The following is a 122,107-nucleotide window of genomic DNA, read 5'->3' as shown; positions in this document are numbered from 1 at the left end:
ATCCCAAGGAGCACTGTGCAAGCGATAATATTGAAATGGAAGGAGTATCAGACCACTGCAAATCTACGAAGACCCGGCCGTCCCTCTAAACGTTCAGCTCATACAAGGAGAAGACTGATCAGAGATGCAGCCAAGAGGCCCATGATCACTCTGGATGAACTGCAGAGATCTACAGCTGAGGTGGGAGACTCTGTCCATAGGACAACAATCAGTCGTATACTGCACAAATCTGGCCTTTATGGAAGAGTGGCAAGAAGAAAGCCATTTCTTAAAGATATCCATAAAAAGTGTTGTTTAAAGTTTGCCACTAGCCACCTGGGAGACACACCAAACATGTGGAAGAAGGTGCTCTGGTCAGATGAAACCAAAATCGAACTTTTCGGCAACAATGCAAAACGTTATGTTTGGCGTAAAAGCAACACAGCTCATCACCCTGAACACCATCCCCACTGTCAAACATGGTGGTGGCAGCATCATGGTTTGGGCCTGCTTTTCTTCAGCAGGGGCAGGGAAGATGGTTAAAATTGATGGGAATATGGATGGAGCCAAATACAGGACCATTCTGGAAGAAAACCTGATGGAGTCTGCAAAAGACCTGAGACTGGGATGGAGATTTGTCTTCCAACAAGACAATGATCCAAAACATAAAGCAAAATCTACAATGGAATGGTTCACAAATAAACATATCCAGGTGTTAGAATGGCCAAGTCAAAGTCCAGACCTGAATCCAATCGAGAATCTGTGGAAAGAACTGAAAACTGCTGTTCACAAACGCTCTCCATCCAACCTCACTGAGCTCGAGCTGTTTTGCAAGGAGGAATGGGCAAAAATGTCAGTCTCTCGATGTGCAAAACTGATAGAGACGTACCCCAAGCGACACAGCTGTAATCGCAGCAAAAGGTGGCGCTACAAAGTATTAACTTAAGGGGGCTGAATAATTTTGCACGCCCAAATTTTCAGTTTTTTATTTGTTAAAAAAGTTTGAAATATCCAATACATTTCGTTCCACTTCATGATTGTGTCCCACTTGTTGTTGATTCTTCACCAAAAAATTACAGTTTTATATCTTTATGTTTGAAGCCTGAAATGTGGCAAAAGGTTGAAAAGTTCAAGGGGGCCGAATACTTTCGCAAGGCACTGTACATGTTTCAAGCAGACCACCATTGTCCCGGGTGACCAAGGAAGCAAAGGTAACCTGACTAAATGATACCGCCCAGTAGCACTCACGTCGGTAGCCATCAGTGCTTTGAAAGGCTGGTCATGGCTCACATAATCATCCCGGATACCCTAGACCCACTCCAATTCGCCTACTGCCCCAACAGATCCACAGATGACACAATCTCAATCGCACTCCACACTGCTCTTCCCACCTGGACAAACGGAGCACCTATGTGAGAATGCTGTTCATTAACTATAGCTCAGCGTTCAACACCATAGTGCCCACAAATCTCATCACTAAGCTAAGGAACCTGGGACTAAACATCTCCCTTTGCAACTGGATGCTGGACTTCATGACAGGCCGCCCCCAGGTGGTAAGGGTAGGCAACAACACGTCTGCCGTGCTGATCCTCAACACTGGGGTCCCTCAGGGGTGTGTGCTTAGTCCCCTCCTGTACTCCCTGTTCACCCACGACTGCGTGGCCAAACACTAACATTAACATCGACGAGGCTGAAGTGGAGAGGTTCGTGTCCACATCACCAACGAACTATAATGAACCGAACACACCAAGACAGTCTTGAAGAGGGCACGACAACACCTCAGGAGACTGAAAAGTTTTGGCATGGGTCCCCAGATCCTCAAAAAGTTCTACAGCTGCACCATCGAGAGCATCCAGACCGGTTGCATCACCGCCGGGTTCGGAAACTGCTCGGCATCTGACCATAAGGCGCTACAGAGGGTAGTGCGAACAGCCCAGTACATCACTGGGGCCAAGCTTCCTGACATCCAGGACTTATATACTAGGCGTTGTCAGAGGAAAGCCCAAAAAATTGTCGAACACTCCAGTCACCCAAGTCATAGACTGTTCTCTCTGCTACCGCATGGCAAGCGGTACCAGAGCGCCAAGTCTAGGACCAAAAGGCTCCATAACAGCTTCTACCCCCAAGCCATAAGACTGCTGAACAATTAATCAGATGGCCACCCAGACTATTTACATTGACACCCCCACCATTTGTTTTTACACTGCTGCTACTCGCTGTTTATTATCTATGCATAGTCACTTTACCCCTACTTACATGTACACATTACCTCGACTAACCTGTACCCCCACACATTGACTCGGTACCGGTACCGGTACCCCCTGTATATAGGGTGTGGCAGGTAGCCTAGTGGTTAGAGCATTGGGCCAGTAACCGAAAGGTTGCTAGATCGAATCCCCAAGCTGACAAGGTAAAAATCTGTCGTGCTGCCCCTGAACAAGGCAGTTATTGTAAATAAGAATTTGTTCTTAACTGACTTGCCTAGTTAAACAAAGATGACATAAAAATATATATATATATATATATAGCCTTGTTATTTTATTGTGTTAATTTTGATTGTTTTTTACTTTAGTTATTTGGTAAATATTTTCTTAACTCTTTCTTGAACTGCATCACGGTTGTATTCGGCGCATGTGACAAATAAAGTTTGATTTGATTTTGGTTTGATAATGACAAAGCAAAAACAGGTTTTTATATTTTTTTGCAAATGTATCAAAATAGAAAACAGAAATACCTTATTTGCATAAGTATTCAGACCCTTTGATATAAGACTCAAAATTGAGCTCAGGTGCATCCTGTTTCCATTGATCATCCTTGAGATGTTTGTACAACTTTATTGGAGTCCACCTGTGGTAAATTCAATTGATTTTACATGATTTGCAAAGGCACACACCTGTCTATATAAGGTCCCACAGTTGACAGTGCATGTCAGAGCAAAAACCAAGCCATGAGGTCGGAGGAATTGTCCGTAGAGCTCCGAGATAGGATTGTGTCGAGGCACAGACCTAGCGAAGGGTACACATTTTTTTTCCCAAGACCAGTGGCCTTCATTATTCTTAAATAGAAGAAGTTTGGAACACCAAGACTCTTCCTAGAGCTGGCCGCCCAGCCAAACTGAGAAATCGGGGGAGAAGGGCCTTGGTCAGGGAGATGACCAAAAACCTGACTGTCACTCTGACAGAGATCGAGTTCCTCTGTGGAGATGGGAGAACCTTCCAGAAGTACAACCATGTCAGCAGCACCAATCAGGCCTTTATGGTAGAGTGGCCAGACGGGAGCCACTCCTCAGTAAAAGGCACATGACAGCACGCTTGGAGTTTGCCAAAATGCACCTAAAGTCACTCAGACCATGCGAAACAAGATTCTCTGGTCTGATGAAACCAATATTGAACTCCTTGGCCTGAATGCCAAACATCACGTCTGGAGGAAACCTGGCATCATCCCTACGGTGAAGCATGGTGGTGGATGTATCATGCTATGGGGATGTTTATCAGCGCCAGGGACTGGGAGACTAGTCTGGATCGAGGAAAAGATGAACGGATCAAAGTATAGAGAGATCCTTGATGGAAAACTGCTCCAGATTGCTCAGGACCTCAGACTGGGGTGACAGTTCACCTTCCAACAGAAAAATTATCCTCAGCACACAGCCAAGACAACGCAAGAGTGGCTTCAGGACAAGTCTCTGAATTTCCTTAAGTGGTTCTGCCAGAGCCCGAACTTGAACCCGATTGAACATCTCTGGAGAGACCTGAAAATAGCTGTGCAGTGACGCTCCCCATCCAACCTGACAGAGCTTAAGGATCTGCAGAGAAGAATGGGAGAAACTCCCCAAATACAGGTGTGCCAAGCTTGGAGTGTCATACCCAAGAAGACTCGAGGCTGTAATCGCTGCCAAAGGTGCTTCAACAAAGTACTGAGTAAAGGGTCTGAATACTTATATTTCTGTTTAGTTGTAATAAATTTGCTAAAATGTATAAAAACCTGTTTTTGCTTTGTCATTATGAGGTATTGTGTGTAGATTGATGAGGGAATTTTTTTTTTATATAACATTTTAGAATAAGGCTGTAACGTAACAAAATGTGGATGAAGTCAAGGGGTCTGAATACTTTTCAAATCACCTGCACAAAAACTCAACAATTTCAAAGATTTTACTGAGGTACAGTTCATATAAGGAAATCAGTCAATTTAAATAAATTCATTACGCCCAAATCTATGGATTTCATGACTGGGCAGGGGTGCAGTCTTGGGTAGGCCTGGGAGGGCATAGGCCACCCATTTGGCAGCCAAGCCCACCCACTGGGGAGTAGGCCCAACCAATCAGAATTAGTTTTTCCCAACAAAAGGGCTTTATTACAGACAGAAATACTGCTCAGTTTCATAATCTGTTCGGGTGGCTGGTCTAAGGCGAACGTGAAGGTGAAGAAGCCGGATGTGGAGGTCCTGGGCTGGCGTGGTTACACGAGGTCTGCGGTTGTGAGACCGATTTGACTTACTGCCAAATTCTCTAAAACGACATTGGATGTAGCTTATTGTAGAGAAATTAACATTAAATTCTCTGGCAACAGCTCTGGAGGACATTCATGCAGTCAGCATGCCAATTGCACGCTCCCTCAAAACTTAAGACATCTGTGGCATTGTGTTGTGACAAAACTGCACATTACATTTTTTTGTCCCAAGCACAAGGTGCACCTGCATAATGTTTATGCCTCTTGATAAGCCACACCTGTCAGGTAAAGGAGAAACACTCACTAACAGGGATGTAAACAAATTTGTGCACAAATTTTGAGAGAAATATGCTTTTTGTGCGTATGGAAAATGTCTTGTATCTTTTATTTCAGCTTGTGAAACATGGGACCAACTCTTTACATGTTGTGTTCATAATTTTGTTCAGTATACAATAATGTAACAACAAACAAAATTCTTGCACTCACTCACGGCTGTCTCTCTTTTCAGGCAATCTGTTCTTGGACCTGTAGTTAGTCTACAACAACATATACATTGTCAGATTTTATTTAATAAAACACCCATTGAAAACAACACATCTTAGCATTACAATGTTGTCATACAAACAGACATTCACATTTTGCACAGATATCACATACGTGTAACTATATTTAGTAGACTAATACTTCTACTTAAAACAACACACCTAATCAGTTTATATTAGAGGACATAATATTGGCAGCCAAACACCATGGCAATGTTTGAACAACATTGTCCAGATTGCCTGAACTGTTTAGGCTAGTGTGTGTATTTGAAAATAGTTAATTAGATAGCAGCCTGGTTGGACGGTACAACATCAGTGTTACTAGTCTTGTCATTCTAGAAACACAATTAGTGTACAATTTTAACGGATCTGAAAAGGACGTAGGGTTCAAATTGTACCTGGATTCTCAATACTGTATGTTTTTATGGCTATGTGTTAAAGCTAGAATTTAGCTAGGACAGTCTGGGAGTGGTCTATCTAGAGGGCCTAATTGGACGAGCCTAATGGGTGGGATATGTAACCTGAAGACTAGCTGTTATTGGCAGAGAGGTTTGAAACGCTCTTTGTTATTGGTCTATTAACTTATACTGCCTGGTGATGTCACTAGGCAGGCCAAAACTCCATCCCACTAAAACAGGCTGACATTTACAGACAGCTCTTCCACTAAAACAGGCTGATATTTCTGACAGCTCTTCCACTAAAACAGGCTGACATTTACAGACAGCTCTTCCACTAAAACAGGCTGACATTTCAGACAGCTCTTCCACTAAAACAGGCTGACATTTACAGACAGCTCTTCCGCTAAAACAGGCTGACATTTCAGACAGCTCTTACACTAAAACAGGCTGACATTTCAGACAGCTTTTCCACTAAAACAGGCTGACATTTCTAGACAGCTCTTCCACTAAAACAGGCTGACATTTACAGACAGCTCTTCCACTAAAACAGGCTGACATTTCAGACAGCTCTTACAATAAAACAGCATTATCATCATTTTCACAATATTATTCCAATCCCATAGTGTTGAAATATATATATATATATTGTGGAAGGACCACCAGAGGGCAGGCTGGGCTCACGGATAGTAGCCCAACAAGGCATGTGAGACAAGGTAACCAGAGTCAATTAAGCACAGCTGACGGTACTAATGAGATATTCTCTTTCCCCTACAAGAGGGAGGATGGAACCAGCAAGAGGGGAGGAAGATAAACTATCTTTGGAGAATGGCTACGGAGAGAGAGAGGTGCTATCCATGAAGAGCCATTAAGACGGTTATGAATATGTGATTGTTGTTATAGTTTGAAGATAATCGTAATGTGATCCTGTGTCATCTAAAGAAGATGTATGTTGTTCCTTTGGAGATTCTCATTGACTGTGTTGGAGTGTTTGTATTGTCAGAAATCCCTCAATAGAGAACCGTGTTGAATCAAGAAAACCTACTCTGGACTCGTTTATTCCACCTTTCCACTTTAGAGTGACACCAAATGACTTGGTCCGCTCACAATATATATATATATATATATATTGACCGCCCTGGTACAGATTGGCCATGATATTGACAAATGTGTTAAGGCAGGTACAGATTGATCATGATATTGAAGGCTTGGTTCATACAAAATGTCCATGCTAAAAAAACGAACAGTAAATGATAGCCTGGTTCAGGAAACGTAATCCAAAGAAAATAACCAAAACTAAATCAGCAAGACCAGGCTGAGACATACAAAGAGAGACATTCAATCTTTCTAAACTTAAAAAAATGGCTTATCAATTAATATTGCTCATAGTAGGGACATTTATGCAACCATTCTCAATGTTCATTTATCTCATTGTAGAACCAGGTTAAGGCCAATTCCAACACTGCTATATTAACAGACATTGCTTGTTTGTGCAGATCACTGGGTTTTCAGGAAGGCATGTCAAGCTCTTGTACCAAACTAAAACTAAACTACACCACGACTCATAGCTGTCAGTCAACTGTATTCCAAAATGCCAGCATTATGCCAAAATGATATGCTTTTGGTTGAGGTTTGACATAGTCCATGTGTCAGTCTATCAGTCTTTGTGTCAGTCCATCAGTCCATGTGTCGCAGTCTATCAGTCCGTGTGTCAGTCTGTGTCAGTATATAATTTATATTATCTGAGAGTAACACAATCTTCCCTAGGTCCTAAACCCTATACCACTAGAAAGGTCATGTTCAGTAGGAGCAAACTGGACAATAAACTTTTTTTTAAATGGGTGTGTACTGTATATTGGGTATGTTCAGGTAGCACCTCCTCCATTTCCAAACGTTTTCTCCCACTGAACACAAGATAGGATGGTTAGTGGATGTTATGAAAATCCTACTAGCAGTCTGCTCCCAGATCTGTTTAAGCTTCTGTTAACTCAATCAAATGTATTTTATGAAGCCCCTTTTACCTCAGAGGTTGTCACAAAGTTGTTCATGGAAACCTAGAGAGGAAGCAGGCCTAGAGGGGTGGTCAGTCCTCTTCTGGCTGTACCAGGTGGAGATTTAAGAGTACACGTGGCCATTATGGCCAGATCATTTTTCAAGACAAAAAACTGCATTTCTGTCATTGTGAAACAAGGAGTTGGCATGATAGCACAAGCAGACCGACACACAGGCTGTACTAGTAGTGGATAGGTAGATGGTGTGACCTGATTGGTCTATTGAGACCAGACAATTAGGATGAAGCTTTAAAAGAGTATTAGGATTCCTCCCTCCCTCTGTACGTGGTCTCATCCCAAATGACACCCTATTCCCTATTAAGTGTGCTACTTTTGACATACATAGTGCATTACAAGAAGTGCACTAAATAAGGAATAGGGTGCTATTTGGGACTGAAGCCTGTATGTCTCAGTTGGCCAATAGAAAATTGCTGTTGTTGCTGCTGCCTTTTCTGATCTCAGCGATTAAGTTATGGAGTTTCTCAGACACTGCCACCTGGTGGAGAAAACATGGAAGAACAGCATTAGATTATGATGGTACCTGTGTGTGTACGTGCATAGTAGGGATGGGCATTTGGAATAATGTCTGTGCTCCGAGTACACGCATGTAAGTGTGAAACGGGGCTGAAGGCAAACAAATTTGCGGTATGCTATCTTTTGTCCCAATTACTGGTTGTTCTGACACAATTAAAAACCAAACATATTTTCACTGCACTTGACATACTCCCTAAAAAGTGCTTATAAATTCAATCTGCTAAATAGTTGCATTTATAAATTTGGAATATTTTATTTGATTATTAGTAAATTAATACAAACCTTGAATCGGGTGCTCGAGTACGCCACCCATCCCTAGTGCCTTACAGTATATAAGTGTGTACGTGCATATGTGTGTGTGTAAAGGTGAGTACATTTACATTGGCGAAATGCAGGATGACTATGACCGAGCGTCAGATGCCTTTCTATCCAATACCCAAGAGAATCTAGTCCTCGGCGTTGTTCCATGTCTCCACAAAGTAAACAAACCTTAAAACTCACTATGTAAGAATCTGGCTCCTGCAGTCTCTTGTGTCGGGGGTGCAGGGTCTGGATGGAGCTCTGAACCTTCTCCCTGGTCTCAGCTGTGCTGCACAGTGGGTGTGTGATCTTCAATAGAGGGAGATACCAATCAATGAATCACATTTATTTTATAAAGCCCTTTGTACATTGGCATTTGTCACAAAGTGATTTACAATTACCCAGTCTAGACCCAAAAGAGAAAGCAAAGAAAGCTATGAAGAACTTAGGAAGAAACCTAGAGAGGAAGCCGGCTCAGAGGGGTGGCCAGTCCTCTTCTGGCTGAGACGTGTGTGTGTGTTGGACAGGGTCCAGCAGGCTCACCTGTCCTTTAGTGTAGACCTCCAGGCGTAGACAGCTGACCTGAGAAGGTGTGATTGACTGACAGGTCTTGTTACCAACCACAGGATGACACCTCACTGCCACACACGCCTTAGGTGCAGGCTCCTCACACAGACACAACAGATCCAAGAATGGGTGGCCTAGAGAGAGAGAGAGAGCGAGAGAGAGAAAGAGAGTAAGGAGAGAATGAGTGAGTGAAAAAGTATCATGAAAACAGAGATTGAGATGTAGCTAGTTGAGTGTTGAAATAGTAAGTGGAGGGCACAGAGATCCTATAATTCAGGGATTCTATATGTTATTCTATGGTAGAGGGTGACTCCTCACCCTCTGTATCCAGCATCCTATAGACAGCCTTCCTCCCAGGAACAGTACTCTTCTCTGGGTCCTCACTGAACTTCATCCTGGGACTGCCCCGAACCTCCACCAACTGATGTAGAGAGAGAGAAGGGGAGGGTTGAAAATGAGAGAGAGAAAGGGTAGAAGATGATGGATACATAAAAAAGGGAAAGTGAGGAGAGGGTGGGCAGAGGCTGTGTGTGTGTGTGTGTGTGTGTGTGTGTGTGTGTGTGTGTGTGTGTGTGTGTGTGTGTGTGTGTGTGTGTGTGTGTGTGTGTGGTATCCTTTTTACCTTGTACACACACCCGAGTGAAGGCTGTCTCGTGCAGGTGACCAGATGTGTTCCAACACCAACCACATCAATCTCATTCTCCTGAGACATGGATAGACAGATCAGAGAGGGGGGAGAGAGGGATATACCAATCAGAGAGGAGAGAGGAAGAGGGAGGATGTAGAGAGGGATAGACAGATCAGAGAAGAGAAGAGGAGGGAGGGAGGAGGAATAGACAGATCAGAGAAGAGAAGAGGAGGGAGGAGGTAGAGAGGAATAGACAGATCAGATGGAGAGAGAAGAGGGAGGAGGTAGAGAGGAATAGACAGATCAGATGGAGAGAGAAGAGGAGGGAGGAGGTAGAGAGGAATAGACAGATCAGATGGAGAGAGAAGAGGAGGGAGGAGGTAGAGAGGAATAGACAGATCAGATGGAGAGAGAAGAGGAGGGAGGAGGTAGAGAGGAATAGACAGATCAGATGGAGAGAGAAGAGAAGAGGAAGGAGGAGGTAGAGAGGAATAGACAGATCAGATGGAGAGAGAAGAGAAGAGGAAGGAGGAGGTAGAGAGGAATAGACAGATCAGATGGAGAGAGAAGAGGAGGGAGGAGGTAGAGAGGAATAGACAGATCAGATGGAGAGAGAAGAGGAAGGAGGAGGTAGAGAGGAATAGACAGATCAGATGGAGAGAGAAGAGGAGGGAGGAGGTAGAGAGGAATAGACAGATCAGATGGAAAGAGAAGAGGAGGGAGGAGGTAGAGAGGAATAGACAGATCAGATGGAGAGAGAAGAGGAGGGAGGAGGTAGAGAGGAATAGACAGATCAGATGGAGAGAGAAGAGAAGAGGAAGGAGGAGGTAGAGAGGAATAGACAGATCAGATGGAGAGAGAAGAGAAGAGGAAGGAGGAGGTAGAGAGGAATAGACAGATCAGATGGAGAGAGAAGAGGAAGGAGGAGGTAGAGAGGAATAGACAGATCAGATGGAGAGAGAAGAGAAGAGGAAGGAGGAGGTAGAGAGGAATAGACAGATCAGATGGAGAGAGAAGAGGAAGGAGGAGGTAGAGAGGAATAGACAGATCAGATGGAGAGAGAAGAGAGGAGGAGGGAGGAGGTAGAGAGGAATAGACAGATCAGATGGAGAGAGAAGAGGAGGGAGGAGGTAGAGAGGAATAGACAGATCAGATGAGAGAAGAGGAAGGAGGAGGTAGAGAGGAATAGACAGATCAGATGGAGAGAGAAGAGGAGGGAGGAGGTAGAGAGGAATAGACAGATCAGATGGAGAGAGGCTTGATAACAGGAGGTAGAACTAGATAAGGTCCTCTCATTCTTCTGTTCCCACTGGCCTCTGTAATGTCTGTCTGGTTCCTCACCTTCTTGTTGAGTTCGGCCATGCTGTACTCTGAGATGTTATTGGTGCCTACTATGAGAAGGGACTGGAATGCAGGGATGGAGAATCTAGAGAGATAAAATGTGAGATATTTCAAACATGCTTTACTCAAAGCCTCTATACTAAGATTAAAGTCCCTAGAGGGTACTAATCTAAGGCTTCACCCCATATGGCACCCTGTTCCATTTTTAGTGCACTACCTTTTCCCTGGTCTAAATGGGAAATAAGGTGCCATTTGGGACGCAGCTTCAGGACACACACAGGACCTTACTGTTCGCTGCAGAGTCTGAAGACATGGCGTACTTCTACTGACTGCCTGCAGAGGTCTCCACTGTCTAGACGCACGCCCAGTGGACTGTAGTCCAGCTCAAACAGAGACAGGGCCACGGCACAGAAGTTGAGCAGGCCACTACTGTAGGGACACAACAGAGAAGTTTACTAGGCCACTAGTGTAGGGACACAACAGAAACACAACAGAGATGGCATTAATGCTATAGCAGGCTACAGGTGGAAGGAAATGTAGTAGCCTGGCCTAAAGCAATGCTAGTAACAAAACCTTCAACACTGGAATAGGCTATCTCTAGTCAGAAGCTGTCCTTCGAGGCAAGAACGTCCCCATTCACAGAGAAGCGGCGAGACAAGTTGAGAAGAGTAGCAAAGGGGGAAAGGTTACTAGGTGACACTGTAGCTGTCGATGACCGGCAGGAAGTTGTGTGGGTATGCGATGGCATAGGACAAGAAGGCGGCCAGCTCGCCCTCATGGATCTTCCCAGATTCCACCCCCAGCAGCTCACACACACGCCCCAGCCAACCCTTGGTCAGCGAGATCAGATCGATGTTGTCATGATCCCCGTTTGCTGCCACTAGCGTCTAATTGGACAGGAGAGACAGGAAGTTCAACCAATCAATCAATATAAGATAGAAATCAATATCCTTATTGTCTCAATTGGGACATTTTTTGTGCAGTCAGGATAATAAACAACATTAAAACATTAACAACCATCCAACATGCTGTATATACACATCAGTGGCAGTCAGTGACATTTATGATGAGGGAGGACTATTTTTTTTCATGAGCATGGCCTTATTTCTATTACAGCATGTTGGATGACTGTCATTCATATTCCATTCACCCAGTTCAATACAACACCGATAGGTTTAGACTACTACATGATACTCTAATTTTCCCTATACCCATCATGAGGTTGATACAACCTAGCCTATTAATGCAGGTGCACACAGGTCGAGATACATTTTTTAGATGACGGACAGTGACACATGGACAGACAGTGACACATTCAATACCGCCTTGCACACTCTTGCCTGCATCTAGCTTATCTAGGATGCAAACATTAGTCAAACAGTTGCAAGCGAGAGTTTCTATTGGACAAATTCTGTTGTTTTTATCCCCGTTTTGTTTCCTTCCGTTTAAGAAACATTTTTCAACAGAATCGGCAGAATGAATACACCCCTGATCACACATAAACACAGTTCACATTCATAGCAGCCACATTGTATTCCTTCTCGCCTCTATGCACTCTCCTCCTCTCACCTTTTTCCTTCGTTTGTGGACTTCAATGAACAACACATCAGCTGTATGTGACCAGACAAAAAAAACTTTCCAAGCCAAACCATGTCATAACTGTTACACACAGCCTACATCGTTGTCCCCATATTAGCTAAAGTAACGTCATAGTCACCATAGCTAATGGAACTAATGCGTTAGTAAACCCGCAATAATCATGCAGTAACGTTACAGTGTATAGTCAGTAAGCAGTTATTTGGAAGAGTTCCAGTGTTGTGTTGGATAGTCATAGCCAGCTAGCTAACATAGCATTCCTCTGTTTGAGCCAGGTGTTTGAGTAACTAAACTAGCCAGCTGCATTTGCTAGCTAATGCAGCTTCTCCTTCATTTTTGAAGAAATTAATTTGTTGAAAACTGTTCAACTATTGTCTTTCTCTCTCTTTGAGTCAGCTACTCACCACATTGTATGTACTGCAGTGCTAGCTAGCTGTAGCTTATGCTTTCAGTACTAGATTAATTATCTGATCATTTGATTGGGTGGACAACATGTCAGTTCATGCTGCAAGAGCTCTGATAGGTTGGAGGACTTCCACCGTAAGTTGTTATAATTAGTGTGTATGTCTATAGAAGGGAGTGAGAACCAAGAGCCTCCTAGGTTTTGTATTGAAGTCAATGTACACAGGAAGACAGAAGCTAGCTGTCCTCCTGCTACACCATGGTGCTAACCTACAGAGTTCTGTTGAGGCTACTGTAGACCATTGCAAAACAGTGTGTTTTAATCAATTATTTACAGACGTGAATATATTTAGTATAGTTTTATCTAAAAAGAATAACTTTTTCAATGTTTTACCATTTTTATTTTAATGGAATTCACTGAGGAGGATGGTCCTCCCCTTCCTCCTCTGAGGAGCCTCCATTGATACACATAAGATAAATAGCACACTGATGGGTTATCAACATTGTGGTTATTAACATGTTATTAAAAGGTTAGGAAACGTTTTTATTCAAAGAAAATTAATTAGTGGTAGTTCAGTACAGTGACCCATAAAAGTGTGTACATATGACCTGCGTGTCTACGTCTCAAATGGCACCCTATTCTCTAAGGGCCCTGGTCAAAACTAGTGCACTATGTAGGCAATCTGGTGCCAGTTGACCATGGTTAAAATACTGATAAATTGATGTTATGAGACACTTGACAGATGTATTTATTTTCTCTGAGGTTGTGTATTGTGGAAGCATAGGGTCAATGCAAAGGGTCAGTACAAAGACTGTGTCTCAAATGGCACCCTATTCCCTTTTAAGTGCACAACTTTTGACCAGGGCCCATAAGATGGCATTTAGGACACACAGAGGCAGAGAGACTCACCTGAGGCCACACCTCCTCCAGGGAGGAAAAGGAAGTGACATAAGAGTGTGCCATGGTTCCCGCCACGGGGATTCCAAACAGGAAGCCAGCCTGTACGTTACTGGTCATATCAAACCCTGACAGACAGAAAGACAGAGGAGTAGGTCACTGTGTATATATATGTGTGTGTGTGTCCTTAAATGTTTGTGTGTGTCTCTCCTCACCTCCGACGTATGTGTATCTTGAGGCTGTGAGGCCCCCGTCAGGCCCCTGTGCTCTCCTCAGGCCCATCTCTAACAGCTTCCTCCTGGAACCAGCAGCCAGACGGAACCGGGCCGCGTTACTGCATACCAGACTGGAGAGAGAGGGGAGATACAGAGAATTACCATAATGCACTATTGGAGTACACAGTTTTCCTACCTGTTGACAAGGTGTGTGTGTGTGTGTGTGTGTGTGTGTGTGTGTGTGAGTTCCAAATTACATCCTTGCAGTACTCAATATCAATGTAGCACTAAAAATATCCTAAAGTAGAACAAAAACACACAAGAAATAAAAAGAAGAACATGAGAAAGTAAGAAGCTAAATACTGGGTCAGTTCCAATACCATATTTACAATGTGCAGGGATATTGGAGTGATAGAGGTAGATACACTACATGACCATAATAATGTGGACACCTGCTCGTCAAACATTTCATTCCAAAATTATGGCCATTAATATGGAGTTGGTCCCCCTTTGCTGCTATAACAGCCTCCACTTTTCTGGGAAGGCTTTCCACTAGATGTTGGAACATTACTGCAGGGACTTGCTTCCATTCAACCACAACAGCATTAGCGAGGTCGGGCACTGATGTTGGGCGATTATGCCTGGCTCGCAGTCGGTGTTCCAATTCATCCCAAAGGTGTTCGATGGGGTTGAGGTCAGGGCTCTGTGCAGACGAGTCAAGCCTTTCCACAATGATCTCAACAAACCCTTTCTGTATGGACTTCGCTTTGTGCATGGGGCATTTAGGAATGGAATGTCTACTTATGGAGATTGCATGGCTGTGTGCTCGATTTTATACACCTGCCAGCAACGGGTATGGCTGAAATAGACGAATCCACTAATTTGAAGGGGTGTCCACATACTTTTGTGTATTTAGTGTATGTGACTTGGCATCAGTATTATAATAAACAGAGTAGCATCAGCATAAATGCTGATTGTATGCGATTGTGTGTGTAGAGTCAATATAAATGTATGTGTATGTTAAGTGTGGTTGGGAGAGTGTGTGCGTGAGTGTGTAGAATCCTGTGAGTGTGCATAGAGACTTAGCAAAAATCAAATACAAGGGTCAACTCAGATAGTCTGTGTAGCCATTCTGTTAGATATTTAGCAGTCTTATGGCTTGGGGATAGAAACTGTTCAGGAACCTGTTGGTGTCAAACTTGATGCACCGGTACCGCTCGCCATGCGGCAACAGAAAGCAGTCTATGACTTGGGTGGATGGAGTTAACGATTTTCCGGGCCTTTCTGTCACACCGCCTGATATAGAGGTCCTGGGTGGCAGGGAGCTCGGCCCCAGTGATGTACTGGGCTGTTCGCACCACACTCTGTAGCGCCATGCGATCGAGGGCAGTCCTATTGCCGTACCAAGCATTGATACAGCCAGTCAATATGCTCTCAATGGTGCAGCTGTTGAACTTTTTTAGGATTTGAGGGCCCATGCCAAACCTTTTCATGTTTGCTGAAGGAGAAGTGTGTCCCTACCTGGCGTAGTTGACCAGACACAACAGGCTGGTCTCCAGTAGTTGAACCACAGCCAGAGGACCAGACACCTCCATCAGAGGCACCTTCAGACAGAGGAGCAGCACAATCAATGAATCAATCAACTCAGTCATCAACCCTGACCACTGTGGGTGAGTCCGAGTCTAACTCCTGACCTCTGGCCCTTGGGGGTGAACCGTCCCTGAGTGTAACCATAGAAATAGAATGACTAGATGATATTTCTATGAATGTAACCCTTGCGGGCATGGTTCGAGTTCCAGGGGGGCTGGTCCGATCAGGCACCCGCAAGAGACATTAGACACCCCAAGAGACATTGGGCACCCCAAGAGTCAATGTATAATTCCAACCCTGCCTGGGGATGACCCTGAGTATAACCCTTGATCCCTGACGTTGTCTCACCCTGGCAAAGACCACCATTCCCTCGGGGACAGAGTGGAGTGTGACACCGGAACAGTCCAGTTCCCGTAGAAACAAGAAGAAGGCGGGGTCAGTGGCTGGGGGCAGGACGGAACGCAGGTACTCCACATCTATAACACAGTTATACTTTGTTACACATAATCAATAACATAATCAGTTGTCCTGAGTCTGCACAACTCTGCCAGGACCTAGGATCAAGGGAGACACTCATGTATTTTAGGACTATATCTCTTGACACAATGATGAAAATAGTCATGGCCTCTAAACCTTCAAGCTGCATACTGGACCCTATCCCAACTAAACTACTGAAAGAGCTGCTTCCTGTGCTTGGCCCTCCTATGTTGAACATAATAAACGGCTCTCTATCCACCGGATGCGTACCAAACTCACTAAAAGTGGCAGTAATAAAGCCTCTCTTGAAAAAGCCAAACCTTGACCCAGAAAATATAAAAAACTATCGGCCTATATCGAATCTTCCATTCCTCTCAAAAACGTTGAAAAAGCTGTTGCACAGCAACTCACTGCCTTCCTGAAGACAAACAATGTATACCAAATGCTTCAGTCTGGTTTTAGACCCCATCATAGCACTGAGACTGCACTTGTGAAGGTGGTAAATGAGCTTTTAATGGTGTCAGACCAAGGCTCTTGTCACGTCCTGACCAGCAGAGGGAGTAGTTGTTTAGTATTTGGTCAGGACGTGGCAGAAGTTGTGTGTTGTATGTAGTTTCTAGTCGTTCTTGTTTATTGTTTTCCCGTGTTCATGGGAAAACAATAACCCGGAAGTGACCCGGAAGTGCGTACCTCCAGTCTGGTACCTCCAGTCTGGCACGACCAGTACCAGCACCACGGATCAAGCTTCCAATGAGTCAGCCTAGTCCTATTCAGTCTGTTCCCGCTCCTCGCACTAGGCATGGGGTGCGTGGTTTCAAACTGGCAGTTCCAGTACCAGCACCACGCATCAGGCTTATAGTGTGTAATAGTAGTTCCTTTCGGCCGGATCCTGCTTCCCGCACTAGCCCTAGGGTGCGTGTCTCCAGCCTGGTACCTCCTCTACCAGCCCCACGCATCAGGCTTCCAGTGCGTCAGCCCAGCCTCGAGAGTTAGGAGACAGTTCCCTGTCCAGAGGATCCGACAACAGTGTCCAGTCCAGAGTATCCGGCAACAGTGTGCAGTCCAGAGTATCCGGCAACAGTGTGCAGTCCAGAGCATACAGGTCGCAGTGGTGGGTAGTATATGGGGCTTTGGTGACAAAACGGATGGTACTGTGATAGACTGCATCCAATTTGCTGAGTAGAGTGTTGGAGAGGTGGATCAGAGAATCACCAGCAACAAGAGCTACATCATTGATGTATACAGAGAAAAGAGTCGGCCCGAGGATTGAACCCTGTGGCACCCACATAGAGACTGCCAGAGGTCCGGACAACAGGCCCTCTGATTTGACACACTGAACTCTATCAGAGAAGTAGTTGGTGAACCAGGCGAGGCACTCATTTGAGAAACCAAGGCTGTTGAGTCTGCCGATAAGAACGTGGTGATTGACAGAGTCGAAAGCCTTGGCCAGGTCGATGAATACAGGTGCACAGTATTGTCACTTATCGATGGAGGTTATGATATCATTTAGGACCTTGAGCGTGGCTGAGGTGCACCCATGACCAGCTTGGAAACCAGATTGCAAAGCGGAGAACGTACGATGGGATTCAAAATGGTCGGTGATCTCTTTGTTAACTTGGCTTTCGAAGACCTTAGAAAGGCAGGGTAGGATAGATATAGTTCTGTAGCAGTTTGAGTCTAGAGTGTCTCCCCCTTTGCAGAGGGGGATGACCGCAGCAGCTTTTCAATCTTTGGGGATCTCAGACGATACGAAAGAGAGGTTGAACAGGCTAGTAATAGGCGTTGCAACAATTTTGGCAGATCATTTTAGAAAGAGAGGGTCCAGATTGTCTAGCCCGGGCTGATTTGTAGGGGTCCAGATTTGCAGCTCTTTCAGAACATCAGCTATCTGGATTTTGATGAAGGAGAAATGGGGGAGGCTTGGGCAAGTTACTGTGGGGGGTGCAGGGCTGTTGACCGGGGTAGGGGTAGCCAGCTGGAAAGCATGGCCAGCCGTAGAAAAATGCTTACTGAAATTCTCAATTATCGCGGATTTATCAGTGGTGACAGTGTTTCCTAGCCTCAGTGCAGAGAGCAGCTGGGAGGAGGTGATCTTATTCTCCATGGACTTTACAGTGTCCCAGTACTTTTTGGAGTTTGTGCTACAGGATGCAAATTTCTGTTTAAAAAAGCTAACCTTTGCTTTCTTAAATGCCTGTGAATGTTGGTTCCTAACTTCTCTGAAAAGTTGCATATCGCGGGGGCTATTCGATGCTAATGCAGTACGCCACAGGATGTTTTCATGCTGGTCAAGGGCAGTCAGGTCTGGAGTGAACCAAGGGCTATATCTGTTCCTGGTTCTACATTTTTTGAATGGGGCATGCTTATTTAAGATGGTGAGGAAAGCACTTTTAAAGAATAACCAGGCATCCTCAAATCAAATCAAATGTTATTTGTCACATATACATGGTTTGAAGATGTTAATTCAAGTGTAGCGAAATGCTTGTGCTTCTAGTTCCGACAATGTAATATCCAACGAGTAATCTAACCTAACAACTTCACAATAATTACCTTATACACACAAGTGTAAAGGAATGAATAAGAATATGTACATAAAAATATGAATGAGTGATGGTATAGAACGGCAGGCAAGTTGCAGTGGATGGAATACAGTATAGTATATTCATATGAGTTGAGTAATGTAGGATATGTAAACATATAAAAGTGGCATTGTTTAAAGTGGCTAGTGATACATTACATCAAGATGGCAAGATGCAGTAGATGGTATAGAGTACAGTATATACATATGAGATGAGTAATGTAGGGTATGTAAACATTATATGAAGTGGCATTGTTTAAAGTGGCTAGTGATAAATGTATGTAATAAATGTTTCCATTATTAAAGTGGCTGGAGTTGAGTCAGTATGTTGGCAGCAGCCACTCAATGTTAGTGATGGCTGTTTAACAGTCTGATGGCCTTGAGATAGAAGCTGTTTTTCAGTCTCTCGGTCCCTGCTTTGATGCATCTGTACTGACCTCACCTTCTGGATGATAGCGGGGTGAACAGGCAGTGGCTCGGGTGGTTGTTGTCCTTTTTGTCCTTCCTGTGACATCGGGTGGTGTAGGTGACCTGGAGGGCAGGTAGTTTCCCCCGGTGATGCGTTGTGCAGACCTCACTACCCTCTGGAGATCCTTACGGTTATGGGCGGAGCAGTTGACGTACAAGGCGGTGATACAGCCCGACAGGATGCTCTCGATTTTGCATCTGTAAAAATGTGTGAGTGTTTTTGGCGACAAGCCGAATTTCTTTAGCCTCCTGAGGTGTCTGTGTGGTTGGACCATTTCAGTTTGTCCGTGATGTGTACGCCGAGGAACTTAAAACTTTCTACCCTCTTCACTACTGTCCCATCAATGTGGATAGGGGGGTGCTCCCTCTGCTGTTTCCTGAAGTCCACGATCATCTCCTTTGTTTTGTTGACGTTGAGTGTGAAGTTATTTTCCTGACACCACACTCCGAGGGCCCTCACCTCCTCCCTGTAGGCTGTCTCTTAGTTGTTGGTAATTAAGCCTACCACTGTAGTGTTGTCTGCACACTTGATGATTGAGTTGGAGGCGTGCATGGCCACACAGTCGTGGGTGAACAGGGAGTACAGGAGAGGGCTGAGAACGCACCCTTGTGGGGCCCCAGTGTTTAGGATCAGCGGGGTGGAGATGTTGTTACCTACCCTCACCACCTGGGGGCGGCCCGTCAGGAAGTCCAGGACCCAGTTGCACAGGGTGGGGTCGAGACCCAGGGTCTTGAGATTGATGACGAGTTTGGAGGGTACTATGGTGTTAAATGCTGAGCTGTAGTCGATGAACAGCATTCTCACATAGGTATTCCTCTTGTCCAGATGGGTTAGGGCAGTGTGCAGTGTGATTGCGATTGCGTCGTCTGTGGACCTATTGGGGCGGTAAGCAAATTGGAGTGGGTCTAGGGTGTCAGGTAGGGTGGAGGTGATATGGTCCTTGACTAGTCTCTCAAAGCACTTCATGATGACGTAAGTGAGTGCTACGGGGCGGTAGTCATATAGCTCAGTTACCTTAGCTTTCTTGGGAACAGGAACAATGGTGGCCCTCTTGAAGCATGTGGGGACAGTAGACTGGGATAAGGATTGATTGAATATGTCCGTAAACACACCAGCCAGCTGGTCTGCGCATGCCATGAGGACGCGGCTGGGGATGCCGTCTGGGCCTGCAGCCTTGCGAGGGTTAACACGTTTAAATGTTTTACTCCGGATACACCCGGCGCCGACAGAGATGGCTGCCTCGCTACGCGTTCCTAGGAAACTATGCAGTATTTTGTTTTTTTATGTGTTATTTCTGACGGAATGAGGTCAATATCTTTCCAGGATACCCGGGCCAGGTCGATTAGAAAGGCCTGCTCGCTGAAGTGTTTTAGGGAGCGTTTTACAGTGATGAGGGGTGGTCGTTTGGCCGCAGACCCATTACGGACGCAGGCAATGAGGCAGTGATCGCTGAGATCCTGGTTGAAGACAGCAGAGGTGTATTTGGAGGGCAGGTTGGTTAGGATGATATCTTTGCGGGTGCCCGTGTTTACGGATTTGGGGTTGTACCTGGTAGGTTCATTGATAATTTTTGTGAGATTGAGGGCATCAAGTTTAGATTGTAGGATGGCTGGGGTGTTAAGCATGTCCCAGTTTAGGTCACCTAACAGCACAAGCTCTGAAGATAGATGGGGGGCAATCAATTCCCATATGGTGTCCAGGGCACAGCTGGGGGAAGAAGGTGGTCTATAGCAAGCGGCAACGGTGAGAGACTTGTTTCTGGAAAGGTGGATTTTTAAAAGTAGAAGCTCAAATTGTTTGGGCACAGACCTGGATAGTAAGACAGATCTCTGCAGGCTATCTCTGCAGTAGATTGCAACTCCGCCTCCTTTGGCAGTTCTATCTTGTCGGAAAATGTTATAGTTAGGGATGGACATTTCAGGGTTTTTGGTGGTCTTCCTAAGCCAGATGCGTACCTCAGTCTGAGAGATTTGCCCAGCACATTCTTTGACTTCCTTTTTAACGTTGTCCACTGCAGACAGTACATTTTCGAATTTGATAGAGAATTCTGCATTCATATCTTTGATGGCCTTGAGGATATCTTCGGAACTAACGGCACTGCACGTATTTATCGCCTCAGTCCTGCTTCCACCACTAGCACATGAAGCTAGCACGGCGCCTTCGTCCTCTGACTCTAAACTTTCACTCGTTAAGTCTGGCTTTATGGTGTGACTTTTCTCTGTCGGCATTGTGAGTTTCGGAAGCTAATAAACTATTACCGCCTTTCTTGGTACATTAAGCTTAAGGGGGAACTTACTTCAGGATTTATTTCAAATTTGTAGCGGAGCTAAAAAAGATACGACTGATCAGCTCTGCGCCATACCGGAAGCCTCGGATGGGCACTTCTAATGTAAATCTATGGCAGCACCCAAGGGGGCTTGAACTTTCTAGCTTTCCCTGTAGATTTTGCGGTGACGTAGTGTCCCCATGAGTGACAGAACACTGAACCAATCACAGTGCAACTAGAGAAGATTACCAACTCCTACGCGTTGTATTTTCCACTGGCTGCCCCTCCACCACAGAAAGCACTAAGCTAGGCTGAAACACCTGCATTTTGGAGCTGCCTTACTCAAGAAGGGGAAAATAATTCCATGTTTGTGTCCGGCTTTATTAACTCAATACATTTTTATTTACATTGTTTGCAAACTGATATGTGACACTTATTAATGCCATACTAACATTCAAAACAGGTACAAAAAAAGCGAAACAGGCTCAAAACAGGTGGGGCTCTTACCGTTTATCACTGGCTATTACCTGGTAGTGATCTGTGAGTGTCTGTAGGTAACTTTAAACTCTAGTAGACCTCTGACCTCTTAACATGGTTGGCTATGTCCTGGGACAAATGGCACCCAATTCCCCATATAGTGCACTACTTTTGACTGGTCCATGAACACAAAATAGGGAATAGGGTGCCAGCATTACTGACAATCTAGGAGACTCACGAGGAAAAGATCACCGGTGTCAGTTGAAGTTCAGTGGAGTGGTTACAAAGGTCACCGAGGACATAAAGTGTTATCCATTTACACTCCCACCAGGGGTCCTGGTATTGGTTCTATTCCTCATTGTGCAATCAAGGTGACAAATATATCGAATAAATATTATTGAAAGGAAACCATTGGCTATATAAAAATATATATATAAATTATATTGTGGCTAATTTTCTTTGCCTTAAAGTGCTATTCACTGACATTTGCTCTACAGAGAACTTAACGTCATTATCTCACCTTCGTCAGTGAATCGAAAGCTCCGCAGAAACAGGAGGCAGTCGTGCATTCCGGAGAAGAGCGAGAAGCTGCCGCCGAACGGGTTGTCGCGGAAGAACAGTTCGAAAACGGCGGGCTCGTTGTGCCTGCCCGAACGCCAGTAGGCATATGCCATGGTGAACTGGTAGAGGTCCGTGAGAAGCGTCGGGACCCGCTCCCGGATTGACCGCTCCAGAGCTGTACATGACTGGCTTGACGGCGCTGCCATGTTCCCCTTGCCTAGATTCATGTTCGGTTGCCGCCGCGATCTCTGGGACATGCAGTTTTCTAACCACCCCCTCTGCCTCTACCTCTGTTGTATCACGGAGGTATAATAAGAAAGGTTGGTATGCGAGGGGAGAAGCGAACCCCGGACTATTTTAGGCCATCTCCCACATAGAATAGGGAGGGGCGTTTTACAGTTCTCTAGAGTAGGCCTGCCTACGCATGATATACATAGGGATGCGTCCAAAAACGCATCCTATTACCTACAGTGCACTATTAAGGGGTATAGCCAATAGTGACATTTGGGATGCAACACAGTGTTACAATATTTTTGAAACATTGATCGTTGGTGACATGAAATGGGCACATGATGTGTCAATTGCGTTGACATCAACCTACTAACTGCCAGTAAACTTCATAACCTGTCTCCTGGCCATGTGCCAACAAGCTCGCATGCAAACGTTGCCCTATTGGTCACCAATTCATCCCACACATTAAGCCAACAGATAGTGATATGTTAGTGTAATTTGTCGACTAGAGACAAGGGTAAATGATACAATGAAAGTTAGAATATAAACTAACATTATATATTATGAAACCATCTGCTGTAAAAACCCATATGGATTTATGCAACAGCTTTAGTATGAGTAGGCTATGATATCCCCCAGTGACCATAAACTGCATACTTGAGGAACCATAGGGAAGAAGGACATTGAGAAATCATGGCTCTAAACAGATGGGAACAAAACTGAGGAACTAATGGATGTAAGTGAAAGTCAGTTTGTCATTTAACTACTGTAATTGTACTGTGATTTATACAGTGATCTATAGACCCCTCACCCAGAGATAGTGTCCTCCTTGCAAAGCATTACACCATAATAAAACATTTATAAAGGCATTCAGTGTGTGCAGATGCATTTTAATCATAAAAATATGTTTCATCCTTATCCAGTTTATACAAATGCAAGGGTTCCCTCTAGAGGTTTTTATTCTCGAAGCAGAGGCCCCATGAGTACCCTTATAGCAAAAGTAGTAGTTTATCAATTGTTGGTCCACTATCTACAGAACCTACTGGCACATCAGCTATTTGTAGATAAACAGCTGAGGTTGCATCCCAAATGGCACAATACTCTCTACATAGTGCACTACTTTTGACAAGAGGGCCCTGGTCAAGAGTAGTGTACTATAGGGAATAGGTTGCCATTTGAGACAACCCGAGTGTCATTGGTTGAATTTCTGTGGCCACTGCAAAGGCATATTTCACAACACTGCATAGTATTTCTCTCAGGAGGTCCTTGTAACCCAAAACTCCCCGGTTTCATTCTCGTGGACAGATACACGTACCATACAGATACACGTACCATACAGATACACGTACCATACATAGTTGTAGCATTTGTCGACAGACTTTTATTCTTTTCAGATTTTTCTTCACTGATCATTTGGACAACTCACAATTTCACATCTTTAGAATTTCTGAATGCGAGGGGGACATTTGGCCCATAGACTGGCCCATAGACTTGCCCAACGCTGGCTGAGAGTTTCCGTTTAGAAGGGTGGAGACTTCGTTGGTATATTTTCTAATACGTCGCCTCCATGAACTCGATCGAGCATCTGACACAATTATGCAAGATGTTACTTCTCCCGAGATTACATTCACTAGACAGTGCAAACAGGGGAAAAATGTTTCTAAATTAATGGGTACAACTTGAATTTGTCCAATAGGAGGAACTGATTATTAGCATTTTCTGACTGTTAGAATTTGTATGCTCCTGACCCGTTTGGGCCAAATTATCATTACCGTTTTGATGAATGATGTGCACTGTTCTGAATATCACAGATAGTAATGTAACAAATATACATAGCCACTCGTCTGCATCCCAAATGGCACCCTATACCCTACAAAGTTCACTACTTTTGAATAGCGCCCTATCTACTCTAGTCAAAAGTAGTACACTATATAGGGAATAGGGTGCCATTTGGAACATAACCATCATGTCCACTCTATATATTGCCTTTCAATTGGCAACTTTTGGGTATTCATCTTCTGCCCACTGAATACAGCAGTGTTATTCTGATCAGCCCATCCCTCCCTCCTCTTCAGGGGGGAAACATCCTGCCAGTTCATTAGTCAGTGTGTGCTGTTGTCCTGCCCACAAGAAGTGTGTGGGCTGTTCTGATTGGCGTTGTTGAAGTGGGTACAGGAAGAAGGGGCTGAGCTCTATGGCGAGGGCGGAGCGCACCAGGCCGACGCCCCCCAGGCGCTCAGAGCAGGGGTGGTAGACACGCCCAGTCCCAGGATGCATGTAGAGAGACTTTGGACGGAACTTGACGGCCAGCTTGTCACCGCCCCAACAGAACGACAGTAGCTCTGGGGCTCCTCCTGTCCCCACATCTGTCAACGTACCCCCAGTGGTCTCTGTCCCTGTACCGGTAGAATAGACAGATAGTTTGTCCTAGCTTCAGCTTGCTCTTTGGGGTTTTAACAGGGATAATGCAAAAGCACTTCGTGACAAATGATGTAAAATGGCTTTATAAATAAAATGTGATTGATTGATTGGTGGATTGACTGACTGATTGGTTGATTGACTATACCCCCAGCGGCCGGCATCAAGTGGGTGAACACCAGCGGACGGTCGTCACATCGCAGGAAGTTTCTCTCGCGGCCACACAGGGACAGGAAGGGGAAGTCGTCCTGGTACCGCCCACTCTCGTTCCTACGGAGACGGGTGAAGAAGAACACCAGGAAGTGCTTATCTGAAAACAGAGAGAGAAAGAGGGAGGAGCGATGGGGGAGGGAGAGCGAGAGGGGGGAGAAATAGAAACACAACCACTGCATAAAACACAATAAGAGTTCATTCTTACTATAAATCAAGTTACACTAACTATACTTAGCCTAGATAACACTGCTCCTGCTCTCAAAATACACTACATGACCAAACGTATGTGGACACCTGCTCGTCGAAAATTTCATTCCAAAATTATTGGCATTAGTATGGAGTTGGTCCCCCTTTGCTGCTATAACAGCATCCACTCTTCTGGGAAGGCTTTCCACTAGATGTTGGAACATTGCTGCAGGGACTTGCTTCCATTCAGCCACAAGAGCATTAGTGAGGTCGGGCACTGATGTTGGGCGATTAGACTTGGCTCGCAGTCAGCGTTCCAATTCATCCCAAAGGTGTTTGATGGGGTTGAGGTCAGGGCTCTGTGCAGGTCAGTCAAGTTCTTCCACAATGATCTCAACAAACCATTTCTGTATGGACCTCGCTTTGTGTACAGGGGCATTGTCATGCTGAAACAGGAAAGGGCCGTTGCCAAAAAGTTGGAAGCACAGAATCGTCTAGAACGTCATTGTATGCTGTTGCGTTAAGATTTTCTCCACTAAGGGGTCTAGCCCGAACCATGAAAAACAGCCCCAGACCATTATTCCTCCTCCACCAAACTTTACAGTTGGCACTATGCAGTCGGGCAGGTAGCGTTCTCCTGGCATTCGCCAAATCCAGATTTGTCCTTCGGACTGCCAGATATTGAAGAGTGATTCATCACTCCAGAGAACGCATTTCCACTGCTCCAGAGTCCAATGGCGGCGAGCTGTACACCACTCCAGCCGACGCTTGGCATTGGCCATGGTGATCTCAGGCTTGTGTGCGGCTGCTCGGCCATAGAAACCCATTTCATGAAGCTCCCGACTAACAGTTCTGCTGACATTGCTACCAGAGGCAGTTTGGAACTCGGTAGTGAGTGTTGTAACCGAGGACAGATGATTTTTACGCTCTACACGCTTCAGCACTCTGCGCACGCGGTCTGTGAGCTTGTGTGGCCTACCATTTCGCGGCTGAGCTGTTGTTGCTCCTAGACCTTTCCACTTCACAATAACAGCACTTACAGTTGACCGGGGCAGCTCAAGTATGGCAGAAATTTGACAAACTGAGTTGTTGGAAAGGTGGCATCCTATGACGGTGCCACGTTGAAAGTGACTGAGCTCTTCAGTAAGGCCATTCTACTGCCAATGTTTGTCTATGGAGATTGCATGGATGTGTGCTCAAATGTATACACCTCTCAGCAACATGTGTGGCTGAAATAGCCGAATCCACTAATTTGAATGGTTGTACACATACTTTTGTGTGTATATACATACTTTTGTGTGTGTGTATATATATATAGAAATAATGTGTGTGTTCCCCAATATATGCAGCATGTATAGAAAGTATGCTCCCCAATATGTGCAGCATGTACACTACCGATCAAAAGTTTGGGTTCACTTAGAAATGTCCTTGTTTTTGAAAGAAAAACACATTTTTTGTCCATTAAGCCTGTAATCGAACCCACAAATGCTGATGCTCCAGATACTCAACTAGTCTAAAGAAGGCCAGTTTCATTGCTTCTTTAATCAGAACAACAATTTTCAGCTGTGCTAACATAATTGCAAAAGGGTTTTCTAATGATCAATTAGCCTTTTAAAATGCTAAACTTGGATTTGCTAACACAACGTGCCATTGGAACACAGGAGTGATGGTTGCTGATAATGGGCCTCTGTACGCCTATGTAGATATTCTATAAAAAATCTGCCGTTTTCAGCTACAATAGTAATTTTCAACATTAACAATGTCTATACTGTATTTCTCATCCATTTTATTTTAATGAACAAAAAAAAAGTGCTTTTCTTTCAAAAACAAGGACATTTCTAAGTGACCCCAAACTTTTGAACGGTAGTGAGTGTATTTATAGTGTGTTCCCCAATATGTGCAGCATGTATATATAATATGTGCAGCATGAATATATAGTGTGTGCAGCATGTATAGTTGAAGTCGGAAGATTACATACACTTAGCTTGGAGTCAGTAAAGCTCGTTTTTCAACCACTCCACAAATTTCTTGTTAACAAACTATAGTTTTGGCAGAAAATTATGTCATGGCTTTAGAAGCTTCTGATAGGCTAATTGACATCATTTGAGTCAATTGGAGGTGTGCCTGTGGATGTATTTCAAGGCCTACTTTCAAACTCAGTGCCTCTTTGCTTGACATCATGGGAAAATCAAAAGAAATCAGCCAAGACCTCAGAAAAAAAATGTAGACCTCCACAAGTCTGGTTCATCCAAATAACCTGAAGGTACTATGTTCATCTGTACAAACAATAGTACGCAAGTATAAACACCATGGGAACACGCAACCGACATACCGCTCAGGAAGGAGACGCATTCTGTCTCCAAGAGATGAACGTACTTTGGTGCAAAAAGTGCAAATCAATCCCAGAACAACAGCAAAGGACCTTGTGAAGATGCTGGAGGAAACAGGTATAAAAGTATCTATATCCACAGTAAAACTAGTCCTATATCGACATAACCTGAAAGGCCGCTCAGCAAGGAAGAAGCTACTGCTCCAAAACTGCCATAAAAAGTCTGACTACGATTTGCAGCTGCACATGGGGACAAAGATTGTACTTTTTGGAGAAATGTCCTCTGGTCTGATAAACAAAAATAGAACTGTTTGGCCATAATGCACATCGTTATGTTTCGAGGAAAAAGGGGGAAGCTTGCAAGCCGAAGAACACCATCCCAACCGTGAAGCGCGGGGGTGGCAGCATCATGTTTTATTGGGTGCTTTGCTGCAGGAGGGACTGGTGCACTTCACAAAATAGATGGCATCACGAGGTAGGAAAATTATGTGGCTATATTGAAGCAACATCTCAAGATATCTGTCAGGAAGTTAAAGCTTGGTCGCAAATGGGTCTTCCAAATGGGCAATGACCCCAAGCATACATCTAAAGTTGTGGCAACATGGCTTAAGGACAACAAACTCAAGGTATTGGAGTGGCCATCGCAAAGCCCTGACCTCAATCCTAAAGAACATTTGTGGGCAGAACTGAAAAAGCGTGTGAGAGCAAGGTCTACAAACCTGACTCAGTTACACCAGCTGTCAGGAGGAATGGGCCAAAATTCAACCAACTTATTGTGGGAAGCTTGTGGAAGGCTACCCAAAACATTTGACCCAAGTTAAACAATTTAAAGGCAATGCTAGCAAATACTAATTGAGTGTATGTAAACTTCTGACCCACTGGGAATGTGAGGAAAGAAATAAAAGCTGAAATAGATCATTCTCTCTACTATTATGCTGACGTTTCACATTCTTAAAATAAAGTGGTGATCCTAACTGACCTAAGACAGGGAATTTTTACTAGGATTAAATGTCAGGAATTGTGAAAAACTGAGTTTAAATGTATTTGCTTGAGGTGTATGTAAACTTCCGACTTCAACTGTATATATAATAAGTGCAGCATGTCTATATAGTACGTGCGGCATGTCTATAGAGTACGTGCGGCATGTCTATAGAGTACGAGCAGAATGTCTATATAACATGTGCGGAATGTCTATATAATATGTGCAGAATGTCTATATAATATGTGCAGAATGTCTATATAATATGTGCAGAATGTATGCCTGAAAGCTGTAAAACAGATGCAACAGTTTATCCACATTTAAAATTCCATCCCAAATGGCACCCTATTCCATACATACAGTAGTGCACTAATTTTGTGTCCTGGTCAGAAGTAGTGCACTACATAGGGGATAAGGGTGTACCATTAGCATGCTCAGTGTTCTGCTGACTAAGATTGCAGAACATTGAGTACAGGTTCTGGCCTTAACCCTGAGCGTACACTACATCACCTCCATATGTTCTCTAGGTGGGAGCTGAATGCCAAACACTGGGTGTTGCTTACAGTAATGCTTGGCACATGACATAAGACTACACTGAGGCTCAGCTTGTGTAGTAGCAGGGACAATCATGTTTACAACAGAATATGAAGACTGAATAATGAAGGTCACCACAGCATCTCATATATAACCACGGGCAGAGATGATAAGATAACCGTCAATATTACCTTTGTAAGAGGGTCATTTTTACATCTGGAAAGAGGTAACTAGACTGCTCTGTGTGGTGTGTACTTTAAATACCTTTGAAGCACGTGACAAAGTTTTTCACTTTCGTGTCATCAAGGAACAGCTGTGGTAAAAACAGAAGTTTAGTTAGCTGATCACTGCAACGAAATAATTTCACTATTTAGTTGTATTTTTTGCGTAAGACATTCACCTGTCCTTGGTGGTCAATGTAGTAGAAGTATTCCCGAATGCGCGGTTCGGGGCTCTGGCCTTGTATGTAGGTGACGTTAGTACGTGTACCAAACTGGGTTACAAACCGCACGACACTGAGGTACCGCAACACCCTCTGCCCACTGTTGACAACCACAGCCCCGCACAACATACTGAAACCACCCGGTAGAACTATTGGACTTTTGTTCAACTATGATCAGTGTCCTCCGTGCAGCGTCAAAAACATGGCACATACAACCGATGTACAGACTTCAAACGTGAGTGGAAATATATTAGCTGACCTGTCTGTATCCTACTGACAACGTGATGTTATGAAGCTTTGGTAGCTTACTGCCGGAAGCGCAGCTTTCTATGGCGGTCGGACAAATCCCGTTCATAAAGCTAGCTACTGCTACCAAGTGGATACATTAAGAAATACACCAAATACATTGTTACAAAAATACCTTCTGTACTGTACTTTCAGGAACAAAGTATCTGTTCTTCATTTTATCCCGAGCCTTTAAATATGTCGATTTACAAATGCAAATTGCTGGATTTATTGCGAGAAAATAGACAATTTAAATATAGGCTATTGAAAAAGTATTTATTACAGGACCCACAAGTGCATAATGGTCCAACAGGCCTAAGTGAACTCCCTGGCTCTATTCCATGAAGATTGGCCTACACAGCATGGCTACATGAATACCAAAAAAGGCCAACTTCATACCACCAATAAATCTAATGATGAGTCATACTTTTAATATGACATTATACAGGCATTCAGTGACAACAGTGGCGTAGTGTGCCCATAAACAAATCTTGACAATTGTCATTGAAATTCAACCACACAGTAGGCCTATGCATACAAACGACCTCATCTTCTCATAAGACATTCCAAGGCTGAATTAATGGAGAGTCAAAGCAACATTCTGGACACCCAATCAGAAGCTCCATTCGCGGAGATGGGACGAAGTAGACAAAGCGGCCGATTCAGGCGTACTGGTCATTGCTTGGTCAGATACAAATTCCGTGTTAAAAAACAACTGGAAACTCGGGAAAAAACGAGCTCCGACTGGGAAAATAGATTTCAACGGTCATCAATCTCGGAATTCCAACTCGGGCCACTTGCTGGAGCTCCGACTTTACAACCTGAAGATCATGATTTGACCTCGTTTTTTTCCGAGTTCCCAGTTGTTTTCAACGCGGCAAGAGTCCCCAAGGCTGTCATTGTTACCAACCTCCACAGTTTCTTCTCCTCCACCTTTCTTATTCGAGCGAGAGGTTTCCGCCTTTACTTCTTCTCTGGTGGGTGGAGTCGGTCACCTGAACAACAAGGTAGGACATATTTATTGGGTGAGCGAACTGAGATCTCCACAAAAATGTTTACATTTTCGGATTCATAGTTCACCAAACGGAATCACCTCAACTGCCAGTAAGTTTTTTCCCCCCCTACTTGTGTTCCCCTTTATGGTTGTTTGGTTATATTTACAGTTGAAACTGTTCACAGTTCAGAGCGTAAATGGCTGTGGTCTCCGAGAATCATACGTTGTTGAGACTTTTATGAAATGTTTTTACTTTCATGCCTAATCAGAATCACAGGCTACAGCCATTCTATTTCACTGCATTTTCTTTTTACACAATCTGTGGTTTGTCACTGTGGCTCTATGTTCAAAGGTCGGGGTTGTATGGCGCGTTTATGACATTTGGTGACACATTGGGTGTTTTTCCGGGCAGTTATGAGCCAGCCGCACAGAGGGCAAAGGGGGAGAAACGGCGGTCTCCACGAGCATCGGGAACACAGGCCACGACGGGAGCTGCAGCACAATGATAGACAACCATCAAGCGACAGGTGTGTTCACAGGATGTTCACATGCACAGTCACTAGGCATCTATGGTGACAGACTGCATGATGTAGCCTGTCTGCCACCCCCTAAGAGCTGGTTGTAGGAGAGAGAAGCACTTCAACCCTCTCTCTCCCCCCTCAGGTCCTCTTCTCAGCCTCCATATTACAGGGACTCCACACCCCCTCTTAAACATGTGCGGCACCAAGAAGCCCCAGGAGAGGATCATAATGGGTCCAAATGCACCAATATCTGCTCTAGGAGAGGTATGTAATGTTAGTGTCTTAGATTGGGACAGAGAGTAGAGGGAGAGAAACAATTGTGTGGAGAACGTGAGTCACAATAGACAGACTGTCATACCTGTGACGAGGAAGTAATTGCCTGTGTGGTTAGCTGAACACTGCATCACACACAAACACTGTCAGTCATAGTGTCAGGATTTAGTTTCCCTCTCTTCACCTAAACTACGCCTACACCCGCCCAGTGATACTACTACCCCTGGACATACTTCTCCCTCCGAATACTGGTCAGACCGGTTCTCACTTAGGCTAGTAAAACTGCACTTTACTCGCTTTGCTGTTTTAACACGCACACACCTCCTGTTGCTTTGATTTGAGCAGAGAAATGTGATCAGTTGATTATGGGAGAAAGGTGATAAATATAAAGGAAGTCACACACTCTAATTATGCTCCCAAACATTTAATAAAGATAGCCCAATTGGTAAAAGACCAAGTCCATATTATGGCAAGAACAGCTCAAATAAGGAAAGAGAAATGACAGTCCATTACTTTAAGACATGAAGATCAGTCAATCTGGAAAAGTGCAGTCGCAAAAACCATCAAGCACTATGGCTCTGAGGACCACCACAGGAAAGGAAGACCCAGAGTTCTCTGCTGCAGAGGATACGTTCTTTAGTTACCAGCCTCAGAAATTGCAGCCCAAATAAATGCTTCGGAGTTCAACAGACACATCTCAGCATCAACTGTTCAGAGGAGACTGCGTGAATCAGGCCTTCCTTCATGGTCGATTTGCTGCAAAGAAACCACTACTAAAGGACACCAATAAGAAGAAGAGACTTGCTTGGGACAAGAAACACGAGCAATGGACATTAGACAGGTAGAAATCTGTCCTTTGGTCTGAGTCCAAATTTGAGATTTTTGGTTCCAACCGCCGTGTCTTTGTGAGACGCAGACTAGGTGAATGGATGATCTTTGCATGTGTCGTTCCCACTGTGACGCATGGAGGAGGTGGTGTGATGGTTCTTTGCTGGTGATACTGTCAGTTATTTATTTAGAATTTAAGGCACACTTAACCAGCATGGCTACCGCATCATTCTGCAGCGATACACCATCCCATTTGGTTTGCGCTTAGTGGGACTATCAATTGTTTTTCAACAGGACAATGACCCAAAACACACCTCCAGGCTGTGTAAGGGCTATTTGACCAAGAAGGAGAGTGATGGAATCCTGCATCAGATGACCTGGACTCCACAATCATCTGACCTCAACCCAATTGAGATGGTTTGGGATGAGTTGGACCGCAGAGTGAAGGAAACAAGTGTTTCGCATATGTAAGAACTCCTTCAAGACTGTTGGAAAAGCATTCCAGGTGAAGCTGGTTGAGAGAATGCCAAGCGTGTGCAAAGCTATCAAGTCAAAGGGTGGCTACTTTGAAGAATCTCAAATCTCAAATATATTTTGATTTGTTTAACACTTTTTGGCTACTACATGATTCCATGTGTTATTTCATAGTTTGTCTTCACTATTATTCTACAATGTAGAAAATGGTAAAAAGAGAAGAAAAACACTTGAATTAGCAGGTGTCAACTTTTGACTGGTACTGTACATGTGACTAAATAAAAAATTGAATCTATAGGTATCGTGTTGATCTGTTCAGTCCTGACCAACGCCCTGGTCCTGATCTGTGTGGTGGCAGCTCAGATGGTGATGTCAGGCATGTCTGCTATGGGCGGCCTGGCAGGAGGCAACTTCAACCTTAACACTAACATCCCCTTCGAGGGCCAAGAGCTGCAACAGGTACAAGACAGAAACAAGTGCCGTGTCCCAAATAGTACCATATTCCTTATATGGTCCACTACTTTTTGAGGGCTCTGGTCAAATGTAGTGCACTATATAGGGCATAGGGTACCATTTGGGATGTAGTCATGGATTTCAAAGATCCTTTGTCATAACACGGTACATTCTATCATAGCATCTCCACAAGACAGTTGTCTACATTTCCTGTTATGAAGACCCCACCCTAACACCGTACTTGATTGCAGGTGAGAGACCTGGACATGCAGTACAGCCAGATGAGAGCTCCGGGAATCTACGGGGGCGTGGCATTTGCCCTTGTCTTCGGTGTTGTCTCCCTCTTGTTCGTGGTCTCAGGGAACAAGCCCGCTCACCTGCTGGGCCAGAAGCTGCTGATGGGAGCGTTGGTGTTCCAGGGTTTGGGGGCGGTACTCTACGTGGTGGCGGTGGGGTTGTACCTCCATTTTGTCATCCAGGTAAACAGTACAGACGTGTGTAAGAGAAGGGAGAGGCTGTACGCACGTTCAGGTTTAACCTGGATGAACTGTGATGTGGGAGGGGCAGACGCGGCCGTGGCTTTGTTCGGGCTGATCACTGCGATACTCTACACTGCTGGTACGGTGCTCACGTTCCACACGGTGCGCTGGGTCAGGGGCTACCTGAAGGATCGCAGGCTACACGAGGAGAGAGATAGACGCCCCCCTAGTGCCAGCTCCCACCCACATAGGGCACCACTACGGTCTGATACCGCTCTGTGACGGAGACGCAGGTCGAGCCCCAAGTGGCACCCTATTCTCTATAGAGTGCACTACTTTTGATCAGGGCCCATAGGGCTCTGGTCACAATAAATAGATTATGTAGGAAATCGGGTGCCATTTGGGACGACGCCACAGATGAACCCCGGAAGGGACCAAAGTGCTTTTTCACTCGATCCCTTTTCATTAAAACGGTCTGTCCATTTTTGACAGTAATGGGACTTGCAACTACCCACTGGGCAAAGATGTCTGTTTAAAATCTAGTTTTGATTTACTTTTGAGTTGTCAACAGTTAAATCAACAAAAATGTGAACCATGTCATTGGATTTAGGTTTAAAGTTGGGTGGAAAAAAAGACAAATAGCCCTAACTTTTTACAAATCCAGTAAGTTTGATGTTGATTCCAATATCACATTGAATGCTTTTGTTGAAATGACATGGAAAAAATGTTTGATTCACCCAGTTTGTGCCCAGTGGGTAAGGCATTTGCTCTGTAAACTTCTGTAAAGCATGGATTTGATATGAGTTCCTTTTTAACTGCAACATGAATGACCCACTGATCTCACAGACTGGTCTTGTTATTCATCAATAAAACTTTTGTATGTGTGTGTAAATAGAGGTTGCATGTAAATAAACCTTTACATTTATCTGCCACTCAAGCTTGATTATTTTGTATTTTCTAGTAAAACTCAAACATTTTGCTATACAAGACATGCCACGATGCCACCATGTCAGACTGGCTAACATTTCAGAGGTGTGATACAGTACATCAGTTATCCTGCTAGGGGCAGAAGTGCTCCATATAACCACTCCCAACCCCTCCCCAGTCCTGTCCCTGTTACTGGGCCACTTTGAAGGTCGAGACTGACTGATCAACAAATCACCTGGCATAATAAATAACTACTCATTATTATTTGTAGATCAGTCAATTTACCCATGATACATTACGGTTTTGATGCTCTCGAACACGGCCACCATCTCTCCGGCAGTGTCCCCAGGCAGCATGCCAGTTATGACATTACAATGGATCTTCTCTGCACTGATGTCACAATGAGTCACTCAGAATGTTTTGTGTGTTCAAAACAACTGGGAACTCAGAAAATACAAGGTCAAGATGTCAGTGGAGGTAAAGGCTCCACCCCCCCGAAGTCTGAGATTTCCAAGTCCCAGTTGTTTTGAATTTTGCTGTGAAGTAACAATCTGTCTTTATGACATCATACACAACATTCTGCAATGTTAGGTAATGGTGACTGGAACAATGCTATCACAATTGCACCTGCAGCCTTAACCTCAATGGAATATCATATTGAGTGGAGTTAGTTACATCACCATGGTTGCATCAGACATTCCAAGCAGTGTGGAAGTAATAATAAATCATACATTTTAGTTTAAGCTCTTTTTCAAGACACCCAGTCACTTTACAGTGATTGCACTGCAGTCTTCTTTTCACACACACCATCACTGCTGCCCCTTCCTATGGTTCGTACGAGGTTAGCCCCTTCCCACCTCTCCCAAAACAAGCTAACAACCTTATGATTATTTGAAAATTTAGATTTATTATAGAAAAAGTAGCTTTCCTGTGTGATTAGCTTAGATACAACAATGCCTTTGTTGAAGTGAGTTCATTAGATCACATAGGCCCCACACATTCATTGAGCTGCGTAATACCAGTATCCCCCCTTTCCAGTGTTCTCCCCAGTCCTTACACTTCTACCTATAACCCCCCATCCATCTCTCCCTCCTTTCCTCAGACATCTGTCTGTGTCAACAATCTTCTGAAATAAAAAAAAGTATTTTCTCTTAGAGAAGATTAATACACATCAATTATTAGGTCACTTAAGAGTATGCAACTCCTAGGATTTAGTTTGTCTCTTGGCATCAGTCTACTTTAGAGGCCTACAGGCAACCATACACAGTCTCTGTCCCAAATAGCAACCAATTCCCTATATAGTGAACTACTTTTGACCAGGGCTCTGTAATAGGGAACAGGGTGCCATTAGGGAGGGAGCCAGTCAGGCTGCCTTGCTGGCTGGCAGAAAGAAAACAGCTCTCTAGCAATAATAGTTCAGTCAGTCTAGCAGAATGTATCATTCAGCTTTATAATAGTTCAGTCAGTCTAGCAGAATGTATCATTCAGCTTTATAATAGTTCAGTCAGTCTAGCAGAATGTATCATTCAGCTTTATAATAGTTCAGTCAGTCTAGCAGAATGTATCATTCAGCTTTATAATAGTTCAGTCAGTCTAGCAGAATGTATCATTCAGCTTTATAATAGTTCAGTCAGTCTAGCAGAATGTATCATTCAGCTTTATAATAGTTCAGTCAGTCTAGCAGAATGTATCATTCAGCTTTATAATAGTTCAGTCAGTCTAGCAGAATGTATCATTCAGCTTTATAATAGTTCAGTCAGTCTAGCAGAATGTATCATTCAGCTTTATAATAGTTCAGTCAGTCTAGCAGAATGTATCATTCAGCTTTATAATAGTTCAGTCAGTCTAGCAGAATGTATCATTCAGCTTTATAATAGTTCAGTCAGTCTAGCAGAATGTATCATTCAGCTTTATAATAGTTCAGTCAGTCTAGCAGAATGTATCATTCAGCTTTATAATTAGTTCAAATAAAAGTATCTGCATAAAAAAAAGTGCTTAATCAATTCATCACAAAATATAAAAAATGAATTAATTATATTAACTTGAACTTGTGAAGCAAGTAAATAATGCCTGTGTTTATAAAAATGCATTGTATTTCCTGGGGTCATATAGTTAGGAATATAAAATGATAACAGAATAAAACAAGTATTGCTGGCCATTAGCAGGTATGAGGCATCTTCAGGACAGTCTTCAGGAGGGTCGGTGTGTTTCCCCCGTAACTCCTCAATCTCTGATCCCATTCATTGGGATATTGAACAGCGTGTCATTTGGGACACACCCATACGGGAACTCCTCTCCAGACATTCTATAATAGCCGTAGCAGGGATTCTTCACAGGCGCGGTCTAATGTTCTGTGAAGGGGTTGTAACAGAACGGTCCGGTGAGCTAGAAGGGCGTGACGTAGTATTCTGCTGCAGGCAGGGACTGGGGGTGTGTCTGGTGGCCCTGGGGGTGTGTCTGACTCTGCTCCTGTTGTTTCATGATCTCCCGGATCTCCTCCTCCAGCTCGGGAGGAATGACGAGCTTGTCGTCAGGGTCCGGCTGGGCCGGAGCGTTGAAGTAACCTCCTTGCTTCCTGACGGGAGCGTCGCCCACCTCCTCTATCACATCCTGGCTCCGCCCCTGACACGCCACCGAGCCGTTACCCCGCCCCTTACGCCCTAGAGTCCCACCCAGAGTCCTACTGGCCGAGCTAGAGCCTGAGCCCGCACCTAACTGCGCCTCTCCACTAATCACACACAACCCTGCTCCAGTCTCTCCAGGCCCCACCTCCTGTCCCTGAACAGTGTGTTTGGGTGTTACAGTGTCTGTCTCTACAGCCCTCAGCTCCTCTTCTCCTACAGGGTCAGGGCTAGTGTCAGGGCCGGGATGATGGTCAGGAAACAGCTGAGGGGGGGACGAGGGTGGGGTGGGGGCTGACTGGCAGGCAGGTGGAGGTAAAGGCTCAGGCTGCTGTGTGACAGAGGTGTTAGGGTGTGTGTGAGGGTCAGGGTTGGGGTTGGGGTGTGTGTGCGGGTCAGGGGGGTGTGTGTGCGGGTCAGGGTGCGTGTGCGGGTCAGGGTGCGTGTGTGGGTCAGGGTGCGTGTGTGGTATTGGTATAGAGCTGGCCCGTGCTCTCAGACAGTGTATGTCAGCCTCCACCTCCACTCTGCTCCCATTAGAGAACACCCCAGCTATAGGCTCCTCATCCTCACTGTCCAGCCCATTGTCAGACAGAGCCCCAGAGTGCTGCCTCTGGAACGATGCTCTTCCACCTCCATACACACCCGCTCCCCGCCCCAGCACCCCCCCGCGACCCCCCAGGGCCACGCCCTTCTCCGTCTGATTGGCTGGCTCGTCCGACGACGCCGTCGACCCCACCTCACTGCTCATCTCCGACGTGCTGACCTCACTGCTGACCTCACTTCCTGTCCCCATCGCCGGAGGCGGTAATGGTAGAGTTCCATCCGCTGAGCCGTATCCGGGGTGGTGGTGTGTGTTACCAGCGGTGTGTGTGTGTTGTGTTTCCAGGCCGGGGCTGGGTGGGGGTGGTGGGGGTTCACAACAGCAGCAGTCTTCAGTGATACTCAGCTGCACCACCACAGCACACAGACTGTCAGGACAGCCGTAGCCCTGCGCCAGCGTACACAGCTTCTTGGCTGCTGCTAGGGAGTCTGGGACATTACGCACTGCCTCCACTGCCTCGCAGGTGGACATGGTATCCCACAAGCCCCGGCTGGCCAGGATGAAGAACTCATCCTGCGGGGTGAGGGTTACCGTGGAGACGTGGGGTCGTGGGGTCACGGCGGGACACAGGAAGGAGTAGCCCATGATCCTGGTGGAGTCCGTCACTCCGTTCACCTTGTTGTCCTGAGGGGAGGGAGGGAGGGTTAGGACCTCTCAACAGACTCACAGACAGACAAAGACATACAAACAGTACAGTGTGTGTGTACCTCAGTGATGATAGCATGGTGCTGGCGTGCTCTTTGGTACTCTGACTGCTGTCTGATGGTGTGTGTGGTGGAGAGAGGGAGGGCCTTGCCATCACGACACAGAACTGCTTGACACCTTCCCACGTTAGCCGCTGTCACCGTGAAACAGCCCCCGCCGCCACGGTCGCTTGGGGCAACTAGGCCATGACGGATGTGGCAGAGGGCCGCGGACCCTCCCAGCCTCTGTCCTGCCGTGCCCAACTTCCTGTTATAACAACAACAACATGAGATGAACAGGAGTTCTTGTGTGTGCGCATGTGTTTGAGAAAGAAACTGTGTGTGTGTGTGTGCATCTGGGAGAGAGACCATGTGTGTACCTCTGCATGGTGAGGAAGGTGTTGGTCATATAGTCCTCTTGGTTCTTGCTCTTGTGCAGTTCCTCGGCCAGCACGTCTCCCATGGTGCATTGCAGCAGGTAGGGCACCTCAACGTTCCGGTCTCCATCAAACACCCCGTACAGAGCCTCCCTGCTTCCACAGAAACTATCCAACGCCAGGGCTGCTACACACAGCCTGAGACAAACACAAACACGTTAGGAATAACACACATACACACTCTGTGCTGCTATTCCGAATAGAGAGGCTATCCAGAGATAGACCAACAGAGGAGTGATGGATGAAGAGGGAGAGAGATAAAGTGTCATGTTTACTGTTCATTTCTGAGCAAGAGAGAGAAAGGGAGAGATACAGAGAATGTACTGACTTGTTGTTGACCCCAGAGGCCTCTGTGTATCCGTGGCTCCAGACTGCAGGCTCCCCGGGCCCCTCACTGCCACACAAAGAGGAGGGAGATGGGTCCACACGGAAACACCTAATGTTACTGCAGGAGGGAGAGAGAGAAGAAATACATCAGTGAGTTTAAAAATACATCGGGCGTATAACACGAATGTCTAGCAGCCCAAAGGTTGCGAGTTGGAATCTCATCACAGACAACTGGAGCATACTTAATAATATTTTTTTTATTTTACCCCAATTTCGTGATATCCAATTGCGATCTTGTCTCATCACTGCAGCCCCTCCCCCCAAACCCTCCCCTAACCCGGACGACGCGGGCCAATTGTGCGCTGCCCTATGGGACTCCCGGTCACGGCCAGTTGTGACACTGCCTGGGATTGAACCCAGGTCTGTAGTGATGCCTCATGCACTGCGATGCAGTGCCTTAGACCACTTAGCACTATTTTTAACTGCTTTACAACTACTTAGCATGTTAGCTAATCCTTTTCCTAACCCTTCCTTTAACCCTTAAACCTAACTCCTATACTTAACCCTAACCCCTAGCTTAGCTAACACTGAGATAGCTAACGTTAGCCACTTAAATTAGTAACATATTGTACGTTTTGCAAATTCGAAACATATGTTACGAATTACGATTCTTATTGTATCATTCAAAATGGGTGGTGGACATCCACAAATGAATACATGCCATCCACAATGTAACATATCATACTAAATGGAGTGTCCCTGATTTACATACAGAATAATCCAAAATGCTCCGATACTAGGTTGGTGTGCACATGCATTATGGTGTGTGTGCATTTGACTCTGTGTGTTGTTACTTGAGCAGCTCGAGGCTCCGGTGGTCCAGGTTGAGGCGAGGGTTGCCTGTCAGGTCTAGCTCCTGTAGTTTAGCAGGCAGAGACTCTGGGAGGACTACCTCACACAACTCATTACAGCTCAGATCCACACACTGCAGGAGGGAGAGAGAGAGTAAGACCGAGAGGTCAAAGACACGCTGGCCAAGATCAGATGTCAGGGTTATTAATAGTGTGTGTGTTTTCACAGCAATCTCATTAGGGGATTCATTTATGAGATTACAGAGGTTGTGTCCCAAATGGCAGAACCCTATAGACCATGGTTATTCAAAGTCCGGAACTGGCTGGTTTTCTGTTCCAACTGATAATTAATTGCACCCACCTGGTGTCCCAGGTCTAAATCAGTCCCTGTTTGGAGGGGAAAAATGCAAAAAGGAGAGTAACTGGCTTCAAGGTCTAGAGTTGAGTTTGAGGGACATAGACCCTTGTCAAAAGGCACTATATTGGGAATAGGTTGTCATTTGGGACGAATCCAGAGAAGGGCCTGATATACCCTGGCCTCCATACTTGTCCCTGGTTAATGTGACAGACCTGGACACTGCTAAACAGGACCATGTCAACCTCAACCATGAAGTCAGAGTATCAGGAGAGAGAGTGTGTTGTGTCTGTCCTACCTTCATGTCTTGAAGCTGGAGGACCTCAGGGAAGACAGTGATGTTGTTGGAGTGGGCAGAGAGTGTGTGTTGTGTCTGTCCTACCTTCATGTCTTGAAGTTGGAGGACCTCAGGGAAGACAGTGATGTTGTTGGAGTGGGCAGAGAGTGTGTGTTGTGTCTGTCCTACCTTCATGTCTTGAAGTTGGAGGACCTCAGGGAAGACAGTGATGTTGTTGGAGTGGGCAGAGAGTGTGTGTTGTGTCTGTCCTACCTTCATGTCTTGAAGTTGGAGGACCTCAGGGAAGACAGTGATGTTGTTGGAGTGGGCAGAGAGTGTGTGTTGTGGCTGTCCTACCTTCATGTCTTGAAGCTGGAGGACCTCAGGGAAGACAGTGATGTTGTTGGAGTGGGCAGAGAGTGTGTGCATGTGCCTGCAGCTCAGGATGGTGGTGGGCACCGCTCTCAGCCTGTTCCCACTGAGGTCCAGTTCCTCCAGCTGCTCCAACCGAGCCATCTTACTGCAGTGGCAGTGAGAGAGGGATTTAGATGTTTAGAAAACCTTTATTGGCACCATTTAACTACTGTACATACATAGCAAACTCAAGTGCCATTAAGTAAAATGTGACTCCACAGCAGTGCCTACAAAGTTAAAACCAGCCCCCCTCCAGAGAGAAAGAGAGAGACAGAGAGAAAGTGGGGGTGAGAAAAATAAGGGTTTTCAAACGTGTGTGCATGACAAGCAAGAAGACAGTAAAAGAGAGTTTGTGTGTGTATGTATGCATGTGTGTGTGTGTGCGCGACATGCTCACATGCTCGTGCGTCTGTCCCAGTGTGTGTGTGTGTGTGTGTGTGTGTGTGTGTGTAGAGAGACCTGGCTGGGAAGGTCTGTAGCTGGTTGTAGGCCAGGTGCAGCACCCTGAGGTGGGCGTGACCAGTCAGCAGAGGGACACTCTTGTCCGTCAGGCTGTTATTGGTCAGATACAGCTCCTGCAGGCTGCTGAAGCTCTCCTCTGATAGGCTGGCTGGAGGGAGGCACTCCAGCTTATTGGCTGATGCGTTCAGGTAGCGCAAGCTGTGAGGAAAACCAACCAACAACATTAGAAAGTAGCTAAAGAAGTAGACAGGGAAGGTGTGTGCGTTCCAGTATCTCTCTCTGTGTGTGTGTGTGTGTGTGTGTGTGTGTGTGTGTGTGTGTGTGTGTGTGTGTGTCCTACTGGTGAACGTGCAATCACTGGAGAATAAACTGGATGAGCTCTGTTCGTTATGTTTAATGTTATGTTTCACCAGGACATGGCTGAACGACGACATGGATAATATACAGTTGGCTACCAGCATGTCACATGTGCAACCAGAGAATTTTTTAAAATAAAAATAAATAAAACTCGAGACCAACTTTACTCCTCACACAGAAACGCGTAACAAAGCACACCCTCACCCTCCATTTGGCAAATCTGACCATAATTCTTTCCTCCTAATTCCTGTTTACAAGCAAACACTCAAGCAGGAAGTACCAGTGACTCGTTCAATACAGAAGTGGTCAGATGACGCGGATGCTAAACTACAGGACTGTTGTGCTAGCACATACTGGAATATGTTCTGGGATTCATACGATGGCAGTGAGGAGTATACCACATCAGTCACCGGTTTCATCAATAAGTGCATCAACGATGTCGTTGGAATCCATGGATTACAGGCAACATCCGCACTTCAAGGAGCGGGACATATTCATAAGAAATCCCGCTATGCCCTCTGACGAATCAGCAAAACAGGCAAAATGTCAATACAGCACTAAGACTGAATCCAACTACACCAGCTCTGGCGCTTGTCGGGTGTGGCAGGGCTTAAACTATTATGGATTACAAAGGGAAACCAAGCTGTGAGCTGCCCAGTGACGAGCTAAATGCCTTCTATGCTTGCTTCGAGGCAGGCAACACTGAACCATACATGAGAGCACCAGATGTTCCGGACGACTGTGTGATCATGCTCTCCGTAGCCAATTCACAAGGCTGCAGGGCCAGACGGACTACCAGGACACGAACTCAGAGCATGTGCTGACCAACTAGCAAGTCTCTTCACTGATATTTTAACCTCTCCCTGACCGAGTCTGTAATACCTACATGTTTCAAGCAGACCACCTTAGTCCCTGTGCCCAAGAACGCCTAGGTAACCTGCGTAAATGACTACCGCCATGCAGCACACACGCCATGAAGTGTTTTGAAAGGCTGGTCATTGCTTACAACACCATCATTCCAGAAACCCTAGACCCTGTCTGTCTGTCCGTCCCAGTATCTATGTGTGAGTCTGTCCCAGTATCTGTGAATGTGTGTCTGTCTGAGAATGTGTGTATGTCTGTCCCAGTATCTGTGTGTGTGTGTCCCAGTATCTGTGTGTGTGCGCCTGTCCCAGTGTCTGTGTGTCCCCCAGTATTGGGGTGTGTGTGTGTGTCCCCCAGTATCTGTGTGTGTTTCCCAGTATCTGTGTGTGTGTGTGTGTCCCAGTATCTGTGTGTGTGTCCCAGTATCTGTATCCCAGTATCTGTGTGTGTGTGTGTGTGTGTGTGTGTGTGTGTGTGTGTGTGTGTGTGTGTGTGTGTGTGTGTGTGTGTGTGTGTGTGTGTGTGTGTGTGTGTCTGTCCCAGTATCTTGTGTGTGTGTGTGTGTCCCAGTATCTGTGTGTGTGTGTGTGTCCCAGTATCTGTGTGTGTGTCCCAGTATCTGTATCCCAGTATCTGTGTGTGTGTGTGTGTGTGTGTGTGTGTGTGTGTGTGTCCCAGTGTCTGTCCCAGTATCTCTGTGTGTGTGTGTGTGTGTGTCCCAGTATCGGTGTGTGTGTGTGTGTGTCCCAGTATCGGTGTGTGTGTGTGTCCCAGTATCGGTGTGTGTGTGTGTCCCAGTATCGGTGTGTGTGTCCCCCAGTATCTGTGTGTGTGTCCCCCCAGTATCTGTGTGTGTGTGTCCCCCAGTATCTGTGTGTGTGTACCAGTATCTGTGTCCCAGTATCCGTGTGTGTGTCCCAGTATCTGTGTGTGTGTGTGTGTGTGCCCAGTATCTGTGTGTGTGTGTGTGTGTCCCCCAGTATCGGTGTGTGTGTGTGTGTGTGTCCCAGTATCGGTGTGTGTGTGTCCCAGTATCGGTGTGTGTGTGTGTGTGTGTCCCAGCATCTGTGTGTGTGTCCCAGCATCTGTGCGTGTGTGTCCCAGTATCTGTGTGTGTGTGTGTGTGTGTCCCAGTATCGGTGTGTGTGTGTGTGTGTGTGGTTCCCAGTATCGGTGTGTGTGTGTGTGTCCCAGCATCTGTGTGTGTGTGTGTGTCCCAGCTTCTGTGTGTGTGTGTGTGTGTGTGTGTGTGTGTGTGTGTGTGTGTTCCCAGCATCTGTGTGTGTGTGTGTGTGTGTGTGTGTGCGTGTGTGTCCCAGTATCTGTGAGTGTGTCCCAGTATCTGTGTGTGTGTGTCCCAGTATCTGTGTGTGTGTGTCCCAGTATCTGTGTGTGTGTCCCCCAGTATCTGTGTCCCAGTATCTGTGTGTGTGTCCCAGTATCTGTGTGTGTGTGTGTGTGTGTGTGTGTGTGTGTGTCCCAGTATCTGTGTGTGTGTGTCCCAGTATCGGTGTGTGTGTGTGTGTGTGTGTGTGTGTGTGTGTGTCCCAGTATCTGTGTGTGTGTGTCCCCCAGTATCTGTGTGTGTGTGTGTGTGTGTGTGTGTCCCAGTATCTGTGTGTGTGTGTGTGTGTGTTCCCCAGTATCTGTGTGTGTTCCCCAGTATCTGTGTGTGTGTGTGTGTGTGTCCCAGTATCTGTGTGTGTTTGTGTCCCAGTATCTGTGTGTGTGCGTGTCCCAGTATCTGTGTGTGTGCGTGTCCCAGTATCTGTGTGTGTGCGTGTGTGTGTCCCAGTATCTGTGTGTGTCCCAGTATCTGTGTGTGTGTGTGTGTCCCAGTATCTGTGTGTGTGTGTGTGTCCCAGTATCTGTGTGTGTGTGTGTGTCCCAGTATCTGTGTGTGTGTGTGTCCCAGTATGTGTGTGTGTGTGTCCCAGTATCTCTGTGTGTGTGCGTGTGTGTGTCCCAGTATCTGTGTGTGTGTGTGTGTGTGTGTGTGTGTGTGTGTGTGTGTGTGTGTGTGTTTGTACCCAGTATCTCTGTGTGTGTGTGTGTGTGTGTGTGTGTCCCAGTGTCTGTGTGTGTCCCAGTATCTGTGTCTGTGTGTGTCCCAGTATCTGTGTGTGTGCGTGTGTGTGTCCCAGTATCTCTGTGTGTGTGCGTGTCCCAGTATGTGTGTGTGTGCGTGTGTGTCTGTCCCAGTATCTGTGTGAGTGTGTCCCCCAGTATTGGGGTGTGTGTGTGTGTGTGTGTGTGTGTGTGTGTGTGTCTCAGTATCTGTGTGTGTGTGTCCCAGTATGTGTGTGTCCCAGTATCTGTGTGTGTATGTCCCAGTATATGTGTGTGTGTGTGTGTGTGGCTGTCTCAGTATCTGTGTGTGTGTGTGTGTCCCAGTATCTGTGTGTGTGTGTCCCAGTATCTGTGTGTGTGTGTGTGTGGCTGTCTCAGTATCTGTGTGTGTGTGTCCCAGTATCTGTGTGTGTGTGTCCCAGTATCTGTGTGTGTGTGTCCCAGTATCTGTGTGTGTGTGTGTGTGTGTGTGTGTGTGTGTGTGTGTGTGTGTGTGTGTGTGTGTGTGTGTGTGTGGCTGTGTCAGTATCTGTGTGCACGCGTGTCCCAGTGTGTAGCCTACCTCTGGGCCTTAATGAAGAGGTTGTGTGGTAGCTCAGTTAGCAGGTTGTGTTGTACATCTAGAACCTCGAGCTGAGATTTCTCCAGCCGCTCAGGTAGTCTACGCAGACCGTTACAACCCACCAGCACTTTACGAAGACTAGCACTGCAGAATAACCTACACGAGAGACACGACAGTCAGAGACACACACACACACACACACACACACACACACACACACACACACACACACACACACACACGACAAGACATTCAGAGAGACACGACAAGACAGTCAGAGAGAGACACACACACACACATGACAAGACAGTCAGAGAGACACGACAAGACAGTCAGAGAGACACACACACACACACGACAAGACAGTCAGAGAGACACACACACACACACGACAAGACAAGACAGTCAGAGACACACGACAAGACAGTCAGAGACACACGACAAGACAAGACAGTCAGAGACACACACACACACCGACAAGACAAGACAGTCAGAGACACACGACAAGACAGTCAGAGAGACACGACACGACAAGACAGTCAGAGACACGACAAGACAATCAGAGACACACGACAAGACAGTCAGAGAGACACGACACGACAAGACAGTCAGAGACACGACAAGACAATCAGAGACACACGACAAGACAGTCAGAGAGACACACACGACAAGACAGTCAGAGAGACACACACACAGGACAGTCAGACACACACACGACAAGACAAGACAGAGAGAGTGTGTACAGTACATCTGTGTGTGTGTGTGTGACTGTGTACAGTACATCTGTGTGTGTGTGTGTGACTGTGTACAGTACATCTGTGTGTGTGTGTGTGACTGTGTACAGTACATCTGTGTGTGTGTGTGTGTGACTGTGTACAGTACATCTGTGTGTGTGTGTGTGACTGTGTACAGTACATCTGTGTGTGTGTGTGACTGTGTACAGTACATCTGTGTGTGTGTGTGACTGTGTACTGTACATCTGTGTGTGTGTGACTGTGTACAGTACATCTGTGTGTGTGACTGTGTACAGTACATCTGTGTGTGTGTGTGTGTGTGTGTGTGTACTGTGTACAGTACATCTGTGTGTGTGTGACTGTGTACAGTACATCTGTGTGTGTGTGACTGTGTACAGTACATCTCTGTGATACTAACCGTATGGGTAGCTCTTTGATGTTGTTGTGGCTGATGTCCAGGACCTCTAGTCGGGTGCTCTCACACACCCAGTCAGGCACACAGTCCAGATGGTTCCTACAACACAACACACCCAGTCAGGCACACAGTCCAGATGGTTCCTACAACACAACACACCCAGTCAGGCACACAGTCCAGACGGTTCCTACAACACAACATAGCCAGTCAGGCAGACAGTTCCTACAAAACAACATAGCCAGTCAGGCAGACAGTTCCTACAACACAACATAGCCAGTCAGGCAGACAGTTCCTACAACACAACATAGCCAGTCAGGCAGACAGTTCCTACAACACAACATAGCCAGTCAGGCAGACAGTTCCTACAACACAACATAGCCAGTCAGGCACATAGTCCAGATGGTTCCTACAACACAATAGTAAAAAAAAAAATGAAAAAAAAAAGGAAGATCTATAGTTACAAGTATCGACGTGTAAAGAAATTTTTAAAAAAAGTTAAAGACTGCTACTGTGGGTAGCGTTAGCTGTACCTGCGCCAAAACTTATCTTTCATCTTATAGCTTCTTCTCCATCTTTTCAAATAGTGAGCCAACATTTTTTCAGCACTTTTATTTCCCTGACTGATCGTGCTCTCTTATCTCTCTGCAGCAGCCATACACTGAGTGTACAAAACATTAAGAACACATTCCGGATAATATGTTGCACCCCCCTTTTGCTCTTAGAACAGCATCAATTTGTCAGGGCATGGACTCTACAAGATGTCGAAAGTGTTCCACAGGGATGCTGGCCCATGTTGACTCCAATGCTTTCCACAGTTGTGTCAAGTTGGCTGGCATTCTTGATACACACAGGAAGTTGTTGAGCGTGAAATACCCAAGAGCGTTGCAGTTCTTGACAAAACACCCCTTCATTGACACTGATTGCAGTGGATTTAACAACTAACATCAATAAGGGATCATAGCTTTCACCTGGATTCACCTGGTCAGTTTGTCATGGAAAGAGCAGGTGTTCTTAATGTTTTGTACACTCAGTGTATAGTGAGCAATATGTTTGGAACATCAAATTGCAATAAATATAGCATGATGAGAATGACAATACATGTCCTATCAGCACCTAAGTATTGTGATAATATCGTATTGTGAGGTCCCTGGCTATTCCCAGCCCTAAACACAACACACCCAGACAGGCATAGTCCAGACGGTTCCTACAACACAGACAGCAATCAGTCACTATAAGTCTATCTCTTCTCTCTGTCCATCAACCAATAGGTCAGTTAAAACAATTAAAATCACTTGTATATTCTCTACCCATTCAAGTATCCATCCATTGATTGTGAACTGTGTGGCCCTTACCTGGACACGTCCACAACAGTGAGGCTCTCTGGAACAGGAAACACCTCCAGCACTCTCAGCTCTGGAAAAAAACAGCACCCCGTCAATACAGTATATACAGGGAACTGCAAAAATAAAAGGAAACACGAGTAAATGAGGGATACAAAGTACATTGAAAGCAGGTACTTCCACAGAAGGTGTGGTTCCTGAGTTAATTAAGCAATTAACATCGCATCATGCTTAGAGTCAGGTATTAAAATGCCCAGTAGCTCATTATTTTGGTTACCATGGCTAGAAGAGATCTCAGTGATTTTAGAAAAGGGGTCTCAAAGGAGCATAGGGAGTTTAAAGGGTGTGTGTCCGTCACCAGATCACAACCCAATTGAACACTTATGGGAGATTCTGGAGCAGAGCCTGAGACAGCGGTTCCCATCAACATCAACAAAACACCAAATGATGGAATTTCTCATGGAAGAATGGTGTCGTATCTCTCCAATAGAGTTCCAGACACTTGCAGAATATATGCCAAGGCTATTCTGGCTCGTGGTGGTCCAACACCCTATCAAGACACTATATTGGTGTTGACTTTATTTTGTCAGTAACCTGTATGTGCGTAAGTGTCTCTCCATTCTCTGCAATGTGGACAATTACTACAAACAAGTGTCCATGTTTGTGAGTGTATGTGTACCGTTTTGTGCTGTGTGCAGGCCCTTGAGTGCTAGGCCGCTGACTCTAAGGAGTGTGAGTGTGTTTCTGTCACAGCGTAGGAGCTCCAGCCTGGATAGGGTCCTGACGTCAAGCTCCTCCAACCCAGCGTCCCGCACATCTAACTGGGCCACGTGGCTCAGCAGACCAGCCTCCCCAACCACCACCCTCTGGAGTCTGTTCAACCTACAACACAGAGGGAGGGAGAGAGAGAAAGGGGGTTAGAGAATGGATAGTGATCATTTAACGGGATTGTTTTTTCAAAACAGACATTTCCCCCCAGTTTTTACATGTATATCTGAGTTGAAATTGAGTTGCACTCCCTTCTGCCCTGAGAACAGCCTCAATTCGTCAGGGCATGGACTCTACAAGGTGTCGAAAGTGTTCCACAATGATGCTGGCCCATGTTGACTCCAATGCTTTACACAGTAGCGTCACGTTGGCTGGATGTCCTTTGGGTGGTGGACCATTCTTGATACACATGGGAAACTGTTGAACGTGAAAAACCCAGCAGTGATGCTGTTCTTGACACACTCAAACTGGTCTGCCTGGCACCTACTACCATACCCCGTTCAAAGGCACTTAAATCTTTTGTCTTTCCCATTCACCCTCTGAATGGCAAACATAAACAATCCATGTCTCAATTGTCTCAAGGCTTAAAAATTATTCTTCAACCCGTCTCCTCCCCTTCAGCTACACTGATTGAAGTGGATTTAACAAGTGAACTCAATAAGGGATCATAGATTTCACCTGGATTCACCTTGTCAGTCTGTCATAGAAGGAGCAGGTGTTCCTCATTTTTTGTATACTCACTGTAGCTACAGTATTCTTATTACCAGTGGCGACCAGCCATTCAGGGCAGGTGGGGCAGAGCTTTATTATCTCAGTACATTTTTATTTACATTGTTTGCAAACTGATATGCAACACATATTAATGCCAAAATAACATGCAAAACAGGCACACAAAAAAATATATATAAATATATATATATATATATATATATATATATATATATATATATTTTGTGAGTGCCTGTTTTGCATGTTATTTTGGAATTAATACATGTTGCATATCAGTTTGCAAACAATGTAAATAAAAATGTACTGAGTTAATAAAGCTGGATACAAACATGGTCTTTTTTCCTTCTTGAGTAAGGCAGCTCCAAAATGCAGGTGTTTCAGCCTAGCTTAGTGCTTTCTGTGGTGGAGGGGCAGCCAGTGGAAAATACAGAGCGTAGGAGGCGGGTAATCTTCTCTAGTTGCACTGTGATTGGCTCAGTGTTCTGTCACTCATGGGGACACTACGTCACCACAAAATCTACAGGGAGAGCTAGAAAGTTCAAGCCCCCTTGGGTGCTGCCATAGATTTACATTAGAAGTGCCCATCAAAGAAGGCTCAAGGTCATTGGCCACAAATAAAATGACATCAAATCACGTTATATCTACTGTAGATTTGATTGATCATCATACTTTCAAAATCTTAGCTAGCAAGCTAGACAAGCAGTCATCTTCATGAACCACGTCAATCTACTGGCAAATCCTTTTCAATCCTTGTCATATGAAGAAAAATTATAGATAAAATGTATCGATGCTCATCGGCCATTGGACATAAACATTACACAACAAGTTGGAAATAGCAAATTCAACAATGAGAGGTTTGGAAGGAATCAATGGCTAACTGCAAGCGTTGCAAAGCAATCACTATTTTGCTTCCCCTCCTATTCGGTGGAGTGGGTGTGTGGTCCAAGTCTGGGTTTAAGGGTCTCTTTTCCTTGCTTAAAAGGATAAACCTTCACACGCAAAACCATGGGCCAAAAAAGGTTGAATACATTGGCCTTGCTGTCAATCCAGCATGACTTCTGCCGCGTTCAAAACAACTGGAAACTCAGAACTGGGAAATCTCAGACTTCAGTGAGTTCAAGACAACTGGGAACCTAGAAAAAAAAAACAGGCTCCGACTGGGAAAATACATTATGAATGGTCATCCAACTCTGAATTCCAAGTCAGGAACTCTGGCCTCTTTCTAGAGCTCCGACCTGCAGATCACTTACTTGATGATTCAAACTTGTCCCCCCAGAGTTCGCAGTTGTCTTGAAAGCACCATAAATCCAGGGAATGACAGACTTTGATGAAAGTTATGACAAAATTTGCCCACAAGAACGACCACCGAGCCACCTTCCTGTTCAAGTGAGCACAGCACAACCGTGAGTCCAAAAATGTATTGTATGCCACTGCATAAATTATGTAATATGCCAGGGAGATATGTATACTGTAGCTAAAAAAGTAAAAGTAAGTATATGTTGTGTTGTAAGCGGTTAGTAGCCCATGTGCCTCACTCTAACAATTTGGTCCCTTTCCCCCCTCATAACTTAGCCTACTGTTCTGACTTGGTGGTGCACATGTAGCCTATAGCCTGTTTTAGACAAATGTCATCAAACATTGAGCTTTCACTGTCCGTTTATACGCCCCCTTCATTTATCCTACGGTTCTGACTTGGTGTACAGGGAGAATACTGTAAGAACGGACCATGTTCTGAATTCTGTCGCTGTACATTTCAAAAGTGCTGAACAAATAGTTACAGTGCCTTCGGAAAGTATTCAGACCCTTTGACATGTTCCACATTGTTACGTTACAGCTTTATTTTAAAATTGATTAAATCGTTTTTTCTCCCTCATCAATCTACACACACACACCATAATGACAAAGCAAAAACACATTTAGAAACTTTTGAAAATGTATAAATGTTTTTACAAAAATCTGAAATATCACATTTACATAAGTATTCAGACCCTTTACTCAGTACTTTGAAGCACCTTTGACAGCAATTACAGCATCGAGTCTTCTTGGGTATGACACTACAAGCTTGGCACATCTGTATTTGAGGAGTCTCTCCCATTTTTCTATGCAGATCCTCTCAAGCTCTGTCAGGTTGGATGGGGAGCGTCGCTGCACAGATATTTTCAGGTCTCTCCAGAGATCTTCGATTGGGTTCAAGTCCAGGCTCTGGCTGGGCCTCAAGGACATTCAGAGACTTGTCCCGAAGCCACTCCTGCGTGGTCTTGGCTGTGTGCTTAGGGTCGTTGTCCTGTTGGTAGGTGAACCTTTGCCCCAGTCTGAGGTCCTGAATGCTCTGGAGCAGGTTCTTGGTCACCTCCCTGACCAAGACCCTTCTCCCCCGATTGCGCAGTTTGACCAGGCGGCCAGCTCTAGGAAGAGTCTCGGTGGTTACAAACTTCTTCCATTTAAGAATGATTGAGGCCACTGTGTTCTTGGGGACCTTTAATGCTTCAGAAATCTTTTGGTTCCCTTCCCCAGATCTGTGCCTCGACACAATCCTGTCTGTGAGCTCTACGGACAATTCCTTCGACCTTACGGCTTGGTTTTTGCTCTGATATGCACTGTCAACTGTTGGACCTTATATAGACAGGCATGTGCCTTTCCAAATCATGTCCAATCAATTGAATTTAACACAGGTGGACTCTAATCAATTTGAAGAAACATCTCAAGGATGATCAATGGAGACAGGATGCACCTGAGCTCAATTGAGTCTCATAGCAAAGGGTCTGAATACTTATGTAAATAAGGTATCTGTTTAAAAAATATATATATAAATGTGCAAAAAAAAATAAAAAATCTGTTTTCGCTTTGTCATTATGGGTTATTGTGTGTAGATTGCAGATTATATATATTTTTGAAATCCATTTTAGAATAATGCTGTAATGTAAAAAAATGTGGACAAAGTCAAGGTGTCTGAATACTTTCCCGAAGGCACTGTATATTGACTTCATCAGTCGTAGCTCACTCATTAATGTCTTAATCAAAATTTCAGATTGCCTCTTATCCGCTCATTATTCCCTTATCCTCTACGGGATCGGTATCCCTAAACCGGGACCGTTGTTGCTAACGTACGCTAATGTGACTAGAATGACGTAAGCAGCAGGCAACTTTCCAGGACATAGACATGTCTTAAATGGGCAGAAAGCTTAAATTCTTGTTAATCTAACTGCACTGTCCAATTTACAGTTGCTATTAAAGTGAACAAATACCAGGCTATTGTTTGAGGAGTGCGCACAACAACAAAACACTTATCACGGCAACAGGTTTGATACATTCACCTCTGAAGGTAAATAATGTACTTACATTCAGTAATCTTGCTCTGATTTGTCATCCTGAGGGTCCCAGAGATAAAATGTAGCATAGTTTTGTTGGATAAAATACATTTTCATACTCAAATGTAGGAACTGTGTTCTACAAATTGAACCCCTGTTGTCTCAAACTCTGCAGGTGCTTTGTTTGCATCTTTTGTTACAGCTTGTTTGAGTTGTAATGTTTGCTAAACCCTGTTCTGGTTGCCTTTGTTTGTTTGGTAAACTTGCCACTGTGGTGGAGAGTTGGTTGTGTCCTTCCTTGGAGAGAGTACATTGGTTAGTTTCCAGGCCCCTGCCCAGGCTGGAGACTCTTGCTCTACTCGCTGTTGGGACATCGGTCCGAGGAGGTGAGTACAATCGGCTGTGTACCTCAGTGGGAGATTTGGGTAGGGTTGTGACACTTGCTACCCGGAGCTATAGCCTTTATTTTTCCCCTATTAGGCTTAGCGATGCGTTTCACTTTGGAATACGTTGGGCACGGTTATTTTGTTTGTTATTTTTGTGCGGTGTCTGTGGACTGAGCAGTTGTCTCGGGGCACATCCGTGGCTTGGGAATCTGCCAGCTTGCTGGGTGTTTTTTTCCCCTTTGCATAATTACCCACCGCAAATCCCCTCAAAGACTAGGGTTGAGTTATTGTAGGTTTTGGGGAAGCCCCAATATATCTCTCATCTCTCTTCTGTGGTGCCCAGTCTGATTGTCATTTCCCTTGTGGTCCGGTCTGGTGTGCTCAGCAGAGGGGAAGAGCAAGATTATTATTTTTTTGTATTTACTTCTGACTATGGGGTCTAATGTAGATGAGTTAATTCACTTTCCATCAAAGGAGCTGTTAGAGTGATGTACTAAAGAACAGCTGTTGAAGATCGATGAACACCACAAGATTGAACTTAGTGATAAATGTAAAAACAAATTCTGTTATGTTGATGTTGCCAAAATTGAGAAGGACCCTGAGATGTTGTTTTCATTGGAGCTTGTTGCTGACGCGCTCTCTTGTGTACCCTGCTCCTGAATGTCTACGTGACTGACCATTGTTTGGTTTTGTCCTGTTCCTGAATGTCTATGTGACTGACCATTGTTTGGTTTTGTCCTGTTCCTGAATGTCTACGTGACTGACCATTGTTTGGTTTTGTCCTGAATGTCTACGTGACTGACCATTGTTTGGTATTGTCCTGAATGTCTACGTGACTGACCATTGTTTAGTATTGTCCTGTTCCTGAATGTTTACGTGACTGACCATTGTTTGGTTTTGTCCTGTTCCTGAATGTCTACGTGACTGACCATTGTTTGGTTTTGTCCTGTTCCTGAATGTTTACGTGACTGACCATTGTTTGGTTTTGTCCTGTTCCTGAATGTCTACGTGACTGACCATTGTTTGGTTTTGTCCTGTTCCTGAATGTTTACGTGACTGACCATTGTTTGGTATTGTCCTGTTCTGTCGCTCCTGTCTGTTCCCTTCTGGTCTCGTTTTCTTCTTTCCTCTTAAACGTTGCTTCCTGTGCGCAAAGGTTGCTGAGGTCTGGGGAGGACAAGGTTGGCTGGGGCAAGTGGAAGTGTGAACACGTACCCCCTCGTCAATTTGGGACACAGAGGCTGGTATGGTGTTCCAGGGTCCTTGTTGTCCCCGGTTTTATGTAGGGGGGATGTGACGACCCTCCCACTCTGTCTGCTGTATTCTTTCTCTTTGCTCTCGTTTTCCTTTTTAGGATGTCGGTGGGCAGCGCTGGGAGGGTCATCAGCGACATGGGACACACCTGGGCCCGGGTGTGTCCCAAGATAAATGCACCACTTCCCCATTCATTGAGGAGACTCTCTCCATGCAGACACTGAGATTTTGGTCGTGGCATTTTTTGTGTGGCTGTTTTGTTTGTTTGCGTTGGCACCTTTCAACACCCCTCATCACATTTATGCACGCAACCACTCACTTACACTACTGCTTACTGAATACACACACACCATTGTTAATTGTATTTAGTTTACTTTAGTTAATAAATATATTTTGTTATTCCTTATCTCCACGTTGTCTCTCTTTTTGTTACGAACTTCGAGGCGGTTCGTGACAATGGCCTTTCTCTTGCATTTCAAAGTAACATTTTTTTTTTTTGAAACGCCTGTTGTTTGTTTGTATTATCTTTTACCAGATCTAATGTGTTATATTCTCTTACATTAATTTCACATTTCCACAAACTTCAAAGTGTTTCCTTTCAAATGGTATCAAGAATATGCCTATCCTTGCTTCAGGTCTTGAGCTACAGGCAGTTAGATTTGGGTATGTCATTTTAGACGAAAATTGGAATAAAAAGGGTACGATACTTAAGAGGCTAAGCCATATAGTTTGTATCTCAATTGTCAGTAGAATCCACATTTGTTTAGCAAGTAAGTAAATGAACTGTTTCGCTGCCAGACAACGCTCCACTGATATCCAGGTGTAGCAGTCATAAGGATTCATTCCATGGTGCTGAAAAGAAAGCTCTGCTGTTGGGACAGCTTTATGTAGGGGGAACCATTTGTCACCAATACAGTTTTGGGTAATTTTTTTTTAAATACATAGATAAAACAAGACGTGCATTTGATCCCAGAGCAAAACACTTGAAAGAACTAATTAAAACACTTATTTACAAAGTAATATACCTGAGATCTATGTGTCGGTGGGGGAGCCACTGCAGGCCGGCCATGTCCAGGGAGGAGAGCTGATTCCCAGCCAGACAGAGCCTCTCCACCCCCCTGAGCCTCTCCAGGGCTGGAGGTACGCAGCTGAACAGGTTGAAGGACAGGCCCAGGTAGGTCAGGGCCTCCAGAGAGCACAGGTCAGCAGGCAGGGAGTTCAGAGAGTTACCATCCAGAAGCAGGGTCTGCAGGCTGGGGAGGAGGAGATGGCGAGAGGGGGTTAGTATGGAGCTCAGTGGGAGAGGGGATTATGTGTGTGGCTGTAACCTTCACATGAGCTTTCTGTTATCGTGCCTGATTTTATGTGACATGTAAAACTCGTGGTTCTTTTCACGAGGGACTTATGAAAAATTGCTAACAGAGAGATTAAGAATTTCAACTTTAAAAAAGGCAAAATCTTTCAGATCCTATTACTGCAGCCTGAAAACAGATTTTCCCACCAAACATTCACAGCCTGGTTATTCTGTAGTGGACGGACTGGGCAACAGCACAAAACCCAACACTAATGCTGAGCGATTAACTAAATGTTTTTTGGGAGGAGGTTATAAAACAAATGACTGACCAATGGCAGTTCAATTACTGTCTCAGTCAGAGGCTCTCTCCCTCTTTCTGTCTATTGCCCCCTGACCTTTAACCCTGTTACCCCACTCACTTGTGCATGGTCCCCAGCACGGAGGGCAGAGAGGTCAGAAGGTTGCCTTGGAGGTTGAGCTCTGTCAGGGAAGTGATGTCACACACGGCCAGAGGGAAGTCAGACAGAGCGTTGTTAGAGAGATTGAGGCTCCTCAACCTGCAGAACCTAGATGAGGGGGGGGGGGGGGGTGAGGGAGAGAGCGAGCGAGGGGGTCAATTGGTAAGGAATTTTCAGAGAAAAACAAACAATAACACAGAAACTAAAGAGTCAGAAGAACTGGTTACCTAATGAGCCCATTCAGAACAACAACACTGGAGAAAGGGAGGGGAACGTTCCAAATGGCACCCTATTCTCTACATAGTGCACTACTTTTGACCAGAGCTCTATGGGCCTTGGTCAGAAGTAGTGCATTATATAGGGTATAAGGTGCCATTTGGGATGCATTCAGGGAGTGATTAGCTCTGCGATTAGAGACCAAAAACAATGTGACAACTGCCACCCAGGGGAAACTAATAAGGAGGAAGTCATGTGCCTAACTGGTAATTGCCAAAATAATGGAAACACGTGAGCATACAACTTATATTGAAAGCAATTGCTTCCACACAGGTGTGGTTCCTGAGTTAATTAAGCAATTAACATCCTATCATGCTTAGGGTCATGTATGGAAATGCTGGGCAGGCCATGAGTTTTGGCTACCATGGCTATGCCCCCCCCATAGGATGAAAATCCCCCATCCACGATTGGTCACTGAATGGTTTGATGAACATGAAAACAGTGCAAGCCATATGCTATTCCAAGGTGTATTGAAGCTGTTCTGGCTCGCAGTGGCCCAACGCCCTATTAGACTTTTGCAATCCCTTTGGTGCAATTTTCACAATTATGTGCTACATTTTCACAACTCTAAGCACAAAAATCAAAACAGACCATCAAAATGGCTCGTTTCAAAACTAAGCATATTTTCATTTGACGGAGTACAACACACAAATTAGCAGTCACTTGTTCACTGCACCAAATCTCTTGCAATTTGCATACATATTTAATTTATTAATCTGCCTTTCACAAAACATTATTCGCAAACTCCAAGTGGGCTGTCATGAGTGGCTTCCGTCTGGCCACTCTATCATAAAAGGCCTGATTGGTGGAGTGCTGCAAACATGGTTGTCCTTCTGGAAGGTTCTCCCATCTCCACAGAGGAACTCTGGAGCTCTGTCAGAGTGACCATCTGGTTCTTGGTCACCTCCCTGACCAAGGCCCTTCTCCCACGATTGCGCAGTTTGGCCGGGAGGCCAGCTCTGGTGGTTACAAACTTCTTCCATTTAAGAACCTTCAATGCTGCATCATTTTTTGGTACCCTTTCCCAGATCTGTGCCTCGACACAATCCTGTCTCTGAGCTCTACAGACAATTCCTTCGACCTCATGGTTTGGTTTTTGCTCTGACATGCACTGTCAACTGTGGGACCATATATAGACAAGTATGTGCCTTTCCAAATCATGTCCAATCAATTGAATTTACCACAGGTGGACTCCAGTCAAGTTGTAGAAACATCTCAAGGGTGATCAATGGAAACAGGATGCACCTGAGCTCAATTTCGAGTTTCACAGCAAAGGGTCTGAATACTTATGTAAATAAGGTATTTCAGTTTATTTGTAATAAATATGCAAACATTTCTAAAAACCTGTTTTCGCTTTGTTATTATGGGGTATTGTGTGTAGACTGATGAGGAAAAAAATGTGTGTAATCAATTTTAGAATAAGGCTGTAACGTAACAAAATGTGGAAAAAGGGAAGGGGTCTGAATACTTTCAGAATGCATTTTCCACTCATTATCTGAATTTAACTGATACACTGTAAGCTGATGAATTGTGTCAAGTAGAGAGACAGGTGATACTGTATCAGTTGAAAAGTCTCATTAAAAAAATGTGATCTAGAACAATGTTGCATGTGGCAGAATTAGCATGGCATACGTACACTTTGCTACAGCAATATGTTTTTACTGTATCCTACTGCATCACAATACCCCAATACCCCCGTTTTTCATTAGTTGTTCTACACATGTATATAATGAAAACGAAACTGTAACACTAACAGTTCTCTACATGCTCAAAACTTGCCATTGGATACAAAAAATATGGTTTACAAAAACGAATTGCGCATGTCAGCCAAATATTGTATGGAAGTGATGTTTACCATCTACTATTCTTTCTATTCAGCACTTAAAAAATAACTGTTTTAAAAATGTATCTTGTGTTTTTTGTTATTAGATTAAATGTTAGTTAAAATGACTAAATGATGAGTCGATCATAATTCATCTGATGTATTGGTGGCTAAATGTTCTCATGTTATTTCACTGAAATCTTGCATGATTGACTCAGGGGTGAAAGATGTGTTCAACTCCAATGAATACACAATCAAAGGTTCTGAACATAAGACAGGGGAATTACAAGTGTTATCAGTTTTGAAACTAAGAGTTTTGAAAATATACCACATCTGAAAAATTTGCCCAAGCGATTGAAAAAAAACTGGAGGGACACTTAATGCTGGTGTTTCCTTTATTTTGTCAGTTACCTATATGTGAGCAGCACACGTATATTGTTGTGATTGCGCACATAAAAACATGTTTTCCGAAGGTGTAGCTACCACAAACTGCGGTGTATGTGAAAATTTGGTGGGCACGTGTGTGAGAATCTTTGTCGAATCTGATAGGCACTCGGCTCACCTGGTCTTCCCAGGCCTAACTAGCCTAACCCGGTTCACTGTGGGCACAGCGTGAAAGGCGGTGCCGGATCCGCATCTTTTCCAAGGAAAAGCCACAGCCAGCCGCATTCCCAACGCAGTGTCGTGGGAAAAACACATTCCTAAAGCCCTGTCTGCCTCCCCTTCTCTTGGTAAAGCTGTGTTTATGGAAGAACAATGGGAGCACAAAGCCATTCCATCGGAAGTACAGCCAGAGCAAACACAGTCACTGAACCACAGCGAGAACACTAACAGAGAGGGGGAGGAAGAGCGAAGGGGAGAGAGGAAGAGGGGGATGGATGACGTCCTGTACTGAATGCAGAGAGAGAGGAGGATGGATGATGTCCTGTACTGAATGCAAAGAGTGAGGAGGCTGGATGACGTCCTGTACTGAATGCAGAGAGAGAGGGAGGACTGTGGCTCAGTTGGTAGAGCATGGTGTTTGCAACGCCAGCATGGTGTGTGCAACGCCAGGGTTGTGAGTTCGATTCCCACGGGGGGCCAGTACAAAAAAAATAAAAACGCATGAAATGAAATGTATGCATTCACTACTGTAAGTCGCTCTGGATAAGAGCGTCTGCTAAATGACTAAAATGTAAATGTAAAAATGGATGATGTCTGTACTGAATGCAGAGAGAGAGGAGGATGGATGACGTCTGTACTGAATGCAGAGAGAGAGGGGGATGGATGACATCCTGTACTGAATGCAGAGAGAGAGGAGGGTGGGTGACGTCTGTACTGAATGCAGAGAGAGAGAGAGAGAGAGGTGGGTGGATGACATCCTGTACTGAATGCAGAGAGAGAGGGGGGTGGGTGACGTCCTGTACTGAATGCAGAGAGAGAGGAGGATGGGTGACGTCTGTACTGAATGCAGAGAGAGAGGGGGTGGGTGACGTCCTGTACTGTATGCAGAGAGAGAGGAGGATGGGTGACGTCTGTACTGTATGCAGAGAGAGAGGGGGATGGATGACGTCTGTACTGAATGCAGAGAGAGAGGGGGATGGATGACGTCTGTACTGAATGCAGAGAGAGAGGGGGGTGGGTGACGTCCTGTACTGTATGGCGAGAGGGGGATGGATGACGTCTGTACTGAATGCAGAGAGAGGGAGAGGAGGATGGATGATGTCCTGTATGCAGAGTGTGTGAGAGGAGGATGGATATAGTGTTTCTCACATTTTACATTTCAGTCATTTTAGCAGACGCTCTTATCCAGAGCGACTTACAGTGGTGAATGCATACATTTTTTTCTCCATACTGGTCCCCCGTGGGAATCGAACCCACAACCCTGGCGTTACCCCCTCTATTTCTCTTCTCCGGCAAGGCAAGGGTCTGTTTTCCTAACCATTGTTTGATGCTGAAAGTTGAGCAGTGAGAGCAGTGTGAGCAGAGTAGGCAGAGTAGGCAGGTGAGCAGAGTGAGCAGAGTAGGCAGTGTGAGCAGAGTGAGCAGAGTAGGCAGTGTGAGCAGAGTAGGCAGAGTGAGCAGAGTGAGCAGTGTGAGCAGTGTGAGCAGAGTAGGCAGTGTGAGCAGAGTGAGGCAGTGTGAGCAGAGTAGGCAGAGTGAGCAGAGTAGGCAGAGTGAGCAGAGTAGGCAGAGTGAGCAGAGTGAGCAGTGTGAGCAGTGTGAGCAGAGTAGGCAGTGTGAGCAGAGTGAGCAGAGTGAGCAGAGTAGGCAGTGTGAGCAGAGTAGGCAGAGTGAGCAGAGTAGGCAGAGTGAGCAGAGTAGGCAGAGTGAGCAGAGTGAGCAGATGGGAAGCTTATTCATGGGAGTTTTGTTGTTGTTGTTGTTGTTGTTCTGCACCAGTCCGGTCCTGTCCCATCTCCCCATCCATCCCCACTGTCTGATGTCTCCCAAAGCAGAGCAGCTCACACTGAAACACTAACTGTAACACTACACCAGGCCTGGGACAGAGGGTGCATCTCAAATGGGACCCTATTCCCTATATAGTGTACTACTTTTGACCAGGGCCCACAGGGAAATATATAGGGAATAGTGTACACTATAGAGAATAGGGAGCCATTTGGGACATAGACTGTCTCCATGGTGGGGAGCATTGTATTACTGTAAGCATAGAAGGGTTAGTTAGAAGGAGAAGAAGCGAGAACCTGACCGCAGTCAATGACACTGCTGGGCCCCAACCCTGGCTAAAGGTCACTGAAGAGGAGCCAATCAAAATGCAGTCGTTGTGTTTTGTACCAATCATGTCTCTTGGGTTGCAGACCGTGACTCCAAAAACAGGTCATAGGTGAGAGGTCTGGGAATCACTGGCCATAGATTAATGAAAGCTCCAGAGGGAAACTGTGTGTGTGTGTGTGTGTGTGTGTGTGTGTGTGTGTGTGTGTGTGTGTATATATATATAATAAATAAATAACTCAAGCTCGGATTTCCCCTCCTAATTCCGCTGACGTCTGCTTCTAATCAACCCCAAACTGTTTTCTTAGACCAAATCAATCCTGTGGGAACACAAACACAGATCTGTAGGTGAATCTAATCCTCTAACCTTGCGACCATATGGTGATACCCAGAGATGGAGAGAGCGAGAGAGAGAGGATGTTGAAGGACAAACTGCCCACATCACTCCTCTCTTAACCCCTCCCTCCTTCCAGAGGTATATATTGAGCCGTTCTCCGGAGCCACCCTAGCCCATATCTCTCAGTTCCTTCCCTTTTCTTCTCCTCTCCCCCCACTCCCTCCATTCCATCCTACCACCTCTTCCCACAGCCTGCAGGGGTACATACCTGGTGAGATGTGTGAGGCCCGTCAGATAGTTGTGTTTGAGGTTGAGGTGGGTCAGGTCCTGGCTGTAGAACAGCTGAGATGGCAGCTTCTCCAGACTGCAACATGACAGGTCCACAGAACTCACCCTCTGAGACACTATCTGATGGAGGGAGAGAGGGTGAGAGATAGGAGAGAGAAAGAAAAGGAGTAAGAGACAAAAGGGTTTTCATTTTCCAGATTGCTAACAACTTGAAGACATGCAACTCAACTCTGAGCACACACAAGCGGGCGCGTAGGTACCTTGGCAGCCTGTCTGTGCCAGCGGAGGTGTTCTGTGTAGGAGTCATAGCTGATGTAGTAGGTCTGACTCTGGGGACCAGAAGAACTGAAGGCTAGACAGTGACTGTGTCTCCTCACCTCCTCCACCTGAACAACACACAGAGAGAGAAAGAGTGATTAGCACTGCGATTAGAGACCAAAAACAATGTGACAACTGCCAGCCAGGGGAAAATAGCAGGGAGGGAGTCATGTGCCAATTAGTGTGTGGCGGGGGAGGGGCCGGTGTGTGTGGAAGCAGTGTGCAGTGAGGGAGAGAGAGGCAATGTATAGCCAACTCGCGACTGAACTTGTAGCTAGCCATATATTTATCATCCCATCAGACAGTTCCGGTCTTTGTTGCAGCAAATTGGAGAATAAAAGCTAGCTAAACTAGCCAGCTAGCTTGTTTAGTGACGCTCCCAGTCCTTGTCAAATTAAAACTACATTCAGATTAAAAAAAATAAAAAATGCCTACCTGTTAGTTGCTTGTTGTAGCCTACTCCTCCAGCTGACTTATTTCCATTTTGCATTACTTCTGTGATCTCTCACTTATCTTGCTACCCATGGAGCCTCTGACTGTAGTGCCGCTTTGATTGGCCGACAAAAAACAACAACAATCTACACGCGTGAAGGCTACCAGTCTTTGAATGGGGTGCATATGTTTTTTTTATTAAATTCATTATTTCCAATGTCATGGAATATCCTTGTATTAAAAATGTCATGACTATTTTCATTGTTAATTTAGACCTAGTTTGTCATTTGTTTCTCAAATTAATAGTCACACAAGTAATCAAATACTAACAACCATTCAGATAATCAAACAACCTTTCCCCATCTCTAGTGTGTTTGTGTGTGTCAGGATTTCAGTTAGTCAGTAATTGCCGGCTTTAGGCCAACAAAGAAATGAAAATCCAATAAAAATAGTTGCCGGCCAAATCAACTGGGAGAAGAAGAAAAATCTCACTGCAAAATACAGATTTTTATTGATTGAAATACCAGTCAATGGAAATACATTTAACCATCATGCTTACTAGTCTATAGGTTCATTTGTATAATTTTGTGGAGTTAAATTGGCGTGTGTATTTACGTTAGTTGTCATGCATCTTACTTATCCAACAACTATTAGACGCACAGCATAGGCCTACAGAGCTGGTTGCTGCTGGAGTCAAATACTGGTTTTTATAAGCCCGGTCATTGGGCAACAATTCTAAATGTAATTGAGTATTAAAACAGTTTTGATGGCCACGATTAAAGAGAACTACCATTTTTATTTGGTAATTGAAGCAGGCCTCCCATTCAGCATTTGAGTGCAGGCAGGCTATCAGCAGGTCACCCACCACCTTACAATGTGAGCTATGCATTTTGAAAACATACTTAATTGTTTGAAACCTGAATGTTTTAGTTCATATTATGAGGCATTTCTTACCTTGCTTCAAAGTAGCCTAGCCAAAATCAGACAATGAAACAAAGGCAATTCTTTAATAACGACGTCATAGGGGAAAACAATTTATCCTACCATTCCTACCGATCTGCGTGCCAGTTATGATTTTACTGTGCATATTTTCGTGGAACAATTTACTTTCAATAATAACGTTTTTGTTTTGTAAAATCTGAATTAAAATGCTAAAAATCTAAAAGTAAATATTAAACTAATGCGAGAGCACCAGCCATTCGGACACATTGATACATCGTGATCCACTGGCGACTAAATAAATAAGCGCATCGAACTCAGAGTGCCTAAGCAATGCAGCAATAGGCCTATTCCTTCTATTGTCAACTAAGTAAAAATAGCCTACATAAATTCAACAAATAAAAAAGTAGAAAATATCCTGATGAAAATGCAGATTCTTTCAATCGCATTCATCTCTCTACTCTGCCTCCCTTTTTAAAATCGGTCTTGACCTGAGCGATGACTAGCGAACCTGCAACATTGTATCAAGTAGCGTATTCCGGGCCCTCAGAGTTTCCTGTGCCAGTGAGCTCAGGACAGACATCTGTTTTTGCACAAGGGAAAGGTGTTGAGGTATTTTATGTTTCCACCGGATATACACTACATTACAAAAGTATGTGGACACCTGCTCATCGAACATCTCATTCCAAAATCATGGGCATTAATATGGAGTTGGTCCCCCTTCGCTGCTATAACAGCCTCCACTCTTCTGGGAAGGCTTTCCACTAGATGTTGGAACATGGCTGCGGGGACTTGCTTCCATTCAGCCACAAAAGCATTCGTGCGGTCGGGCACTGATGTTGGACGATTATGCCTGGCTCGCAGTCTGTGTTCCAATTCATCCCAAAGGTGTTCGATGGGGTTGAGGTTCTACAACACCGATCTCAACAAACTATACTGCTCAAAAAAATAAAGGGAACACTTAAACAACACATCCTAGATCTGAATGAAAGAAATAATCTTATTAAATACTTTTTTCTTTACATAGTTGAATGTGCTGACAACAAAATCACACAAAAATAATCAATGGAAATCCAATTTATCAACCCATGGAGGTCTGGATTTGGCGTCACACTCAAAATTAAAGTGGAAAACCACACTACAGGCTGATCCAACTTTGATGTAATGTCCTTAAAACAAATCAAAATGAGGCTCAGTAGTGTGTGTGGCCTCCACGTGCCTGTATGACCTCCCTACAACGCCTGGGCATGCTCCAGATGAGGTGGCGGATGGTCTCCTGAGGGATCTCCTCCCAGACCTGGACTAAAGCATCTGCCAACTCCTGGACAGTCTGTGGTGCAACGTGGCATTGGTGGATGGAGCGAGACATGATGTCCCAGATGTGCTCAATTGGATTCAGGTCTGGGGAACGGGCGGGCCAGTCCATAGCATCAATGCCTTCCTCTTGCAGGAACTGCTGACACACTCCAGCCACATGAGGTCTAGCATTGTCTTGCATTAGGAGGAACCCAGGGCCAACCGCAAAGTGGCCCCCCAAAGAAATGCCACCCCACACCATGACTGACCCACCGCCAAACCGGTCATGCTGGAGGATGTTGCAGGCAGCGGAACGTTCTCCACGGCATCTCCAGACTCTGTCACGTGCTCAGTGTGAACCTGCTTTCATCTGTGAAGAGCACAGGGCGCCAGTGGCGAATTTGACAATCTTGGTGTTCTCTGGCAAATGCCAAACATCCTGCACGGTGTTGGGCTGTAAGCACAACCCCCACCTGTGGACGTCGGGCCCTCATACCACCCTCATGGAGTCTGTTTCTGACCATTTGAGCAGACACATGCACATTTGTGGCCTGCTGGAGGTCATTTTGCAGGGCTCTGGCAGTGCTTCTCCTGCTCCTCCTTGCACAAAGGCGGAGGTAGCGGTCCTGCTGCTGGGTTGTTGCCCTCCTACGGCCTCCTCCACGTCTCCTGATGTACTGGCCTGTCTCCTGGTAGCGCCTCCGTGCTCTGGACACTACGCTGACAGACACAGCAAACCTTCTTGCCACAGCTCGCATTGATGTGCCATCCTGGATGAGCTGCACTACCTGAGCCACTTGTGTGGGTTGTAGACTCCGTCTCATGCTACCACTAGAGTGAAAGCACCGCCAGCATTCAAAAGTGACCAAAACATCAGCCAGGAAGCATAGGAACTGAGAAGTGGTCTGTGGTCCCCATCTGCAGAACCACTCCTTTATTGGGGGTGTCTTGCTAATTGCCTATAATTTCCACCTGTTGTCTATTCCATTTGCACAACAGCATGTGAAATTTATTGTCAATCAGTGTTGCTTCCTAAGTCGACAGTTTGATTTCACAGAAGTGTGATTGACTTGGAGTTACATTGTGTTGTTTAAGTGTTCCCTTTATTTTTTTGAGCAGTGTATTTCTGTATGGACACCGCTTTGTGTATGGAGGAAATCTCATGCTGAAACAGGAAAGGGCCTTCCCCAAAAAGTTGGAAGCACAGGATTGTCTAGAATGTCATTGTATGCTGTAGCATTAAGATTCCCCTTCATTGGAACTAAGGGGCCTAGCGCAAAACATGAAAAACAGCCCCAGACCATTATTCCTCCTCCAAAATGTACAGATGGCACTATGCATTCGGGCAGGTAGCAATCTCCTAGCATCCGCCAAACACAGATTTGTCCTTCGGACTGCCAGATGAGGTGTGATAACATTTCCACTGCTCCCGAGTCCAATAGCGGCGAGCTTTACACCTCTCCAGCAGACGCTTGGCATTGTGCATGGTGATCCTAGGCTTGAAAATGGCTGCTCGGCCATGGAAAACCATTTCATGAAGCTCTCGACGAACAGTTCTTGTGCTGACATTGCTTCCAGATGCAGTTTGGAATACGGTAGTGTGTGTTGCAACTGAAGACAGACGATTTTTACGAGCTATGCACTTTATCACTCAGCGGTTCAGTCTCCTGAGGTGTTGTCGTGCCCTCTTTACGACTGTCTTGGTGTGTTTGGACCATGATAGTTCGTTGGTGATATGTTCACTAAGGAACTTGAAACTCTCGACCTGCTCCACTATAGCCCCGTCAGTGGGGGCCTGTTCGGCCCACCTTTTCCTGTCGTCCACGATCCGCTCCTTTATATTGCTCACATTGAGAGAGAGAGAGAGAGAGGTTGTTGTCCTGGCACCACACTGCCAGGTCTCTGACCTCCTCCCTATAGGCTGTCTCATCGTTGTCGGTAATCAGGTTTAACACTATTGTGTCGTCAGCAAACTTAATGATGCTATTCATTGACTACAGCTCAGCTTTCAACACCATAGTGGCCTCAAAGCTCATCACTAAGCTAAGGACCCTGGGACTAAACACCTCCCTCTGCAACTGGATCCTGGACTTCCTGACGGGCCACCACAATGTGGTAAGGGTAGGTAACAACACATCCGCCACACTGATCCTCAACATGGGGGCCCCTCAGGGGTGCGTGCTCAGTCCCCTCCCGTACTCCCTGTTCACTCATAACTGCACGGCCAGGCACGACTCCAACACCATCATTAAGTTTGCCGATGACAACAGTGGTAGGCCTGATCACCGACAACGATGAGACAGAGACCTGATCGTGTGGTGCAAGGACAACAACCTCTCCCTCAACATAATCAAGACAATCAAGGAGATGACTGTGGAATACAGGAAAAGGAGGACCAAGCTTGCACCTATAAAAATGATCAAAGACTCCAGCCACCCTAGTCATAGACTGTTCTCTCTGCTACCGCACGGCAAGCGGTACCGGAGCGCCAACTCTATGTCCAAGAGGCTTCTAAACAGCTTCTACCCCCAAGCCATAAGACTCCTGAACATCTAATCAAATGGCTACCCAGACTATTTGCATTGCCCCCCCTCCTTCTACACTGCTGTACTCTCTTTAATTATCTATGCATAGTCACTTTAAACTCTACCTACATGTACATATTACCTCGACACCGGTGCCCCCGCACATTGACTCTGTACCGGTACCCCCTGTAAATAGCCCCGCTATTGATATTTTACTGCTGTTCGTTAATTATATCTTTCATATTTTTTTTTGGGGGGGGGGGCATTTTCTTAAAACTGCATTGTTGGTTAAGGGCTTGTAAGTAAGCATTTCGCTGTAAGGTCTAAACCTGTTGTATTCGGCGCATGTGACAAATAACATTTGATTTGAGTTGTGTTTGGCCACGCAGTCATAGGTGAACAGGAGGGGACTAAGCATGCACCCCTGAGGGGCCCCAGTGTTGAGGATCAGCGTGGCAGACATGTTGTTGCCTATCCTTACAACCTGGGGGTGGCCCGTCAGGAAGTCCAGGATCCAGTTGCAGAGGGAGGTGTTCAGTCCCAGGGTCCTTAGCTTAGTGATGAGCTTCGAGGGCACTATGGTGTTAAACGCTGAGCTGTAGTCAATGAACAGCATTCTCATAGGTGTTCCTTTTGTCCAGGTGGGAAAGGGCAGTGTGGAGTGCAATAGAGATTGCATGATCTGTGGATCTGTTAGGGCGCTATGCAAATTGGAGTGGGTCTAGGGTTTCTGGGATGATGCTGTTGATGGGAGCCATGACCAGCCTTTCAAAACACTTCATGGCTACCGACGTGAGTGCTACGGGGCGGTAATCATTTAGGTAGGTTCCCTTCGCTTCCTTGGGCACAGGGACTATGGTGGTCTGCTTGAAACATGTAGATATTACTGACTCAGTCAGGGAGAGGTTGAAAATGTCAGTGAAGACACTTGCCAGTTGGTCCACATCCTGGTAATCCGTCTGGCCCCGCGGCTTTGTGAATGTTGACCTGTTTAAAGGTCTTGGTCATGTCGGCTACCGAGAGCATTATCACACAGTCGTCCAGAACAGCTGGAGCTCTCATACATGCTTTGCTTGCCTCGAAGAGAGCATAAAAATAATTTTGCTCGTCTGGTAGGCTCCTCTTCATGGTTTGGTTTTTGCTCTGACATGCACTGTCAACTGTGGAACCTTATATAGACAGGTGTGTGCCTTTCCAAATCATGTCCAATGAATTGAATTTACCACAGGTGGACTCCAATCAATTTCCAGAAACATTTCAAGGATGATCAATGGAAACAGGATGCACCGGAGCTCAACTTCGAGTCTCATAGCAAAGGGTCTGAATACTTATGTAAATAAGTTATGTTTTTTACTTTTAATACATTTGAAAATTCAAAAAAAAAACTGCTTTCGCTTTGTCATTATGGGGTATTGTGTGTAGATTGCTGAGGATTTTTATTTATTTAATCAATTTTAGAATAAGGCTGTAATGTAACAAATGTGGAGAAAGTCAAGGGGTCTGAATACTTTTGAAAGGCACTGTATGTAAATGGAGAATTTATCAAAATAAACAATCAAAGAACAAAACAAAATCACACAATGAATGTGCAAGAATTGGCAGGAGACAGCTGAGTGCATTCTGGAGAGAGACTTGTAATTATACACAAGACACATTATCTATCTATCTATTAAGATTCATTACTACAATCTAAATGGGATTACTGTCATTCATGTTCTGCTAAGATTCATTACTACAATCTAAATGGGATTACTGTCATTCATGTTCTGCTAAAATGCATTACTACAATCTAAATCTGATTACTGTCATTCATGTTCTGCTAAAATGCATTACTACAATCTAAATGGGATTACTGTCATTCATGTTCTGCTAAAATGCATTACTACAATCTAAATGGGATTACTGTCATTCATGTTCTGCTAAAATGCATTACTACAATCTAAATGGGATTACTGTCATTCATGTTCTGCTAAAATGCATTACTACAATCCAAATGGGATTACTGTCATTCATGTTCTGCTAAAATGCATTACTACAATCCAAATGGGATTACTGTCATTCATGTTCTGCTAAGATTCATTACTACAATCTAAATGGGATTACTGTCATTCATGTTCTGCTAAAATGCATTACTACAATCTAAATGGGATTACTGTCATTCATGTTCTGCTAAAATGCATTACTACAATCTAAATGGGATTACTGTCATTCATGTTCTGCTAAGATTCATTACTACAATCTAAATGGGATTACTGTCATTGTGAGCACGGTGGGTGGATGCTCTAATGGGTTATGCACCCAATGCATATGGGTCCAGTACATCTCTCAGAGAGTAACCCAATGCATATGGGTCCAGTACATCGCTCAGAGTGTAACCCAATGCATATGGGTCCAGTACATCTCTCAGAGAGTAACCCAATGCATATGGGTCCAGTACATCGCTCAGAGAGTAACCCAATGCATATGGGTCCAGTACATCGCTCAGAGAGTAACCCAATGCATATGGGTCCAGTACATCGCTCAGAGAGTAACCCAATGCATATGGGTCCAGTACATCGCTCAGAGAGTAACCCAATGCATATGGGTCCAGTACATCGCTCAGAGAGTAACCCAATGCATATGGGTCCGGTAAATTTCTCAAAAACAGCCAGTAAATTAAAATCTTCCTGGTCATGTTGTCTGGCATCACATTTTCCTAACGGAAACCCTGGTGTGTGTGTGTGTTCAGTACCTTTCCACCGATGAGGGGCAGGATGTGCATCTTGCCGGTGTGAGCGTATTTGACGGAAGAGACGATGAGACAGGTGCCACTCAGGGTGACGTGTCGTCGTGACCACCGGTTGACAGGCAGGGCCAGCTTACCCTTCCTCACATTAAACACACCCGTCAGCTGCACCCGGTCTGCTCCACCCACACACTGCGGCTTACCTGGAGGGAGGGGGGTTGGAGAAAACAAACAATAACATAAAATCTCAGATGCTCCTGCTGAGAGAAAGATGTTTAAGAAGAATCTTCCAAGTAAGATAGACAGGGATGGGGGAGAGAGAGGGTCTCTCTCTCTCTGTGTGTGTGTGTCTCTCTGTGAGTGTGTGTGTGTGTATGTGTGTGTGTGCCTCGTTGTGTCCCAGGGAAGTCTTAACCTTGGCCACCACATGCACAGGTAGCAAATAAGCCTTGTCTGAGCCAGAACTGCAGCAGATGGAGCTCCTGTAGTACTGACTGGGTCAGTGCTTGGTGGAGTGCATATTTAGCAGCACTAAGGTGTGTGTAGAAAAACTATTTTTAGCGCTTTAAGAATGGGTGTGCTCTCATGTAGGCTGTCACCCACTCACACATACCAGGGGTCATGTTGAGTTCCGCAATCAGCATTTTCATAATGCAGACCAAAAAAACTGTTTTAAACCATTTCACCTGCGTTTTATATTCAATAGAGATCAGGGGCGTGCAACCATAGTTTTCCTTCACAGAGAATACATTATTGCAACACATTTGGCAGAAAATAGCTTCATTTTCATCAGATGACCACAGAAGTGCAACGCTATTTGGATCGAAGCCACACAAGTAAATGAGCTTACAATGAAAAAGGTCAGAATAAACATTATTTCTAAATGTTTATCATGGAAAGAACGTAGACAGCTACATTTCCTGTTACACTTGAAGTTAATCTTGCATTTTACCATAGAGAAGTAGGCTCCACCGAGAAAAGTACCAGAGAAAGTAGTTACACATCAGTCAGAGTGCTGTCTGCCAATAGAATGCCCTGTTCGTCAATTCTCATCCGAGTGGAGAAGTGCAACAGAAGCACAAAATGATTCTGATGTCGAGCAGAAATTACAATAAGCATTTTGGATCTGCGTTTACAAAACGCGGCAAGATATTTCTGCGTTGTCTTTATTTTTGGTGGGGGGGGCTCTGAATTCTGTGTTAATGGTACCCCTGCGCACGCACGGGAGCCAGTTTTAGAGAGAGGCTAAGGGGAAGAGGGAGAGCAAGGGATAGAGAGAGGGAGAGAGGGAGAAAGAAAATAAGAATGAAAGCAGCTAACTGAACCAGATCTGTCTGCTTCTCAGTTTCTTCTTATAGAACCCTTTGTGTGTGTGTTTGTGCATGATCATATTTTCCTGAGATTGACGGTTTTCGTCCTCTGATACCCTCTACGCCTCACACGTGCTCTCAGGTGTTCCAGTGCTTTGCTTGGGGATAGAGAGAGGGAGGGAGGGATGGAGGGGGAAAAGAAAGACATTCTAGACAAAGTCCTATAGACTGCTGTGCTATTCATCAATGTTCATTACATACCAGTAACACCAAAACACACACAAACGACCAAAAGGATGCCCAGCCCTGGCCAGAGGCTGCATTTTGGTATCCTGTAGCCCTCTATCTCTTTAAGAGAGAAGGGTGAAGATGGACACCCCCAGAGGACAGACTAAAGATGAGAAGATAGAGCCATCTACAGCACAGTCAGGTCTGTCCACTCTACAACAGCCCTGTGGAATGTATGGAATGTGTGAAGTTATCTACACAGGGACTCCAGTCCACTTCAACATAGTGAAGATTATGGTTATAGACCATACAGATAGAGCAGCCAGGCCAGAAGTGTTTATATGATGGTTGGCAGGGTAATGAAGGGGGGACTGGAGGTATAAACAGAGCAGAGTGAGAGAAAGAGCGCGCAAGAGCGAGACCAGAGGGTAAAAAAAAATGATTCCCCCAGCCCAGAGAGGAGAGGATTACGTTATTCCAAACAATGCCCTCTCAGAGAGAATGTGGCGTGTCCTCATTAGCATCCCCGCCCTCCCCCTGCTCCTTTTCTGTCCGCTCCCACGGCTCTAGGGACAAGTCCCGCACCCCTCCATGGGGCTGTTTCTGGTCTCAGGCAGAGCTATCTGGTCTACCCAGAGTCCCTACAGCCTATCTGGCTTGCATCATAAATGGCCACCTATTCCCTAGTGCACTACTTTTTACCTAATAGGGAATAAGGTACCTTTTGGGATGTACCCTTGATCTGGCTGCTCTCCCCCTACTTCAGAGACCACTGGTTCCAGACCACCGGTTCCATCAACATGGCCACAGCACGAAAATAATGTTCAGAGTAAGTAAATGATGGTACAACAAAGGATGGGCAGCCTTACACAAAAAGAGCTACTGATGGAGGGTTTGGGGCTCATACATGCTTGAGGAATCCTCCACCCACACACCCCTCTCCCTAATGAATGTGCTCATCCTCTGATCAGGCAACTGGTTACAGGCCTACATACAATGATGTGCTATAATTTTATTTTTACTACAAATTCTTTTACTACAATTTCTTATTTACAATGACGGCCTACACCGGCCAAACCCGGACGATCCTGGGACAATTGTGCGCCGCCCTATGGGACTCCCAATCGAATCAGGGTATCTGTAGTGACGCCTCAAGCACTGAGATGCAGTGCCTTAGACCGCTGCGCCACTCGGTAGCCTCTGATCAGGCCACTAGTGACAATCCTAGATACAATGATGTGCTCATCCTCTGATCAGGCCACTAGCGACAAGCCTACACACAATGATGTGCTCATCCTCTGATCAGGCCACTAGTGACAGGCCTAGATACAATGATGTGCTCATCCTCTGATCAGGCCACTAGTGACAAGCCTACATACAATGATGTGCTCATCCTCTGATCAGGCCACTAGTGACAAGCCTACATACAATGATGTGCTCATCCTCTGATCAGGCCACTAGTGACAAGCCTACATACAATGATGTGCTCATCCTCTGATCAGGCCACTAGTGACAAGCCTAGATACAATGATGTGCTCATCCTCTGATCAGGCCACTAGTGACAAGCCTAGATACAATGATGTGCTCATCCTCTGATCAGGCCACTAGTGACAGGCCTAGATACAATGATGTGCTCATCCTCTGATCAGGCCACTAGTGACAGGCCTAGATACAATGATGTGCTCATCCTCTGATCAGGCCACTAGTGACAAGCCTAGATACAATGATGTGCTCATCCTCTGATCAGGCCACTAGTGACAAGCCTACATACAATGATGTGCTCATCCTCTGATCAGGCCACTAGTGACAAGCCTAGATACAATGATGTGCTCATCCTCTGATCAGGCCACTAGTGACAAGCCTACATACAATGATGTGCTCATCCTCTGATCAGGCCACTAGTGACAATCCTACATACAATGATGTGCTCATCCTCTGATCAGGCCACTAGTGACAGGCCTACATACAACAGCATTTTGTGCACCAATTTAACACACAATGGTATAGGCTAATTTTAGACAACCGTACATCCTCCTGTAATGTAATGTAAACTTAAACCACTCTAGTTGGAGTAGTGTAAACATAGTCTGTGCTAATGCGCACACACACACACTGTATGTATACATGTACGCCCTTTCCTTCCGCCCATTCCTATCCTCAGAGCAACATCCTGTCCCCCATGACCACTTCCTGTCTGAGACAGAGTCGGACGGAGTAGACATTCTTAGCACTTCTGTCGTCCTCGCCCTTCCCTTATGTCCAAGAACCTTCTAAAGGCATCCCAAACATCCTAACTCTTATCCAATGTCCTGTCTGTGTTTGACCTTAGGCATCCAGAAGACAGCCCACCCTTTCAGTCACACATGCCTCAAATAACTGTCCCCAACAAGCAGTCTCCAAGGACTGTCCATGGATTCCCATTCTCAACAATACATACACATAAACTTCTAGTGTCCACAACATGAACATTAAACTCCATAACTAACTTTCTTTTCACACTCAAATCATTAACACTTTCTTTCTATGATTATACAGACAGAAGTACAAGAACGTTTTGGGTGTGTGAGGTTGTCAAGTTAAACCACAGCCAGGGGAGTAGGTGTTTGTAGCAACGCGGGTGGATTTACATGCGCTAGCGGTGCTTTTAATTGTACTGGATTGCACAAAAACAGTCCGTGCAAAGCCAGAAATGAAATTCAATTCCATTTCAACTTACTGTGCCGGTAGGCAGGATGGTCATTATGACGAAGGGAATTTGAGACAAAATATCTAAAAGAATCGTATTATTAAACATACTTTCCAAACGTGGGTCTGTTGTAGACCTACCTCCTCCCTCCTTACCTCAAAATAAAAGTTATGCATGTGTGCCATATGTGGACAAAAGAGGAATAACTTGTGTGGGACTTTAGTTTTGACATGAGGTAAACAGACCCACGTTTTGGAAAGTCTGTTTAATAATACAATCCTTCAGATATTTTGTCTCAAATTCCCTGTCATAACGACCATCCGTCCTGGCCACCGGAACAGTAAGTTGAAATGGAGTTGTATTTCATTTCTGGTTTCCCACAGACTGTTTTTGTGCAATCCAATACTATTAAAACAACGCTAGCACATGTAAATCCACCCACGTTGCTAAGGGGAGTAAAGATCCACAACCACAAGGGGGATACAGGGCTGTCTGAGAGGGGCAGAGAAGCCCAGCTTCAGGTAGGGCTGGCACAATTACCATATAACTGTGTAACCGACGGTTATGGTGGAAGACCATCATAAAAATAAAATAACCGTCATAACTGTTTTTTGTACGATTTTAGTTTTTGGGAACAAACGCCTGGACTGAAGACGGGACGGTCAGCCAATTGCACTGGTAAACTCATGGGCACACTCGCCTGGTATTGTGATTAAATAATTTATATGGTAATGTGGAATGTTCATTTAAATGATGCTAACTGATTTGGCTCATGCAAAGAAATGTATTTTTGTAATGTCAGTTGAGTTGAATCAACAAATCACAGCACATATTGATGGGTACACTTCTTGCTTTTACTTCCTGCTTTTTTTCTTGCAATGACCGCCAGTCCACCCATTACGCCATCATTGACTGGAATTGGGACACCCGTACTATTCATTCTATTTTTATGACAGCACATGCAGTCAGGAGTAGAGGAGAATTAAAAGTGTTGAGCGGGTTTTACGGTGACTGCAGTCATTTGGCTGGCCATTCACCCTCATCCAAAATTGCATGGCGGTCACAGCCCTAGCTGCTGGGCTGGGTAGTGGAGCTAGAGCCGTTACCTTGGGGTGGAACAGAGACAGAGCAGCCAGTGACCTCTGGGTAATGCAGTTCTCAGCTGAAAGGGAGCCAGGCGGGTAGGCAGCCGACTATACCGTCTGCTGTCGCAGGTAGATCAACACTGAGGAGGTGAAATTTGAGTTCTGTACAGCTCACTGTTCTCTCCTTGTCAGCAAAGCACACAGTGTGTGTGTGTGTGTGTGTGTGTGTCCAACATGCCTTTTCCAGGGGGCACTCAGAATGTGCTGACTCAGACTCCTCTGACTGCCAAGGATGAACAGCCCTAGGCAACACAACTCTTACCTTACACACAATGCAAAACCTGAGTACCCAAGTCTCCTTCAATTATTTCCACAAGTAGTCTAAAATAGATCAACTCTTTGAATCTGTCTTGAACAGCCTTGACACTCCCAGACAGATGCCAAAACCCACCCTGAAAGGAGAAAGCGTTGCCAGTTTCACACCCCAATACAATTACATAAACTAGGGCAGGGAATAGCCAGGGACCTAACGATATGATATCATCACGATACTTAGGTGCCGGAATGATATGATTGTGATTCGATATGTATTGCGATTCGATACTGGGATTTTATTGCGATTTGATATTCCAAACATATTGCTCACTATATGCCTGCTGCAGAGAGACAAGAGAAAGCACGAGAAACTAGTTTTGGGAAGTCAGGGAAATAAAAGTGCTGAAAACATGTTGGCTCACTATTTAAAAAGAAGATGAAGAACGAGCTATAGGATAAAAAATACCAGAGTTTTGACGCAGGTACAGCTGACTAGCGCTAGCTAACGCTACCAACTGCAGAAAAAAATAGCCTTCTTACTTGGAGCCAAAAATAATGTTGCGATCTGTAACTATTGATAACTAACATACATTTCATAACAAACAGGCATCTTCCAACGTTGCTATAGGCTAGTGTGTACAAACTTACAACAGGCCGTTAACAACAACAATGTAAAGCAGGGGATCCCAAAGTTGAGGCCCGTGACCCCATTTTAATATACATTTTCTCCGAGACCCACACAATGTAAAAAGCGGGATGTAATCAACAGCCAATGTTGACTTTTTTAATTGGGGATGTGACAGTCTAATACAAATCAGTCTGACAATACTTTTGACAGTATTTCAATATGAAGGAAGTGTGGTTTGAAGTGACTGAAATGCATCAGAAAGGTACTGGGAATGTTGTATGATCTTCTGTGTAGAAAAGAACATCATCATTGATGATCTCCCCCAGTCTGATTTAGTGCCTGGTCTAATGAGTTCTGTGCAGCTTGTGGACATTGTAGAGGGAAACAGACACATATGTGTTCCTGAGAGTCTTATCTTTCAGTGATGGGGTCATAATATTGTTTAGCCTAAATGGTTCAAAAGATAGAGCGACATTTTTTGAAAGAAAACAGAATCCGCTCTGTTTATTACAACCGCATCAAGCTGCTACCGGAGGTTACTGAAGTAACCCCTATGAACCCAGTGCAATTTTTGCTCTCATGACCCCATCCTAGTTTGGGAAACTCTGATGTAGAAGGAAATGCGTGTACAAACGCTCTCAGATGTCAACTGGTTGTAACTGTAACATGAATGATTAAAAGAGTCCTTTACAGGGCTAATCTGCAGTTGAAAAAGTGATCACCCCTTGTTTTGGTAAAAAGCTGAGGGATGGGCTTGGAGAAATCTAACCGCTCTTACATTCATAGACAGAGCTATAGTATGTATCCAAAATGATTGTTTAAACCATGCTTTGAGGCTATACAGTGGTTGTTTACATTTACAAACATTGGTGTAAACCAAGCTTATATATTTTGGGTTGTGGTTTAGTGACAGTTGTACTAAGCGTATGAGAAATGTATAAGTTATATTCTTAAACAATCAATGGGAATATATGACTAATGTATAAGTCTAAAAACTGCAGATTGCCCCTTTAACTGAATGGATACTTTCTGAATTTAATGAATGGGTACTTGGCATGCAAAGAGAGAAAGAAATAGAGAGGTGGTGGCATGAGAGAGAGCGAGAGAAAGAGAGAGGGGGTGGCATGAAAGAGAGCGAGACAAGGGGCGGGGGGGGACATAGAGAAAGATGGAGAGCTTCAGTCCAGAAATCTCTCTGAAACAGTATGTTCCTGATTACAAGACTTCCCTTCTCTCCTTAATCATGCTAGTGCTTCTCCTTTTTCCTCTCACGCCACAGTCTTGCTCAATGCAGGCCCCTGCACCCCACACCAGCTACTCTCACACAGAGACACAGGTACAAATGCTCTCTAGACTATCCCTGCGCTTGGGAGACCTGGAGCCATGTATCCCTTCACATAACAGATCATCTCCTTTACTAGTGTTATTCTAGGCCAGGAATGGGCAACTCCACCCCCTTTTGTAGGCCTATGGATCAATTTCCACACACAAAAAAAGTCTTAACTCTCAACTAGATTAGTAGAATACCCATTGTGCAATTTGGAAATTCCGTTGTGAATCAGCAGTTCTCGTTATGTCAGTCACTGATAGTCACTCAATTAGCCCATGTCAGCAAAACATTTTTAGATTGGCAAATTATTCTAGCGGAAAGCTATCTAAACTTGTAGTAATCATGGTTGAATTACCAACTTGGGGGTGGGGGCATTGATTTTGTTAGTCACACTCATACCATATTAAAAACTGCTAATTTTTCATGGCAAAATTACTACAATTTCAGGAAATTAGTTGGCCTATAAAATTCTCTCTGCACCATGGCAAAATGTGTAGAATTGCAGGAAATTATAGGGTAGGCAGCATATATGTAACCACATGCAACATATAGATTTGCATTAGTAAACGCATCAAAAGTCCCAAGACAAAGTTACACCTAATTTTCTATTTACTACATAAAACCGATCAGAATTCTGAAGGATGCCGAAGTCATGTCGGAAAATGTTTTTCCAGGGGATGATGTAATATGGAGGACCCGGTAAACCAGCCTATTCCCTATAAATGTAAACTCCAAAAGAAATAACTTCAAATGTATAACTTCAAATTAAACCAAATCATTTGCACTCATGATTTCTGTTTTCAATTACATTTTCTGCTAACTTATAAGCAAATACTTTATCAATGTATTGTTACAAATAAACTTGCAAGGTTGCTAGCCATACCAGCCTGCTGACGTTAGCCATACCAGCCTGCTAACGTTAGCCATACCAGCCTGCTAACGTTAGCCATACCAGCCTGCTAACGTTAGCCATACCAGCCTGCTAACGTTAGCCATACCAGCCTGCTAACGTTAGCCATACCAGCCTGCTAACGTTAGCCATACCAGCCTGCTAACGTTAGCCATACCAGCCTGCTAACGTTAGCCATACCAGCCTGCTAACGTTAGCCATACCAGCCTGCTAACGTTAGCCATACCAGCCTGCTAATGTTGTTTGCACTACATGAGTCAGCCAGTTGCTATCAACACCTAGCTTACAGCTACATTAAAGTAAACCAACGTTTTGGAAATGCATAATGCCATCAAACCAGTTATCAAAGAATGTTAGCTATATGCAGTTATCTTAGTCAGCAAGCTAGCCAGCTAGCTTAAGTTAGCTATTTAACCAACTAGCTATTAGCCTAGCCAGCCACCACAGTTATGGTCGGCAAACTAGAGCCCAACTACAACACAACTAACACAACCAAAACATAACCACAGATTAAAAACAAAAGAGAGCAGGTTTACAGATTGATCGTAAGAGTGCTGGCTGAGTTAGCTATGGGGGGGGGGGTTCGCTGGGCCAAGGGAGAGTCAAGGAAATCCAAAATATACTGAAAACAAATATAAAACGCAATGTGTAGTGTTGGTCCCATGTTTCATGAGCTGAAATAAAAGATGACAGATATGTTCCATACACACAAAAAGATTCTCTGAAATGTTGTGCACAAATTCATTTACATCCCTATTAGTGATAATTTCTCCATTGCCAAGATAATCCATCCACCTGACATGATCATTACACAGATGCACCTTGTGCTTGGGACAATAAAAGGCCACTCTAAAATATGCAGTTTGGTCACACAACACAATGCCACAGATGTCTCAATTTTGAGGGAGCACACAATTGACATGCTGACTGCAGGAATGTCCCCAAGAGCTGTTGCCAGAGAATGTAATGTTAATTTCTCTACCATAAGCCAAGTGGGAGACAGGCCCACCCATGGCTGCGCCCCTGCCCAGTCATATGAAATTCATAGGTTAGGGCCAAATTTATTTATTTAAATTGACCGATTTCCTTATATGAACTTTAACTCCGTAAAATCGTTGAAATTGTTCAATTTTGCGTTTATATTTTTGTTCAGTATAGATATATTCCAGATGTCTCTCAGCTAGCACTCTGACAAGGTGGAAAAATTACAAAACTCCTGCAGCCTACTTCACAGAGAACATGACGAAAAGTTTACAAAACATAGGTACTACAAAATTAGAACAAGCAGGTATGCTTTTATCTTTTGTTTTGAGCCCACCGCATGAAGGCACCAGTCTGCCGTGCTAACGGATTCCCACTAGATAACACAGCCACAAAGTCTGAAGAGAATCCTGCATGGCCGCACGTGCCCCATTTGCTTCTTGTTTACATCACACTTCATGTGATTGGTGAGCTACAATCCACCACCGCCAACATTTGGTCTGGAATGTAATTACATGCTAGCTTGGCTAGTGGCTAACGATAACTAGATTGAGCTAGCTACCGCGCCAGCATACTTAAAAAAATTTAAAAATAATAACAAATATCAACAAACAAAAGAGGAATAGTCACATGCAAACAAACTATTTACATTGACAGGAATCCTAAACAAACAAATCATATTCATTAATAATACAAGTTTTAATTGCCTTTTTGTTTTTCATTTTAGTTAAAGTGGTGCCATATTGTTTAAACTAATTTATAAAGTGAAAAAAGTTAGGTTTTGAATTAGACCATTTGCATTTGTGAATGTGAAATTTACCTAGTATTATTGGCAGTTGAATTAAATATACTACATCTTTATCTATGTCAGAACTTCTAAAATAAATCATTATATCAAAACCATTAAATACTACAACCGGTCCTATTTTTTTGTAATAAAATTCTGTATGTCAATCCAAAACATTCTACTCTAAATACAGGCAAAAAACAAATGCAAAATGGTCTCCTCCTCCATTCCACAGAAATCACAGTTATATTCAATATTCAGCTTGAATCTTTCAAAAACATGTTTCACAGGATAAATTCTATGTAACATTTTAAATGAAACTTCCTTTACTTTGTTACTGATACAATATATGTTAGCAATTTTCCATGCTTTCCCCCATTGTATATCACCATAGATATTTGACCAAAATAATCTTGCTGAGGGAATTGTAGTATCACAAAACATATTCCTAATCTGTTTATTACTACATTTATCTTTGATGTTAATATTGCCAATGAATATATTTTCATGTAAATCTATGTTACTTACATCAACCACAGAGGAATTTAAAAGAGATACAACCCTCCTTGGAATCGCATCACAAACAATTGCACATTCTTTCGGGGTTATTGGAATTTTAAACTTATCAAGAAATTCCCCATATGAGAGTAGATATCTATCCTTATTCAGTAACTGACCAACCAAAATAATTTTATTCTCAAACCATTTATGAAAAAAATAGACTTATTTTTTAATCGTATATCTTTGTTGTTCCATAAAAAGTTTCTGTGAGGGGAAAAATTGTGTTTATACACTAACATCCAAGCTAAAATTGCCTTCTTATGGAATTTGGCCAACTTTACTGGGATTTTATCAATATCAAAATAACATCGAAGCAAAAATTCTAAACCACCAACAGAGTGAAATAAATACTTAGGGAAGACATTCCAAATACTGTTCTGGTTCTTAACATACTGCAGAATCCCATTTCTTTTAAAAAGTATTATTTAGATTATTGAAATCTAAAACCTCAAGACCTCCTTGTCCTTGGGTATTAGTGAGAATATATTTTCTTAGATAGTGAGGCTTGTTCCTCCAAATAAAATTATAAAGAATCTTATCTAAGTCCTTTACAATTTTAGGGGGGTAATTCAAGTGATAACGAGACATAAACCGATCTGGATAACCCTTCAGCTTTGGATAATAAAACCCGAACCTAAAACAAAATATCTCTCATCAACCAGAGGTTCAATTTCTTCTTTGTTTTCTCAATAATGGGGTTAAAGTTCAATTCACTCCTTTGTTTTTCATCCTTGCATATAACAATTCCAAGATAAGTTACCTTATCTTTAATTGGGATACCATATACTTCCTGTAAAACACAATCCTTGAGTGGAAATAAGACTGACTTACTGATATTAATTGTCAAACCCGAAACTAAGGAAAAGTCTTCAATACAGGAAACTGCTTTAGAAACCTCATTCCTGTCTCTTAAAAATATGGTGCTATCAGCCAGTTGACATAGTTTAAATTCCTGGCCAAGTGCTGAAACACCTTGAAAATTCCCTTTCTTGATATGAAGAGCCATAATTTGAGTAACCAATAAAAAAATGTTTTTGACTAATTGGGCAGCCCTGCGTAATGCCACGGCCAATATCAAATCTTTGGGATGTCCCGTGAGCTAATTTTACAGAGCTAGTACAACCACTATATAAAGTTTGGACTGTTTTCAAAAAAAAGTCACCAAACCCAAAACTGCGTATTGCTTTGAACATAAACTTATGTTCTACAGTGTCAAAAGCTTTAGAAAAATCAACAAACATAATAAAACTATCATCAAGGATGAGGTCATTATAGTCAATCATATCTAAGATCAACCTGATGTTATTACTAATGTGTCGACCATGCATAAAATCAGATTGGTCTTCAACAATTACATGATGCAAGCCTTGCATCAACCTCTTAGCAAATACAAGGGTAATCATTTCCCATCATTATTCAACAGGCTAATAGGTCTCCAGTTGTCTATATAAAGAGTATCCTTATTAGGTTTGGGAATCAAAGTAATTACACCTTGCTTTAAGGAAGCCGGTAACTCCCCTTTTTCTATTGATTCTTGAAACATAGCAAGAATGAAAGGAATCAATTTATCATTGAATGCTTTATAAAACTTGCTTATTAAACCATCATTTCCAGGGGACCTATTGTCCTTAAGACTTTTAATACAGTATTTTATCTCAATTTCAGATACCTCATCATCACAAAAATCCCTGAAATCATTATCTATCTTCTTAGCAATGTTTGCTACATTGTCTAAGAAAAGATCCATATTGGAAGTTGGCTGGGCTGATGTATACAGATTCTGATAAAACTGGGCAACATGCTGAGAGATTTCTTTTAGATTTTCATTGGGAGTATTATTAATAATTAATTTACATATGGAAGTCTTTTCGCCTGCCCTTTTTTCCCCCCGTGCCAGAATACGAACTCAGTAGTAGATCCGTCATATGATGTTGAGAAATAGTGCATTGTGGGTAGTTTAGAAGATATCCAGAAATAAGTTAAAGCTCCAATATGTAACTTCTTGGGCGACTTGACAAAATTCACATAGCTCTCTATCCACCGGATGTGTACCAAGCTCACTAAAAGTGGCAGTAATAAAGCCTCTCTTGAAAAAGCCGAATCTTGACCCAGAAATTATAAAAAACTAATTGGCCTATATCGAATCTTCCATTCCTCTCAAAAATTTTTGAAAAAGCTGTTGCTCAGCAACTCACTGCCTTCCTGAAGACAAACAATGTATACGAAACGCTTCAGTCTGGTTTTAGACCCCATCATAGCACTGAGACTGCACTTGTGAAGGTGGTAAATGACCTTTTAATGACGTCAGACCGAGGCTCTGCATCTGTTCTCGTGCTCCTAGATCTTAGTGCCGCTTTTGATACCATCGATCACCACATTCTTTTGGAGAGATTGGAAACCCAAATTGGTCTACATGGACAAGTTCTGGCCTGGTTTAGATCTTATCTGTCGGAAAGATATCAGTTTGTCTCTGTGAATGGTTTGTCCTCTGACAAATCAATTGTAAATTTCGGTGTTCCTCAAGGTTCCGTTTTATGACCACTATTGTTTTCACTATATATTTTACCTCTTGGGGATGTCATTCGAAAACATAATGTTAAATTTCACTGCTATGCGGACGACACACAGCTGTACATTTCAATGAAACATGGTGAAGCCCCAAAATTGCCCTCGCTAGAAGCCCGTGTTTCAGATATAAAGAAGTGGATGGCTGCAAACTTTCTACTTTTAAACTCGGACAAAACAGAGATGCTTGTTCTAGGTCCCAAGAAACAAAGAGATCTTCTGTTGAATCTGACAATTAATCTGGATGGTTGTACAGTCGTCTCAAATAAAACTGTGAAGGACCTCGGCGTTACTCTGGACCCTGATCTCTCTTTTGAAGAACATATCAAGACTGTTTCAAGGACAGCTTTTTTCCATCTACGTAACATTGCAAAAATCAGAAACTTTCTGTCCAAAAATTACGCTGAAAAATTAATCCATGCTTTTGTTACTTCTAGGCTGGACTACGGCAATGCTCTACTTTCCGGCTACCCGGATAAAGCACTAAACAAACTTCAGTTAGTGCTAAATACGGCTGCTAGAATCCTGACTAGAACCAAAAAATGTGATCATATTACTCCAGTGCTAGCCTCCCTACACTGGCTTCCTGTTAAGGCAAGGGCTGATTTCAAAGTTTTACTGCTCACCTACAAAGCATTACATGGGCTTGCTCCTACCTATCTTTCCGATTTGGTCCTGCCGTACATACCTACACGTACGCTACGGTCACACGACGCAGGCCTCCTAATTGTCCCTAGAATTTCTAAGCAAACGGCTGGAGGTAGGGCTTTCTCCTATAGAGCTCCATTTTTATGGAATGGTCTGCCTACCAATGTGAGAGACGCAGACTCAGTCTCAACCTTTAAGTCTTTACTGAAGACTTATCTCTTCAGTAGGTCCTATGATTAAGTATTGTCTGGCCCAGGAGTGTGAAGGTGAACGGAAAGGCTGGAGCAACGAACCGCCCTTGCTCTCTCTGCCTTGCCGGTTCCCCTCTTTCCACTGGGATTCTCTGCCCCCAACCCTATTACAGGGGCTGAGTCACTGGCTTACTGGTGTTCTTCCATGCCATCCATGGGAGGGGTGCGTCACTTGAGTGGGTTGAGTCACTGACGTGGTCTTCCTGTCTGGGTTGGCGCCCCCCCTTGGGTTGTGCCATGGCGGAGATCGTTGTGGGCTATACTCGGCCTTGTCTTAGGACGGTAAGTTGGTGGTTGGAGACATCCCTCTAGTGGTGTGGGGGCTGTGCTTTGGCAAAGTGGGTGGGGTTATATCCTGCCTGTTTGGCACTGTCCGGGGGTATCATCGGATGGGGCCACAGTGTCTTCTGATGCCTCCTGTCTCAGCCTCCAGTATTTATGCTGCAGTAGTTTATGTGTCGGGGGGCTAGCGTCAGTCTGTTACATCTGGAGTATTTCTCTTGTCTTATCCGGTGTCCTGTGTGAATTTAAATATGCTCTCTCTAATTCTCTCTTTCTGTCTTTCTCTCGGAGGACCTGAGCCCTAGGACCATGCCTCAGGACTACCTGGCATGATGACTCCTTGCTGTCCCCAGTCCACCTGGCCGTGCAGCTGCTCCAGTTTCAACTGTTCTGCCTGAGGCTATGGAACCCTGACCTGTTCACCGGACGTGCTTGTTGCACCCTCGACAACTACTATGATTATTATTATCTGACCATGCTGGTCATTTATGAACATTTTAACATCTTGACCATGTTCTGTTATAATATCCACCCTGCACAGCCAGAAGAGGACTGGCCACCCCTCATAGCCTGGTTCCTCTCTAGGTTTCTTCCTAGGTTTTTGGCCTTTCTAGGGAGTTGTTCCTAGCCACCGTGCTTCTTTCACATGCATTGCTTGCTGTTTGGGGTTTTAGGCTGGGTTTCTGTACAGCACTTTGAGATATCAGCTGATGTACGAAGGGCTATATAAATAAATTTGATTTGATTTTGAGTTATAGATCTGTCACTCTTTGAAATCAAGTCTAAGAAGTGGTAGATCTGTTATATGTGCACTATTTCTATGCTTCCTATTTTTAAGTTTTGTTTTTGCATATTTTACTTTCAGGTTTGTACACAAGCTTCAAACAGCTGAAAATACTACAGTTTTGGTTATGGAAAATATATTTCACAGCGGTTTAGATGGTAGAATGATTCTTTACACTATACTTGCTTGTTTTGTCACAAACTGAAATTAGGCAAACTATTCAAATTTTTTCAACCAGGAAATAGTGGAGTTATTTCAGCATAGTGAATCTTTAATAAATATGTAATAATACAAAAACATAACTATGTTTGTACTCATGATCTGGTTACCTAAGAGTTACTTAAGCAATAAGGCCCGACGGGGTGTGGTATATGGCCAACATATCACAGCTCAGGGCTGTTCTTATGCACGATGTAACGCAATATACTACAAACCCCTGAGGTGCCTGGTTACCAACGTAATTAGCGAAGTAAAAATAAATGTTTCGTCATACCCATGGTATACGGTTTTATATATCACGGCTTCCAGCCAATCAGCATTCAGGGATTGAACCACCCAGTTTATAATAAGCCTTTGACCACACTGTTACATTGGTGAGTAAAAGCTTCCTAACCTTTAACTCTAAAACTTCAACAGCCCCCCAACAAAATGTTGCTTAAGGACCCCAAAAAGCTAGAGCCAGCTCTGGCTGCATGTGTGTGTATGAATGTGGGTACGCAGACCCCGCGAGCCACTGAGGCCCCCCATGATGAGTTCTGATTTTTTTGTGGCCCCCACCCCGATCAAAGTTGCCCATCTCTGTTCTAGGCAATATCAAACATAAGCTGTTTGGTTGTTAGGGATTTGTTTTTTCATCTGAATGCCTGTGGTTAGATCTGAGATGATAAGGTCAAAAACAAATCTACTTATTGTTAACCTCAAAACATACTGATCCCTGCTGCCCATATGCTCCACCCTCCCTCCAACAACATCCAAAACAATAACACTTTTCCAAAGTGGTTCCTAACAATCATTGTGATCTTGGGGCATCATGGAAAATGAGCACACCTGTTACCTCCAGATGTGTCTGCCTATTCATCATTCCCCGTTGGGGGTGGAGCGTGTAGGCGGTTCGGAGGCACAAGGCAGGCTATTGTCTCCGGCCGCTGGAACAATTGATTCATCTTTTTGTTTTGACAATCCGACTGACCAAACATAATGCCATTGTAGTGGATGGACACACAGTGCTTTAGTAGGACTAGGAATGGGTTGACAGCATGATAATGGGCAGAGCACTAGCCAAACACAATCAAACTGACAGATAGCCAGGGCAGGGATAGCAGTGCAGGGGCCAAGGGAGAACCACCAAGCTAAGCTAACCTAGAGAATCTGACTAGAAGCTGCTTACCCTGGCTGTGTCCTTATTTAGCACTGAAACAGTCACCTGACCCACCCAATCCTCAATCACCTTCAACACAGAAATACTGGTACACTTTATTTGAAGGGTGCCTACTTAATAACCTTCATAAGGACTTCATAACAAAATCCACACATAAAATATTTATAACTAGTACATAACCATTCATTAATACCCATGATAATAAATGAGAATCACATTTTCTAAGGTCACACTCACCTGCGTAGAAGCGTATGAGACAGCCTATTTCTGGGTCCATACCCTCCTCCTGTACCCGCCACGGGTCTCCATAGCCCAGATTGGAGAGGTACTCATTCTGCATCTGCAGAGGCTTCTCATCATCCTCCAGCCTCCTCATAGCTCCACCGTGCAGCTGGGCGAAGAGGGCCGGTGCTGGAGAGACTTTCTCTGGGCCCAGGACCCCTCTCTGCTCCCCTGAAACGACCAGGTCACGTTCAACAGCTGCTCTGTCAGTCAGAGGTCGGGCCAGTGAGTTACTGCCACTACTGCCGCAGCTTGACGGGGGATTGATCAGTCTGGGTTCTCCTCCAGTGCTACCTGTTTTCCCGCCTTCATCAGCAGCGTTTTTGTCTTCTAGTTGGTTTGACTTTGATAGCCTGTTGTCAGGAGCTTTGCAGGTATCAGTTGTTGGGACGTGCATGGATTTCCCCTCCAGGGTCTGTTGCTGAGTGACAGTGGGGATGCTGGCAGTGTGTGTCGGGGAAGGGTCAAGCTCAACCTCGTCTGAGGAACTCCCAAATGGGTCCAATTCCTCCGTGGCGGAGTCAAAGTTCGGGCTGAGCACTGAGGAGTTTGTCCCTAGGACAGCAGCATCACTGAGGGAGTCCCGGTGTTGGCTGGGCCGCGGACCACCGGGGCTCAAATCATCAAAGGTGCTACTCTCCATGTCTGAGCCTGAGTACAGTCCACAACTGTCGGCCCCACTCAGGCCCATGTCTGCACCCTCACTGTCATTTAGATAAACCTCAGACGAAGAGGTGCTTGGTATCTTGTAGTCAGAAAGTAATATATTTGTTTCCAGGTAATATTGAGCATGGTTGGTATTGCTATGAAGCCGCTTGATTGGAGAGACTGGTTGGTTCTCTTCTGACCCTGAGTAGGAGATCACAGAACCTGGGTAGGAGGTCTTCACGTTGTTACTTTTATTCACACCAAGTTGGTAGTCAATATGCCCATGGCTACCATTGCAGTTACCGTTCAGGTCAACATAACCACTTGTTTTGCGAGTCATTCTTAGTATCCCTCCACATTTACCTACAAGCTGCCCCAGACGAGCCGCTATCTCCCCAGCGGTGGTGTCCACGGTGCATAGTACTGCCCGGGGGTAGGAGGGCGTGAGTCGGTCATGGACGTGGATACAACCCTGCTGGAGGTCAGCTCGGACCCACGCCTTGTCGTTGGGCTGGAGCTGTTTCGCCTGCTTCTGGCGAAGCAAGGTCTTTCTATCCAGGCTCAGTGTGTTGTTGACAGACGAGGCGGACAGTGTGGATCTCACTCCCCCAACGGAGGAGACTGCGGTAGGGCTTGAGGTTGTCGAAGCTGCGGCCGAGAGGTTCCTCTTGTGCCGCCGTCTCCTGGTCAACAACGAGTTCACGCTGGTGCTGCTGACCGATACGAGGCTGTAGATGTTGGGTGTTTTACCGGTGGTCATGTTGAGATTGGCAGCACTACTGGTGGCGTTAGCAGCCTGGTTTTGGTAAATCCCGTTCCGTATCGCTATGTGAAGTAGGGAGGTGGTAGCAAGTCCCAAGAGTTTTGTCTCCCCGCCATCATCTTCCCCCGTCGCAGTTATTTTTCCAGCGGGGAAGAGTGCACCACCACTGGCCTTTAAAAACTTGCTGCCACTTCTTATTTGTCCAATTTCCGAGTCTAATATTCCGACTGATGTTGACAGGGCATCCACCTCCAATCGGTTCCTCTCCCCAGCCACTATACGCACACTTTCCATCTTCCGCAAGTGAATGCGCTAACGTTAGCAAGCAAGCTAACAGTAGCAACGACCACTACGAACTCCAAATAAATAAAGCTAGTTAGCTAACGTTAGTTCCAGCAGGTACCCATGCAGTTTATTCGTTACATTCATTATTCCACTTGCGTTTTCCAGCTAGCCATGGAGAAATCAAGAGAGCTAGCCAGGCCGTGCAATTTGTTTTCTTTTGCTGTCTGCTGGTGAAATCGCCGGTCAATGCCGCTCGGTTGCTATCGATACCACCATTATAGAGGATGTTTTGCTGCGGAATGAAACCAGCCAGTCAAGCTCATTAGATATGTGAAGCATTTGATGAAGCTGGCGGAATTTGTAGATATGTTTACACCCACGAAAGCTTTATATTTATGAGATGACGTGAGGATCCATACATGGACTTCTGGGAAATGTCGTTTTCTGTATTTAACGTTTCCCTTTAGCAGCGACATTAGCACATCGTTTCTAAACCCCGAGTCACAACATCAGAACACTTCAGGAAACGCTTGTGAAGGAGACCAAGCAGACCAGGCCGGGGTTAGAAAATTCAATGAGAGAAGTGAAACATTATTCCTTAGTTGTTACTTTTCTTGAAATCGAAAGGCACAACATTACATTCGAGACAATGTTTTAAGTAGTTTAACATGTTATTACTCCAAACTCATGAAAGTGACAAACTGACACGTTTTCATTTTCGTCCAAAATAACTATATAGGAGGGCCATTAACTTTGACGGTTTGCACATGCGTAGTTCGGCACGATAGGCCGGTTAGACCCGATGATGTGTTTCTAGGCATTAGTTTTGCTTGTCAAAGTTGCCATGGGATAACTGGGCCCAAAATCTGTCTTCTTCAGCAGATAGCCCTCAGTTTTTGTATGGAGGTCAACGAGAGTGTCGAATTTGGTTAACAGAAAATGAAATGTTTATTTGCAACGTGTGGCTTATTTGACCGAATAAAAGTTTCGTTATGACTATGTTGTTACGTATGGAACGCCGTTTGGGTCTTTGCGTGTCCAAAAAGATACACGTCAAATAACAATTTGACCGTCAAGTAAGCTTTAATTTGACACGTCAAATAACAATTTATTATAGAATATTGTGTGTGCTGAATTTGCAGTGCAAGCCAAGCGCCACCATTACTGTCAAAGCTGTACAAAACTGCGTTGGTTATTTGTTCGAACGAATGGGAAAACATCTGTGTAAGCATTTGAATTTAGACCAGGATCAAAAGAGCAGGATCAAAAATGTTTGCAAATATCTTTGATACAGATGTTATTAGCAACTTCTGGGGTAGTTAGCTAGCACCAATGCAACCAGCCTGAAAACAATAACCAGTAGAAACTGCCGTCATTTTCAATATTCTTAGCAATGATTTAGGAATCCATGCGAGTAAGTATTAGCTAGGTAGCCACTTGTTGTTCTACTATTGAAATCACTAGCTAGCCAGCTACTTAACCCTGTTGCCCAAAACTAACGTAAATAAATTTATGAAATGAATGCATTCACTACTGTAAGTCGCTCTAGATAAGAACGTCTGCTAAATGACTGAAATGTCAAATGTAAAAAATGTAAACAGCCAGCTAGCTTCATCTTTCTAGTGTGATTTGACCGGACCAGGTTATGTGTTGTGAAACTAGCCACATTAGTGGAATTTGCGTTTCGGCTTCAAAATAAAGTCCATATTTGAAAGCGATGCAGAAGGTTACAATTGGTGGAATCATGCCATATTTAGACTACTTAATCTTAAACATGGTCGGAGTGTTGGAACGTGGAGCAATGAAATTGAGTATGAGTCTACTCCCACAGAAAATAACTGGGAAGAGTTTACGCAAATATTAGCGTCATAGTAGCTCTTATTGAGGGACTTTGAATGTGGAAATGTACCTACCCAGTCAGCCTATTGTGCGTATTGACATTTATATTGCACTGTACAGCCTTACCTAATGATTGGGATCAATGAAATGGGATATCAGTCTACTCAGTACCCAAGTGCCTTTTCCCCAACGTCCTTCTCAGAGTTATCAGGCTCCAAAACATCCAGGTCATATTGTTTTTCCTCTGGAATAGTGTTCAATACACATAGTAGGTCGACTGGTACAATACATGTGTCTCAATTCACAGTGGTTTCAGGTCCCGCAATAAAAGCTATGACACTAATGTTCTCTGGGTGTCATTGAGTAGAGTAGACTGATACAGTGAAATAAGTATGCCCCCAATGCAATTCTAAAGTCTAATACAACCAGTGTGATTAACACATTTTTGTCAAATTAACAAATTATTGTATTTTGTTGAATTTATATAAGAACATTATTTGTATTCATTTGTATAGCTTTCAATTAGATACCTTTATTTTGAAGGTGAACCAAAAATTCCACAATTGTGGCTAATCCTTATTGTGGCTAGCTTCACATAGGTGGGTCCGACCACGATGAATCAAATAAGAACTGTCTTGGGTGATGACACCTAACTAGATAGTGAGCTAGCTAACTATAGCTACTGAAACAGATTATGTAGTTTTGCAATGTTTTTGGGAAGAACATTGTTTGCATCTATCAGCTTAGCTAGCTTTTTTCTAACCAGCACCGTCCAGTTTGGGGAAGTGTGTCTGCGCTCGTGCGGTAGCGGCAGGTGCACGAGACAAAACTTTACCAGGGTCATAGCATACGTTTCGGCGAATCGTTATGACATGAAATAGGAGTGATAGTGTAATCATTGTGTAATAACTATGTTAAAAAAACATCTGGAAAATGTCAAATGATTACGTGACGTGCAGTAATATTCAGGTCCTGATTGGTCAACAAGCTTATTTGACGCGTCAAATTGTGTAATTTGGCATGTTTCTTTTCTGACTCGCAAAGAACCAAACGGCGTTCCATAGTTATTTGATGTGTATCTTTTTGACATGCAAAGAACCAAACGGCGTTCCATAGTTATTTGATGTGCATCTTTTTGACATGCAAAGAACCAAACGGCGTTCCATAGTTATTTGATGTGTATCTTTTTGACATGCAAAGAACCAAACGGCGTTCCATAGTTATTTGATGTGTCAAATAGTGTTATTTGACGTGTATCTTTTTGACACGCAAAGACCCAAACGGCGTTCCATACAGTTGTGCCTGGTCGCAACGTCATAAACCCCGCCTATTACTACAATTTATCTTCTTTAAATGTGATTTTAAATATAATCCTAACCTTAAACACACTGCTAACCTTTACGATATTGCCAAATGCGATTGTGCTGTGGTAACTAATGGTAAACGTGCCTGTTGTTTACAGGCGTATCTGCCCTCTCATTGGCTAGAACGGTCCCACCTGATCTTGCCCCCTTGGACATTTCTGAGTGCGTTTGTTAGAGCGACCACTAGAGATCAGTCAGTATAATGGATCATCTATGGGAAAAGTGTAAATGTTTGTTATGGTACTTTTGCTGGATTTGTGTAATATTTCTGCTTATTTACTCGACAACTCGACATGAAGTCGACACAAATACGTGTAACTGTGTTCATGCATAAACAAATACGTTTGACATAAAATACTGTTTACATTTCTATGCCTAAATGAGCTCACTACTGACTCAAACAATAGTCTTCTGGCACCATCTAATGGATACAGGTCACATTACAGCCTTTCCCCCTGCCACTTGAGGCTTCCTAGAGAGGCCAGATATAATTGTAGCTGTTAATTATATTGTTGAAGAAGCTATGAGAAAACAACTTCTGGCTAGCTGGATAGAAGCCAACTGTGAACAGAGTGTGCTAGAGAGGAGTCGTCGATTGCCTATATGCTGATATGGCGCGGTAGGAGATGGATGCCGTTTTACAGGCTCCTAACTAATTGTGCTATTGTGTGTGTTTTTTCACATTATTTGTAACTTATTTTGTGCATGTTTCTGCTACCGTCTTTTATAACTGAAAAGAGCTTCTGGATATCAGCACAGCGATTACTCACCTCAAACTGGACGAAGATTTTTTCTTTAACGAGTCGGACACGAAGGATTTACTTCAGACACCAGACAAGGCCCAAATCCCTGTGATTCGCATAAAGAAGAGAAAGAGATATCGGGGACGTAGGTCGGGGTGCCTTGTAAGGATCTGACGGCGAGTGCGTAATCTGCCTCTACCATCAGTTCTATTAGCCAACGTGCAATCATTGGATAATAAAATAGATGAGCTCCGATCAAGACTATCAAATCAGATCAAATTTATTTGTCACGTGTGCCGAATACAACAAGTGTAGTAGACCTTACTGTAAAATGCTTACTTACAGGCCCTTAACCAACAATGCAGTTCAAGAAATAGAGTTGATAAAATATTTACAAAATAAACTAAAGGAAAATAAATCAAATCAATCAAAAGGAAACACAAGAAATGTGCATAACAATAACGAGGCTATATAAAGGGGGTATGTACGGTACCAAGTCAATGTGCGGGAGTACAGGATAGTCGAGGTAATTTGTAAAGTGACTATGCATAGATAATAAACAGTGAGTAGCAGCAGTGTCAAACAAGGGGTGGGGGTCAATGTAGATAGTCTGGGTGGTCATTTGATTAGTTGTTCAGTAGTCTAATGGCTTGGAGAAGAAGCTGTTATGGAGCCAACTGGACATTTAAAACTGTAATATCTTATGTTTCACCAAGTCGTGGCTGAACGACGACATGGATAACATACAGCTGGCTGGGTTTTCCATGCATCGGCAAGATAGAACAGCTGCCTCCGGTAACCAAGGGGTGGTCGGTTTGTGTCTATTTGTAAATAACAGCTGGTGCACAAAATCTAATATTAAGGAAGTCTCAAGGTATTGCTCGCCTGAGGTAGCGTATCTCATGATAAGCTGTAGACCACACTATTTACCAAGAGAGTTTTCATCTATATTTTTCGTAGCTGTCTATTTAGCACCACAAACCGATGCTGGCACTAAGACCTTACTCAAAGAGCTGTGTAAGGCCATAAGCAAACAAGAAAATGCTCATCCAGAGGCGGCGCTCCTAGTGGCCGGGGACTTTAATGCAGGGAAACTTAAATCCGTTTTACCTAATTTCTACCAGTATGTTACATCTGCAACCAGAGGAAAAAAAACCTCTAGACCACCTTTACTCCACACACACGTACAAAGCTCTCCCTCGCCCTCCATTTGGCAAATCTGACCATAATTCTATCCTCCTGATTCCTGCTTACAAGCAAAAACTAAAGCAGGAAGTACCAGTGACTCGCTCAATTTGGAAGTGGTCAGATGACGCAGATGCTAAGCAACAGGACTGTTTTGCTAGCACAGACTGGAATATGTTTCAGGATTCTTCCGATGGCATTGAAGAGTACACAAAATCAGTCACTGGCTTCATCAATAAGTGCATCGATGACGTCGTCCCCACAGTGACCGTACATACATACCCCAACCAGAAGCCATGGATTACAGGCAACATCTGCACTAAACTAAAGGGTAGAGCTGCCACTTTCAAAGAGCGGGACTCTAACCCGGACACTTATAAGAAATCCAGCTATGCCTTCCGATGAACCATCAAACAGGCAAAGCATGAATACAGGCCTAAGATTGAATCATACTGTATTGGCTCCAACGCTCGTCAGATGTGGCAGGGCTTGCAAACTATTACAGACTACAAAGGGAAGCACAGCTGCAAGCTGCCCAGTGACACAAGCCTACCAGATGAGCTAAATTACTTCTATGCTCGCTTCAAGGCAAGCAACACTGAAGCATGCATGAGACCATCAGCTGTTCTGGAAGACTGTGTGATCACGCTCTCCGTAGCCGATGTAAGACCTTTAAACAGGTCAACATTCACAAGGCCTCAGGGCCAGACAGATTACAAGGATGTGTACTCCAAGCATGCGCTGACCAACTGGCAGGTGTCTTCACTGACATTTTCAACCTGTTCCAGACTGAGTCTGTAATACCAACATGTTTCAAGTAGATCACCATAGTCCCTGTGCCCAAGAACACCAAGGTAATATGCCATAAATGACTACCGATCCGTGGCACTCACGTTTGTAGCCATGAAGTGCTTTGAAAGGCTGGTCATGGCTCACATCAACACCATTATCCCAGAAACCCTAGACCCACTCGAATTTGCATACTGCTCCAACAGCTCCACAGATGATGCAATCTCTATTGCATTTCACACTGCCCTTTCCCACCTGGACAAAAAGAACAGCTACGTGAGAATGCTATTCATTGACTACAACTCAGCGTTCAACACCATAGTGCCCTCAAAGCTCACCACTAAGCTAAGTACCCTGGGACTACACACCTGCCTCTGCAACTGTATCCTGGACTTCCTGACGGGCCACCCCAAGTGGTAAGGGTAGGTAACAACACATCCGCCATGCTGATCCACAACACTGGGGCCCCTCAAGGGTGCGTGCTCAGACCTCCCTATTCACCCATTACTGCATGGCCAAACACGACTCCAACACCATCATTAAGTTTGCTGACGACACAGCAGTGGTTGGCCTGATCACTGACAACGATGAGACAGCCTATAGGGAGGAGGTTATAGACCTGGCAGTGTGGTACCAGGATAACAACCTCTCCCTTCACATGATCAAGACAAAGGAGATGATTGTGGACTACAGGAAAAGGAGGACCGAGCACTCTCTCTCTCTCTTTCATCGACAGGCCTGTATTGGAGCAAGTTGAGCGCTTCAAGTTCCTTGGTGTCCACATCACCAACAAACTATCATGGTCCAAAAACACCAACACAGTCATGAAGAGGGCACAACAACACCTATTCCTCCTCAGGAGACTGAAAAGATTTGGCAATGGTCCTCAGATCCTCAAAAAGTTATACAGCTGCACCATCGAGAGCATCCTGACTGGTTGCATCACCGCCTGGTATGGCAACTGCTTGGCCTCCGACCACAAGGCACTACAGAGGGTAGTGCGTACGGCCCAGTACATCACTGGGGCCAAGCTTCGTGTCATCCAGGACCTCTATACCAGGCGGTGTCAGAGGAAGGCCCTGAAAATTGCCAAAGACTCCACCCACTCTAGTCATAGACTGTTCTCTCTGCTACCTCACGGCAAGCAGTACCGGAGCGCCAAGTCCCCCCCCCCCCATTTTTACGCTGCCGCAACTCTCTGCATCTATGCATAGTCACTTTACCTCTACCTACATGTACATATTACCTCAATAACCTTGACTAACCTGTGCCCCCGCACCACTTTTAGTTTATTGTTGCTCTTTAATTATTTGTTATTTTTCTATTTTCTTATTTCTTATACATTTTTTACTTCAGTTTATTTTAGTAAATAATTTCTTAACACGTATTTTTCTTAACACTGCATTGTTGGTTAAGGGCTTGTAAGTAAGCAATTCACTGTAAGGTCTACACCTGTTGTATTCAGCGCATGTGACAAAATACACATTTATTTGATTGGATTTTATTTGCTCCGAAAGTAGTGATGTGCCTAAGTAAGAAAGTAATAAAAGCCATGCACAGCACGTACTTTGGCACACACACACACACACACACACACACACACACACACACACACACACACACACACACACACACACACACACACACACACACACACACACACACACTGAATCAGCAACAGTCAATAAATGTCATTACTTGAAAAGGCAGGGGCAAAGTGCAATTTAAACCAACTACAGCAAATCTCTCTCTCTCTCTCTCTCTCTCTCATACATAGTCTCCACCCCTACATCGTCCCAACCCTTTCTCTCTCACACACAGTAGACATATAAAAGCGTAGTAGATATTCTTTGGGGATTTCACAGTTGATAGGAGCCCACTATTAGGTAAGCCTCTCTGCTTTCTCGTGTTTGTGTGCATGTGCGTGCAAACGTGTGTGTGCTGTCTCTGTGCAGTAAGCTCTCTCCCTCTAGTGTTAACTAACACTGACTCAGTGAGGTGGAAATCATGATAAGCTGCTCTTATTAAAGTGTTTTAGCTACCTACTGCTCTAAGCCTGGGGTTGAGGAGTTCTATTTCAACACTTGAATTGGCCATTGGTTTTCCCCATTGGAGTTCAGTTCATTTCGTGTAATGACAAGTGGAATTGAGATGGAATTGATCCAAGTCTTGTTTCTAATTAGATAAAGAGAAGAAGTGAATGATAGAAAGAGGGGATTCAGACAGTCATAAACAACACTTTGGTGTTAAGATATGCAGAGGGATAGAAAGGGGAAGAAAGACATTGTGGAGCCTCAGACACAGTTGGCACATTGCTTGAGCATTTCCAGGGCCATGAAAACTCATGGGTAATGATGTTTATTAGTGAAGTGGAGACTAAGAAGATATACTGAGTTGTCTCTTGTTGTACGAATATTAAAGGGGCCAGGCTGTGGGATTGAGGTTCACTGCCAACTTGTGCTATCCATTAAAGAAAGAAAAGAATAGACAAAGAGAGAAAGGACATCTCTGATACATTTTGGGACACATTCCTCACAAACGTGAGGTAAAAAACACCTAATTAGACATGATTAGTTTGGTTTGTGGACTACTCTACACTGAGAACACCCTATGGCATGTGTGTGTGTCAATCGCTTTTTCTCAAGTAGAGCAGAGACAAATATACGGGGTACTGGTCTAAAAGTGTTCAATAAACAGACAAGTAGTATTAGAACTGAGGCTTGGCTAATGTAGTTAGACTGAGGCATTTGCCTATAATATTTACATTGCCTGGATATTGGTGTTTGAGAGAGTACGAGAGTGTTTGTAATTTATCATCTCTTTGACATCATCACTGGAGGCAGTGATTCCGTCTGATGTTGTCATTACAGGACACGTGTGACATCATCAGCATTATGTAGGGTCCTCAGCACTGTATGGTAGTCAGTCTGTCTGACTGATGTTGTCTGATGTTGTTATCTAAACACACACAAGTTCCACTAGGACTGTACATAGGGCCCAAGGACAGGGCAGGCAGCCAGCCAGTCAGCCAGCCAGTCAGTCTAGCACAGGTTCCAGCTGGATATGTTGAAAATGTAAAAAACCTTTATTGGCACAATTACATTGTTTTACGTAGAGAGAGGGAGGGAGAGAGAGAGAGGGAGAAAGAGAGAGAGAGGGGGGAGAGTGAGAGAGAGTGAGAGAGAGGGGGAGAGTGAGAGAGAGGGAGAGAGAGAGAGAGGGAGAGAGGGAGGGAGAGAGGGGGGAGAGTGAGAGAAAGAGAAAGAGAGAGGGAGAGTGAGAGAGAGAGAGAGCGAGAGAGAGAGAGAGAGGGGGGAGAGTGAGAGAGAAAGAGAGAGAGAGATAAAGAGAGGGAAAGAGACAGAGAGAGAGAGAGAGGGAAAGAGAGAGATAAAGAGAGAGAGAGAGAGAGAAAGAGAGAGAAAGAGAGGGAAAGAGAGATAAAGAGAGGGAAAGAGAGAGAGAAAAAGCCTTATCTCAGACTGGCAAATAAAAAGAAAAGATTAAGATGGGGAAAAGAACACAGACACTGGACAGAGGAACTCTGCCTAGAAGGCCAGCATCCCGGAGTCGCCTCTTCACTGTTGACGTTGAGGCGGTGTTTTGCGGGTACTATTTAATGAAGCTGCCGGTTGAGGACCTGTGAGGCATCTGTTTCTCAAACTAGACACTCTAAATGTACTTGTCCTCTTGCTCAGTTATGCACCGGGACCTCCCACTCCTCTTTCTATTCTGGTTAAAGACAGTTTGCGCTGTTCTGTGAAGGGAGTAGTACACAGCGTTGTACGAGATCTTCAGTTTCTTGCCAATTTCTTGCATGGAACAGCCTTCATTTCTCAGAACAAGAATAGACTGACGAGCTTCAGAAGAAAGTTCTTTGTTTCTGGCCATTTTCAGCCTGTAATCGAACCCACAAATGCTAATGCTCCAGATACTCAACTAGTCTAAAGAAGGCCAGTTTTATTGCTTCTTTAATCAGAACAACAGTTTTCAGCTGTGCTAACATAATTGCAAAAGGGTTTTCTAATGATCAATTAGCCTTTTAAAATGATAAACTTGGATTAGCTAACACAACGTACCATTGGAACACAGGAGTGATGGTTGCTGATAATGGGCCACTGTACACCTATGTACATATTCTATTAAAAAAATCAGCCATTTCCAGCTACAATAGTCACTTACAACATTAACAATGTCAACACTGTATTTCTGATCAATTTTATGTTATTTTAATGGACAAAAAATGTAATTTTCTTTCAAAAACAAGGACATTTCTACGTGACCTCAAACTTTTGAACGGCAGTGTACAAGAGAAACACACACACACACACACACGTGCATGTGTGTGCCGCATAGATCTTTTATGTGTGTGTGTGGGTTTAAGGTGTTTCCAGTCTTTCTGACTTTGGCATGGCAGATTTGTCAGAGTGTCTGTGGAGACTGTCGCCGGGCCTGGCAGCAGCATGCACCACCTCGTGTTCTGGTGAAATTGACTGTAACAATGTTTACTCTGCTGCTGTATCCTGATCACATGGTCAGGGTAAAATAAAGGTTGGCCTGGCCACCTGACTCACTCTAGGCCCTGTCTCAGTCTGGCCCTTCCTGCCTGTGTCTGTCTCTGTGTCTGTGTGTGCTTTTGTGTGTGTGTGTCCTGTAGATATGTTGTAACATGTATGTAATAGATTGTTATATGCAGGTCTAGAGTTCAGAGGCAGGATGAATGGGTGAGTTTATACAGCCAGAGAGGTGTGAGAGGGAAGAAATTAGACTGCCCACAGCAAAGCAGTTACTCTAAAAACACTTTCTTATTTCAATTCTAATCACTCTCACTTTTACAAGATTTGCATCTGACATATTCCTAGGTCAAACAATTATAAATATGTTCAGACATATTAAGATAAAGACATATAACCCATTTTCAGACTTGAAACTATTGCTAGTTTTGTTGAGGAAGAATTAGCATGGACTGCAGTATCTAATGTGAATCACTTCAGAGAGTGAGTAGGTACAGGAGTGTCTGGATGACTTCATTCATGTTTTGGGCACTCGGCAGACATCATCATCCTTCCAGACACAGCCTCATCCACTTCTGCCTCGACTGACTGGAGGTGTTTGTATCTGTCTGTCTGTCTGTCTGTCTGTCTGTCTGTCTGTCTGTCTGTCTGTCTGTCTGTCTGTCTGTCTGTCTGTGCGTGTATGCATGTTATGCATGACTGAATGAGTGAATGAGAGAGTGAGAGGTTATGGAGGAGTTATGACTAATCTGTTACATTAACTCTAATCTTTTCATTTGTAAGCTCCCGATTCCACATTCACCGAGCATGTCTTCCTGTCAAAGGATTTAAGACTAGAGAATTAGCTAATACGCATGACTAAATGTGAAATCATATACAGACGTAGGATGTTAATTTGAGCCAGTTTGCTATAGCAGCAAAATAATCCTGCAGCAACAGGAAATAAGAATTATTATGTGGATTATAATTAATGGAATTTTTTTTAGGGGTTGATGCATTTTTTATCTGAAATTTCAAAGTGGATTTTTTTTTATTTCAGAAGCCTTTTTAAACCTCAAATACCCTACAAGGAACTACAAGGAAAGTTCTCCTGCAACAGGGTGATCAAATTAATATCCTAAATCTGTATCGCTGTGTTGGCAGAAAATGACTTCCCGTTAGCATTGAGTTTCTGGGGGTATAATGTCTCAAACCTCAGTCCTGTGTGTAGTGAAGGTCTGCTGAGTCAAAGTGAAACTGAACACTCCCGCCACGTAGGTCAGTCTGTGTGTAACTGATGTGCCAACCTGCCACGTAGGTGCGGCCCAGTGAGTGGTAGTGGTCTGTATGTTTAACCCCCTATTATTATATCTGGATAGTTTTACAGAGACAAGAGTGTGTATGTGAAACTCTCACTCTCTCTCTCGGTCTCTATCCCTTTCCCTCCCCCATTTCTCTACCCCCCCCCTCTCTCTCTCTCTCTCTCTCTCTCTCTCTCTCTCTCTCTCTCTGTCTCTATCTCTCTCAATTCAATTCGATTTTCAAAGGTGCTTTATTAGCATGGGAAACATATGAAATAAACAATCACAAATCACTCTCATCAGTCTAATATCCCAGTCATGGAGGAGGGATACAGAATTGACCTGGACTACATCACGGAGCGCATCATCACCGTATCCTTCCCCCAGGCATGCCCAGACCAGACCTACCTCCAGAACCTGCGTGACATCACACAGATGCTCAAATCCAAACATGGCCACAACTACATGGTGAGGAATGGAGGGGCTATAGACCACTAAAAGTGGTAGAGTCTGACCCATAATTGATCTATACACCCATCCTCATCATTGTCTTCCTCTTCCTCATCTCCCTCTTCCCTCCATCAGTAGTTAATGAGCTACAGAAAAATGGTCTAAAATATTTATTTTATTTCCCTAGGTGATCAACCTCTCAGAGAAGAATGATAGCCTGACCCAGATGAACCCCAAGGTGAAATGAATACTGTAGCTGTTGCCTCTCTGTGTGTACTACTCAAGACCACTGAGCTAAAGACTAGCTTGGGGAGCTAACAAAAGCCTTCAGATCTCAAGAAAGGTTATTAATCAAGGTTACTGTGTGCGTGTTATGTGTGTGCGTGCATGTGTGTTTTGTCTCAGGTGTTGGACACGGGCTGGCTAGACCTGCTGGCCCCGTCCATGGAACAGATGTGTGGTGTGTGTAAGACCATGGAAAACTGGCTCCACTCACACACACAGCATGTTCTGGTCATGCACTGTCGGGTAGGAATCACACACACAGACACACAAAGAAAAAGTAAACACACATATTATTATTAACATGGGAACACTTTATTTGGATAGTGCTCTACAGACAGATGATATGTTACAGACTAGTAACACTTCAACTAACTATCTACTAACCCTAACCCTAGCCCTAACCCCTAACCCTAACGCAAACCCTAACCCCTAAGCCTAAAATACAGTTTTTACAATTGAGGACCTGCAAAATATCCTCACTTCTCAGAATCTTTGCTGGTTTACTATTCTTGTGAGGACTTCTGGTACTCCCAATTATAGTAAAATATGCACACACACACACACACACACACACACACACACACACACACACACACACACACACACACACACACACACACACACACACACACACACACGGCTTATTAGACACACCCAACATTTCTACCTCTCCTTGCTCTTCTTTTGACCTCCTGACCTGTGTCTTGGCTCCGGCCCCTACAGGGTGGACAAGGCAGAGTCGGGGTGATGGTGGCCTCCTACATCCACTTCAGCAGCATATCAACCAGGTAACACTGATGTTAACAATATCACTTTTACTGAAACGTGTCCAGGGGAAGCTAGCCTTAACTTCAGGGATGGGAATGTAAGGATTATGGGCACTGACCAGCCAGGCTAGTAGTCCGCTATTTCTAAAGCCCCGTTAACATTTGGGTAAAACAAATCTATGCCTTGAGATGTTTGAAAAGGCAAAATGTCACTGGCCTGGCTAGCCCCTTCACTCTGTGAAGTGATAATCTCATGTGGCAACTACTATGGAGTATGGGGACTAGGGGTGAGCTTCGAAAATGTGGATTTAAATGTTCATTTTATCATAGTTCACACATTGTATAAACTGTACTGACTGGTAAGGCATTCTGGATTATAGATTTGCCTTCTGTGACTGAGAAAGTTTATTGGAAATAGGTCAAAATAGGCTGGTGAATATGTTTTCAGGATATTGTCACAACTTCCACCGAAGTTGGTTCCTCTCCTTGTTCGGGCGACGTTCGGCGGTCGGCGTCACCGGTCTTCTAGCCATCGCCGATCCACTTTTCATTTTCCATTTGTTTTGTCTTGTTTTCCTACACACCTGGTTCTCATTTCCCTCATTAACTGTTGTGTATTCAACCGTCTGTTCCCCCCCATGTCTTTGTGTGGAATTGTTTGTTGTAAGTGCTTGTGCACATGTTTACTGGTGCGCGTCGGGTTTTGTACCCATGTTGGTTATTTCTTTTTGTCGTTGGTTTTGAAATTAAACTGCTCCGGCTATTACCTAGTTCTGCTCTCCTGCGTCTGACTTCACTGCCACCAGTTACGCACCCCCTTACAAAATTCCACACCTCACCATGGAGTCAGCAGGAGCAGGTACCCCGGTTATAGGAGTCGAGGAGCACGTCAGAGAACACGCGGCGATACTACTACATCTCGGTGTCGCGAAGGATCGCGTCGTTCAGACCATGGACCGCTGGGAGAGACAGAGAGTCCCTCCAGCGCCTCTACGAGCACAACAGGGGTTCCCACTACTCGTCCCTCCTGTACCCGGTCCCAGTGGGATGCGTCTCGCCCTTCCCTGGGAGTATGATGGGACGGCGGCACGGTGCCAAGGGTTCCTGCTACAGCTGGACCTATACCTGGGCACCGTTTACCCGGCTCCCTCGGGAAGGGAGAGGGTGTCCGCCCTCGTCTCGTGCCTCTCAGGGAGAGCTCTGGAGTGGGCTAACGCCATGTGGGAAGAAGGAGATGCGGCGTTGGACGAGTTCACGGAGTTCACCCGCCACTTCCGGGCAATCTTCGACCACCCGCCCGAGGGTAGAGCAGCGGGTGAACATCTTTTCCACCTGAGGCAGGGGACGAGGAGAGCCCAGGAGTTCGCCCTGGAATTTTGGACCCTGGCCGCAGGAGCGGGATGGAACGACAGGGCCCTTATCGACCACTACCGTTGCAGCCTGCGCGAGGATGTCCGTCGGGAGTTGGCCTGCAGGGATACCACCCTCACATTCGACCAGCTGGTGGACCTGTCCATTCGGTTGAATAACCTGCTGGTCACCCACGGACGTCCAGAGAGGGCTCTGTCGATTCCCTCTCCCAGCACCACCGCTCCGGTGCCTATGGAGCTGGGAGGTGCTGTGCTCAGGGAGGCCAGAGGAGGGGCTTTCACGTGTATCATCTGTGGCCGCAGAGGTCACACTGCTAGTCGGTTGGTTCCTCTAGGGGTCGAGGCAGCAGGCAGGGCACTCTGGCGTCGCCCCAGGTAAGCATGCACCACTCTCATCCAGAGCCCTCTGTTGTACACCCGTTTGTGCATGTTTACTTCCCAGAGTTTTCTCCGCATTCCCAGCATAAGGCGCTCGTCGATTCAGGCGCGGCTGAGAATTGTATCGACAGAGCATTCTCCCATAGGTTAGGGATCCCTATTGTTCCAGTGGTTAGGCCTTTCGCAGTTCACGCTCTGGACAATCGACCATTAGGGTCCGGGGTAATTAGGGAAGCTACCATCCCCCTGGAAATGGTGACGCAGGGGGGTCACGAGGAGAGAATCAGTCTCTTCCTCATTGACTCTCCTGCGTTTCCCGTGGTACTAGGCCTTCCCTGGTTAGTTCGTCATGACCCCACCATTTCATGGCAACAGAGAGCTCTCACGGGGTGGTCGCGAGAGTGCTCAGGGAGGTGTTTAGGGGTTTCCGTTGGTGCTACTACGGTGGAGAGTCCAGACCAGGTCTCCACCGTGCGCATTCCCCCCGAATATGCCGATTTGGCTCTCGCCTTCTCCAAAAAGAAGGCTATTCAATTACCACCCCATCGACGGGAGGATTGTGTGATAAATCTTCTGGTAGACGCTGCACTTCCCAGTAGTCACATGTATCCCCTGTCACAGGCGGAGACGGCGGCTATGGAAACATATGTCTCTGAATCCCTGCGTCAGGGGTACATTCGGTCCTCCACTTCACCCGCCTCCTTGAGTTTCTTTTTTGTGAAGAAGAAGGAGGGAGGTCTGCGTCCGTGTATTGACTACTGAGGCCTAAATCAGATCACGGTGAGGTACAGTTACCCGCTACCTCTTATTGCCATTGTGATTGAGTCAATGCACGGGGCATGCTTCTTCACCAAACTAGATCTCAGGAGTGCTTACAACCTGGTGCGTATCCGGGAGGGAGACGAGTGGAAGACGGCGTTCAGTACGACCTCAGGGCATTATGAGTACATCGTCATGCCGTACGGGTTGATGAATGCTCCATCAGTCTTCCAAGCCTTTGTAGATTAGATTTTCAGGGACCTGCACGGGCAGGGTGTAGTGGTGTATATTGATGACATTCTGATATACTCTGCTACACACGCCGAGCATGTGTCCCTGGTGCGCAGGGTGCTTGGTCGACTGTTGGAGCATGACCTGAACGTTAAGGCTGAGAAATGCCTGTTCTTCCAACAGTCCGTCTCCTTCCTAGGATACTGCATTTCCACCTCAGGGGTGGAGATAGAGAGTGACCGCATTTCAGCCGTGTGTAATTGGCCAACTCCCACCACGGTAAAGGAGGTGCAGCGGTTTCTAGGTTTTGCCAATTACTACCGGAGGTTTATCCGGGGTTTTGGTCCGGTAGCGGCTCCCATTACCTCACTGCTGAAGGGGGGACCTGTACGTTTGCAGTGGTCGGCTGAGGCGGACAGGGCTTTTGGTCACCTGAGGGCTCTGTTTACCTCGGCTCCCATGCTGGTCCATCCGGATCCCTCTTTGGCGTTCATAGTGGAGGTGGACGTGTCCGAGGCTGGGATAGGAGCCGTGCTCTCTCAGCACTCGGGTACGCCACCAAAGCTCCGCCCCTGTGCCTTCTTCTCGAAGAAGCTCAGCCCGGCTGTCGTCAAGGCTCTGAAGGCATGGAGACATTGGCTTGAGGGGGGTAAATACCCTTTTCTCATCTGGACTGACCACCGCAATCTGGAGTACATCCGGGCAGCGAGGAGACTGAACCCTCGCCAGGCAAGTTGGGCCATGTTTTTCACCCGTTTTGTTTTCACACTTTCTTACAGACCAGGTTCCCAGAACGTGAAGGCAGACGCACTGTCCTGGCTGTATGACACAGAGGAGCGGCCCATGGATCCCACCCCCATACTCCCGGCCTCCTGCCTGGTGGCACCGGTAGTGTGGGAGCTGGACGCGGACATTGAGCAGGCGTTATGTGCAGAGCCCGCTCCCCTCCAGTGTCCAGCTGGGCATCTGTACGTTCCGTCTGCTGTCCGTGATCGGCTGATCTATTGGGCCCACACGTCACCTTCCTCTGGTCATCCAGGCATCAGTCGGACGGTGCGCTGTCTGAGTGGGAAGTACTGGTGGCCCACTTTGGCCAAGGATGTGAGGGTTTATGCTTCCTATTGCTCGGTGTGCGCTCAATGTAAGGCTCCTAGGCACCTGCCCAGAGGTAAGCTACACCCCTTACCCGTTCCACAACGGCCATGGTCGCACCTGTCGATCGATTTCCTGACCGATCTCCCCCATCACAGGGAAACACCACGATCCTGGTTGTTGTGGATCATTTCTCTAAATCCTGCCGTCTCCTTCCTCTGCCCGGTCTCCCTACGGCCCTACAGACTGCGGAGGCCTTGTTTACGCACATCTTCCGGCACTACGGGGTGCCTGAGGATATAGTGTCTGATCGGGGTCCCCAGTTCACTTCGAGGGTCTGGAGGGCGTTCATGGAACGTCTGGGGGTCTCGATCATCCTCACTTCGGGTTTTCACCCCGAGAGTAACGAGCAGGTGGAGAGAGTTAACCAGGATGTGGGTAGGTTTCTGAGGTCTTATTGCCAGGACCGGCCGGGGGAGTGTGCGGCGTTCATGCCCTGGGCAGAGATGGCCCAGAACTCTCCCCGTACTGGCCCCCCGTGGGAATCGAACCCACAACCCTGGCATTGCAAACACCATTGCAAACACCATGCTCTACCAACTGAGCCACAGGGAGTCAGCCACAGAGATTGGAAGCACATAGTACTTTTGAGTGGCGGGGGTCCACGTTGCTGGCTGTGTGTTGTTTCTTCGAAGCAGGGAAAGAAGTTGTTTAGCTTGTCCGAAAGCGAGGTGTCGGTGTCTGTGACGTGTCTGGCTTTTAAAAAAAAAAATGTTTTATTTATTTATTCTTTTTTTTTACGTGTTTGTCTGGAGTCCCTGCCACATGCGTCTCGTGTCTGAGCTGTTGTCTAGCGACTCCACTGTCTCTGTACTAACGTTTTGCCTCTTTGATTGCGTTACGGAGGTCATAGCTGGTCTGTTTGTACATGTCAATGTTCCCAGTCATCTTGCCATGGTTAAATGTAATGGTTCGCGCTTTCAGCTTTGCACAAATGTTGCAATTAAGTTTGGATTTAGTTCTAATCGTCACAGTAGGAACAACGTTCTCCATGTACTCCCTGATGAACCCAGTCTGTAACGATGACGCCGTGAGTCAAGAAGCAGGTGCAGGTAAAACGTTTAATGAAAACAACAAACATGAAACAAGCCAGCGTTACAGAAGTGAGGTAATATGAACACAGGTGCAATACCAACTGAACAAAAGGAAGGGACCTATAATGGGGAGGTAATGAGGTCCAGGTCTGAATCATTACGATGAGTGCCAGGTGTGCGCAATGATGATTCCCAGGACCGGTGGTTAGTATTCTGGCGACGTCGCACGCCGGAGGGTGGGAGCAGGAGTAGACACAGTCATCAAGTCACTGTATACATCGATATTATTCCCAGAGGCGACCCAAAACATATCCCAGTCCACATGATCAAAACAATCTTGAAACATAGATTCCAATTGTTGAGACCAACAGTGAACAGTCATTACCCCGGGTGCTTCCGGCTTTAATTTTTGTCTATTGGTGGGGAGGAGCAGGATGGAGGTCTGGTCAGATGGAGGGCCTTGTAGCCATCCCAGAAGGGAGAGTGGCAATGGTTAAAAATGTTCACGCAGCGAGTAGCAAAGGAGATGTGTTGATAGAATTAGGGGAGGGTTTTCCTCAGATTTCCTTTATTAATATCCCCAGCTACAATAAATATAGCCTCAGGATATGCAGTTTCCAGTTTGCGTAAAGTCAAGTGTAGTTCCTTGAGAGCCGTCGTCGCTGTGTCGGCTTGTGGGGGAATGTACAAAGCAGTGACTATAACCAAATAATTTCTGGTCCAATTTCTGGTGAGTGACTGCCAATCTAATGTCCCAAAGCTATTTTTGGCTGTAGGTAATAGTACTAGAAACGTTCTGAGCAAATAATGCAAGAAATAACAACAACAAAATCAAAATACTGCCAAGTTGGCTAGGAGCTAGAAACAGGGCGACTGTGTCTGTCGGCGCCATGCCTACATATAGAATATACTGTAGATGCCTACATAACATGTAGGTATGTACAGTCCCTTCATAAAGTATTCATACCCTTTGGCTTATTCCACATTGTTGTGTTACAGCTTGAATTAAAAATGTATTAAATTGATTGTTTTCTCACCCGTCTACACACAATATCCCATAATGATAAAGTGAACACATGTTTTTAGAGATTTTTGCAAACTTGAAAATGAAATACTAAAATATGTAATTCACACCCCTAAATCAATACATGTTAGAATCACTTTTGGCAGCGATTAAAGATGTAAATATTTCTGGGTATGACTCTAAGAGCTTTGCACACCTGGATTGTACAATATTTGCACATTATTCATTTAAAGGTTATTCAAGCTCTGTCAAGTTGGTTGTTGATCATTGCTAGACAGATACTTTGATGTCTTGCCATAGATTTTCAAGCCGATTTAAGTAAAAACTTTACCTAGGCCACTTCGGAACATTCAATGTCATCTTAGTAAGCAACTCCAGTGTATATTTGGCCTTCTGTTTTAGATTATTATTCTGCTGAAAGGGGAATTTTTCTCCCAGTCTGTCACGATTCCTACCGACGGTGGCGCCCCCTCCTGCTCGGGTGGCGCTCGGCGGTCGTCGTCACCGGCCTATTAGCTACCACCGATTCCCTTTTTGTTTTTCCCTTTTTTTTATGTTTTCTCACCTGCCCTGAGTTAGGTAATTAAGAGGGCTATTTAGTTCAGCTGGCCCGCACCCTATTGTGCGGGATTGTTTTTCTGTATGTCAACTGCGTTTGTTGACTGTGCTTGTCCATTGTATTTTTCCCTGTTGTTGGGAGACCTTTTATTTTGTACGGGTGGTTCCATTAAAATTACCACACAGTGTTCGCTGCTTCCTGCGCTTCTTTCCGCCACACCACAGACAAGACGTTACACAGTCTCTGTTTGAAAGCAGACTGAAACAGGTTTTCTACTAAGATTTTGTGTGTGCTTAGCTCTATTCCATTTATTTTTATCCTAAAAATACCTCCCTAGTCCTTGCCGATGACAAGCATATCCATAACATGATGCAGCCACCACCATGCTTGAAAATATGAAGAGTGGTACTCAGTGATGTGTTGTGTTGGACATAAAGTTAATTTATTTGCCACGTTTTTTGCAGTTTTACTTTAGTGCCTTATTGCAAACAGGATGTATATTCTGTACAGATTTCCTTCTTTACACTCTGTCAATTAGGTTAGTATTGTGGTATATCTACAATGTTGTTGATCCATCCTCAGTTTTCTCCTATCACAGCCATTAAACTCTGTAACTGTTTTAAAGTCGCCATTGGCCTCATGGTGAAAAAAATACAAAAGAACGGTTGGTTTTTTCTTTGTATTATCTTTTACCAGATCTATTGTGTTATATTCTCCTACATTCCTTTCACATTTCCACAAACTTGAAAGTGTTTCCTTTCAAATGGTACCAAGAATATGCATATCCTTACTTCAGGGCCTGAGCTACAGGCAGTTAGATTTGGGTATGTCAATTTAGGTGAAAGTTGAAAAAAAGGGGTGGATCCTTAAGCAGTTAAATCATCACAGAAAGGGAAACAAATGGCATCAACCTAGTCTCTAGGCCATGCCGAGTTCAAGGAGATTCCCCTCTTGACCGTAGCTCGCTCAGTCTGACCACAGTGACCGTGCAAATAGTAGGCCCGGAATGAAGCCTGACTAGTAGTGATTTAATGATGCTTTGGACAAATTGCGGCCTCTGCGTCACACAGAGACACAGCGTTTTCGATGGACTCATCGGGGGGAGTTTTGGGTGGATAAGCCACAGAGTTATTCTAGCTGCGCACACCAGTTCATGTAGTCTGAAACATACAAGATTCTCGCTAAGGATAAAACGGCTTTATGCTCTAACTCTGCTTCTGTGCAGGCAATTTTCAAAATTCCTTTTACCACGTGTTCAGGGTCATCTGTACCTCTACAGATATCAACATGAAAAGATTGAATGGTCCCCTTCATATCCTAAAGGGGAAGTATGAACTTTACCATCAAATAGGGCTGAAATCCCAAAATGTGCAGGCTTAAATCATCACAGAAAAGGAAACAAATGGCATCAACCTAGTCTCTAGGCAGTGCCGAGTTCAAGGAGATGCCCCCCTACCAATAGGTGCCCTTCTTTGTGAGGCATTAAAAAACCTCTCTGGTTTTTGTGGTTGAATCTGTGTTTGAAGTTCACTGCTCGACTGACGGACCTTAGAGTTAAATGTATGTGTGGGGTACACAGATGAGGTAGTCATTCAATATCATGTTAAACACTATTATTGCACACACAGTCCATGCAACTTATTATGTGACTTGTTATGCAGATTTTTACTCCTGAACTTATTTAGGCTTCCTTTAACAAAGGGGTTGAGTACTTATTGACTTAAGACATTTCAGCTTTTAATTTTTAAGTAATTTGAAAAAAAAATTGAAAAACATAATTCCACTTTGACATTATGGGGTATTGTGTGTAGGCCAGTAACAAAATAAATCTACATTTAATCCATTTTAAATCCAGCCTGTAACACAGCAAAATGTGGAAAAAGTCAAGGGTTTTGAATGCTTTCTGAAGGCACCGTAGCTATCATATAATATTAAATACACTTTTTAAATCCTTTATAAATGGCTTTGTCACCAGCAGACAGAGCAACAACAAACACTTACTTACATCAGAGACACAGAGATAGGCCACTGATGGCTGATAAAACAAGCACAACTCATGGCTTCCACAGAAGCCCTTCAAACCATTCATCTATAGAGCCTTTGGAATCTTTAGTTCAATATCAACAGATGATTTTTTGCTGTGATGAAATATTGTTGTGTAATACTTCCTGTCATTGTCTGATACATCTCTACAGTATATTGTCTGAGTTGCTTTCTGTTTGTAATTCTGTCCTCTGACATATGTGTGAGGCTGTGTGTCCTCCTAGGACCAGAGTTGACTTTAATGTATGTGTCCCAAAATGGCACCCTATTCCCTACATCAGGGATGGGCAACTCCAGTCCTCGGGGGCCTGATTGGTGTCACACTTTTGCCAAAACCCCAGCTAACACACCTGACTCCAATAATAAACTATCTGGATCTTCAGGTTAGAATGCAGTTAGATGAATCAGCTGTGTTTTGCTAAGGATGAAGAAAAAGTGTGGTCCTTGAGGACTGGAGTTAATCATCCCTGCCCTACATAGTGCACTACTTCTGATCAGAGCCCTATGGGCCTTGGTCAAAAGTAGTGCACTATATAAGGAATAATAGGGCACCATTTGGGACGCAACCCTGTGTGTCCTCCTCAGCCCAGAGTTCACTTTACAGTGTCAGTAATGTCACTGAGAGATAATGGAAGGGTCACACAAGGCGGGAAGAACAATTGCAGGAAAGGGGAAGTGTTTATTTCCAGTGTGTGCATGGTTTTTGTGAGTGAGTGTGTGGATTTTTGTGTGAGTGTTTGTGTAGATGTGTGTGTGTTTCCCCGTGGTTGTCAGCTGACTCTCTGTAGTGATTGTTAAATGCTGATAACATTCCCCCTGACCTTGTGTCAGCTTCCCTATCTCTACCCCAGTGTGTGTGTGTGTGTGTGTGTGTGTGTGTGTGTGTGTGTGTGTGTGTGTGTGTGTGTGTGTGTGTGTGTGTGTGTGTGTGTGTGTGTGTGTGTGTGTGTGTGTGTGTGTGTGTGTGTGTGTGTGTGTGTGTGTGTGTGTGTATGGATATAGCTAGACTAGAGAAAGGAGCGCAGTATGATGTCTATATACAACACAGGAGTGTATTGGTTCACTGCTGTGGTGTCGGAATATGCGTCTGTCTCTCTCTAAGTGCAGTTCTGTCTGTATGTGTGTGTTCGTGTGTGCGTGTCTCTCAGTGCAGACAAATCAAATCAAATGTTTTTGGTCACATGTAGTGTAGACTTTACCATGAAATGCTTACTTACCAGCCCTTTCCCAACAATGCAGAGTTAAAAAGTAAGAAAAATTGCTCAAATAAAAAAGGAAAAAGTAACACAATAAAGTAACAATATTGAGGCAATATACAAGTAGTACCAGTGCCAAGTCAATGTGCAGGGGTATGAGGTAGTTGAGGTAATTGAGGTAATATGTACATTTAGGTAGGGGTAAAAGTGACTAGGCAATTCGGATAGATAAGAAACAGAATAGCAACAGTGTGTGTGTGTGTGTGTGTGTGTGTGTGTGTGTGTGTGTGTGTGTGTGTGTGTGTGTGTGTGTGTGTGTGTGTGTGTGTGTGTTTTACATGTGGGAGCGTATGTATAGTATGTGTGATTGTGTGGGTAGAGTCCACTGAGTGTGCATAGAGCAGATGCAAGAGAGTCAGTGAGAATAAAAAGTGGGTTAATGCAAATAGTCAGGGTAGCCATCTGATTAACTGTTCAGCAGTCTTATGGGTAGACCAAGGTGCAGCGTGGAATATGTTCATCTTGTAGTTTTAATGAAAGAAGAATGAACACTTACAAATTAAACCAAAAAATGACAGCAGACAGTTCCGTCAGGTACTTTACAACTAAACGGAAAATAACTACCCGCAAAACACAAAGGAAAAACAGGCTTCCTAAGTATGGCTTCCAATCAGAGACAACGATAGACACCTGCCTCTGATTGGAAACCATACCCGGCCAAAATATAGAAAACAAAACATAGAATGCCCACCCACCTATCACACCCTGGCCTAGCTAAACAGAGAAAACACAGCTCTCCTAGGTCAGAGCGTGACAGTACTGACCTCGCCTTCTGGATGACAGTGGGATGAACAGGCAGTGGCTCGGGTGGTTGTTGTACTTGATGATCTTTTTGGCCTTCCTGTGACATCGGGTGGTGTAGGTGTCCTGGAGGGCAGGTAGTTTGCCCCCGGTGATGCGTTATGCAGACCTCACTACCCTCTGGAGAGCCTTACTGTTGTGGGCGGAGCAGTTGCCGTACCAGGTGGTGATACAGCCCGACAGGATGCTCTCGATTCTGTATCTGTAAAAGTTTGTGAGTGTTTTTGGTGACAAGCCAAATTTCTTCAGCCTTCTGAGGTTGAAGAGGCTCTGCTGCGCCTTCTTCACCACGCTGTCTGTGTGGGTGGACCATTTCAGTTTGTCTGTGATGTGGACGCCGAGGAACTTAAAACTTTCCACCTTCTCCACTACTGTCCCATTGATGTGGATAGGGGGCTGCTCCCTCTGCTTTTTCCTGAAGTCCACGATCATCTCCTTTGTTTTGTTGACATTGAGTGTGAGGTTATTTTCCTGACACCACACTCCGAGGGCCCTCACCTCTTCCCTGTAGGCCGTCTCGTCGTTGTTGGTAATCAAGCCTACCACTGTAGTGTTGTCTGCAAACTTGATGATTGAGTTGGAGGCGTGCATGGCCACGCAGTCATGGGTGAACATGGATTACAGGATACGGCTGAGAACACACCCTTGTGGGGCCCCAGTGTTGAGGATCAGCGGGGTGGAGATGTTGTTTCCTACCCTCACCACCTGGGGGCGGCCCGTCAGGAAGTCCAGGACCCAGTTGCACAGGGCGGGGTCGAGACCCAGGGTCTCGAGCTTAATGACGAGTTTGGAGGGTACTATGGTGTTAAATGCTGAGCTGTAGTCGATGAACAGCATTCTTACATAGGTATTCCTCTTGTCCAGATGGGTAAGGGCAGTGTGATTGCGATTGCGTCGTCTGTGGACCTTTTGGGGCGGTAAGCAAATTGGAGTGGGTCTAGGGTGTCAGGTAGGGTGGAGGTGATATGGTCCTTGACTAGTCTCTCAAAGCACTTCATGATGACGGAAGTGAGTGCTACGGGGCGATAGTCATTTAGCTCAGTTACCTTAGCTTTCTTGGGAACAGGAACAATGGTGGCCCTCTTGAAGCATGTGGGAACAGCATACTGGGATAAGGATTGATTGAATATGTCTGTAAATACACCAGGCAGCTGGTCTGCGCATGCTCTGAGGACGCGGCTGGGGATGCAGTCTTGGCCGGCAGCCTTGCGAGGGTTAACACGTTTAAATGTTTTACTCACATTGGCTGCAGTGAAGCAGAGCCCGCAGGTTTTGGTAGCAGGCCGTATCAGTTGCACTGTATTGTCCTCAAAGCAGGCAAAGAAGTTGTTTAGTTTGTCTGGGAGCAAGACATCGTGGTCCGCAACGGGGCTGGTTTTCCTTTTGTAGTCCATTATTGACTGTAGACCCTGCCAAATACTTCTCGTGTCTGAGCCGTTGAATTGCGACTCTACTTTGTCTCTATACTGATGCGTAGCTTGTTTGACTGCCTTGCGGAGGGAATTGCTACACTGTTTGTATTCGGCCATGTTTCCGGTCACCTTGCCCTGATTAAAAGCAGTGGTTCTTGCTTTCAGTTTTGTGAGAATGCTGCCATCAATCCACGGTTTCTGGTTGGGGAAGGTTTTAATAGTCGCTGTGGGTACAACGTTACCGATGCACTTGCTAATAAACTCGCTCACCGAATCAGCGTATTCATCAATGTTATTGTCCGACGCTATGCGGAACATATCCCAGTCCACGTGATCGAAGCAATCTTGAAGCGTGGAACCCGATTGGTCAGACCAGCGTTGAACAGACCTGAGCACGGGCGTTTCCTGGTTTAGTTTCTGTCTATAGGCTGGGAGCAACAAAATTGAGTTGTTGTCAGATTTTCTGACAGGAGGGTGGGGGAGGGCTTTGTATGCGTCGCGGAAGTTAGAATAACAATGATCCAGGGTTTTGCCAGCCCGGGTTGCGAATTCGATATGCTGATAAAATTTAGGGAGCCTTGTTTTCAGATTAGCCTTGTTAAAATCCTCAGCTACAATAAATGCAGACTCAGGATATGTGGTTTACATAGAGTCAAATTAAGTTCTTTCAGGGCCGCCGATGTGTCTGCTTGGGGGGGGGGGGGGGTATACACGACTGTGATTATGATCGAAGAGAATTCTCTTGGTAGATATTGCGGTCGGCATTAGATTGTAAGGAATTCTAGGTCAGGTAAATAAAAGGACTTGAGTTCCTGTATGTTTTTATGATCACACCACGTCTCGTTAATCATAAGGCATACATCCCCGCCCTTCTTCTTACCAGAGAGATGTTTGTTTCTGTCGACGCGATGCGTGAAGAAACCAGGTGGCTGTACCGACTCTGATGACGCACCCCGAGTGAGCCATGTTTCCGTGAAACAAAGAACGTTATAATCTATGATGTCTCTCTGGAAGGCAACCCTTGCTCGGATTTCGTCTACCTTGTTGTCAAGAGACTGGACATTGGCGAGTAGTATGCTCGGGAGTGGGGCGCGATGTGCCTGTCTACGGAGCCTGACCAGAAGACCGCTCCGTCTGCCCCTTCTGCGGCGCCGTTGTTTTGGGTCACCGGCTGGGATCCGATCCATTGTCCTGGGTGGTGGACCAAACAGAGGATCTGCTTCAGGAATGTTGTATTCCTGGTCGTAATGTTGGTGAGTTGACGTTGCTCTTATATCCAATAGTTCCTCCCGACTGTATGTAATAAAACTTAAGATTTCCTGGGGTAACAATATAAGAAAGAACACATAAAAAAACTTAATACTGCATAGTTTCCTAGGAACGCGAAGCGAGGCGGTCATCTCTGTCGGCGCCGGAAAGGGACCGACACACATGCATATTGATACCACACACACATGCATTCACATTCCTTCACCCTCTTTACATATGCTGCTGCTACTCTGTTTATTCGTTTATTATCTACTGTTTGCATAGTCACTTTCCCCTACATACAGGTACGTACATATTACCTCAATTACCTTGACTTACCCGTATCTTCGTAATTGTTATTTTTTCTTCAAGGCAACCTACAATAGATTCCACGGACCCCTCAACCCTCAAAACTATAGCAATACAGGAACCCCAATGGAGGCTCGCCATGGGCCAAACTGGATGACTCCTGTCAGTACTTTGATCTTTGAATTTGGAATATTCCTTTATCTGAGGTAGCCCCCCCCCCCCACCCCCAATGCAGAGTACTTGCAGGAGTCATCCTCTTGGCCCAGGACGAGCTAGGCCCTGCTTAGCCGAAATGTAGATACTATGACCCGCTTTCTCCTGATCTACTGAAAAAAATTATCCTTCAAGTGATTAAGTGGATTTGTGTGTTTTTTTTCTCTCAAGGAACTAACATATGTTTTAGTATATGGATGTTGTGAGGGGCTGGAAAAACATTGATAGAGGTGCTTAAATTTGACTTCTGAAAAGGTGTGATATTAAAAATACAAACAATTAAAAGTAATCCATTCATAATTCACTGTAATTCATTAATTTAAAAATGTATTGTTTTTAATATACTAGTCAAATCAAATCATTACTTTACTGGTAAATACTTGCTCATGAGCCCTTCCCAACGATGCAGAATATATATATATATATATATATGTAACGTCGGTCGTCGGAAGAAGTGGACCAAAACGTAGCGGAGTTAGTGCTCAACATATTTAATTAAACGGAACACTATACAATTACAAAAACAATAAACTGACAGCCACCACAGTCCTGTCAGGTGCAACCACTGTAACAAGAACAATTACCCACAACCCCCAAATGAAAAGTAGGCTACTTATGTGTGACTCCCAATCAGCCACAACCCTCTACAGCTGTGCCTGATTGGAAGTCACACAGCCAAAATAAACGAAACAATCAAAACACACACTTCTCTTCTGCCATATTTATAATATATATATAGTAACACAGGAGAAATAAAATACACAATAATTAAGCTACACACAGGGAGTACCGGTACCAGATCAATGTGCAGGGGTACGATGTATTTGAGGTAGATATGTACATAAAGGCAGGGTAAAAGTAACTAGGTAAAGTAACTATTAGATAATAATAAGAAACTAAGGCAAGCTAGCAATAACTAGCATTAGCATTCAGTAGGGAGAGTAAGCATGTGCAACCTGAACAAGTGCACAATTCGTCCTGCAGACCTGGCTCTAGACTGTATGTGTGTGACCTCCTCAGTGCAGACCTGGCTCTAGACTGAATGTGTGTGTCCTCCTCAGTGCAGACCTGGCTCTAGACTGAATGTGTGTGTCCTCCTCAGTGCAGCCCTGGCTCTAGACTGAATGTGTGTGTCCTCCTCAGTGCAGACCTGGGTCTAGACCACTTTGCCATGAGAAGGTTCTACAACGACAAAGTATCTTCTCTAATGACTCCCTCGCAGAAACGGTAAGAAACCACCCCACACAAAGCAAATCTGATTGGTTAACTTCAAGTTCACAGAAGCTCCTCTGCACAACAGATCAATATAGTTCAAAGGTCAACTGTCTGGTCATCAGTGAGCTTCAGATGTGGCCTTCTGGCTGAGGGCTTCCTTGTTCTGAAATTTTACCTGATATTACAGCGGTCAGGTGTCAGACTTGGGAGGTCAATCACTTGACATACAGTCTTCCTCTCCCCCCCCCCCTCTCTCTCTCTCTCTCTCTCTCTCTCTCTCTCTCTAGGTATGTGTGGATGTTCAGCAGTCTGCTGAGGGGAGTTATGAACATGGATCACTCTCCTCTCTTCCTCCTTTGTGTGGTTCTTCACGGCGTGCCCAACATCAATTCTGTGGGAGGTTAGACACACCCAAACAAACACTATACTACACCTCTCACATCACAGTGATACACACTGTTCTCAGATATACATTTTATGATGCACTACTGAATTAGCAATGTATATTTCCTGTTTCTGTTGTCTGCAGAATGCGGTCTGTTCCTGAGAGTGTACCAGAGCCTGCAGGTCATCTGCACTTCAGCAGTCTAGTGAGATACCATACTCATTCACACTTCATTTGGATGTTCCGGATAGTCCATCTGTAGATGCTCTACAGATGGCCATAGTATCAACAAACTATCTGTTGAAAAGCAACTCTTTTCTAAGGTTACAGTTATACTCTTAGAAACAAAGGTGCTATCTAAAACCTAAAAGGGTTCCTTAGCTGTCCCCATAGGAGAACACTTTGAAGAACCCTTTTGAGTTCCATGTAAAACCCTTTACACAGAGGAACCCAAAATAGTTCTACCTGGAACCAAAAAGGAACCTATGGCAGTTTGGACAACATTTTTTTACACCAGAATTTCTGGGGACCAATTTTTTTGCCCAAATCTAATGACACAACCTTAAAATATGGAAAGTTAGATTTTTACTTAAAAAAAACAACCTTAAAATCATTGAATCTCTTATCAAAATGGAAAGAAACCAATAAATACATTTACCAATACATTTTTTTTTTCAAATGATCTTTCTCAAACACTTTGTATATTGTCCCATACAATAATCTGTACTCTGATTTTTTTGCTCCTAAAAATGCAATTTAAAATCATAATAATAATTGGTGACCCCACTGCAATTCCCTGCGTCCCCGACTTTGAATACCACTGTCCTATGGGGACCGCTGCAGAACCCTTTTGGAACCCCTTTTCCCCCAAAATTGTAGTGTTAGGGTTAGGTTTAGAGTAAGGGTAAGGGTTAATGTTAGGGTTAGGGTTAGTAAATATTACTGATAGTCTGTTGTAGATAGTCTGTAGAGCATCTGCATTGCTTGCTGTTTGGGGTTTTAGTACAGCACTTTGTGACATCTGCTGATATAAAAAAGGCTTTATAAATACATTTGATTGATTGATTGATCTACAGATGGACTATGGAAATATAGTGTTACCATGGTAATAATATTATGTGTATGAAAAAGTATGAAAATGTATCCACTCACTGTAAGTCGCTCTGGATAAGAGTGTCTGCTAAATGACTCAAATCTAAATGCAAATGTGTGTTTACTTTGTCTGTGTGTGTTTATACCTGTCACAGTCACGTGCGAGCAGTACAGACAGACAGGGTTTACTTTGTACTGCAACCAGCTCAACTGCTGAAGGGAGACATAATGGTAGGTATAATCACACTCATATACAGTACCTGCACATTTAAAATCCGGAATTGAATGGAATGTTATACAAAGCTCAGTGGTCTGACTGTATGAACCTTATAGACAGCCAGGTGAGGTAACTGTCTGTGTCTGCTCTCTGTGGTTCAGGTGGTGTGTTATAATAAAAACCACCAGACAGCCAGCCGAGAGGTCATCTTCAGGCTCCAGTTTCACACTGGCATTATCCACGGTCGCCCCCTGCTTTTCCCCAAGGAAGACCTTGACACAGCTTATATAGGTACAGTAGTAGGCCTACTGGGAAGCCTAATACAATGAATGACCTACTCTCTCTCCCTTTCTTTCTCTCTCCCTCTCTCTCCCTCTCTCTCTCTCTCTCTCTCCCTCTCTATCCCTCTCTCCCTCTCTCTCTGTGTAAATATAGTCACAGGCTAACCTTGGTCTAATCACCAGGTGATGAGTGCAGGCATGAAATACAGATGAAAGCAAACGTATGCAGGTAGACATGCACACACACACAGATAGAGATGGAAGATCAACTTCCCTCCCTTTTCCAGATCCCAGGTTTCCAGACGATGGGAAAGTTGAGTTGGTGTTCTCTGAAAGTCCTGAGAAGATGCCAGGTAATTCCCGGCCGTCATCGTTGTTAGGCATAATCCTAATCTCAGGATCACAACGAACACACACCTGGACCACCACTACAGCTGGTGTGGCTGACTAACAGCCCCTGCCAACCCCGTCACCCTACAGTCACACATCCTGTAAGGACTATTTAAAAGTTCCAATTCGTCACGATGCATGAGTGATGCAAACTGTTTTTGACACGTTGAGGTAATGTCCAGACTTAGATACAGTTGGGGGATGTTCCCATTTATTGAATAAAATAATATGATGACAGATTAAACTTGATGATTTACCACGGTGGTGACGATTTGTGGTTGAGTAATCTGGGTTAAAGGCAACCTTGTGAATAGCTGTAAAAACCATGTGAATCTTCTGTTCACCCATGTATGACGACTACCTGGTTACCTGTGACCTTATACACCTGAGCCATCACCTGACTTACCACCTGACCCATACCCTCAGTGAGACTGCTCTCTAGTGGTGAGAACTGACAGCCCAAAACAGACAAAACTAGACAAACACAAACCCTATCAAAATGGCTCTATTATATCCTGTCAGCTGCCGTCACAGCCCTTCACCCTGCGGTCACATATCCTGTCAGCTGCCGTCACAGCCCTTCACCCTGCAGTCACATATCCTGTCAGCTGCCGTCACATAATTTCACCCTGCAGTCACATATCCTGTCAGCTGCCGTCACAGCCCTTCACCCTGCAGTCACATATCCTGTCAGCTGCCGTCACAGCCCTTCACCCTGCAGTCACATATCCTGTCAGCTGCCGTCACAGCAGGGGCGAAAATCTGATATCAACTTTGGAGGGGACAATTACATGAAATTTTCTCAAGAGCAATTCCTGAGGGGGCCACCAAAAGTAGTGCTGTAACACATAGCCTACATTGTAATATGGTAAATGTATATTGAGGAACCAAAGAAATAAGGTGTTTGCCGTACTCCTAACTACCGGTACCCAAAACTACACAACTAATCACAACAGCAATACCATTGCCTTTAACAAATCTTAGTTCAGTCACCAGTTTAAGTTGAGAGTGGGGGGTATCCATGGCATTTTCCAATTATGTTCCTATTTTACAAGTTAAAAAAATGGAGAACCTTTCATAATGTTGCCAAACAAAGACTCAACAAACTTACCTGAGACTCCCTGTCTCTGCCAGTCTGTCCCTGCATATCTGTCCCCAACTCTGCTGTCTGTGTGCCATCTGTTGCCTGCTCTGCCAGTGACATCATTGTGAAACATTTCCATTAGAATTTCATTTCTTTCTTATGAACATTTTATCAACTAGTCTTTGAGATATTAGGCTACTAGGGTTCTTACTATGCGTTTTGGTGTACTGAAAAATACTCTGATGTCCGTCTTATTTTTCTGCCATTTTTCTACCTGGCTGGCTGGCTGGCTACACACACACACAGTGTGGAGGTTATTTACAGTAGGAGATGGGCTTCTATCATCTTATCTTCTATCATTCCATTTGGGCTTCGATCTAAAAGGTAGCTAGCAAATGTGAAATGGATTAAAATGACAAGAGTTGACAGCTGTATGAGTTCACCATTTACACAACATATGCTGCAACCTTTAGTAATTTTAATAGTTTGTTTCATATTGGCTGGCTTCCAACAATAGCTGAATTTGCAAAGCTAGCGAGCACCAATTCAGTTTCAGTGGTGTTTGCTATAATCTTTGCTACCCGGGTTAAATAAAGGTGAAATAAAATAAATAAATAATAGTTCCCTTGCGACAATTTAGCTTTTGCAACGAGACCATTAAATATATTTAAGACAATGGTAGAAGAGGGTGTAGTTCTGTTCAGTTTGGACTTCAGTTTATCGCTAACCTTATCACAGGGACTTTGAAGCACTAACTTACATCATCTGCATGCTGATCTTGGAATAAATTGACGATAGCAAAGATTCCATCTTTGACGACGCCACATAAATGGAATAGGTACTAGCTAGCTTAATAGTTAATATTTGCGCGCTAGCTCTGCATATTCAGCTAGTGTGTGTGCGCGATTGATTAGATTAACCTCACGTCAGTTACGTTCATTGAGTGCCTTTCAGACAGTAGACATGACCCCTCTGTTACCTTGCAAACTAAGGAACTGGCAGTGGATCAAACCACTGTGAGGCAAAGGGTGGGGGGGGTCGCAATCTTTTGAAACTTAAAAACGCGCTATTAAGTGTCTAAAATCAGCACAATTGCTTTCATTGCGTATTATTAATATTATTTAAATTACATAGTTATGTTTCAGTGATATATTGGGGGGGACAAATCATATTTTTCCCAGGATGGGGGGGTCGTGTCCCCCCCGGGATTTCCGGGATTTCCGCCCCCCCTGGATTTCCGCCCCTGCGTCACAGCCCTTCACCCTGCATTCACATATCCTGTCAGCTGCCGTCACAGCCCTTCACCCTGCAGTCACATATCCTGTCAGCTGCCGTCACAGCCCTTCACCCTGCAGTCACATATCCTGTCAGCTGCCGTCACAGCCCTTCACCCTGCAGTCACATATCCTGTCAGCTGCCGTCACAGCCCTTCACCCTGCAGTCACATATCCTGTCAGCTGCCGTCACAGCATTTCACCCTGCAGTCACATATCCTGTCAGCTGCCGTCACAGCATTTCACCCTGCAGTCACATATCCTGTCAGCTGCCGTCACATCATTTCACCCTGCAGTCACATATCCTGTCAGCTGCCGTCACAGCATTTCACCCTGCAGT

At 44.6% G+C, this 122,107-nt stretch overlaps 5 protein-coding genes across 14 annotated transcripts in view; 2 read left to right on the top strand and 3 right to left on the bottom strand.

The window, feature by feature from the left end:
* Positions 1 to 4,973: 4,973 nt before the first annotated feature.
* naprt (nicotinate phosphoribosyltransferase) lies at positions 4,974 to 22,674 on the bottom strand. Of its 2 annotated transcripts, none has more exons than XM_045687768.1 (13): positions 22,271 to 22,674; positions 15,832 to 15,959; positions 15,415 to 15,497; positions 13,894 to 14,024; positions 13,691 to 13,806; positions 11,473 to 11,669; positions 11,071 to 11,211; positions 10,783 to 10,867; positions 9,436 to 9,516; positions 9,132 to 9,234; positions 8,790 to 8,947; positions 8,436 to 8,555; positions 4,974 to 7,908 (listed from the first exon to the last, which is right to left on the bottom strand). In XM_045687768.1, the coding sequence occupies exons 1-13, from the start codon at positions 22,566 to 22,568 to the stop codon at positions 7,822 to 7,824; spliced, it is 1,728 nt and encodes a 575-aa protein (XP_045543724.1). In that variant the 5' UTR covers positions 22,569 to 22,674; the 3' UTR covers positions 4,974 to 7,821. The 2 variants fall into 2 exon arrangements, with proteins under 2 accessions (XP_045543724.1, XP_013978757.2); XM_014123282.2 differs by having other exon boundaries at positions 8,448 to 8,555; positions 22,271 to 22,672.
* Positions 22,675 to 23,415: 741 nt separating this feature from the next.
* cssa10h8orf82 (chromosome ssa10 C8orf82 homolog) lies at positions 23,416 to 30,057 on the bottom strand. Of its 2 annotated transcripts, none has more exons than XM_014123288.2 (4): positions 29,602 to 30,057; positions 29,466 to 29,514; positions 25,088 to 25,270; positions 23,416 to 24,938 (listed from the first exon to the last, which is right to left on the bottom strand). In XM_014123288.2, exons 1-4 carry the CDS (start codon positions 29,770 to 29,772, stop codon positions 24,592 to 24,594), a joined length of 750 nt encoding a protein of 249 aa, XP_013978763.1. In that variant the 5' UTR covers positions 29,773 to 30,057; the 3' UTR covers positions 23,416 to 24,591. The 2 variants fall into 2 exon arrangements, with proteins under 2 accessions (XP_013978763.1, XP_013978764.1); XM_014123289.2 differs by having other exon boundaries at positions 25,109 to 25,270.
* Positions 30,058 to 30,319: 262 nt separating this feature from the next.
* Positions 30,320 to 34,882, top strand: si:ch211-191a24.4 (MARVEL domain-containing protein 3). Of its 4 annotated transcripts, none has more exons than XM_014123283.2 (5): positions 30,320 to 30,935; positions 31,335 to 31,449; positions 31,586 to 31,707; positions 33,317 to 33,477; positions 33,723 to 34,882. In XM_014123283.2, the coding sequence occupies exons 1-5, from the start codon at positions 30,509 to 30,511 to the stop codon at positions 34,230 to 34,232; spliced, it is 1,335 nt and encodes a 444-aa protein (XP_013978758.1). In that variant the 5' UTR covers positions 30,320 to 30,508; the 3' UTR covers positions 34,233 to 34,882. The 4 variants fall into 4 exon arrangements, with proteins under 4 accessions (XP_013978758.1, XP_013978762.1, XP_013978759.1 ...); XM_014123287.2 differs by having other exon boundaries at positions 30,656 to 30,935; positions 31,275 to 31,449; XM_014123284.2 differs by having other exon boundaries at positions 30,832 to 31,032.
* Positions 34,883 to 35,764: 882 nt separating this feature from the next.
* On the bottom strand, positions 35,765 to 89,324 carry LOC106560398 (PH domain leucine-rich repeat protein phosphatase 1). Of its 3 annotated transcripts, none has more exons than XM_014123276.2 (17): positions 87,084 to 89,323; positions 70,124 to 70,320; positions 62,143 to 62,268; positions 61,863 to 62,002; positions 56,409 to 56,555; positions 55,721 to 55,948; positions 48,930 to 49,132; positions 48,263 to 48,323; positions 46,914 to 47,009; positions 45,762 to 45,917; positions 41,906 to 42,106; positions 41,054 to 41,552; positions 40,404 to 40,534; positions 39,551 to 39,667; positions 39,166 to 39,360; positions 38,810 to 39,053; positions 35,765 to 38,726 (listed from the first exon to the last, which is right to left on the bottom strand). In XM_014123276.2, the coding sequence occupies exons 1-17, from the start codon at positions 88,831 to 88,833 to the stop codon at positions 37,263 to 37,265; spliced, it is 5,955 nt and encodes a 1,984-aa protein (XP_013978751.2). In that variant the 5' UTR covers positions 88,834 to 89,323; the 3' UTR covers positions 35,765 to 37,262. The 3 variants fall into 3 exon arrangements, with proteins under 3 accessions (XP_013978751.2, XP_013978753.2, XP_013978752.2); XM_014123278.2 differs by having other exon boundaries at positions 41,390 to 41,552; positions 87,084 to 89,322; XM_014123277.2 differs by lacking the exon at positions 45,762 to 45,917 and having other exon boundaries at positions 87,084 to 89,324.
* A 7,193-nt stretch (positions 89,325 to 96,517) lies between these two features.
* Positions 96,518 to 122,107, top strand: part of tns3.2 (tensin 3, tandem duplicate 2) — a 93,481-nt gene continuing 67,891 nt past the window's right edge. For 2 of the 3 annotated variants that reach the window (XM_045687764.1, XM_045687763.1), the window contains exons 1-11: positions 96,518 to 96,630; positions 100,785 to 101,006; positions 101,176 to 101,226; positions 101,394 to 101,516; positions 101,997 to 102,061; positions 116,973 to 117,056; positions 117,332 to 117,444; positions 117,574 to 117,634; positions 118,677 to 118,752; positions 118,900 to 119,029; positions 119,307 to 119,372. In XM_045687764.1, coding sequence (XP_045543720.1) covers positions 100,857 to 101,006; positions 101,176 to 101,226; positions 101,394 to 101,516; positions 101,997 to 102,061; positions 116,973 to 117,056; positions 117,332 to 117,444; positions 117,574 to 117,634; positions 118,677 to 118,752; positions 118,900 to 119,029; positions 119,307 to 119,372 — 919 coding nt within the window. In that variant the 5' untranslated portion in view covers positions 96,518 to 96,630; positions 100,785 to 100,856. Of the gene's footprint in view, positions 96,631 to 100,784; positions 101,007 to 101,175; positions 101,227 to 101,391; positions 101,517 to 101,996; positions 102,062 to 116,972; positions 117,057 to 117,331; positions 117,445 to 117,573; positions 117,635 to 118,676; positions 118,753 to 118,899; positions 119,030 to 119,306; positions 119,373 to 122,107 lie in introns of those variants that run through there. The other variant, XM_045687765.1, reaches the window with a different exon arrangement.

Source organism: Salmo salar, chromosome ssa10 (genome assembly GCF_905237065.1).
Source record: "Salmo salar chromosome ssa10, Ssal_v3.1, whole genome shotgun sequence".
Taxonomy (NCBI): domain Eukaryota; kingdom Metazoa; phylum Chordata; class Actinopteri; order Salmoniformes; family Salmonidae; genus Salmo; species Salmo salar.
Note: the sequence above shows the minus strand (reverse complement) of the source record. Positions and strands in the feature narration are given on the sequence as shown.

What these genes read in the sequence shown, in the direction of transcription:
- cssa10h8orf82 (XM_014123288.2), bottom strand. Translation starts at nt 29,772, where the DNA reads ATGTTGTGCGGGGCTGTGGTTGTCAACAGTGGGCAGAGGGTGTTGCGG. An exon ending in CTTTGTCACGTGCTTCAAAG is followed by an intron (nt 25,271 to 29,465) that starts GTATTTAAAGTA and finishes CTCTGTTTTCAG; the next exon opens with ATAAGCACTTCCTGGTGTTC. An exon ending in TATAGTCAATCAACCAATCA is followed by an intron (nt 24,939 to 25,087) that starts GTCAGTCAATCC and finishes CTACCGGTACAG; the next exon opens with GGACAGAGACCACTGGGGGT.
- si:ch211-191a24.4 (XM_014123283.2), top strand. Translation starts at nt 30,509, where the DNA reads ATGGAGAGTCAAAGCAACATTCTGGACACCCAATCAGAAGCTCCATTC. An exon ending in TCGGTCACCTGAACAACAAG is followed by an intron (nt 30,936 to 31,334) that starts GTAGGACATATT and finishes TTTTCCGGGCAG; the next exon opens with TTATGAGCCAGCCGCACAGA. An exon ending in AGACAACCATCAAGCGACAG is followed by an intron (nt 31,450 to 31,585) that starts GTGTGTTCACAG and finishes CTCCCCCCTCAG; the next exon opens with GTCCTCTTCTCAGCCTCCAT.
- LOC106560398 (XM_014123276.2), bottom strand. Translation starts at nt 88,833, where the DNA reads ATGGAAAGTGTGCGTATAGTGGCTGGGGAGAGGAACCGATTGGAGGTG. An exon ending in TGCCCCTCATCGGTGGAAAG is followed by an intron (nt 62,269 to 70,123) that starts GTACTGAACACA and finishes TGTGTTGTTCAG; the next exon opens with GTGGAGGAGGTGAGGAGACA. An exon ending in GGCACAGACAGGCTGCCAAG is followed by an intron (nt 62,003 to 62,142) that starts GTACCTACGCGC and finishes TCCCTCCATCAG; the next exon opens with ATAGTGTCTCAGAGGGTGAG.
- naprt (XM_045687768.1), bottom strand. Translation starts at nt 22,568, where the DNA reads ATGTCCCAGAGATCGCGGCGGCAACCGAACATGAATCTAGGCAAGGGG. An exon ending in GACAGCTACAGTGTCACCTA is followed by an intron (nt 11,212 to 11,472) that starts GTAACCTTTCCC and finishes GTGTCCCTACAG; the next exon opens with TAGTGGCCTGCTCAACTTCT. An exon ending in TTCAGACTCTGCAGCGAACA is followed by an intron (nt 10,868 to 11,070) that starts GTAAGGTCCTGT and finishes TTATCTCTCTAG; the next exon opens with ATTCTCCATCCCTGCATTCC.